The sequence below is a fragment of the Poeciliopsis prolifica genome, unplaced genomic scaffold (genome assembly GCF_027474105.1).
Source record: "Poeciliopsis prolifica strain line A6 unplaced genomic scaffold, Auburn_PproV2 SCAFFOLD116, whole genome shotgun sequence".
Taxonomy (NCBI): domain Eukaryota; kingdom Metazoa; phylum Chordata; class Actinopteri; order Cyprinodontiformes; family Poeciliidae; genus Poeciliopsis; species Poeciliopsis prolifica.
Genome location: NW_026562491.1, coordinates 166,213 through 307,502, shown reverse-complemented (window position 1 = coordinate 307,502; position 141,290 = coordinate 166,213). Strand labels below are relative to the sequence as shown.

Below are 141,290 nucleotides of genomic sequence, written 5' to 3'. Positions count from 1 at the left end.
CCCTCAGCATGCCACACCCTCTGCTTTACCTGCAGCAACAGGTGATACTGCAGGAAGTCGGTTCTGACCCTTTGACTCCACTGGTTTAACACCAGTAGGAACCAGTCCAGACTGGTCTATCCACTAAGTCCACCTGTGGGAAAATCTCTGTAAACTAAATTTCTTCTTCTAGCTGATCATTATTCTCTCTATAAAACGATAAGAAGTGTCTGTGGAACAACAGGAACCATCCACTGGTTTCACACCAGTTTGAACCAGTTTGAACTGGCTGTTTAGCTGGAAATGTCAGATGTTGACTTCGTTTGGGATCAGTCTACTTCCTGGAGCACACGGGTTGCAAACAAATGTATTTAAATCTGTCAGTGCTGTTGCCATGGCTACCCAGTGCCAGGCGCTCCACTGGTCTGTACTGGTCCCAGTGGATTGAAATGCTTGTTGGACTGGAAGCGGTCCAGTTGGACCTCCAGGTTCCTCTGGCTGACCCGTCTGCTCCGTTTCAGATCCAGACCGGAGCAGAACCTCTGCAGAACCTCTGGACAGCTGGACCCGTCTTCTGCAGGACATGGAGGACAATCCGGACCGGACCGGCAGGCTGACCGGATCAGAACCGAACCCAGAACTGAATCATCCTGATTCCAACCAGGTGTGTTAGCATGGCAACAGGTGTTGATGTGAACGTTTCCTGTTTTGATGCGGAAGAGAAACAAAGTTCAGTTTGATCTGATGAATCAGGAAACAAAATCCTGAATGTTTTCTCTGATCAGAGTCCAATCCCACCAGTCAGATTACAAAATGATGTCAATCATCCTGTTCATATTTCATATGTGATGGAGCTTTAAAAACTAAAACCCTTAAATGAGTTCAGGAGGTGACTGGAATCCAGATCTACAGATGTCAGGATGGGAATAAACCTAAAGGCCAAATTCACTGAAGCTCCTCACTGTAAACAGAGGATCCTTCAAAGATGCTGTTTGCTCTCATGTCACAATGATGCAACTCATTATTCAAATAATTCACCCATTATCCGGAATTCCTGTTACTTTAGCGATTCTTAATAAACATTCACCATTAACAGTGATTCAGTCTCTGCAGACTCCAAAGAGCCATGAAGTCACATATCAGGTTTGTTGCTTAAAGAAAGAGAAAAATGTCTAGAAAGTTGAGCAAAGAACAACAACGGAAACAGCAGGTTAGCTAACGAGCTAGCCTTCTGCTAGTTCCATCATTATTGTCCCAGGTACTGGGTTTACTGGTACTAGTAGCAGTTTACTGAACTGTTTAACTGCTTACAGTAGCAGTTGCTGCTCTTTGTCTCTCATATGTCACTGATGCCACATTCAAATGATTCACCCATTTCCTTGAATTTCTGTTGCATTAGCGAGTGCTAAAGTTCACCGTTGAGCAGTTTGACTCCAGAGAGACTTCAGCTTAGAAACATCAGGTTTGTTGTTCTGGTTGATTGGGAAAAGATTTATGGCTGATGAACCTGATGAGTCAACTTTGCAGGCCTCAACCTGAAGCCTGAATATATCTGGTTTTTAGCTTTGTTAGCTAGAGCTAGCTTTCGATTTGAACGTCATCATCTAATCCCAGCAACACCAAGAGTTTGTGATACCAGATGATAATCCAGCTGTGGTTTCTAAGGATCTGTGTCATTGTTCTGCTCTTTCTGTTGTTGAAACTGAACTCTTTGTTTCTCTCCAGGACTCAGCTTTGGATCTTTGTGATTATACCGTCAGGTTAGTCTGAACTCACTTCCTGTTCCTGTTGGGTTTCAGATCATAGAGTAACATAGAGTTGGTTTCTCTATGTTCTGCTGTTGCTGTGGTCTTCATTTCATCCTCTGCTCTCCCTCAGTGATCTCCGATGCTTTCATCCCAGGTTTAGTTGGTAAAAGGGCGCTGCTGCCCTGCTACTCTGGTTTTCCAGCTGATGACGTCTTATGGAGGGACAAAGATGACAACAATCTGCTGGACATCAACAAAGACACTCCCAACCCAAAGCGCCAGCACCAGAGGTATAAAGATCGAGTGACCTGGTCCCAAACAGAGTTCAAGAAGAGAAACTATTCCATCAACTTGCAGAACCTGGAGCAGGAGGACAGTGGAACCTACGAATGCACCGTCATCATTGATGGTGTGGGAACACAAACCAAAATAAAGTTGTTGGGTGAGTTGATTTCTCTCAGACGTTACCTGATGCAACAGTTTCTGAATGTTTCTGTGGTTCAAAAGGCTAATTTGTTGTTTTCTTCCCAGTTCAAGAAAATATGAAGAACTCAGCAAGTTGTGTGTACAGCAGACGGATTGTCCTGCAGACGTTGGTCCTCTCTGCTCTCAGTCTGATCATCTACTTCTAGAGACTGATGAGGAAACTCATCAAACCAGGACATGGAGTCACAGCTCCACACTTTTATATCTGGTCTCCATTTTATGTCTGGAGCAGAAGGTCAAGAGTTCATGTCAGTCCTCCATAAACCACTGGAGCTGTTACTGATACAGAATCAATGCTGAGATTATTTATTTGTAAATGTTTTAAAAGAAGGGGCAGAAATAAAAAAATGATTGAGATAAAGGGTTTTAGAGAGTTTTAATTGAACGAAACTTTAACAAAAGGCTCAGTGATTCTGCTGAGAAGGATCTCTCACCGTTAGCTTCCAGCCTCTTAACGTGCCCCCCCTCTGAAATGCCCCCATGGGCAACCACCCATATACCTATATCAACAAACGCCACTACCTGAAAAAGAGCCATAAAATACACAATAATAATGAGCTACGTACTAATGTATCTGCTCAGTGATCATTAAGGGATCACAAAGTGGCAAAGAGTGAGAATCTCATCCAGAAACAACAGCAGCACCAAAACAGAACCCTGAGGAACACCACAGTGGACCATGAAACCTTATTTCACCATCAACACGTTTCATGTTTAGAAGCTAGCTAAACAGCTAGAGCATTAGCTTTAAAGAAAGGGAACAAAAAGTATCTGAAGAAGCCTCAGATCACCAAATGTGGGCGGAGCCACAGGAGGAAGTAGTTTCTGCACTTCCTGTAGCAGCTGGATGGATTTATGCTAACAGAAACCAGGAGATCAACAGCTGAGAGAATCGGAGATCAACTGGGAACATGAGGAGCCACAAAACCAGCAAAATGGAGCTGACTGAGCAGCTGTCTCCGAGCGACCCAGATTGGTGAGTATTTGTTATGTTGTATTATGTATTTGTTATGTTGGTTGTGATGTCATGAGCATTTTGAGGTTATTTTACAGAGAAATCCTGATTACAGATTCCATCCATGTTTTAATTAAAATGTTTAATGGAGATCATTTCATTGATATTTGTTTTGGGCCGCTACATGGTTAGCATGAAGATGATAATTGAGGCTTGAATAGCTTTGCTCATAGGCTAATTGCTTTTACCACAAGTTGAACACAAGAGCAGACTTTTCCAGGATCCAATCAGATTGTTTAGAAGCAGAAAGTAACCCCAGTTGGAAGAGAGAAGTGGCTTCATCCTCCATCGATCTGGTTTGTACGTCAGATTTATGGACGTACCAGAAACACATGAGCACAAAAGTTCCTGCTGGGAACATTTGTTGGTGAAAAGAAAATTTGATTTATGTTACTGTATTTAAATAATTTAAATGTTTGTGAATTGAACTGAATTAATTTTAATCAATCATTTGCTGATGTAAACAAACTGCCTGGGATCTGTTCAAAGGGCGTCAGAACCAAGCTGATTGCGTTGCGCGTTCATTTCAGAGTCATCTGACCAGAGGACAGGAACAGGAAGTTCTTCACGGTAAGGTTGAGTTTTTCTACCTTCTGATTAGCCTAGCTTGTTAGCTAGCAGTGTGTAGGCGGATTACTTAAACCTGACCAACCTGATCGCACCAACACCACGGCTAGTTTTTAGCATTCAGCTTCACAAATCTGGAACAAACTTCCAGAAAACTGCCAAACAGCTGAAACACTGAGATCCTTTAAATCAAGGCTAGAAATGGATTAACGTTCTTTTGAACGAGAAAATGTAACGTCTGTCATTGGTTTTAATTGTTGATGGTGTAAAACCATGCTTCTGAAATGTGCTATGCTAATAAGCTTGCTTGATTTCTTGATTGATTGATTTGATTTCATTACACACCAGAATCTCCCCTGGTTAGTTTCCAGGTGTCCAGCTGTAACTAGATTAGCAGAAGATCAGATTAGTTTTAGCAGAACTTTCCGGTCCACCATGAGGTCCGGTTCATGGTGGACCAAAGAACCGGGTTCTGGTGGGTCAGACCTCAGGAAGGAGATGTTTGATTCAGAGTCAGAGGAGAAGAACAAACTGATGGTTTCGAGATGTTTGGACCGTCAGAACTCTGGTGAGTATGGCAGGTAGGTCACCAGGACCGGTTTCTGGTTCTGTTCCGCCCCTTCTGGACCGACCTGCTGTAATAAATCTGTCACTGCAGCAGAATCTCAGGTAGGTGAGTCACTAAAATGTTCCAGCAAACTGGGATCCTCTGGAGTAAAAGCAGCAGAGAGACGAGAAGCAGCAGCATGTGAGCAACTCCGGGCCTGCAGGCCCGATTACCTGGAACCAGAACTCCAGAGACTAAACAATGCTAACGGAGCAGCTGGCAACACGCTCCTCAGAGAGCAGCTGATCTGGCCAGTTTAAACAGTTCAGGCTGAAGCTCCACCAGTCAGTCTCTTTGTTTCCGTCTCTGGATGAGGAAGTTCTGGGCCTCATAAAAACAGTTTCCTGCTTGAACCCGACCTACCAGCTGATCCAGACGCTGAGCGGCGGCTCAGTCAGCTGACAGAGTCCACAGTGCAGCAGACTGGGTGTGACCAGGTTCACTTTCTACTGTAGTAATCATGGCAACCTGCTTTCAGCTCAGACTGGGAACAGGAACTGGAGTTCATTTGGAAACCATCAGAGTGTTTTCTAAATTATCATCATTTTAAGAATCAAACAGTAATATTTATTTCACATCCAGTAAAGTTTATTAGTAAAGATTATTTACATGAAGTGATTTTACATTGTTGTTGGTCTTTTTACATAGAGCAGTGGTTCCCAAAGCGTGGGGCGCGCCCCCTAGGGGGGGCAAACGAGATGTGACTGAGGAATCAGTCACCTGAGAAATGACTGATTAATAGGATTTAGTTTTAGGGTTGGGTTAGAGAACGCCGTTGACTGGAGGTAAAGGCTGCTTCTTATTGTTGTTTGGTTATTTACGTGTTTGTCTAACCTTAAATCTTTTGTGTGTAGGTTGGCAGGATAATGTACATTTATCTTTTGTTTTAGTTTGACTAAAATAGTTGATCTTTGGTAGTTTATTGATGAAAAGTGTTTTTGGAGGGGCTTTGTTTAGGGAAAGGGCTCCTATTTCTAGCCCTCTGGCGTCTATTAAAAAGGAAGCTATGCTGTCCTTGGGTCCCAAGCTTCTTTATTGAGCTTGAAGGGATTAGTGGAAGGGGATGTTTTTTCACATCCAGTAAAGTTTATTAGTAAATATTATTTACATGAAGTGATTTTACATTGTTGTTGGTCTTTTTACATAGAGCAGTGGTTCCCAAAGTGTGGGGGCGCCCCCCCGAGGGGGTTGCGCAAATATGACACGTGAAATGCAAATGATGAGCTAGCGTCTGTGGGGCCCAGCGCCCCTCAGTTTACGAGAAAAAAAAAACAAAAATAAAAAGATTAAGTTAATCTTTTAAAAGCATAACACATATGTCAACGTAATGCATCGATCATTCACTTTGCATGAACCTATTATTTGTCATGGATAATGACTGTGTAATGACCAGAGTAGTGGTCACTGATCTATGTGGTCACATAGATCGGAAATTTTAACACGATATGCCACAATGATGCACTACACACAGTAAAGTACACTGGATTTGGAGTTTGGTTCTCAAAAAAAAAAGGATAGATAAGAAATACAAAACGAACATCCCTGTTCTCACCAGGTTTTTGTGTGAAGAACACCCGGCGTATTTAGTTTGTGTTTTCCTTACTATTCCTCCTCAAAGCAGGCTATTTCATTTAATTGGATTTGAACCCAAGGTCACACTTGTTTCCAGTTCCTTTTAGACACCAGGTCAAAGGTCACAACAATAACGGTTTCTACTTTTCTTATTTTTCTGAAGAAGCTCTGAACCAATGGTTGGTTGGGTCTGGTTTAAAAACGCCCTGCTGGGGTCAAGTAGAGGTCAACATATCTGTTCTGGGAGTTCATTTCTCCTGAGATTCATCTGACCCACATGAAGAAGTTACCTGGAGCAAGAGAGAGGAGAGGAAATGGATTCAGATTCTGACCCACTGGGTCAAACAGAACATCATTCATTACAGGGAAACCTTATGAATGATGTTCAGGAAACGTTCACATCGTGTGGAACAGATGAAACCATAGAAAATGTTCTGTTGTGATGTGGAACAGAAAAGAAACTGATTCACAACCTGGGGAATCAGGAAGTTAACCTGCATTGTATGAAGGACCTCCTGACCAGATGGTGGCAGTAATTCACTGTATTGTTGTCTAGGAAGAAGAACAAACAGCCTGGGTCCTCCAAAGGTTGCTGGCTCTGGTGTGTCCTTCGCAGCCCAAACTATCCCAGGATGCATTGCGGGCCGACAGTGTTCAATTCTGGCAGTACCAAAGTTAAAAGCTTGTTGTTACGGGCTCTTGTCGTTTTAATAGACATGTTTGATTTTTATTATAGTTTTTGGAAAATGTTTTTTAATCAGCTGATTAGCTTTATTAATTGTATTATTATTTTCCCTCTCAGATCATTGATGATCACACTCTAGTCTGGTAGGTGGCGGTAAATGCACCTTAAGTTGGTTGCCACCCGCCAATTAAAAAACAGAAGAAGAAGGAGGAGGACGCTGCATCCCGGGTTGTCGCTGAAGAATACGTCATAATGATGCGACATACTTTTCAAATAACCCATTCACTTCCGGAAACTCCTGTTGTTTAGCTATTAAAATCTAAAGTTAACCGTTAGCGGTTTATTCAGTTTCTACAGACTCCAAAGAGCCATGAAGTCACATATCAAATGGTTTGTTGTTCCGGTTGCTTAAAAACACAGAAAAATGTCTGGAATGTCGAGCAAACGCTAATAGCAGAAGTAGCATGTTAGCTATCAGGTTAGCTAACTAGCTAGCTTCTGCCACTGCTGTTATTGTTGTCCGTTACTGCTGATTCATGCTGTTACTGCTGTTAGTCCATCGCCAGGCAGTTTTTGTCCGTTTCAGGGGGGCGAAGTTTATCAATACAAATCTCTGGTTAATATTTTGGTATGAAAGCTCTTCCTAATTGGTAGCTGAGTTGAGACTGGTGCATGTCTGCCATGGTGTGGACATTGATCAAAGATCTATCATGAAGTTTGGTGTCATCTTAAAGGGGACCCTCTTGGCTTTCATTTAAACCAGGTTCTGAGTCTCTGAGCTCATTAAAACAAAAATAATACACATTTTTTACTCTTTTAGAACAAACTAGATGCATTTCTTTTATCCCAGTAAAGATGTACGCCTTAAGCTTCAGGTGATCTACAAACAATTTGTTTCCATCCATTCACTATCTAACACAATTATTCTTGTGGTTCTGGAGGAGGGGCCGGTTCACCCTGAAGTCCAGACCAGTTAAGCTGACTCATGTCTCTGGCCTGTGGGAGGAAGCTGGAGTACCCAGAGAGAATCCAGGCTCAGTGAGAACATGCAGACTGCATTCAGTGCCATCATGGATGGAATAATCTGGTTACCTCATAATGTGCCTGACCTTTGACCCCACCAGCTGCAGTAACCCCAGATCATAGCCTTTACAGGCTGCTACAGTAGACACAAGGCATGATGGGAGTTCATCTCACTCTGAAGCACCCATCACTGTGGAAGAGAGGAAACCTGGACTCTTACTTGTCCTCCGTCATGTGGCATCACTGTCAGGCGTCCAGAACCTCGGCGCACATCCAGATTGTTGATCACGTCGTGTTCTGGCTCTTTCTGGTTAACACAGAACTCACTAGTGTTCTGGTAGAAGAGGAAAAACCTGCTGGTTGTTTTGTGTCACCAGTAAAGATTCAAACCTAAAATCCTGATGATGATTCAGATGAATAACTGAACTTTGTGTTTCTGCAGGATCCAGATTTGCATCTTCACCCTTCTACATTCTGGTAAGCAGTGACTCATTTCCTGTTGGTTTTGGTAGCAGCAGTCATGTTTAAAACGGTGAGAGAGCTCAAGGTTATGGAGAAGTTCTGTTATGTAGTCACTCTCAACGCCTTATGTCAACACAAAGTCTAGAGTACGATGACAATAGAGGGCAGGACTGTGGGTTCTTTGAATGAAGCCGTTTCTGTCTGTGGGATCAGACTACTACCTGCTGGTGTCAAATCTATTTAAAGCTAAGATTCAAATCTTGTTTCCCTGTTGCCATGTAACCTCTTTTTAGCTCCATTTTATACCCAGATCCTAAACCAGAGTGTTTATCTTCCTAAAGTAGAGACACATACTGTTTTCAGAAAAGCCTGATACCAATCAGCAGGCAGCATCCTCTTAACTGCTGATACATCAACTTGTTTATATGTGATTTGTTCATTGGATCTGTGATTGATACAAATGTGTTCAACACTTTTTATTCTGCTAGTCTTATTAGCAGCATCAAACATTCAATGAAAATTGTATTTTCATGATTGTGAAAATACAATTTCACAATCACGGTGTTCCTGTTAAGTAAGTAACACAATTAAAGTCACTCATGAATAAGTTTAAGTCATTAAGAACATGCTGTGCCAACACACCTACCACTTCATGTTGTCTTGTTTTCAGTCAGCAGTAACATCCGGCTGTTAATCATGTGATTCGAGTGACGTAAAAAACTGTTTATATTACAGTTTTACAAAATAAACTAATTCCTGTACGGCTGAAAAACTACCTCATCCTATCACCAAAACTTATCAGAAACGTGTTTTTTATAAGTTGCCATGTTTCTGTTCAGTACATTGATTGTTGTAATTCCAATTTATCTGCAATTATCTGGTCAATGGAAGTGTAGCTGCTGCTCTGGTGCTGCTGTGGTCTTCGTCTCATCCTCTGCTCTCCCTCAGTGATCTGCCAGAAACTCACAGGCTTTGTTGGAGAAAGTGTTCTGCTGCCCTGCTCTTCTGATAACCCTAAAATGGCGAACGTGTTCTGGAGGGACGAAGATGACGGGGTTCTGCTTGACATCAAGAACGGTGTTGAAGACTTGAAATATCAGCACAAAAAGTTTAAAGGTCGAGTGTTCAGCTTCCCAACAGAATACCGGAACAGGAACTACTCCATCACCTTGAAGAAACTGACGCTGCAGGACTCTGGAGTCTATGACTGCAACGTCGTCATTGACAACAAAGAAAATACATCCAGGATGAAGTTGGAGGGTGAGTTGATTTATCTGTGAAGCAGCAGAGCAGAAATCAGTCAGAAAGGTTTGCTGTGAGTCAGACACATGATGATGCACAAAATTCAGATGGGGTCACAAAATGGATTTCTCCAGGTCAAAACAAAGCGCAATAGATCACAGCGAGTAGCTAACGCCATCGATAGGCTGAAACAGATGAGGCATGGCAAAAAAATGTGCAGATATTGTCTCAGTAAAAAAGACTTCTCTTATAATCTTGAGGATTTACCCGCATCCAGGCAATGAACATAACTAACTACCTGGAGCTGCAGACCTCACATTACACCATGCACCAGAAGAACGTTTCAAAAGCCTGGAGAATGCAACATTTAGTTTCAAGTTGGGTAAAATTTTGGGTTAAAAAAATCATTAAATGACTTGTTTCTGCTGGGTAAGTAGTGAATTCTGCCATTTTAAGTAATTAGTCTATGATAACGATGCTATCGCTAACAACAAACTAACCCATGTGCTTGGATCCCCTGGTAAATCATTTATTTAGCTTCTGCAAACCCAAATTGCAGCTGGAGTTGAGTTAATGTTGAGTCGTTGTTGGATTCAGCTCCAGTGTAGCTCAGCCATTCTGTGATCTACAGAAAAGCCATTAAAACATGATATATATCATTTAAATAATTTACATATGTCCTTCTAAGTAACTGTCCAATAAAACATCTGAGAATATAATTTAAATGATGAGATTGTTTGCTGTAAACTCTGGCATTGTTAGTTTCTGCACCTCCAGTTTTCAGCTGTAGATTCTTGATTCACTTTTCTCCTCTTTTTTCGGTAAGTTTGTTCAAATTTCCTCCCCTGTGACCGACTGCCTTTGAAACACAAAAATAAGGTTTATCTTTCTCTCTATTCGGACGGTTGGAACAACAGTACAGGACTCAGACTTTAGGCATTTTGATGCTGGATCAGCAGAAATAATCGGGCTGCATTTACTTCCTGCCCTTCATCTGCTTTGGGTGACATCGGTGCTACGTCGTCTGAAACCCAGCAATATTTAGACATTACCTGATGAAACACAATGAAAACTCATCCCACATAATCTGTTTACTGCTCATTTCTGAATGTTTCTGTGGTCAAAAGGCTCATTTGATGTTTCTTTCCCAGTTAGAGAAGCTGTGAAGATCCCAGGAAATGGTGTCTCCAGCAGGCGGATCGTCCTGCCGACGCTGGTCCTCTCTGCTCTCAGTCTGATCATCTACTTCTAACAGGAAGTTCAAACATCTGCTACAGTAAACATTGTTTAAGTTCAACTTTCAGCAGTTTCTAGTAGTAAACCGCAGACTAAGTTACCATCTTGCACCTGTTGCCATTTTATGTCCGTAGAAGTTAAAACCTCCAGTCAATATTCTGAAGCCTGGCAAGAAAACTGATCAAACCAGGACAAGAGTCACAGCTCTCCAGTTTTATCTGGTTTCACCTCTAAAGCTGGAGAATGTAACTTTAAAAAGGTTTTTCACATACTTGTTAAAACTGTCAGCTTGTTATGACACAATCTTAGAAAGGATCGATCTCCTCTGTCTTCTCTGAGCTGCTACTGAACAAATGCACTAAAGCAACCAAGCAAGGGGGAGGGGCTTAGTGCCGTCAATCAACCTTGTGAATGTGCTGGCTCTGATTGGTTGCTTCTTCCTGAGTGGTGCAGCAGCACTGGGAGAAAACAGGAGATCGATCTTTGCATAGATTATCTGTCTCATAACAAACTGTCAGAACCTGGAGACAGACTTAATAAATATGGCAAAATATACTTTTTATTAAGTTACATACCACAGCTTTAAGGAGAAGGTCAAGAGTTCATGACACTGGAGCTGTTGTTTACAGAATCACTATTAAGATTATTTATTTATGAACATAAATATTTACATAATAAATACACATAAATAAAACATAAATAAATACATAAACATTTTTCAAAATCTGATGTTTTTGTTCATTGCTGTCAACAAATATTTGTCCTAATTTTCATAGCAGACAAATATTTAGTGCAGCTGAGTTACCAAAAAATGCATTAATTTATTGTTAACATCTTCTTGATGCAAGAATGTAACCTGTCTTCTTCTTCATTCCAATCTACTTTAATGTTTTTGAAGGAAGCAAGAACATTTATATTCAACTTATGTTACTGTTTATGTTATTATTTATATATTACTAAAAGGCTGTTAATGTTATTGTATGCATTCCTGTGGAAAAATGTGGACGTTTTGAAGATGATAAATTATTATTTGATGAAACTTGTTTAGGTTTGTGATGACTGAAAGACTCCAAAATGATTCTCCTGAAAAAGTGAAGTGTAGTTTTGAAGTGAACATAGTGATGAGAGTTGATTCATCTGCTGCTTTCTGCTTTATATCATATGACAAGAATAAAACTGGTCCGTTAAACTGATTGTTGAAGTTTACTTTAAAATAAAATGAGACTGAAACTGTTATTTGTCTGTTGTAAGTCATTTCTGCCACAAGAGGGAGCCAGCTCACTGACTGGTAACGTGATACTTGCTTGGTGACTAGAATATAGCAGTAGAAGTAATAAACTAATGTTTATTAGTGTTCCAGGTTGCTGATGGCTCCATGTGGATGTGACGCTGCTGTTGCTGAGCGGCAGTGTGAGGAACAGCTGCTCTGTGATCTTTCATGTTTAATGTTATCTGAACTTCTGTCTGGACTTGTTGAATTGTGGTTCTAACCTGAGTTTATCACATCTCTACACCATAAATGATGCGATCATTTATGTAGCTTTTCAGGTTTTGTTCCCTAATATTTGCTTAAATCTTTTTAAGCTGCTTGCTCACTAAGATTTTGTCTTTTATTAGTCATTCCATAAATAAACACAGTAGTTTGGCTGTTTTTATTCTTTAGTTTTAAACTGGTGGTTCCACATTCATTCGTTGTGTGTTGCAGATAAAAGGCGTTTCCAGCCGAGTTTTTACCCATCAGCAGACTGAGTAGATGCTTCACATGAAGCGCTGGCAGGTCGACCGCTGACAGGAAACAGGAATTGAACCCATGGCTTTGGAATCTGAGCCACAGTCATTGAATCTGAGAGGATTGAATTTAACTTGCTGTTGGGTTAAATTAGATCTGGAGGATTTGATGAACTTTGGTGACAGAACTGTTCCAGCTGGGTTTGAAGCCTTCTGGACCAAAAGCTGCAGGAAGCTGTTCATAACCCAGAGCTGCTTGATCAGGTCGTTGGTGTTCAGTCATGATAACATTGAGTTAATATTGACCAAAAGAGCCGTTCAGGTCAAACTACTTCTGTTTGTCTCCAATGTTGTTCCTATGCACCGGTTCTGGTTCTGTCCGTCCTGCAGCAGGTTCTCTAGTTCAGGTTTCTCCTTGGTCCAGTCGTCCTCCAGCTGCTGCTGTTTTTCTATCATCTGCAGAAAAAGTGACTGAAATGTTGTGGTCTAGTCCAAGCTCAGCCCGGTTCCTGGAGTCTGAATGAGTTTCACTTCCTTGTTGTGAGCCGGGTCTGATCTTAGTGACTGATGAGACGCTCAGAGGAAGTGGGGATCAGTCTGTGCTGCCTCACAGCGGAGCAGCAGCCCGTCTGATGGATCTGCTGAGGACGGTTCTGCTGCTGGTTCTGCTGCTGGTTCTGCTGCTGGTTCTGGTGGGGTCAGAGGCCCAGAACTTGAAGAATGTCACTGTAGAACCGGGTCATAATGTGACTTTAACCTGCTCCGTTAACAGTAGTGACGTCTACTGGTTCCTGAACATCCACAGCCAGTTCAGAGCAGGAATTGGACGAATTCGTTCTTCATCATCACCTATCTTCTGCCAGTCAGAACTTCAGTCAAAGTTCAGCATATCAGGAAACCAGCTGGAGATTACAAACGTCTCTGCTGAGGACAGCAGGCTGTACTACTGTGGGATAAGGCAGAAAGACCAGATTGTTGACCAAGACACCTTCAGTCTTCATCTGTCAGGTGAGAAGCAAAGACTTTTAACTCAGCAGAGTTTCATTAGTTTGGTTTTATGAGAATAGATGAAAACATGGTGGTGAGTTGGGACCTTTATGCAGCTGGGATTATTAGCATGAATAATAATGTTATATTATTGAATTAGCCTTAAAGAAGCTGCACAGCTGAGACAGTCAAGTCAAAGTAAATGTTTAGTGAATGTTGAACCTGATGTTGAATGTCATTAAAACATCTTTAAAATCTGAAAATTGTTTCCTGCACTTTGAAACTGTTTATCTGAAATTAAACGTTGATTCTGTCTCACAATAAGCAAAAAGTAAGCGAGCTTAGTGAACTGTTTGGAAGTATGATGTGTGAATGAAATGAATTTGGTGAACTGTTTGTTGTGAATTAGTCATTCATTATATTCGCATTTTGACTGAAACAGTTTGTTCAGCACTTCTATCAGTTTATCTGCCTCTTAAATCTACTGACTTCCTTCAGTCTGTTTTCTTTTGAAACCTTTCTCAATTACTTTATCATTATAATTTTCTTCCTCTTCAGTTGTTTATCCAACCACATCCGTCCTGCCCGGCCCCTGGTCATCGACCCCCTCCTGCCCCACAGCGGGGCAGTTCCTCCAGCCCCTCATGGCAGTTTCTCTGGGCCTGAACGCCGTCCTGCTGGCTGCTGTTACTGGTGAGAAACTTTACACCCTCCAGAGCTTCGGCTTGAACATTCAGCATGAGTTTCAGTTTGATTTCATTTGTTCACATCTTGGTAAAAATGTTAGTTTTTTCCTGTGTAAATTTTTATTAGTTTAAATATTTAACTCACTACCTCCACAGGTAAATATTTGCCAAACATTGCTACTTAGATTTACAAGCTAAATGTTAGTAAGCTAAATATTTAGTTTAGATCTAGACATCTAGTTGTGAGCTAACTAAACTTTTATTAACTTTGTAAATATTGCTGTTTAGATTGTTTATTTACTTTGGAGCGAAATATTTAATTTACAACTAATAAGCTAAATATTTAGCTCCAAAGTCAGTATTTAGTTAGCAAGCCCACTTTTTGGTTAAAATGCAAATATGTATTTTGAAAGCTACATATTTATCATTAAAGTAAATATTTAGTTTGCTAACAAGATATTTATTTAACGCTAAATATTTAGATTGTGAATTAAACATTTCACCACAAATAAAATCTGTAATTTGAAACTAAAACTATGACTCTGAAAAATGAATCTCCTGTGGAACTTATTAAACAAAAACCTCATAAGAAGCAAGAATTATTTGGTAAATAAAAATCAGCAGAGACAAATCTGTTCAGGTTTTTATCCGTCGAGCATGAACTGATGATCTGAAGACTTTCCTCTTCGTTTTCCTGAGAATCAAGAGTTTTAAAATGCTACATCATAATGACAACAACACGGGTTTTCACAACATTAAATAGAAAACATTAACAATTAATTTAAAATGAATTTATTTTGAAGAATAAAAGTCATGAAATACCAAACACCATAGCTGTGATGTCTGAAAAATGTTGAATGTTTTAATATTTGATCATGTAATTACATGACAAAAACAATCGGTGAGCTGGGATTCGACTTTGTGATGTTTTTGTTGGGTTTGTTTAAAAGTGACTGACTGACTGAACGTCCATCTGCAGGTTTTCTTTGTGTCTATATAAGGAGGAACGGCTGCTGCTGCTGCTGCTGCAGGGCGAAGGACTCTGCAACAAACAACATGGAGAACGACGACATGCAGAACCCACAGGTAACAACCAACCAGCCAGTCAGTCTGAGAGACGATTTCACAGTTCGAGATGCTAAAACCAGAGACTGTTGGTGGGACACCGCAACGTTTTTATGTTCCAGTGGTTCACCTGCTGCTCAGATGCTGCTGCAGCATCATAGGGCAGACGTGTGACAACTTCACCGTTTTCTGTCTGTAGAGGAATTGAGTGGGACAAAGACTGAAACCACCAGCAGTGCCAGTTCTGTCACTAATCAGAGTCAAGTAGACGGAAAACTACAGTTCATCTGGAGGATTTGATGAACTTTGGTGACAGAACCGTTCCAGCTGGGTTTGAAGCCTTCTGGACCAAAAGCTGCAGGAAGCTGTTCATAACCCAGAGCTGCTTGATCAGCTCAAGCAGCTCGGTTAGCTTTGGTTGGATTTACCCAGAATGCCCTGCACTGCAGTCCACTTTCTGCTTTTAGAGCCTCTTGGTCTGACTGGAGTTCACATTCAAACTGAACCAGACCGAGGCTTGGAGGACCAGAGGTCAGAGGTCGATTAGTGTTCACACTGTGCCAACCGACCGGACTTTACAGGCAAATGGACCGGAGTTGGATTAAACTGGACTGATCAGGGCAACGTTTGTCTGTGTGTTGAGTCATCATCTGGAGCAGCCATGATCTGTGTTGTGCAACAGGAAGTCTAGTTTCACTGTGCATAACTATAAATAATTCCTCAGGGCAGTTATTAAGATAATTTAGATAAGAAATGATCAGGTTTAGAAAACATTAAAGAAGTTCAGTCTGAGTTATTCATAAATAACTGCCTGATAGGGGTTCAGTTTCAAATAAGACAAAAGATTATTTACAAAAAGAATTCAAACTTACATTTAAATACTTTAATCAATAACTCTCTAAATAATAACTCAACTAATCTGCTGAGAAAACAATAAACCGTCTCTGGTGTCTCGTTTCAGTACGAGGAGATCCAGCTGCCTCCCACTCTGGTTCCGGTTCCGGTTCGGGTTCCGGTTCGGGTTACATCAGAATGCATCTACTACAAAGCCCAACATCCCAACCCCAAGATGCATCAACACTGACTCACACCTGGGCAGGTGAGCCGGTTCTGGAGCTGCTGCTCCGTCTGAGGAGAGTCCAGGAAGTCCAGGCCTGATTCAGCCAAGCTTCCTGCTTCTGAACGCTATGAACTCTGGGAAATGAGCGCCGGCTGAAGGTGTCTGAGACGGTGGTATTGTTTATGTGAGTGTATTTATTAGTTTCTGTTTTTAGTTTTAATTTTAGTTCCTGTTTCTTTAATTTGGGATGTCAGTGATAATAAAAACAGGATGTCTAAATATCAGATTTGGTTTTCTGTCCATCGCAGCAACGGCCAAAAGTCCCAAAGGCACCATGCTGCTCACTGATTGGCTGGAAGCTCCACCTGCAGGACACAGAACATGTCATCAGGTCTGTGGAAAACAGATCAAACTAGAACAGGAACATAACAGGAAGTCAACAATGAGAAAATAACAAAGATCAGAACACACCAGGAAAATACCTGAATAATTCATAAATAAACCAAAGAGGCTGACAGGAAATAATCATTAATGTTTAAGGAGATACTCAAAAAGACACAAGAATAATGAAAGAACCAAAGGAAACGAGGCTCAAAGTCAAACGTGACGAGTTGTTCTGTTTAGCTTTAGCCGCATTGTGGTTTTTTATTAGCTTAGCTTCAGGAAACACGACCCTGTACTTCCTGTTATGACTGAGGTTATTAATCATCTGAAAAGTTCTTTGTGAAGATCTGAGCACAGTTAACATGGGATGGTACAGAACCTTCTGCCTGGCTCCAGAACCGCTCACTGGACCAACAGAACCAGAAACCTTCATGCATGAAGCACAAGCCAAACTTAGTCACTCCTCACCTCCGACAGAAGTTTTCCATCATTTATTTTTATTTTCTGTTTAGCCTCATAGCTTACTGTATGAGGTCAAAGGTCGTTGAGTTTCATGTACATGTAGACAATGAAAGATTAAAATCATAAATATTGTAATATTGTATTATCGCTCAGCGATGGGTCTTTGTGGTTTGTTAATGCTGCACATCAACCTCCATGTTTTACATGCTGAGCTGCGTTTTGGTTTCTGTGTCTTGCAACATTCACTGTACACTGTTGGTGACTGGAAGGTTCGCCTGAACCCAAACCAGCCCACATCAGAACCAGAGCTGCAGAACTTCCTCCTAACATGAACAGAGCTGAGATCAGGTCTTCATCTCTCCTTCCAGGCTCAGTCAGTCTGACCGCAGCAGAAACAAAATAAAGTGGTAGTTTGCATGTTGACATGCATCATCTGCCCATGATGAGCACAGCGGTTCTGTTCCAGTCCCGTCTGAACCCTCGTGGATCTTTATCAGCTCCATCTGAATCTGCAGACGTCTCGCTGATGCACAGTGACGGTTGCTACATGCACAGAACCAGGCAACCTGCAGAGCAGAACCACAGTCAGACATCCGTGCACAACCGCCGAGCTGCGTCTGGTTCTGATGACACCAGCACTGACCTCAATGTTTGTCACAAGACTTTCAGAAGAGATTTGAAAACCGCGGTGTTTCCTTCACCTCCTGAATAATCAGAGGCTTTCTGTCTGCAGCGTGGAGAAGTGCCAGAGGTTAGACGTGTTGAAAGGGGGTTTCTGTACAACAGCCTCGGTCTCCCTGACCTCATGTCAGTCCGTGTCACCATTTCCTCCATTCAAACGGCTCCAACCTGTAACGCCTCAGGTCGCTGTTACAGGAACTGCTCTGTGTTTCTGCAGCAGCCAGGTTTTCCTCTGAACCTGATGGACGTTTCTCTGAACGCACACGATGGAATAATTCAGGCCAGATGGTTGGTTATGATTTTATAAGCACTGAGACAAGCAGATGGAGATTTATGTGCTTTTTGTCAATATTATGATAAATTTTGGACAAGAAATGAGGACAAATGTGTCCAATTTAGGGATTTTTTAAAAAGCTTTACCAAATAATCTAATTAAAATACGAGCAAAACTATAGCGTAAAATTAAAAGTATTTAATCAGATTGATATTTCAAAAGCTTCTTGTTTGAGGATAATATCAGAATCAGGAACCGAAAGGCTAGCAGGAAGAATCAGACTGTATTTTTAGTTCGCTACATTGAGCAAGTTGAAGGAGCTGCTAACCACAGAGAAGTTTTTATTAATCACAGTGAGTTGAATACTAGAGAACCTGATGAAACCATTTCCTCTTTTCAGCGCCGTCTGAAGGAAACCGAAGGTCAGAGATGATTTCAACGCCGTCAGCATCTGACCTGCTGAGGGTCAGCTGGCGCTGCGTCATCGCTCCTCTCTCAACCAAAGGTCAGAGGTCACACCCAGTTCCCTCGAACTTCCGCTGAAAATTTCTGCTCAGATCTTGTGTTGGTGACCTGCTGACACCGATGCAGAACCACAACCAGAACCACTGAGGTATGGACCCAGCAGTTGGTCCGGTCCCTTCAGAACCAGACGGAACCGGTAAGAGATCCAACAGCTGCAACCAGAACATCGGCTTAACATTGACTCTTAATGTTCTGATGGTCCGTTTGTCACAGCGCTCCAGGAGAACCGAGACCCAGATGCTCCTCTGGCTCCCCCTGGAGGACACTCAGGCTGAACCTTGAATGGTACCAGACATGGTACCGGCCTCATGTGTGCAGAGACCCTAACCCTAACCCACACTCAGAAAACACCCAGACAGTCAGCTGTCCTCTGAGTTAAGGTCAGAGGTCACAGGATGACAGGAAGGCTGATGATGTGGAGAACATTTTCTAGACCCGTTTGGGTCCAGAAAATAAACCCAAATGGGTCTGTTTATCACTCTGATCATCTCCACCTTTCTGACCCAACTGGACCCGTCCGGACCCGTTTCTTCTGTCGGTTGAACTCGCTGTGTTCTGCTGCAGTACGGAACTGATCCACATGGGGGCGCTGTTTATCTGCACATGAAAGCCCAGAGTTTCTGAATTATGTTTATTCATTCAACAAACTTCCAGGCCTTCTGGATCAGAACCGTCCCGGTCTGGAGCTCAGGTCCAGAAGGTTCTGCTTAAGCCCAGAACCTGAAAAATACATCAAATATTATCTGTTTATTCAACTTTATGCATAAAAAAAGGTTTTGTTTATAGTAATGAAAAAGTGGATTTTTATTTTGCAAAATCAGAATGAAATGTTGTCCTTTCAAAATAAAAGCTCTCAGCTCCTTATTTACCAGTACCCAGAACCTTGAGCAGAACCAGAAACCCGGTTTGATCCAACAGGATCAGAGCCGCTGCAGTTCCTCCTGGATCCATCAGGTGGCGCTGGAGTCTGATGGCCCCTTTAAGTGGACCAGCAAACAAGAACCTCATGTCCCTGGTCTGGCGTTCCTCCTGGATGTGTTTCAGGAATATTCCTGTTCCTCTGGAGGTTCTGCAGGTTTCTGATCCGGACCACCAGAACCAAAGGATGGTTCTTCAGGACCCTGGAGAACCTGGTGACTATATGAATATAAAATGTAATTTGGCTTTTCGTGCTGCTTTCAGAGTAATGGCTTCCTCCTCTCTGATTGGCCCTTCAGCTCACATCGGTTCTGTTTCCAACCTGCTTCTGGACCGAACCGGTTCTGGGAGATTATAACTGGACTCTCTTAGAACGGGTTCTGTTAGACAGGTGCTTTATTTTGAAAGTCTGGCGCTGGGAACGTCACTGATCGTTTCGAGTCATTTGATCCTTGAGCGCGTGAGCGGCGCAGAAAGAGGGAGGCTGAGTCCGCCCGCGTGGGGAGGAAGAGGAGGAGGAGGAGGAGGATAAACCCTGCACACTGAGGCACGCGACGGACCGAGAAGAAAGGCTGGGACGTGGGATCGTCCGCGCGCCACTCCGTGGATTGTTCCCGCGTGGAGGAAATCTGCCGCGCCGCGTTTTTCTGCTTCCGCAGCGGAAACTGTTTGATGTGATAAACTGCCTGCCCCTGGCGGGACTCTGCGCGCGCGTGGCGTGGCCCGTGGATGCGTGCCCAGGTGTGTGCGCGCGCGTCCACAGGTAACTCATTAACACCTCCCTTTGTGTTTACATGGAGGAGCGCGTGAACGGAACAGGAAGGAAGCACGAGCCTCTCGGTGTTTGCTGAGCGCGCGCACGCGCACTCCGCCGCACGCGCCGCTCGATGAGGATGGATTTGTGGGATTTCCGACTTTAACCGGATGGATGTTCGAGCTGGAAGAACAGGAAGTTCGGTTCGGAAGGAGGATCCGGGTCCGTGATGGAGAACTTGAGGTCAGTTTGATGAGTTCCAAACAAGATCAGATCATCAGTGATATCGATTGTTTATTGGCTTTATTGATTCAGGTTTAATTGTAGATTGAAATGTTGTAGAGTTTTCGTCTGCTGCTGGTTCAGCTTTAGAATCTCAAACTTTTATAAACTTAATCAGAACATAAAATAAAAATGTAACTGCTTCATTGGTCAAGTTTTTGTTTTCTTTGCCCAGTTTTTATTTTAATGATCACAAGCAAAATATTCAGCTTTTCTACAGTTTGTAAATCATATCTAAAGTCTACAACATGTTTGTTGCTTCATTTAGTGAAACAGCTGGAGGCCCCAGGAATGGGATGGGAGGTTTAGGGGCCACAAACATTTCAGACCAGCTCAAGAAACACCAAATAGAATTAAATATTAGAGATGAACGATAACATTTATTGAAACTGATAACAATCCTGAAAATAAAAATGACCAAAATCAATACTTTATATGAGACCAAAAACAGTCGACTCAGTTTAATGACGCCATAATTTATTATCATCAGACCGATAATTATTGTTTCTAATATGCTCTAATATTGGAAACCGTCTTAGCGCTGTTGGCTAACAGCAGCACTAAGACGGCCTGATTTCTGCTGTTTGGTGAAAAACACAAATAAATGGAGCTTCTATCCAGTTGGATCTCAAGGTTTGAGTTTGGACCGGGGGTTCTGGTCAAACAGCATTAATTACTGGATTAAAACGGACTCAGCAGCAGAGGTTCATTCAGTTGAATGTCCCTGCATAGTTCTGGTATCTGTGTCCACTGGTCCCTGGAAGCTGGACTCTGTCTCTAGTGGACTCTGTCTCTAGTGGACTCCGTCTCTAGTGGACTCTGTCTCTAGTGGACTCCGTCTCTAGTAGACTCTGTCTCTAGTGGACTCTGTCTCTAGTGGACTCTGTCTCTAGTGGACTGCGCCTCTAGTGGACTCCATCTCTAGTGGACTGCGTCTCTAGTGGACTGCGTCTCTAGTGGACTCTGTCTCTAGTAGACTCCGTCTCTATGGACTCCGTCTCTAGTAGACTCTGTCTCTAGTAGACTCTGTCTCTAGTGGACTCTGTCTCTAGTGGACTGCGTCTCTAGTGGACTCTGTCTCTAGTGGACTCCGTCTCTAGTGGACTCTGTCTCTAGTGGACTCTGTCTCTAGTGGACTGCGTCTCTAGTGGACTCTGTCTCTAGTAGACTCCGTCTCTAGTAGACTCTGTCTCTAGTAGACTCTGTCTCTAGTGGACTCTGTCTCTAGTGGACTCTGTCTCTAGTGGACTCTGTCTCTAGTGGACTGTGTCTCTAGTGGACTCTGTCTCTAGTAGACTCCGTCTCTAGTGGACTCTGTCTCTAGTGGACTCTGTCTCTAGTTGACTCTGTCTCTAGTGTGTCTCTAGTGGACTCTGTCTCTAGTGGACTGTGTCTCTAGTGGACTCTGTCTCTAGTGGACTGCGCCTCTAGTAGACTCCGTCTCTAGTGGACTCTGTCTCTAGTAGACTCCGTCTCTAGTAGACTCTGTCTCTAGTGGACTCTGTCTCTAGTGGACTGCGCCTCTAGTAGACTCCGTCTCTAGTGGACTCTGTCTCTAGTAGACTCTGTCTCTAGTAGACTCTGTCTCTAGTGGACTCTGTCTCTAGTAGACTCTGTCTCTAGTGGACTCTGTCTCTAGTAGACTCTGTCTCTAGTGGACTCCGTCTCTAGTGGACTCTGTCTCTAGTGGACTGTGTCTCTAGTGGACTCTGTCTCTAGTAGACTCCGTCTCTAGTGGACTCTGTCTCTAGTGGACTGCGCCTCTAGTAGACTCCGTCTCTAGTGGACTCTGTCTCTAGTGGACTCTGTCTCTAGTAGACTCTGTCTCTAGTGGACTCTGTCTCTAGTAGACTCTGTCTCTAGTGGACTGTGTCTCTAGTGGACTCCGTCTCTAGTGGACTCCGTCTCTAGTGGACTCTGTCTCTAGTGGACTGTGTCTCTAGTGGACTCTGTCTCTAGTGGACTGCGCCTCTAGTAGACTCCGTCTCTAGTGGACTCTGTCTCTAGTGGACTCTGTCTCTTGATTCTCCCTTCTGGGTAAAAACCACCAAAACAGAAACATCAAGTTTCTGATGTTACGTAAATCAAGGATCTTCTTCTGAAGATGGACAAAAGTCTTTGAGGAGATTAGAGAGTCTAGTCCAAACCTAGCCTGCCTCCCTATGTGGTCACAACGTTAACAGAACCTGAACTGGACTTTGTACTGATGCTTATTGGCTGTTGGATTGTTCCTGGTTGCAGAGACGTTGCCATTGGTTGCCATGATGGTTGCTATGAGAAGACTGATTGGTTTTCATGACAACAGATCAGCCACAAATGTTTCTATTTTGTTTTGGATTCAAAAGTAACTAATGTTAAAATAATATAAATAGTTATTATTTGAAAGCGTGCAGTGAGGTCACATCAGTTTAATCTGTTTAAAATCTAAGGTTTTTTTTAGCCGTTGTTAATTAGCAGCAAACATTCGTTAAGCTGACCGAACAGCTTGACGTAAAAAACACTAAAAACCACATCAGCAAAACTTTAGTCTTATTTATGAACTTCCTGAAGAGTGACCCCTGCTGTTTAGGAGAGGAACTGCACTGAGGTGCTGCTGTAGCTGTGCGCCGTATTTCTTTGTCCCTATATGAGCAGGAAACAACAGAACGATTCAGACACACACTCTTCTGGGTTTGTAACCTTTATGTGACCAGAAGCTTTTCCTCTAAATAACCAGATTAAATGCCAGAAATGGTTTCAGCTCTGTGCAGATTTTAAATTTTACGTTCACTAGCGAATAAATGCTGAACACAAAGAGCTCATCATGGAGGAAAAATCCTCCAGGAAACTGCAGATTATTTCCCCTCGGTTGTAAACCTGCTGGAGCAAAACGTGCAGGACTGTGTGTGTTTGCGAGGACATCCATCATCAGCCTGTGTTTCCAGGCGTCCTGAACCCTGACATGAACTCTGCAGCCGGGCTGGAATGTCCCGTCTTTGATGGCTCTGTAATGTGTTCACACAAGCGTGTGAGGACGTGAGCACACACACACGGCTGTCCTTCAGCAGCCGCCAGATAAGAGCTGTTATTGAAATCCCAGCCTGCTAACAGCCATCAATTACTGTGTGTGTGCGTGTGTGTGAGGGAGTGTGTGTGGCAGCCCTTCAGGCGGCTGTGTGTATCCGCCGAGCGCCGCTGATACGTTTTCTCTCCGTAGGATTATGAGTTCCTCGGGAAAAGCGGTGACGTGCCTTATCAGCCCTCCGGCTGGGCGATAAAACCAACACATACACACACACACACACGTCAGTTTCCAGGCTCTTTGTGTGTGTGTTTGCAGCTGGAATGTGCAGCACACACACCAGACTGAGCAAAGAAAATCTGACCTGAAGAGAAAAACAAAACCTCCCCTCAGACTGAAACTGGTCACCAGCGCCAGTTTCTGAAATTTATTCCATATAAAACTGAATTTATTATGGCACCAGGACAAAATGTTGATAAAAATAACGTTTACTGGTATGTTAACAAATACTTCTCATCTTTACAGATTCATTCTTTACAGATAAATGAAGGGAAATTCTGATTAAAACAGCCAGAAAGAGAAAGTTACTCAGAAATCTCATTTTCTCTGGGTATATATTGAGAAATCAATTTGTATGATTAAATAAGTATTTGTTATTGCAGAAAATATAATGACATGTTGACTAAAAATATATATAACCTATTATAGGTCAGTAATTCTTCCTTTGGAGAATCATGTCACAGTATCATCAGCATAACGTGTGATTCTCACGTTCTTTCAGGACACCTTGTCCGTTTTCTACCCAATTGGTCCTGGTGCTAAACTGCTGCTAGCACCTGCTTAGCGGCTTTGTTTTCCTGCTGACATTTAACTGTGGTCCAGGTGAACTGGTTCTGTCTTAGAGCCAGTTCTGAGCTGGGACAATGGACAGAACGATTTCCATCAGGATGGTTGACATGTGTTGAAAACTCTTTGAGTTTGACTCAGAGAACACAGACTTTTAGTTTGGACCAATAAAATGCAAATGTTGACAATGGGTAATAAAATGAAGTTGAGACCTGACCATTTGCCTTAAATCTGACTTTATGAACTCTCCATTAAATATATTTACGTCTTGGATCAAATTAAAACCAGTCTAACTTCATGTTGGTTCTGTTGGGTTCTGACCTGCTTGTTTGTGTGTTTTTCATCCGGCTGCAGACATGGTGGCCAGAGCGTTGTCCTCCAGGCAGACGGTCCCGTCTGAAGCTGAAACCAGAAGTAGTCGGGTCTAGAGCATGGAGAGGTGAAAGGTCAGCCTCACTGACGTTTCCGGGCCAGAAGCTCTTGTCACTGCAGATCAGGTTAAAGCTCCTTCTGACTGAGTTTGATAGAACTAGTTTGACCAGATGTTGACATGAATGTGGAGAACTGTTGGTTTATTTCCTCCAGAAGCACCCTTCCTTTATCAGTGCATGAAATATAAAAACACTTTTACTTAAGGAATGTATCAAAACATTAAAGTCTTTGAAATGTTGCATCATCCACTGCAGTTTTATAAAATGTGCAAATGTCACTGAAAAACTTGCAACTCCAAAACATGTTACTGACTACAAAATTTTAGATTTAAAAATCACTTGGATAAATGCTGAGACCTTCTTGTTGATCTACGGTCACTCAGACTGTAACTGGTGATCATCAGTAGTTCTTCTGACTCTCTGAATCTCTTTGGTTTTGAGTCAACCAAGCTTTAAAAAGTCCTCCAAACCAAAGGGACAAACCAGTGTTGGTTCATTACTTTTGTTTGAACCGCTTTGTTTTCACATTAACGTGTAAAAGGATTGTTTTGGCCCCTAACCCTATAGGCTTCTGTAGCACCTATAGACCATCAGCCTCATTCAGACCCAAACTTTGCACCTGTCCAGTGAAGATCTTAGTGTCTAATGTCCATTTTCATTGCTAGGAGTGTCAGATGTTTTGGTTATTGCCTCATAACTTTGTGTTACCACCATCATCTGTTCTGAACTTACTGGGTTCTAGTGGAAGGAACCATTTGTCCAGTGATTTCACTGAAATAATCTTTGTCGATAAATGCAGCATACTTTTCCTTTTCATGTTTCAGGTAGATGCCAGAACAGCTCACAAGATGAACCCCTTAGCAGCCCTCAGCATTGACCGAAATGCACTGGTGGGGGACAGTATCCGCCCCCATGGAGGACTCATCTACCCGGCCGTCCATCCTCTTTCTGCGCAGAAGCCCCAGGATCCTGGTGCCTCTCTGCGACTTGGCTATGACCTCCTGTATAAGCCAACTGTTCCCCTTCTGGAAGGCCAGAAGTCTGTCAATGGATATGCTGAACTATATAAAAGCTCATCTCAAGGGCTGCAGAAGCCTCTGCTTGTCTCTGCTGCAGAAGGGAACAGCCTGGGGTTGAATCCCCGGTCTCTGCCTGTTGAGAAGCAGTCAGAGCGACGTCTGAACGGTGCTGGTAACTTTCTTAGGTTGCCTTGGATTAGTCCATACATGGATGCTTCAATGTACCCCTTCCTGGACATGGCGTACAAGACGTCCCTCTTCTCTGCATCGCCCTTCACCCAGCAGCAGCTGGCGTATCAGTCGTTATGTGCCACTGGAAGTAACACGCCTGGAGATGAAAGACTTTTCTTCATTTCTCCATACTCTCCGGCTCATATTGCCTCCTCACTGGCTCATCCTATCAGGATGTCCTCAGTCAACCTCACCCGGGCCGTCCTCTCACCCCTGCCCCACAGCCAGGACAAGACCTTACAGGGCTTTGGACCACAGTTGGCTCAAGAGCTTTCTGCTTTCAGCACCGGTTCCCAGACTCGCCAGGAGCCCCAGATGCAGATGGAGCATTCTGAGTGTCAGCGTGAAGTAAAGGCGTGTCAGTCTGGCTCTACCAAGAGCGCTGTCAGCAGTGGCACTCACGTTAACTCATCTCCGGTGTCACAAACACCCACCTCAGTTACTCAGTCCAGTGCAGACCCTCAGAAGCATCTTTACAAGAAGGCCATGTCACCCTCACTTCCTGCTTCACATCCCTTCTACCGGGTCTCCCAGCGCAGCCGCTCCACCAACTCAGGCAGCAGTAATACCAAAGACTCCAACTATAACGCTGAAACTCACTCAACACGTGCAAAGACGTCACCAGGCACCCCTGTACCTCAGAAAGCTACCAAAAACCTGGAAGGAAAAGCAAATCCTGCTGAAGAGTTAGAAGAATTTCCAAATAAATTCCTATCCAAAGCGCAGGCTGTGGCCAGTTTGGGGTATTTACAACCATCTCACTACAGGACGGGAGCCAATCAGAAGCAAGACCTCAAAGAGGGACGACCTCTACCCATTAGCTCTTTGACAAAGACCTCAGATCATGAAATGACGTCTGGGCTATCACTGACCGTAACATTTGCTCCCAAACTACAAGTAGTGCAGTGGACACTACTCAGAATCCACAGAAATCTCCAGTTCCATCTGAATCTGTGGGGCAGGTAACCAGTATTCCCAGTACGGCATCTTCTGGACATTGTCCTGCCTCCAAATCAAAACCTGAATGGTCCAAAGTTTCTACTGCTGATTCCGTAAAAGGCAGCAAAGGGGAAACTTGCTCTAGAAAACAGAGTAGAGATCCTTCAAAGCCCGACTCTAAAGAGAGCCAACTGGATCCGTCACAGTACCAACAGTACAACCCAGAAAACAAAAACTCCTCCAACCAAATTCACAGAGACTCTTACCTACCTCATAGTTTAGGTTATGCTAACCGCTACGTCCCATACTCTGTGGCTGAGTCTCTGTCAATGCAGCGAATGACAACTAAGGGCCACGTGTTCCCCCATCCTCTTTTGCTTGGCAACAGCAACTTTTACCAGTCACATGGCCTCCCGTATGGAATATTACCTTACCAGAGCTCAGATAAGATGGCCTCCATGTCTAACTGTCCAGGTCTCGAAAACAAAGATCCAAATCATAATTTGTCCAAGATCCATAGTAAAACCAGAGATGAAGAACAATTCATGAATCACAAAAGGCAGGATGGCAGCTGTGGTCACAAGAACAATGACGAGATTGAGAACACCATGAAACCAGCTTCAAAAGCAGCTCCAGCCCCGTCTGCTACCAGGGACGATGCAGTTTGTATTGATTTGGTACGTGAGGAGGAAAATGACAACTGCACCCCTTTCATGGAAGTTCCCCACAAACAGAGAACCAGTGAAGAGAACCAGTTCAAAGGCAAGAAGTCATGGCTTCCAGAAGGAACTCATTGGATCCCGAATGCAGAGCAGAGTCAGAGATCGCTACCCCAGACTCCATCCAGCTATAATGTTTTACCGCTGCCTTGTAGTAGCCAAGAACTCTCAGAAGAGGAGAAACCAGAAAGTCCATTTCCAGACACCCCAGAAGAGCTGACAATGCAATGTGCCCGAACGTCCCCTTGGCAGTTCTCCAGAGACTCTAAAGCTTCTGGTGCCGATGCCACAGTGACACCAGGAGTTGTTTCAAAGAAAGCAAAGCCTGAATCTTCAAGTAAATGTGACGGCTGTCAACAAGGCCCTCCAGAAAATCCAATCCCATTGGTTCCCAACAGTGGTGAAGGTAACTCTGGTGAAGCAAAACATACAATCATCAGTCCAAAGACTCCAGCTTTTGTTGGTGGTGATCTGTCAGATAGTCCTGGTTCCACCAGTAAGGGACTGGTTTCTATTGATTCCAGTCCTCAGGTCCCATCGTGGAGCATGTTAAATCCCAGATTCCAAACTGAGAAAGTCCCAAACTCTCAGCCTTCCCTGTATGCGAGCATCAACCCCAAAGACCCAACATGTACCACAGACAGAAGTCCAAATGTTGGGGAATCAAGTGGCACTAATGTTGGTTTGAAGGCATCAGTGAATGAACCCAGGCTTTTCAGTTGTTCGCCTGGTGAAAATAGAAACTCTGTGGTTTCAAGCTGTGTAAATGGCACTGAACCGTTTTGTAACGATGAAAACCACAACGCGACATGGCCCAGTTTCAGCTTGAGGACTCCGGCTTTTGGAAAAACCAGCCTAACCAGTGGGAATGCCGCCTTAGATGGCGTCATGTTGTTCCCAAACAGTAACCACAGGCTCCCTTCATCTGGAAGTTTCACTGATGGCCCTGCTGGTCCAAACCTTTTCACTACCGATGGAGTTCACAGTAACCTGACCCCACATGTTGACAAAGACCTTCTCACCAAGGCCAGCTGTGGAAACGAAGGGAAAAATTTGCAGGACAATGCAACTCTCCTGGAAGACGATCCTGAAGACTCTGATTGCTGCAGAAACAGGCAGTCAAGCTTCAGCAAGAAGGTGACAAACTCCCCTGGCAGTGTGGGCGGCCATCTTAGAGACATGACCTATGACCTCCTCTCTGATATCAACGAACAAAATGCTCTACAGGTAAGAGAACTTCTGACTTCTTTGCTAAACTAATCATGAAAACCTTCAGCCTGTTGTTCTTTGGTAGATTATTGGTTTTCCAGGATCAATAATGTACTTCCTGCTTTTGGAGCGGTCTCCGGTCCGCTTGGTCTTCACATTCAACCAACTTCAACCCGAACCCAGACCGAGGTTCACTTCTTTAGTCCGCATCAGAGTTTTACCACACATTCACACCTCCAAAGGAACCAAATGTTTTAGACAAATGGGTTAAAGCAGACTGAACAATACTGGTATGAATGAACCCTAAAGTATCTTAGACTGACTGAACCATGGTGACCTTTGCAGGTTTTGATTAGGCCATGATCAGATGAGCACTGATGGTTTGACATCAATTGTTTCACATGTCCAACGATTTCCTGGGAATAATTTCAGTTTTATGTCAGACAGAAGGTCAAATCTGAGGAATTAATATTACCTGACTGTTTATTAGATATGTGATTGTTTACCAGACAACTTTGTGTCTTAGATGCTCAGTTTTCCTCTCTAGTGAGTTCATATCCGTAGATGTCTTTAGTCCTGTAACTATGGGCTACCAAGGTAACAGCGTTTGGTCTAAACTTGAACACATGCAGGATGTTCATGTTGGACCTTGGTTCATGTTTCCCGTTCCCGTCGGGCTGGGCCAGCTGTGGAGTTTTGGGTTTAGATCCCTGCTGGACCTGCCGGTTCTCCACAGATTGGACCCAGAACTCAGGATGGGATTTCTCTGTCTGTCTTTGGAGAATGTCTCTGAGCAGCAGGATGACGTTGTTCTGCTTCTCCATCTTTAGTGTCGGTTCTGGATGCAGTTATACGGGATATAAATGACATGACGGTTTTATTTCTGGTTATATGGCAGCAGAGCGGCTCTGGGTCTCTGATAAAATCTGCAGAAACCTGATCTCAGCGTTGAGCCGTGGAGAAACCAGCGCTGCGTGTTCTGCTGTCAGCCGGCTGGCCGGCGGCTCCTGAAGGACGGCGGCGCTCTCATTAACTCGCTCGTCCTTCTCCTCCGGGTGCCGGCGGATCCGGGCCGCAGCGCCGGATGGATTTGTAGGTCGTTTCACGGGCCATTAATTTTAAAATGGGTTTGTGGTCAGGGCAGATGGAGGTGCGACAGAGAGGAGGGGAGGCTGAACATGAGAAGCTGCTTCCATGCAGGTTAGAGGAGAAAAACTAAAACTGCAGTTTGTCTCTGTTTACTGAGCTTAATGCTCATTTTTTATTTATCATCTGTGTTGAAATGTTTCGGGATAGTTTTTGCTTCAATGGACTCCAAACTGGAAGGAAATAACTTTCTTTGTCTCAGATTTTAATTTACAAATCAAACAGCATCTAAACAGCAGCAGTGATGAGTCCGGATGACCTGACTGAAAATATCCTGTTTCACATATCTGAGGTTTAGTATCGGCTCAGACATACAGAAAAACAGACACAAATGTTCAGAATCATACATTTATTTAATAACTGCTCCTCTATAGCAGCACATTTAAATCCACCAACAGTTTCACAAAACAGCTTTAATGTGTTCAGTCTGAGCAGCACAGCAAATAAATGAATCAGAAACTGAAAGTGACTAAAATAAGAGGTGGACTATGTTGGTCAAACGTGGTGAACTGACCGCGTTTCTTTGAAGTGATCGATGCTAACTGTGTTTTGAGAATACAACAGAAATATCAGTGATTTTCACCCCAAACAGATCTTTATCTTCACTGAGTTCTGTTGATGTGATCAAGATTTATGGTTGTGTGGATTTGTTGGATCAGAACCCAGCAGTGGATCGGGTCACTGACGGGTCGGCTGACCGGTGGAAACCAGAAGGTGCTCTGCTGTTTCACACTCAACAAACACAAACCCAGATTTTGTTCCCACTTCGTTGTCTCTCAGCGCGCCATGCTGCAGTTCTCTGAGCTGGAGCTGAGGGAGGAGGAAAAGGAGAGGAGGAGGAGGAGCTGGCAGATGGCCAGCAGGGAGCTGGAAGAAGGGATGAAGAAGAGGAGGAGGAGGACAGGAAGAACGGAAAGGAGGGAGGAGGGGAGCAGAAAGAAACTCCCTCTGCAGCCGCCGAGACTCAGAGAGGTAAGAGGATTTCTGCTGGATGACGTGCACGCCCGTCCGCCCTCGTGCACGCCCGTCCGCCCTCGTGCACGCTCCTACAGAAACACAGAAAGGGAAAAAATACATAAAAACTCACTTTGTTATATTTAACTCACTTTAAGTCACTTCCTTTGTCTTTTTGAGCCCCCCCCATCTGAGTCAGTGTGTGTGTTTAGAGATGTGACACACACACACACACACACACACACACACACAGATCTGAACTCTGAGTGCACCCGTCTGTTTTTAAAGCCGGCGCAGCGCTGCCCTCGTTTCCTGCAGGAAGCTGAACGTCGCAGAGACACTTTCACACTTCGGCACCATTAGAGCTCCGTAATCCCGACGGAAACTCGGCTCGGTTCCACAGGAACCGTTGATGCTGTGTCTCATCGTGTTGCTGCGCCGCGGGTGGCTGTGAAAACATAACACTGCTGGTTTATTGTTCTTGAACGCAGCAGGGCTGATCCAGAGTTTCCTGCCTGACGATCAGAAACAAACTGAACCTCGATTTGCATTAAAGTCCAAACTTTAAAATCTGTCAAAAGGTTCTGATTATGAAGAAATGTTTTTAGTTTTCACCTGGCTGTTTCTACATGAGCCAGATGAATTGGTTTGGACCAGAACCGGATCTGCTGCACCATCTGAGTCTGGACCAGCAGTCGCTGCTCCAGACTCCACTGCTGAAGGAAAAGCTTGGAAACTGTTGAAACCACAACAGAATCCCCAAATATTCCAGATCTGCTGTTTTTCCTTAAAACTGATGTTTAAATCAAAATAAACTTTTAGTTTGCTAATATTTCCGTTGAGCTGCAGTTGTTTTCTTCTTCCCAGGTTTAAATCCGTCCTCCTCTCTCAAACATCGCCTTTACCGTCACACGGAGCCACTTCCTGCCCTCCAGGAGAGGGACGACGATCAGATCCAGCCGTTTGGGTCCAGAGCTCTGTTCCAGGGGAACCAGCTCGCTCTGCGGTCTAGTCCAAACATCCCCATGAGCCACCGGCGAATCTTCAGCCTGGAGCCGTTTCATCAGAGCAGCATCAGCAGCAGCCGCCAGAAGAGAGGGAGGGGCGAGGCGGGAGGGGACGAGGGCGGGACAGGAAGTCCAACCAAGAGAGTCAGAGTCACCAACGGTAGGAACCGATCCGGATCCGGTCACTTCCTGAACATAACCTCCACAAAACGCTGCACTCAGTCATTTACACAGCCGCCAGTTTTCAGCCAATAAGAGAAGCAGATTTTCACCTTCATTTAACCTGTAAAGTCAAATTTATTAGTTAAAAACAGAAATTAGAATCTGATGTTATTGTTAGAATTGAACTGATTAACTGCAGAGTTCCTGTGGGGCTTGGAGTCCAACCACTGGTTTTATTTATTTAGCTCAGAGCTAAATAGTTATGTAGCAAACTAAATATTTAGCTTGTTAGCTAAACATAAATATTAGCAAATATTAGCTTGCTTGCTAAATATTTACATTGAAGCTAAGTAGCAAGCTAAGTAGTGATATTGTAAATTAATGAATACCGTAGTGAAATATGATTAAACATTTAACTTCATCCTAAAATTTTAATTTGCTAGCCAAATATTTAGTATCAATCTAAATCTTTAGCTATGAAGCTAAACTGTAAGGTGGAGAAACTTTAAGAAATGAACTCGTTTTCTTTCGTTCGACAGGCTAAATAATCCGGATTATTCCTGTCAGGTTTTCTGCTGCTAGTGGCTTCCAGGTTTCCCGTTATGCAGATGATTCTGAGTTTATATCCTGAACTCACAGAGTTTAGTATGGTCTATATATTTTGTTTTTGTATTATCAGTGGTGAAATGACCTCTGACCCTCTGCTCATCTTCACAGACTTGATTCTGGACGATGTGAAGAAGCTCAAGGTTCGCATCGAGTTAAATGGCCTGCGACTAAACAAGCCCCGCCCACCCGGAGAGCTCAGCCAATGGCTGCCCTCTGGGGAGAAATCCACATACCTGGACAGGAAACTGTCGCCTGAGAGGTCAGAGGTCAACGGCAGCTGGAGTGAGCCCAGGTTCCTGAGGCGGGACGCTGCAACAGGTGAAGCATGTTTGAACGTAGAAACCATGGTCGCTATGGTAACGGAGGCTGGATCACCTGTTTAGACGGAGGAACGTCTGTTGGGCTTTTATTGTTCCAGCTGATGAAATCTGCCCCCTCCTTTTCTTCCTCCTCCTCTTCCTCCCCTGACTGCCAGAGCGCCGGGCTGGAACAGCAGCCGGCGCCGTGTGTGTTCCTGCGTGTGTTTACGGAGCCGCCGGGCCTCGTGGCGCTAATAGCCGTCTAACATCTCCCAGATGGAGCTGTCACCCCGCAGAACCGCGTTAGCAGCCGCTCTTCCTCCTCCTCCTCCTCCTGCTCCTCTGTTTGCTCTCCGGTTCCCTCTGCAGTCAGACTGGGTTTAAATCCAGACGCAGAAATCTAATTAGAGCCAGACGTGGAGCCGATCGTTCCTCATCCCGGAGGATCGGCTCAGGCCATGGTAACCTTTAGCTTACGTCTGAATCTATGGAAACGACGCGTTCACGACTTTTACCCAACCTGGAGGAGATCGGCTCTGATTTGAGAGCAATAGAACGTCAATCTGGATTCTAAGTTTTTATTATTTAAAAGATTTTAATGAACTTGATCCAATAAAACATGAGGAGGACGAGAACAGAACCGAGTGGGACTCCACTGAGAAACACTGCGGCTCATCCAACCATCCATCCAGATTTAAACATTTTCAGTCATCACTTCACTTTATTTAAAGGTCAGGGGTCACCAGCTGATTGCGGGGGCGGGGCCAGTGAGTCAGATGGTGATGTCATAGCTGAGAGGCCAATCAGAGAGATTAGCTTGTTGCTGTGCAGGAAACAACAACTTCCTGTTGGGCAGCTTCACACACCTTCGTCATGGTCTTCCTCCTGCTGCGTGTGTTTGGCTCATGAATAATTCATCAGCCGATGGCGGCGGGACGCCCCGCCGGCTCGCCGTGGCAACAGCCGCCTCCCCCTCCGTCTCTTTGTTGGTCCCGTTTCCTCAGATGGAGCGTCGTCATGCCGATCTGCTCCAGGGATTAATTACAGACATAAACACACATTACCTCTGATGTGGCTTTTTATTTCCTGCTAACTGAGAGCTGCAGAGGAAGAAATGAAGAAAATAAACCAGGAGCTTCAGCTCCAGAAAGCCGCCTCTGGGTCTGATAACAGAGACTTTCATAAATAACTAATAAATTAATCACTTTTAATCAAAAACCATTCACAATCAACCAAACACACATTTTCAGTTCAGAAACCTTTTTGCTGCTAAATAATTCATTAAGTTTTTAATCTGATCTTCAGGATCTTCAACCTCCAGGTTGAAAGTTTTATGCAGATCCTCCAGAAATGAAAAATTAGAATCTTCACAACTTTTCATTTGTCCATAAAGTACCACATCACGTGACTGACTATCCACTTCCTGTTCTGTTTCCTGTAGTTTTCCACATGGCTCCGCCCCCTTCTGGTGGCCAACTGGCTCCTCCCTCCATGACCTCCGTGACCTCCACGACCTCGTCCCGACTGCAGGAAAACCCTCATACGGGCGGGGAGAGCCTGACGGTCTGCCGTCCTCCATCTTCCTTTTCAGGCACCCATCACCAATTCCGTTGCCACGGAGACGACCTCGACTCGCCTAGAGGCAAACGACCTTTCAAGACGAAGCATTCCTTGGGGGCGGAGCAAGACGAGGCAGGAAGTGATGATGAGGAGCGGAGCGGGAAGGTGAGCTGGGTTCAACATCGTATGCAAATCAGAACCCGGTCCAAGCAGACAGAACCCGGTCCAACCAGACAGAACCCGGTCCAACCAGACAGAACCCGGTCCAACCAGACAGAACCCGGTCCAACGAGACAGAACCTGGTCCAAGCAGACAGAACCCGGTCCAACCAGACAGAACCCGGTCCAACGAGACAGAACCCGGTCCAACGAGACAGAACCCGGTCCAACGAGACAGAACCCGGTCCAACGAGACAGAACCCGGTCCAACGAGACAGAACCCGGTCCAAGCAGACAGAACCCGGTCCAACCAGACAGAACCCGGTCCAATGAGACAGAACCCGGTCTAAAACTGGACCAACATCCTGGAAACCAGGAACTGACTGAGGAGGAATAACAGTGTTGATGTGCGTGTGACTCTGTGTGTGTGTGTCTCTGTGTGTGTGTGTGACTGTGTGTGTCTGTGTGTGTGTGTGTGTGTCTGTGTGTGTGTGTGTGTGACTGTGTGTGTCTGCGTGTGTGTGTGTGACTGTGTGTGTGTGTGTGACTGTGTGTGTGTCTCTCTGTGTGTGTGTGTGTGACTGTGTGTGTGTGTCTCTGTGTGTGACTGTGTGTGTGTGTCTCTGTGTGTGTGTGTGTGACTGTGTGTGTGTGTGTCTCTGTGTGTGTGACTGTGTGTGTGTGTGTCTCTGTGTGTGTGACTGTGTGTGTGTGTGTGTGTGTCTCTGTGTGTGTGTCTGTGTGTGTGTGTCTGACAGCTGCTGCGCAGCAGATATCCTCAGGGCACACACACTCCATCCTCCTCTGCCAGTAAACACACACTCCCCTCCGGGGCAGAGCGCACTTCCTGTTTGCTGATGCGTGGCGGCGAGCGTCTTGGTTTGACAGACGTCGGCGCACGCAGACACATTAACGTCCTCCTGCTGTTGCCATGACGTCTGTAGCTGGGAGCGGAGCATCATCTGTCTTTACCTGCTTCAGGAGAGCCGCGCTGCCAGGAATGTTGATGAGTTCGGCTTCAGCCCGACTCGCACGATCAAAACATGGCTCATTTAAAGGGACAGTCCAGAAAGACCAAAGGACTCTGACTCTACACGACGATGTCGGCTGGAGACGGATGAGACCAGACGTTGGACCAAATGGATCTCAGAACTGAACAAGTTCTGGTTTCATGAGATTCTGATCTGAACAGAACGCCACAAAAACAGAAAAGTTTTAGTTCCCAAAAAAAACCTGATTTATTTACAGACCGAAACCTGATCCAGATGAAACCAGTTGAGCTAAGTGACTGCTGACGACATGCTAATGCTAACACGTGGTTTCCCTCACTGATGTCCTCAGGTGTCCCAGTTGGAATCCTCCAAGTACCCCGACCAGAATCCCGCCTCTCCAGAGCCCCGGCAGTCGGCTCGGCCCGTCCCTCCGGAGGTCCGGCGCCTCATCGTTAACAAAACCATCGGAGAGACGCTGCTGCAGCGCGCTGCGCGGCTGGGCTACCAGGTAACCGTCCTGCCATGTTTCAGCTGCAGCAGGCCGTTTATCTGGATCTGCAGAGTCTGGCAGTACCAGGCAGGTCCTGACAGTGAAACATGTCCTTGTATAGGACAGTATCATCTGCATACAGAGGCACTTTAAATCTCAGTGCTTCACATTTCTAAGCTTTTATCCTGTAAATCTTTGGCTCTGTCGTCAGATAGAAACTGTTGTTTTGTTTCTGAGTTGGAAACTCCAGACTTGAGTCTCAAAACCAACAGATTCCTTCTTCTTTCTGTGCTGATGCAAAACTGTGAGCAGGAGACAAACGGAAGCTGCGGCGTTTAAAGCTGCGGCGCCGCGCGGTGTTTCATGAGCTGCAGCGTTTAACTGCGAGGCTTCAGCCGTCTGAAGAAAATGCAAATGGAGGCTGATTCTCCTCATCAGGACGGTTTGAGTTCAGATCTGCAGATTAAAGTGTAGGAGGCTGAACCTGCTGCAGACCTCAGAGTTAGGATTCAACAGCTGTCTGGAAATCATGCAGAGGCAGGACACACACACACACACACGCGCGCGGCGGAGCGCTGTGTGAATATTTCATGCGTGGTGCGACAGCTCCTGTCAGCCCTCACGAGTGTCGGCCTCTCTCTCTTTCTCGTTGAGGTGCAGCGGTGAAGCTAACGAGCTCAGTTTGCAAATGAAGCCGTCATCCATCACTGCACACACACACACACGCACACACACGCACGCACACACGCACGCACGCACACACACACACACAGACAGACACGCACACACACGCACGCACACACACACACACACAGACACACATTTTTCTGCTGCAATCAGAACAGAGGGGAGTTTCATTATGTTTCTTCTCTCGGTCTGAGGATGGAGCGTCTCCGTCACGTTTAACCCCTTCGGCTCCAGACCAGGTCCACTTCCTGGAACTTCATGACCTTCACAATAAGAGCAGAACATGACAGCTGTGGCTACTTGGTCTTCTGCAGTAAAATAATTTGGTATTTTTGAAAACCGTCTTTGTTTCCATCACCTCCTTGTGGTATGGCATGTCAAACTCGAGGGCCGTGGGCCAGATCTTGCCCACCAAAGCTATTTGTGTGGCCTTTCAAGATAAAAGCTGTGCAAAAATATTATTTGATTCGTCAAATCAAATTAGTTTTCATCTGTATATTGCCAAATTACATCAGTTTGAGAAGATTTGAGATGTGGCCCCAAATGAAACCGAGATGCCTCCCCATCGCTCTGGTTCATGAGCCAACAGGTTGCTGACAGACTTGGTTGCATGTCCCCTGCTCTCCAGGAGGTGGTGCTGTATTGCCTGGAGCGCCGGCTGTGTGACGTCAACCACAGAGACAACGCCGGGTACTGCGCCCTGCATGAGGCCTGCGCCCGCGGCTGGCTGGGCATCGTACGGCTTCTGATCAAACACGGCGCCAACGTCAACTGCAGCTCTCAGGACGGAACTCGGTAGGAAACACCAACTCAGCTGCATTCGCAGCAATATCACTAAAACTCTTCAGTTGATTTCAGTGGAAAAATAGCCAACTGGAACATTTTAGTTTAAAGTTTTGTGCATAGAAAAGTGTCATCTGCATATTGACAAATCTTCATGAACAAAGTGCTAAAATGAAGCTTATTATAACATGTGAATGTTTTGACAGTATTTCAGAATATTAGTAGCTACATATCTAGTAAATCTTCACTCTAATAGAAAAACTAAACGTATCATAGATGGAGTGTGTGAGGTTTTGTTGTTTTCAGTTCCATATATAGAAAAATGTCATCTGCATATTGTCGGATCCTGGAGAACATGGAGTCTGTTTGAGCTCAAATAAAATGTAAATGTTATATATTTACAATAGTTCAGTATGTTATTAGTCAATTGTTTCTAATTGGTCTCTATAACAGAAGTGGTTTCAGTATCACCTGAACGTCTCTGTTTTTCTGCTCAGGCCGCTTCACGACGCCGTGGAAAACGATCACTTGGAGGTGGTCCGCTTCCTGCTGGCCTGCGGCGCCGACCCGACCCTCACCACTTACTCTGGGCGAGGACCACTCAGCATGACCCACAGCGCTGCCATGGAAACCTTCCTGGAGGGTGAGGCAGCCAGGTCGCACAGAGACGCATGTTTTATAATCCGTTCAGTCCAACCAGGAACCCTTTCACACACTGATGAGTATCCGCTTTGCTCAAAGGCTCATCAACATGTGTAATCAAACCAGCAACTGTCTGACTGACCTGCTGTTTCCATCTGCAGCTTCAATCCTATTTATCCCATCAGGTTCTGAGAAAAATCATTTAGGGGATTTAATAAATATAGAGCGGACGAAAACTGTTGGAGTGAAGCATGGAGCTGGCTGTGTGTGTGTGTGTGTGTGTGTGTGTATGTGTGTGTGTGTGTGTGTGTGCAAGCGTTCGCTCGGCAGCCTTTCTGATTACCATCCCCGCCTGTATTTGTTCTCCCATCTCTTTCTTCCTGCGCTCTCTCCAGAGGAGCTTAATGAGGCTCGGCTGCTGAATCCCGGAGCAGCTCACTGACACACACACACACGCAGACACACTCTCTTACACACACACACACGCAGACACACTCTCTCTCACGCTTACACACACTCCTGCCAGCTTCCGTCTACTCAGCGCCAAGTCGGCACCGTCTGAACGCTCACACTCTCCTCCACGTCTCTCGCTGTGTGTGGCTCCATTGTTTTCGGCTCGCCGCCTTCGTCCGCTCTGATTGGTCGCCTCTTTGATCGCCCCTAACACTGCGCCTCTCTCTCTGCCTGCAGACTATCTGTCTGACATCCAGGGAAGGTCGGAGGGCGATCCGGGAATCTGCTGGGAGTTTCATGGCAGCTCTGTGTGTGGTGAGTTCACACACACACACACACACACACACACACACACACACACACACACACACACACACACACACACACACACACACACACACACACACACACACACACACACACACACACACACCAGCTCTACCACAGACGAAGTTCAGGAACTTTCATCTGCAACAACTAAAGAAAGGAAGAATCAGGACAAAACAAGAGCTTCAGATAAAAGGCTGAGGAGCAGAGAGCGCTGATCCACCAGAACCTCGGATCAGAACCAGAGCTGATCAGTTCAGGCCCAACAGAACAGACCAACTAACCAATCGAATAATGTGTTGTTGCTCCTCCAGAGCCGACTTATAAAGGAGGCGCGTACAACATCCTGGCCGACCCACCCGGACCGGATGAGGATGAGGAGGATGAAGAGGAGGACATGGACGAGGAGAACCGGACCAGGAGGGAGGTGTTCGAGTTCGAGCTTTCGGACCGGCCTCTGCTGCCGTGTTACAACATCCAGGTGGCGCCGTCACAGGGGTGAGTGAGAAACCCAGGCGGAGGCGACAGAAACCGGAGAGAAACTCCAAACTACAGCAGTTAGAAATAAACTACAGCCACAGAAACAACAAACTACAGCAGTTAGAAATAAACTACAGCCACAGAAACAACAAACTACAGCAGTTAGAAATAAACTACAGCCACAGAAACTCCAAACTACAGCAGTTAGAAATAAACTACAGCCACAGAAACTCCAAACTACAGCAGTTAGAAATAAACTACAGCCACAGAAACAACAAACTACAGCAGTTAGAAATAAACTACAGCCACAGAAACTCCAAACTACAGCAGTTAGAAATAAACTACAGCCACAGAAACTCCAAACTACAGCAGTTAGAAATAAACTACAGCCACAGAAACAACAAACTACAGCAGTTAGAAATAAACAGCCACAGAAACAACAAACTACAGCAGTTAGAAATAAACTACAGCAGTTAGAAATAAACTACAGCCACAGAAATAAGAACTAAAGGTCATGGTCCAACGACCTTCAGATGTTGTCAGTTCAACGCCGACTTCCTACAAAATGTCTGCAGACAGATGACTTTTCATAGTCAAGGCTCCCAACTGCCTACAATTGCTGTGACAAATTCCTTCATTTCCCACAATGCTAATGGATGCTAGGCTAGCATGTCTACTGAGCTAACTGAGCTAACCAACTGCTGCACCTGTCTGCATTTCCATTGACCTTAAAATCAAACAGGCAATTTAGAAAAACTGAAAGTTTTTCAATAAATTTTTACACTAAGTGAAACAGATGTTGTGGTTTTATCATTCCACTAATGTAGTTTCTCCTACATTAGTGGAATATTGGCAGTTTTGCATTCATTTGTAATAAACACACAGCTGCTATCAGCTCAGTGTTTCATACAAAACCATTTGATTTTAACACTGACATGAACTCCTTCCATTGGAAAGGAACAAACTTTAAAATGACCTCTGTGGTTTTTCCTTATCCAGACGAACAGCTGAATCTTGTAAGTCAGTCAGCAGCACCAAGCGTGAGGCAGAAACAGTTTGGTCTATTGCAGCAGAACTCCAGTCCAAACCTGAAGCTCCAACATCCTGCAGCTGCCAGGCGTCTACCTGATGCATCACACCTGGAGCAAATGGCTGCTTCTACACAGGATGCAGTCAAGTTATGGTTTGCTGTTGAAGCAGAAATCAAATAAACAGAAGCTGCAGGACATTGAACCCCAAGACCTCTGAACTAGAACTGCAGAATGTGATATTTGGACTGAGTGGTAAAAACTGTCAACCAGATGAAGACGATCCAAACCTCACGTTGAAGAACTTTGGTTCATCGATCCACTCAGATTCACCAATGGATGATCAATTAGGTTCATCGAGAACCGATCATCTAAGGTTGTGGATGATCGGGTTATGTTAGACCTGAATAATCGCTCAGTATTTTACCTCTTCAGACTTAAACTACCAGCATCTTCCTCCTAATAGACCCGATGATGAAGCTTGAAGTTCTGAGCATCATCCAGATGATGAACATCCAGAACCGTCAAAGTCTCAATCGTCACAAAGCAGCAGGTTCTTCATCCAGCACCAACAGAACCATGAAGATAAAACCCAAAACCAGCCAAATGAATGTGGAAAAGAAAATCACAGGGTCTGTTTGGGGTCTGGTCCTGGTCTGGTTCGGGTCTGGTCCGGGTCTGGTCCGGGTTTGGTCGGGGTCTGATCCGGGTCTGGTTGGGGTCTGGTCCGGGTCTGGTCCGGGTCTGGTTGGGGTCTGCTGGTGCTGAAGCGGTGTCTCCAGACCGTTCCTACAAACACTCTGTGTTTCCTTCGCTGTCCTGCTTGTTGTTCTAACGCGTCTTTTCACACCCAGACACCAATTAGGCTGCAGAAAGAGGCTGAGGAAGGAGAGGAAGAGGAGAGGAAGAAGGACAGGCTGAGGGAGGAGAGGAAGAGGAGGAGCGGGGTGAGAGGGAGAGGAAAAACCATCCTCTGAGGAGCAGAGGGAGGACAGACGGAGAGGTCGTTAACAAGGATCGCATCGCCGTGGCGACGCAGCTAATTGGCTTCCACTCCGTCTTCCTCCCCTGTCGCTCCTCTTTGCCTCTCTTTTTCTCCTCTTCTTCCTCAGCGCCGTCTGATGTCGTATTAATGGGTCTTCTAGGAAACAAGGCCGCCGGGTGGCGCCGCGTTTCACCGAGCTGCTTAGCATTCAGGCAGCGGCCGGCTGCAAAGCAACATGTGGCCTTGTCTACCGCTGGGGGTGTATGCACTAATCTGCCCTTCACACACACACACAGGAACACACACACACACACACACACACACACACACACACACACACAGGAACACATTGATAGACATTGTGAATCAATAACACCTGGATTGATGTTTTCAGCTTTAGCAGCAGAATATGTAAAAGTGGAACAGCCTCTTTTTCTTCTTCCTGCTGCTTTGACATTTAGGACACTTTCTGGTTCTGGTTCTGGTTCTGCCTTTTCAGAATTGGGTTCTTGGTCCAACAGCAGATAAACAGTTTTACATCGTCTTGACGTCTAAACTGGGGCAGCATCGTTTGTCTTACTGAAACGCTCTACGCTCTGTCGGTAACTTCATTGGACCCGCTTCACTGCACCTTTGCAGACCCGTTACCTTTGCAGAACCGTTACCTTTGCAGACCCGTTACCTTTGCAGATCCGTTACCTTTGCAGACCCGTTACCTTTGCAGACCCGTTACCTTTGCAGACCCGTTACCTTTGCAGAACCGTTACCTTTGCAGACCCGTTACCTTTGCAGATCCGTTACCTTTGCAGACCCGTTACCTTTGCAGACCCGTTACCTTTGCAGAACCGTTACCTTTGCAGAACCGTTACCTTTGCAGAACCGTTACCTTTGCAGAACCGTTACCTTTGCAGACCCGTTACCTTTGCAGAACCGTTACCTTTGCAGAACCGTTACCTTTGCAGACCCGTTACCTTTGCAGACCCGTTACCTTTGCAGAACCGTTACCTTTGCAGAACCGTTACCTTTGCAGACCCGTTACCTTTGCAGAACCCATAGTGTCTTCTGAGAAAGTCTTTGGCTCGTTTGGTTCCTCTCACTGATGTTCTTGTCCTTCCTCCTTCCAGACCCAGAAACTGGCTCCTCCTGGCTGACGTTCTTGGTCGACTTCGCATGGCGTCTCGCTCTTTCCGGCGCCTCTTCCCACAGCTCAACATTCAGTCCGTCCCTGAAGACGAGTTCTACCGCCAGGCGTCCCTGTCCCAGCTGCTGACGGGTCCAGATGAGCAGGAACTGGCCTCCTTCAGGCCGGATGTGAAGGACCCTCTGGAGCTGGTGGAGGCCACCCCGGAGCTGGCCGGCATGCTGGGCTCCTCCCTGGAGTTTGTGGACAATCGCCGGGAATCTCTGGATGTTTCCCCCCCACCCACACCGCCACCGTCACCAGGGCAACCTCCATGTCTCACACGGGCTTCACCGGCACAACAAGAGGACCGGAGCCCTAAGAACGGGACTGCACAGTCCATTTCAGGTCCTTCAGGACAGTCCAGCTTGTGGGATCAACAAAAAACTGAGGCTGCAACTTCAGCAAAGCCAGGAATGACAGCTGCCGCTAGCTGGTGGGATCCACAGAGACAACCGAGTCTGGATCCTGGCATCCATGGGTCTGCTAATGCAGATTCTAAGAAATGGGTCCAGGAGTCCCAAGAAAGAAAACCTTCTGGTCTTCCATCCATTAAACTGAACTCTGTGGATGGAGGAACGCTGCGGGAACAACAGCGACTGAGGAGCCGGGACGTTGAAACCAAAGCGGTCACAGAGGAACAGAAACCAGTTCCAGTTCAAAACAAGAAGACAGGAAGTTCAAATCCTGCACATTTAAAAGAAGAAATGAAGTCAAACATCTGGAACAGCAGCGGTCAGGCAGGGAGCGACGTGGAGTCTGAAGTACCACAGCAAAGTAAGAAGTCTGAGGTCTCCAGCTGCTCTCAGGACTCATGGGATCCTCAGGCCACAAAGGGAACTGGTGGAACCACCACAACGCCCAACAGAGACGCCAACGCCTGCCAGGGCCTCAGCCTGGCAGGTAACTCCTTAAAGCTGGACGCTGCCTGGCAGAGGAACCTGACCAACGTCAGAGTCCACATCAGAGACCTGGGGATGAAAATTGCCAGCATTCAGAGAGACATCAAGAAGGACTCTGGGAAAGTGGTGGGGAAGGGTTGTCGGGTCAAAACCAGGTCATGAGATGATGGACGACCAAGCAGGAATAACTGGTAGCCAATGATGTGGATCTGACTGTAAAACAGGCTGTAAACTCTGGACTGTGTTCACTGTAAACTGTAAAGGTTTTCTATTTATGGGCAGAGACCTGATGTAAATATGACTGGGTCTGTGTTAGCTTGGTAAAAGTGCCGGCTCTGTTCAGGCATCCTGTTGGTTTTTGCCACTGTTCAATAAACAAAGAAACATTGAATACATGAGTTATTTGTCAGTCGCTGGGGTCCAATGGGACCAACATGACGATCTGTAGAGGACTCGACATGCTTCAGAGGAACCACCACCATGTTCACGAGGTATTTCAGTCATTTCTATCTACTGTCACCATAATGTCTCTAGCTAGCCGTATCTTCATGTACTTGGTGTTGCAGATTAACGGTGTGTGTACAGACCAAACATCCTCTGTCTTCTTGGGAAGAGAGATGGCTGATGGCGTTTTCTTGACCATTGAGTCAGTCGAAGCTACGACGCGGTAATAACAATCTTCTTCTGCCATATTTAGACCAGTAAGTAGAAGTGAAACGCTCACTAACGAATCAGTTGAAAGATTTTGGGAGCATTTTTTGCATTGGCATCAGCAGTTAACATCAGACGATCTGCGAAACAGCTGCAAAGCTTTACAGGTTAGTTTCTTCACTAAGCAGTTCACTGAGAATGAAACCAAACTGAAAGTGTTTTGTTAGCCAGTCGTCCATCCCTCAGGTTTCCAACACTCTTGTGTCCAACAGAGGTCAAACCAAAATGTGAAGGAAAACCGAAGGATGAAGCATCTTTTAGGTCTTCATCACTTTGACTTTTAGATGTCATCATGAGTACTTAACTGAGACAAGGGGTGTCCAACTCTGGTCCTCTTGTCCCTACTCTACGCAGGCAGGAGCCTGGACACGACTGGTGCAGAGGTTTTAAGGTAGGAAAGTGGGAATCAACTGATTTGTCTTTTTAAGATTTTCTCCTTCATGTTGTGTTAAAATAAAGAACTGAGATCATTCTGCCTTCATGACAGACTATTGACCGAAAGCAGACCATCCTGAAGATCGCTAACCAGTAACAGCTACGGGAGGAAGCCTGATTTACTGCAGCTGGAGCCCATTTCCTGGAGACGGACCGTTGGACACACTGGTTTGGACACACTGGGCTCAGCTGTGGTCCCTGCATGTGGAGGATCTTCCTGCATAAACCAGGTGAGTCTGCTGCTTCCTTCAGAGAACTAGATATTAGGTCAACAGGAAGAACATCTCAAATGTTTAAACCTGCAGTCGGATGGTTCTGATCAGTGGGTTCAGCTGATCTGGGTCAGCTGTTGGGTGTTTCATGTCTGTTGGTTTTCTATCTACTGTATGCTTGTATGACTTCCTGGATGGAACGATTGGAGATTTTCTCCTGGTTCCTGTTGCTGATCAGAACCTCCTGGTGTCGGACGCTTGGATGGATAATGAATGTTCTGAACGCTTCCTGACGTCCAGCCGGAGGAAAACAGTCAATGAGCGCTTCCTGTCTGAGTGAGTGACTCACTCATTCCCATAGAAAGTGGGCCAAACAGTTTTCTGTAAACCGACCCAGATCAGAACCATTCATGCGTACTGGATCCTCTCTCTCTCTCCTCGCTCATCTCATTCGGTCGCCCACACCCTTTCATCCAGCAGAAAACGAGGGATGAGTCATCCGTTGTTCACTTTAGAGTTTTATCCTCCGGTTCTGCTGTAGAGGGAAAAGTCCGGCTCACATCAGGGTCAGCAGGGCCTTGGCATCGACTGTTTGGTCCAAATGTTCCTTCATCCATCTAAATTATTCACATGAATGTGATTATAAATATGTTTGAACTAGTTTTGTTGGTTTGCACTTGTAAAGTTACGCCGTCAAAAATCAACACCAATAATTTGGGTTATTTGGCTAATCAATAGTAAAATATGGGGGTTCATATTTTTACTATGTTATTCATTCATCTCAGCTCCAAACTAAATTTATTGAAATATTTAGCTACAAATTAAATATTTATTCTCCAAGTTGTAGTTACGTTGTAGTTGATCAACTAAATATTTAGATCTAACCCTTATATTCAACTAGCAAACTAAATGTTTAGTTTGGTGATAAATATTTTGAACATATTAGCTAAATCTTTAGCTCTGAACTAGCTAATCATTTAGCTAGCTCAGAGCTAAGTATTTAGCTGAGTAGTGCTCACAAAGTCGCTTTAAAATTGCGATTATTGCTAAACAAATAAATAGCACAACTTTGTAAAGGGAGCTGTATCAGGTACGACCAAGCACCAAACTGGATAATTTATCTTTCTGAATCTTCAAGTTGGAGCCTCTGGATGTTTGGTTGACCTGGTGACCCATGAACTTTGGAGACAGGAACCAGGAGCTCTGATCAGAGTTTGTCATTAGATCTTTGTGGGTTTCTTATAAAACGCTCTGGTTCTGGTAGCGGGTCAGATAGTGACCACAAACACATCGGCTGCATGTTTCTACCAACCTCACTGCCATCTGCTTCCTCTACAACTTGTGACTGATTTCTATCGACGCTGATGACAAACCGCCAACACCTCTCCTTCCTGCTGCGGCGGCGTGTCACAGGAAATCCACCACACGCCCTGAAACTGAAACCAGCTCAGAGCTTCGGGTTTCAGCTGGTTCTGATTCACCACACTGAGGAAACTTTGACGAGACGGACTGGGCTCCTAGAAGTGGCGATAAACGCTGTAATAAACACTCATCCATGCAGAGCTGTGATGGTGTGGCTGCCTGAAGCTATGCTGAAGACGCCGGATTGAATTGCTAATGCGCCGCAGGGAGTGTGTGTGTGTGTGTGTGTGTGTGCGTGCTGCTGGCTGGCAGCGCTGCGAGGCTGTTTAGCGAGCGAGACGAGCAGCGCTGCCGATGAATATTTAACCAGAGAGAGGCAGAGCAGCCATCATTTATTGATGCTGCTGAAGGGGAAGATGAATGGGCTGTCTGTGTACACAGCCCTGGAAACCGCCGGCATCCAGGCGAGACTCGACCCCAGTCTGGATGTGCGGCAGGAAGCAGAGATTCTCTCTGTCATGGCGCATTTGTGGGGGAATAAAAGAGTTTGTCATTAGATCTTTGAAAACTTCAGATTCCTCGCCTCCTTCAGAGGTCATGGCGGCGATTCCTGCTCCATGTTTAGATCCGTTCAGGGTCATGGTGGCTCTAGAGGTTGGTTCACTTCCTGCTAACGCAAAATCCTGCAGCTGTGAACAAATTAGGAGAAAGTCTGCTGTTGGTTCTGACCAAAAATCCCCTCAAACAGACGCTTTGAGGAGAAAAGGCTTTCTGGTGGAGTCTGAAGCTCTGGTCCTGTTCAGTTCGCTTCAATCCAACTCCAGTCCGTTTGGCTAGAAAGTCCGGTTCGTTTGTGGAGCCATGATTGCTAATCAAACTCTTTTGAAAGCACATGTGAACACCAAGTGAACTGCACATTGTTCCAAAAGCAGTAAGCGACCAACAGCGCAGGGAATTCTGGGTAAATCCAAAGTCAACAGACATGCTAGCCCATCGCTACCAGCAGAAATGGCTCCTGGTCTTTAGCTACATGAGAGAAATCCTCCATCTGTTAAAATACGATGCTTCCAGTTTGGTTTCCAGTTCTTTAAGAAAGAAGTTGGGCTCAGCATCTTCAGAAGTTTTTGTCTTTTCCTCCAGTGGTTCTTGGAGCAGCGCCCCCACAGGCCAGGAGGGGAACAGTGCAGTGTGAATACAAACTCCAGCAACTGGAAATGTTAAAATTTTGGTCCCAGTCGAACAGAATCTACCAAACTATCAGATAGGAAGGTTTGTCTGAGTCTCCAAACTCATCAAGCACTTTTGGGGAGGGAGACATCAGGAGGCCTGATCAGATTAATGTCAGAGCAAAATAACGCGACGATAAATGGACCGGAAAGAAAAAAAAAACAGACTTTTAATCTGTCAAAATAAGCCAAAAAAAAAGACATTTTTTTCCCAGACCAATAACCTTAACAATCTCTGTTTGGCATTGAATTAAACTGCTTGACCAGAACAACCTGCTTAGCTAACATGCTTCTCATCCTGCCTGTAGGAATTACTGCAGAAACCTGGATAAATGTGATTTATATGTGGAATGAAACTGATACAACCAGGAGGGTTCAGGTGTGTCTGCTATATTTATTTTATTTAAAGAACTTAAAATACAAATCTGGATTTAATTGGCTAATCTGGAGATTATTTTAGATCCGGTCGGATTGTACCCAAAATCAATTTGAAGGTATTTCTAAATGCTGCAGTAAATCGGTCATGTTTTAGAAGAAACGTCTCCGTTTAGTTCTGAAAGACGAGTCCAAGTTCGGCGGTCGACCTCAGAAAAACGCGCTAACAAAAGAGAGGAGAAGAAAAAGGCTGATGCTGTGTGTGTGTGTCAGTGTGTGTCGGTGTGTGTGTTTGAGAGAGACGGTTTCAAGGCTCCCCTTCCCTTTCGCTCGTTCGCCCTCGCTGCCTCTCTCTGACACACACACACAGGAACACACACACCCGTTTTCACGCTTCACCACCAGCACTTTCTCTCTGTGCGGATGCACGCTCGCTCGCCCAGCGCTGCACTCAGAAGGAGGAAGACGAGGAAATCAATTAGTGTTCCTCGTCTTCTCACCTCCTCCTCTTCCTCACCGTCTCCCCTGACGCTCCGTTAAGCCTACGCTAAATCATCTTAAAACACGCAGAAAATGATCAATATTCAATACTTTTCTGACGTAACTTTAACCTAATGAATGATAAAGTGCTGTTTTAATTAATCACTCCTAAATCTACCTTTCAGGAATTAATTATTGCTTGAAATTAAGAGATTTTTGTGTCAAATGTATGTTAAATGGTGCAGCAGTGCCTTCTAGTGGAGCACAGAGGGAATGTAAATATTCAGTTATTGGCTGGTGTGTGTGTGTGTGTGTGTGTGTGTGTGTGTGTGTGTGTGTGTGTGTGTGTGTGTTTGAACAACCCAGAGAGCAAATTGTTCACAAACTTCTCTCCAAATATCGATTTGAGCTCCACCTGCTGGACAAGACTCGGTATTACATTAATAAAAACAGGCTTTAAGATTCAACGTCCAAGTTTAACGCTTCTTCTTTTAACAAAGCTGTGGCTGAATGATGGCAGAGCGCCCCTAGCTGAGCAGCATCCAGTGGACTTTGTTTCTGGAAGAGACGTGCCTGTGCAGGAACAACACACACACACACACACACACACACAGAGGAAATCAGGACGGCGCTCTGCCTGTGTGAGAGGAAATTAGACCACCTCATTATTCAAATTAGCTCAGAGGAAAAGCGAGTCGTTCGCCTCGTTTACGCCTCAACAGATGGAGAGATCTGTCACTCTTCCTCTTCGTCTCCTCGTTCTGTCATCTACTCTGCTCCTCCGTTTATCTGGCTGTTTCCGTCAGGATTTCCCATCATGCATCATGTCCCTCACAATCAGCACTGTTGTGAACCTTGACCTCCATCTGATGGCGGCGTGTCCATCTGACTTCAGTGAAGCTGATGGTGATGTGGTTCTGGAGGCACCTTTGACCCCTGACCTTTCGTTCTATAAAACTCAGCGTACTGATTGGTCGTTTCTCCTGGTTAATTGCTCCATTTCCCGCTATCAGAATGGATGCTAGCATGTTTCCTGAGCTGAGCGGCTAGAGAAGAAGAGGAGACAAATGACTGTCTCCTGTTGGTTCGGGACAGAGAGCGCCCTCACATGGAAGATCAGTGTAGTTGTACACAGTGGTAAAATCCAGCGGCTCCTCTGGGCTGTAGCGCCTCTAGTGGCCTCTGAAGGAACTGCTGCAGCTTTTTACATGAACTGATTGATCAAAAGCCAAACCTTCAGCACAGCGAACCACCCAGCTGTCACTCAAAGCACAGGAACCACGGCAACCATGCATGGAAACGAGGCCTGACCTTTAACCTGACTTATTCCTTCACACACATTTACACACCAATCAGAGCAGGAGTGTGTGTGTGTTCCTGCTCTAACCTTGTCTCACACACACACCCTGTAGCTGTGATCTGTGTCACCACAGCGCCCCTGCTGATTGCTGCTGTAATTGCTGCAGTTTCAATTTAATCAATTAAATTAAAACATTTTAAATATTATTTAAGTTAAAATTTAAATTAGAATAAATAATGGTTTAATAATAAGTATATTTTAAAAAGACTAGAAATCTGATTAATGTGATTTTTGTTGTCAAACATCCAGAACCAGAACATCAGCTGAACTGAGAGTCCAGTAGAAATGAACCGACTCTCAGTAGAACCAGGTTTGGATCACAGAGTTAGAACCAAACTGCTGCTGCTCGATGTTAAATACCTCCTGGTTCATTGTGGTCACTTATTAAAATTAGATTTGAGTAAATTTATTAATTTGACTCTTGAAATTCTGGATCAAACTTCTCAAACTTATTCTTATTGTTGATGGATCCTAATCTGACTCTTGAATTACTGTTCTGACTGACAAATAAACATCAGTCTGTTGATTATTACTGACTTTTTAATCAGGTTTACTGAAAGGTTTTTGTGAGCTGCATAGGCTCCACCCACTTTCTGCAGACAGTTCAGATTTCATAGTCAAGCGCACCGATCGGCTTCGGTTTGAAAATAAAGCCACTGAGATGTTCTTCAGAACATTTTATTACCAAGAGGAACATTAAATAAAAACCATCCAGAGCTGAGAAGCAAATCAGACTCAAGTTGAAAAAAAAAATGCTTCATTAAATAATTTCTGTTTGGTTCTACAGGTTCTGATCGGCTGATCCAAACATTAGAAGGTGAATCAGTCTGAAAACGTCTTGAGTTCCTGTTCAAAGCAAACAGCTTCATCCATCAGAACGGTCCAGATGGAGGTTCTGGTGGTTCTGGAGGATTATTTAGAGACGTTTGTGTGTTTCAGTCGCTTCGTTGCATAGTTTGAGTCCCCAGCATGAAATGACAGACAGACACTGGAAAAGTGCAGCAAACAGAGAGAACAGCAGCTTCCTCTGATGACCTTTAACCCCAACTATCACACAGGTAGGGTTAGCTTTAGCTCATTAGCTACAAACAGCAGACTAACCAGTTTGATCCGGTTGGTGCAGCTGGAAGCTGATGGTGTGTTTAAGGACACTTGTTCAGACATGAAGGCAAATTTAGCAGGAAGTCAAGCACAGCCTAATTTTTCCACATTTAACCTCGAACAGAAACACCAGAGGTCAAAGGTCGTCAATAATCTGGGTTTTTAATTAATGTGTTGGTGTTGGTTTTTGTAGGTAATGAGCTAAGCAGAACCACGTCACAACCGGACCGGGTCAGTTCCTGCAGCCTATCTCCTCCTTGTAGCGGTTCGTTAGCGTGTTAGCCTTCAGCGTGAGTTTGGACAGAACCGCCTGCAGTCCGTTCAGGTGGAAGTGGAACTGTTTCTCCAGGTCGTCGTCGTCCCGGCCTCGCCCCGCTTCCCCCGGCCTCGGGCCGCTCGTCGCCCAGGACGCCCCACTCCATGTTGTTCCGGATGGACTTGAGCAGGACGTAGGAGCTGTACATGTCTCCGTCCGGCTGGAAGTAGCCGTTGGTGGACGGGGCGGACTCCGGGACCTTCAGGTCCTCGCCGTCCTCCAGGGGGACGTCCCGCAGCAGACTGGGCACCATCACTGTCTGGTCCATGTTGTTGACGGCGCCGATGAAGCGGCTCATGGCGGTAAAGAGCGAGTTCTTCTGGTTGTAGGAGTCTGATATCTGCATCATGGTGGACAGCTGATGTCCGCTGTGACCGCCCGGCGCCGTCCAGGACCAAACTTAGCCCGCTAATGCTCTTTGGGGGATTAGGATGGAGCTGGAGCCTGATCCCGGGTCAGGAGGGAGGAACTCGACGCGTGAGCCAGACTCTGTGCCAGGTCGGTCCTGCAGGACTTCAGACGCCCATCAGCCACCTGGAAACAAGCAGGAAGACATAATCCAGCCATTAATATTCTGGAATAATAATCCAGAACCAACATTCATCTGGAGGTTCAGATTAAACAACATGGCAGGAAAAAGCTGCTGCTTTTAATAAAACAAACTCTCTTCAAACTACAAAACATTCAGCCTCTATTTAACTCTAAACATGAGAAGAATCATTAGAATCGGTTCGGCAGCCATCGGCTCTGAGGATCCGAACTGCTGATGAAATACAGGAACTGTCCGATGATGGAACCAGGATCACCCTGTGGGTTTTCAAAGCAAACATCCCCGAAAATCAGCAGAAAAAATTCACCAGAACCCCAGGATGTTCGGTTTATCCTGGTCCAATTGAGCCTCCCTACGGAGGCTAACGGAACATCTCTGCGGGGTTCGGGTCAGAACAGCCGGTTCTGCTCCAGACCAGCGCTAATTCCGGGTCCCGCTATCTGACTCGCTAGCGCTGCATTAACCGGAAAACCCCCCGCAGGTGGTCGGTCCGGAGAGCTTACCGTGTGCCGGCCGTGGTTCCTTTCCGCCGTCCGGTTGTGGAGCACCGGGTTCCGGTTTTCCGTTGGTCGAATAAGCGATGAGCTCCGGGAGGGTCGGCGGGTTTGTCCGAAACAAGGATGTAGCGGGGCGGGGCGGGGCTTAGGGCGTCAGGAAGCATCACCCACAGCCAATCACAGCGAGGTTTGCCAAAGACGGCCAATCATACACGGCATGACGTCAGATGGAACGTTGGAAAATGTTAAATTGTTAAAACTGATTAATTATGAAGTGAACAATTAGTGTTTGAATGGAAGAAACAGGTTAATTAATTTACTTTATGTATAAAGTATTTTATTAAAATTAATTACTATAAATTCTTATGGTCAGCAATTAATTGTATTAGACACAATAATTGATTTAAACTAAAAAATGCATAATTTACTATCACTATTACTGTATTATCACTGTAAATAAATACATGACTCGCTTTTTAAATTATTTAACTATATAAAATAAGTCATAATTTCTTATTTAGTGATTATATTAGTACTTATTGGTTGTTACAGCCCCTGACCAACAGGGGGACCTCCACAATTTATTTATTTATTGTTCATAAAAATAAAAAAAAAATCGGGACCTGTCAATTACAAAATTAATCATATTGTATTTTCAAAGATTATTTTTAGCAGTAAAGATGTAATAAAGAGCAGACATCCATATTCGCCCTGCAGGAAATGGTTCCTTCCTGCTTGGAGCTGCAGATGTTCAGCAACAAACAGGAAACCGGGACCGGCTGTGGAGGTCACTATGCTGCTGAGAAAAAATAAAAGTTAGCTTTTCGATTTAAAAAAAAGAGAAAGAAAGGGAAGAGTGTCAGTTTTTAACTCAGTTTTTCTCAGAGAGGTGAGTAGACTGTGAAATCATCAACCCTTTAGCATAGTTAGCTTAGCTACAGACTGTTTGCGTCCTTTTCATTAGCATTTAATGAATTAAGGAAAGAAATTAGCAACATATTTATATATTTAACGTGTCCCTTGTGCCTTTTAGCACTGAACAGGTGAGTCAGTCAGCAGTGGCTCTCGTCCCTCCTGACCCGTCCTCTCCTGCTGTTAAAACTTTTATTTTAAAAAAGATTTTTTTTTCACATACTTGTTAAAACTCATTATGTTGTGACAGTATGGTAGGAGAGATAATCTGTGAAATATCTACTTCCTAAGTGCTAGAAACAACCAGTCAGTGGCAGAAGAGTGTTACTGCTGTCAATCACAATGCATGTGGCTGCTCATCCCTATGCTGCAGCTAGCATAGCCTTTTGTTAAAGCTTACTCTAGTTAGCATAGCTGCCAATGACAGCAGATAAACATTTTTCTGCAATGATAAGTTGTTTCTCCCCCATTAGCATATTTAGCAGTGAGTGAATGAGGTTGATTGACAGCACTAAGATCCTCCTCTTGGTTCTAATTGGATATTTTGGTTGTTTTAGTGCTATTACTCTAGCCAGTAATAGTAGCTCAGGGAGCAGGTGGAGGAGATTGATTGTTTTCACAGATTATCTGTCTCATAACAAAGTGTCACAACATGGTGGCAGCTTTAACAAATAAGGAGAAAACATAAGTTTATTAAAGTGATATACTGCAGCTTGAATAAAATGTAACTACATAGCATTTTTGAGAAGACTGGATAGCTTTGTGTATTTTGCATGTTGCCTATGACTTGCTGGTGGGGAGAGACATTTCAGTAATCTAAAACTAATAGAAAATATTTAAGCAACCTCCTTGCATTCTGGATATGGACTGTTGGATGTGAAATTCTTGAGCAGGAAATATTGTGTTAGTATCAGCACTAAACCAAAGAAAGCACAGCAGTTGCAAACCTTTAAAATTGTGACACTTTTGATGGTTCAGATATAATCAAAACATTATATCAGCAGCTTCATCGGGGGTCCAATTCAATTTTTTGTCAGGGGGCCCAAGATTCCTGGCAGCGACCCTGGCTTCAGTAATTAACAGCAGTTGAAAGAGGCTTTTATTTTGAAGGGTTAGGTGTGTAGAAGTGTAGCTCAGGCTCAGATGAGAGTCTGAAGGTCATAAATAGGAGGATTTATTGACTGTCATTTAATGTTGCAGTGGTGAGAATCTGTTGATGTAAATCTCAGTTTTACGTCTGAATATTTGCTTTAGATGAAACATTTAGTGATTATCAGATCAACAGTCACACAGAGAGATTTTATTTTGTAAACATCTGGAGTAAAATATGAGTTTCATCTCAAACTTGCTCTTTGTTCAAACTTCCAGCGCATCATCATGTAATAATACCGCCGCGCCCTCTGCTGGACTCATGGAAACACTGCAACGAGTTGAAAGAGCAAAAATGTTCATAAAACAAAATAAATACAAGGAAAATGAGACTGAGTTTGTGTCTGCAGGTTTCCATGGTGCCGAGGAGACGGCAGATGGTCAGAAAGGATTCCATGTGAAGGACTCACCTCAGTTCACCTGTCAGACCATCTCATACTGGTTGGTGCTGATGAGGTGGGCCAAGCAGCAGGCCAGAGACGTCCCGACCACCTGGGACAGAATCGGGTCACACTGGGTCCAAACATCAGTTACGTGTCAAGGTCAGGGGTCAGTACCTGAGAGAAGGCGATGCCAAACGTCACGCCAGCTATGATGGCCATGTTGTTCTCTATGAAGGACACCACCAGCTCATAGCAGCCCTGCAGAGACACAGAGACGGGTCATTGAACAGTCCATCCATCCGTCCATCCATCCATCCATCCATCCATCCATCCATCCATCCATCCATCCATCCATCCATCCATCCATCCATCCATCCATCCATCCATCCATCCATCCATCTATACATCCATCCATCTATACATCCATCCATCCATCCATCCATACATCTATCCATTCATCCATCCATCCATCCATCCATCCATCTATACATCCATCCATACGTCCGTTCATCCATCCATCCATCCATCCTTACATCTATCCATCCATCCATCTATACATCCATCCATACGTTCGTACATCCATCCATCCATCCATCTATACATCCATCCATCCATCCATTCTTACATCTATCCATCCATCCATCCATCCATCCATCCATCCATCTATACATCCATCCATCCGTCCGTACATCCATCCATCCATCCATCCATCCATCCTTACATCTATCCATTCATCCATCCATCCATCCATCCATCTATACATCCATCCATCCATCCTTACATCCATCCATCCATCCTTACATCTATCCATCCATCCATCTATTCATCCATCCATACGTTCGTACATCCATCCATCCATCCAGCTATACATCCATCCATCCATCCATCCATTCTTACATCTATCCATCCATCCATCCATCCATCCATCTATACATCCATCCATACGTCCGTCCATCCATCCATCCATCCATCCATCCTTACATCTATCCATCCATCCATCCTTACATCCATCCATCCATCCATCCTTACATCTATCCATCCATCCATCCATCCATCCATCTATCCATACATGCATAAACCTCTTAATAGGTAAATGAGAACCAATAGTTTTATCTTTTTACTTCTAAAGTTTTCTTGCTACATGAAGTTTTCTGTAATTGTTTCTGCACACATTTCATTGAGGCATGAAAAAGATGAGTTTCATTAATGTGTAAAGAATGCAGTAAAATGTAACTGAGATCAGCATTTCCAACCAACTGAATGACTGAACTGTTGCAGATGTTATCTTCCTGGAGGTTTCAGCCATCGTCAGTCAGAACTCTCCTGGTGTGTATCTGTGACCTCCTGACCTGTCTGTAGACTTTGTGTGCAGCCAGAGTCGCATTCTTCAGTTCAGCTTTGCTGCACTCCACATAGGTAACACAGCAGCTGGCAGGGAAACCGCTGGCAGGAAAATACACACTGCTGAACCAGCTGGTGTAGTTCTGGACTCCACAGCAGTGTAACTGAAGAAACATCCAAAAAGACGCAACGTTTAAAGGCTGATTCTGTTTTTGGTTTCCTGATGAGTAAACTAGTGCATCGTCTGCGTATGGTCTGTTCTGCAGGTTGCCATGGTGAATGTAGAGAGACCATTAATTGATAAATATGAATGCTGCTCTTTCAAAGACAGAGAAGGAAAATAAAAAGATTAAAAACTAGAAACCTGGAAGGTCTGAGTAGAAGCCCTGAGGAACGCTACGACCAGCTAAGGGTTAAACTCTGCTGGACTCACTGTGCGCTGGACGCTGTCCACCGCCATGCTCCTCTCATCGTATCCATTGTACCACATGACGGCCTCAGAGTACGACGTCAGGAAGGTTCCTTTAATCTGGCGACACACAGCCGATCAGATGATTTACCGAGTCAAACGTCTGAAATGAACCAGAATGTTTCAGACCTCATGACGAAAGATGAATCCAGAGATTCCAGCGACGAGTTCGATCATGAACACCAGAGACAGAGAAACAGCATACTGGAAGAGGTCAGGGGTCAAGATGAGACATTCTGCTCCCTGTAATCATGTTCATTTGTTAATCTGTGTCCCCTCAGGGTGTAATCTGAAGAGACCTCCCACCAGTTTGAGCATCCAGGGCCGACCCCTGCAGGTGGCGACGCAGCCGAACAGTCCGAACAGGACGATGGCGGCGCCGGTACCGACCAGCGCGTACGGAGCGTTGGTGGGGCTGCTGGAGATCAGCAGCGTGTACGGCCCCAACATGAACTTCCACCACAACCCCACCGACAGCAGGACCACACCTGTCACCTGAGGGGGCGGAGCCAGCGGTCATACTGACGGCCAATCAGCTGCTTGTTTTAAATAAATCATGATTCCTGATCTCAGATCCTGGTTCTGATCCAGACGACAGAACCTGCCTGATTCGGATCAGAACCGGACCAGATGGGCCGAGACACAGGAAGGAGGCGGGTCGTGATTCAGCAGCACATGACTGAGCGAACAGCGGCAGCCAGGTGACAAAGTGACAACCAGACGAGAAGCAGAGCAGCAGCGATGCTAACGGCGCAGATTCACTGACGCAAGGTGAATTTAATAACATTAATGATTCATTTCTGTTCCTCTGCTGGAACAGGAAAAATGTTATAAAGCTCCAAAAACCAGAAAAATTACAATAATTCATATCCAGTCAATGTGGGGAAATGATGAATCGATCCGTCTGTGGCTCAGCAGAGCAGGAGGAAGGAAACAGGAGGAAAAGGTTCTGTTGAGCAGCACAAACCGTCCAGACCGGGTCCAAAGAACCAAATCATTACATTCCTAAAATAATGCACCTGGTTATTTATCCCAAAAGTTATTGGTTTTCTTGCATATGTTAATGTATTAATTTTATCTCTAGTCATAAAGTCAGATTATTTTGTCTTTTCACTTTAACAAAATATAATTATGTGAAACCAGTTTGAAAAGAAAGATATTAAATAAATAATTAGTTTATTTGATAGAGGTTCTGCTCCTGGCTGCCTCTAGAAACCAGGATCTACCTGCAGAAGGAAAAACGTAAACTCTGCTCCTCTTCCTCAGCCTGCCAGGGAGGAAGAGGAGGAAGAGGAAGGTCCTCACCCAGAAGATGAAGGAGTAAAGCAGCAGCAGCATCTTCAGGATGAAGATCACTGGTTTGGTCTCCATCCTGCTGGGAGCCATCATCAGTCGGACTTCAACTGGACCCGCTGCTCCTCTTCCTCTGTCTTTGTATGGGCTGAGGAAGGCTCTCTGAGGCGTCAAACGGCGTCCTCTGCTGGAGGAAAATGTAACTGCAACATCCTCAAACGTTACAGGGATTTTTCAGAGTCAGTTCAGTTGTAGTTTGTTTTTAGAGTTTTTACGGAGCGGTTCTGGATCGGTTTGGGTTCTGGGTCAACGCAGATGAACGTGTGAACATCCAAAATGTGTCGGGGTCGGGGTAGTTAGGGGTAGTTGGAGCTGAGACGCCTCACCTCTGTGTGAATTGTGTGGTCATGGTGTGAAGTATGATGGTCACATGGTGCTTCCTCTACAACCAGCCCTCAGTGGACAGAAACCAGAGAGAAACCGGGTCATCACTACGGCCCGCGTGATGTTCTGCTGGAGCCGCCACATTAAAGGCTCAGCTGCACTGAGGTCCGGTTCTGACTCTGCTTGATGTTTGCCGCAGGTGGTGTTTGGATGACGGAGCTGTTAGAGCATCCGTCACACAGTCAGACCAACACAGAGGTTCTTGTTCTTTTACGGCCAGATTCGGTCCAGGACGGTCCGATAACCACGGTTTTAACCAACCGTTGCTGCTCCAGCTTCAGGTCATAACCGGGTTCTACAGAACTGGGCCTCAGAACAACAACCCCAAAGGAACTGGACCTGGTCCTGGACACCAACCAGGTCTGAAAAACACAGCGTCCCAACATCATTTTCTGATGCTAGTCGTTTGAATTTTACAAAGATCCGATCAAAGTTAGAAACACTGCTGAGCAGAACCATGGAGGTTCTGTTGGGTCAGAGGAGGTTCTGTTCTTTAGGTCAGTTAGTATTACATCAATTATTTCTATTTGCTAAAAGCAGAAATTGTAGCTAAAACATCTTTTCATTCTTTCTTCAAACTCAAAAGTTCACATTCAATCAGCAACCAGGTTTTAAATGTTCCTTAAATATTTTTACATAATGATCTTTCCTCAAGTTATGAAGCTCCTGTGGTGAAACAGCCCTCAGCATGATGCTGCCACCACCATACTTCACAGTGTGAAGTATGGTGGTTTCTGTCCCACTGAGGGCTGGTCTGTAGAGGAAGCACCATGTGACCATCATACTTCACACCATGACCACACAATTCACACAGATCATTGTTACATTTCCTCCAAATGTAACAATGATCATTATAAACAAACAGTTTAGTTTCATCAGACCTCCAAAAATGAAACTTTGTCTGTTGACATCTAAACCAACTGATCTGAACTTCACGACTGAACATCAACTAGATCGCCTGGTGACGACACCACATGATGCAGCTGTCAGGAACACCTTATATGGTCACTGAAGATTCTAGTCCTCATGTTTAAAATGTAATTTTAAGGTGTTGTGAGTCTAAAACAGGAAGTGACATCAGTGAGGGGCTGGAAGGAGGATCTTCCTACACCTAAAACTACAGATCTATCATGAATTCATCAAGAAGCCTTTTGTGGTCCAACTGATGTTTTCTCAAACTGCAGCTCCCCCTGCTGGTCAGAATTCAGAATGCAGCTTTTTTCTGACCCGTCTATTGAATGACAACACAGAAACTCAAGCAGGTTTCAAGTTTTATTTTCTCCAGACACAGTCATCGTCATGTAGATCACAGTTGTCCTTACAGTTGGTGAAATTAAAGCAGATTTATTTATTGAAGATTAATATACTTTTATGTATAGGACAGAGATGAGGACATGTTGATATATGTAAGATGATATATGTATATGTAAGATGATATATGTAAGATGATACAGAGAACCTTGAAGGTTCTCTGTATCATCTGAAGTATCCAGATCAGAACCACCAGCAGTTCATCACAACCAGGATGATGAGACGATCACAGTTTCGTCCTCTAAACCCGTACCGACCAGGGCGTGAAGGATCCTGGCTCAGCTGGAGGGCACTGGGAGGAAACCAGCAGAACCAAACAATCAGGAAGGGTTTTATTTCTGTAGCACTGAAGCATGTTCCTGGAGGTTTTCATACCAGTTTGGTGAATCTGTCACAGCAGGCATTGCGGATCCTCTCTGCAGAGGCCGGGCTGTCCAGCCTAAAGGGTCCCGTCATTTTTGACTCCGCCCGGGCGGCTCTGACCGCGTCTTTGATGGCGTAGAAAACAGACGCTGCCAGGAAGAGCGGAGGTTCGCCCACCGCCTGGTAGAGAGAGAGTCGGTTTAAAATGTCCTGCTCTGCATGAGAGCAGGGATGTTTCTGTCTGCAGGGTCAACAGGAAGTGACATCATTTACCTTGGAGGCAAAGATGGCCTTTTCATTGGGAGCATCTCGGAGCAGAGAGACGGTCAGCTGAGTGGGAATGTCGCCAAAGGCTGGAATCTTGTAGGAACCAGGACCCCGAGTGAGGAGGACCCCCTGTGGGGAGTAATGGAGCTCCTCCAGCGTGAAGAGGCCCAGACCCTGCATGAAGGCCCCCTCTACCTGGAGAACAGGAGAAGATGTAGACCAGACAAGGGATCCAGGTAAACAACGGCAGAGTGTTTGATGTCCTACCTGTCCGATGTCGATGGCTGGATTCAAACTGTGGCCTACGTCCATCACTATAGTGGTGCTCAAGTTCTGCCACACAAAATGATGAGAAATGTCCAAAAGACTTCCCTTTAGCAGGTTGAAAGAAATCTGAGGGTTAAAGAATGAAGACAGTACAGACCTTGTGAGCTCCAGTCAGACAGTCTACCTCCACCTCTGAACAAGCCACTCCGTAGCTGTAGTAGTTGAAGGCTCTGCCTGAGTTGGTGTCAAAGTCATAGCCCAGATCTGGAGTCCTAACAAAGCAGAAACCGTGCTAGTTTAGTTGAACTTAAGTCAAAGCAGTGACTGAACTTGAAAGCTCACTTGTAGAAGCCGTTGGCACTGAGGTTGACTCTGTCGAAGTAAGCAGCATTCACCTAGAAAACACAAACCAACATTGGGATATTTAAGATGATGTTGGGTTGATGTAGACTAAAGAAAAAGAAACAACAAGGCTGTGTGACTTATTGGTTCTTCTCACCCAGTCCTCCCAGCATCCTTTGGGATTCTTAGTCTTAAACCGCTCCAGGCGCTCCAGCAGAGTCTCACAGGCGTTCTGAACGGCCGCCCCGTTGAGGTCGGAGGACGAGGACGCAGCGGTGGCGCTGGTGTTGGGCACCGTGTTGGTGCTGGTCTCTGAGATGAAAATCTTTGAACAGGGAATACCCAGAACCCTGCTGGCAACCTGGAGGCAGTTCAGATGCACATGATGCTGAACTTATTTTCTTGCTTATTTTAATACAGCACCTTTATACAGTAATTTATGCTTCCAGAAAGCTGCTGCTTTTTGATGACCATGAGGCGGGGCAGTTCCTTCTTCAATAAGGTAAAAGCAGCAGCTGAAGATGTGATGATGATTTAAAGAGGGTTGTGTGTTAACAAGCTGTTTTTACAGTTCTCCACCTGGACCATCTTGGTGTGAAGACCCTGTCCCATCTCTGTCCCTCCATGAGTCAACAACACAGACCCGTCTCTGTAGATGTGGACGAGAGCACCAGCCTAAAGACAAAGAACACAGTAGGTCAAACTTATTCACAAAAAAACTCCTTAGACTCCTCAAAAGCTGCTTGACCCAGAGATCACAGCCCAGTAGAGCGAACCTGGTTGAGGAAGGTGGCTGTAAAGCTGATGCCAAACTTAGTGGGAACGATCGCAAGTCCTCGTTTAGTCCATCGGTTCTGTCTGAAACACAAAAACCTTTTTCTGCACTTTATTTTCTTCTGAGGTAAAGGAAGTCAAAGCCAGTCAGAATTATCCATCAGTCTAGTTGTTGTCAGTTTGAAGCTAAACGTTTCCTTCAGATTCATTAGGTTTACCTGTTAAAGAGATCCGCTGCAGCTCGTCGCTGCTTGTATTCAGACCGTGAAAGACACTCGTCCCAGCAGCGGTCCAGTGTGAGCCCCTGCAGGATCTGGTTGTAGGGCGTTGACTCTCCCTCCAAGTACAGGTTCAACCGGCGTACCTGTAGGGGAACAGACTCGTTAACTGGACACTTCTACACCAGAGTCCAGCTGCTCAGACATTATTCATGGACAGACCTCCTCAGGTGAGCGGCCCAGACTGTGAGCCACATCTGTAATCCAGTTCTCAGCGACCATCATGCCTTGAGGCCCTCCAAAGCCTCTGAAGGCCGTGTTGGATGGAAGGTTGGTGTGACACAGGAAACCTTGGCCACGCACGTTTGATATACGGTATGAATTTTCCATGTGGAACAGAGCACGCTCCATAATCTAAATGAGTACAAAGAAGCAAAGTATCGTCAGCATAGCGTGTGATCAAAAGAAGAGAAATCCTGGTTGTGGATGAAACTCACTGCCTGCGAGAGATCCAAGGAGTTTCCAGAATTGCTGTAGAAAGCCACATCCAGAGCGACTACCTTCCCACTGTGGAGGAAACCAACCTACGACAGAAACAAGAGCGAAGCTCAGATCCTCCCAGTAATGTTACCTTTTCAGAAGCTTAGGTGAACTACGTATACTTTGTATTTCCCGTAGAACGGATGACGTCCTCCAGTGATCAACATGTCCTCATCTCTGTCCAGCATACACCTGACAGGTCTCTTCAACCTGAAACACACAAAACTCTTTTAATCTTTGGAGTTTCAGAGTTTTAACATGAGACGTGGGTAACCTACTTGTTTGCTGCCACGGCAACAACAGTGGACAACACAGTGGTCCGACTTTCTTTTCCTCCAAACCCTCCACCCATCCGCTTAACTCGTACCAGCACCCTGTTTGCTGGGACACCCAAGGCCTTTGCTACAAAAGACTGAAGAACAAGAGACAAACAAAAATGTGTCGGATAGGAGGGTGATACTTTCTACTCTGAATGAAAGTGAGCATTTAAACTTGTCAGAAGAATTAGGGTTAGGGTTATTTGTGGTTTTGAACATGGCTGACAGCTTCCTGTGGCGTACCTGTGTTATGGACTTTGCAGAGATTTCTGATTGTTACCTGAGAATCAGAAGGCGATTGGCTGGAAATGAAGAGCTCCATTTCTCCATCTTCTTCTCGGGGAACAGCTAAAGTGACGTTTGTCTCCAGGTAAAAATGCTCCTGACCTCCCATATGGATCTCACCTTAAAGACAGTCATTGGCTGATTACTATCTAATTAACCAAGGTCAGATGGAGGTCAATGGGCAGATTGTTTTACCCTCCAGTATGTGATCGGCTTGTTTAAAGCCTGCTTCAAGGTCTCCATTCTGGATGGTTCTGATTGGTTCATAGAAGGACTGGGCAGCAATGGCTTCCTGTTAAAGGAAACAAAAATGTGGTTCAGTGAGTTTTACTGTGATTACTGAGCGTTCAGGTGTTTCTGGTCTCACCTGGATGGTGACGATGGGCGTCAGCTCTTCATACTGGATCTTCACAGCTTTGGCAGCTCTCTGAGCATGAAGCTGAGAGTCGGCCACCACGGCACCGATAATGTGACCCACACAGGTCACCTGTGAAAACAACAGACTCATCATTAACCTGATCATGGCAGATCCCCCTGATTGATCGGTCTGCCAAACTCACCTGGCCGTCGGCGAAGACTGTCTCGTCTTGTCTTACTCCAGTTATGTTACTGCCGGGAACATCTCTGGCAAAAGACAGCAGACGACTCCGGGACACTGCTCTGCCGCTGATATGTCCACAGAGCTGCAGCAAACACACAGCAGGTGAGACCGGACAGGTGTGTGTTACTGTCCAGGTGTGACTGCAGCGTGTCTTACAGTATCCTAGCGTGAGCCTTGGTGCTGGTGATCAGGGCCAGGTAAAGCTCGTTTTCGTAGAGAGGCACATCGTCACAGTAAACTGCCTCACCTGTGGCCTGCTTCAAGGCTGAAAGGTGCATTATGGGACGGCCCACCATGTCATCCTGGTTCTGCCCTTCTGGCACCGCCTGGAGGTTGAGCAGAGAATTACACTCCTGGACATTAGATGCGTTTGTCTGCGCGGTGGATGTGTGTTTGCTGTACCTGGTAGACCTGAATGCTGGACGGTGTCTCTGGATGGTAAATCTCTGTGGCACTCAGACACTCTGAGCTAACCTCCTGAACACTCAGACCCTGACAGAACAACAAATCTGAAAACACTGTCTGGTTTTACTTTCATTAGATGGAAGAAGTTGAACTCAATGAGACAAACCTGCAATCTGAGCTTCTGCAGAACCGTCAGGTAGAACTTGTAGAAAAGGCTTAGGGTCAGGGTCTGCCTGTACGTCACCATGCCACCAGGTGCAGAGGGGTCGAGGCTCATCTCCTCTGCCAATGAGGAGCAAGCCTCCTGAAGAAGCTCCTCCCCCCACTGCCTGCATAACGCAGCACATTGTTGAGTCCAGTCTTCCTCTAACGGTTTCATCTTCACCCTTCAGTTCTTACCTTCCCAGCAGCCGGTTTGCCGTCTTTTTGGCCAGTACTGTCACCGGCGCCATGCCACCATAACTGAGCCTCAGGTCTTTAACTATATCAGTCCCAGGAGAGAACATGGCGCTCATCGCTGCAGTGACGATGCTGATGTCATCCTCACGGCGTGGGGACTGCTTGAAGGCTGAGACGAACTGACACTGTGGGGAGAGGAAAGGTCAGCTGCCTCAAATGAGAGTCAGGATGAAAGTAGGCAGAGAAGATTATCAGCAGAGGACAACCAGACTGTCTTGAAGGTTTAGGCTTCAAGACATTCATGATGTGACACAAACCTTCTTGCTGTATGGGATGAGTATAGAGAGCAGGATCTCCTGAGGTCGTACAGTTGTCTTCCTGTAACCTGTGAAGAAACTGTCGTCCATCTGAACCTCTCGACTGCCATCTAGTGGATGAAGAAGTGAAGGGTGGCAATTAAAATAGAAAATGGAAAAGTTTGCTTGATTTCCTATAACATTTGGCTCCAGAGAGCTTCATGGTCTACTGAATGACCACTAGGTCTTCAGGTCCTGCAGCTGTAGAATAAACCCACATTCTGCAGCTTCCACCACCGTGCTTGACTGTTGGTTCTGTTCATAATGGTCCAACATCTCTGTTGTTCTCGTCTGTCCAGAGGACAGATTGTCTGCAAATTGATGGACTTGAAGATGACCCAGGTAGATGGGCAACACTAGATGCCTCTCTGGGGTCTTTGCTGATGTCTTTCCATCAAACTGAGGAACTTCCTGTTCTACAGTTTCTGCACCACCACAAAGACTTTACTGAAGCAGCAAGAAGAACAAAGGTTTATGATCTTTACAGAGATTAATGTGCGATTTGCTGTTAATCATCTGCAAAGACCTGAATGAGAAGATCCAACTGAATTACTCATGAACCTTTTGTCCTTTCAGGCTTCACTAGCGTCAGAAAACATTAAACACTTTGTTGCACAAGTTCTGGTGAAAACTTATGTAACAGGCTGTTTACATGCAGAAAGACGTCCAGTTTGGACTCTTGATTAAAGGTCGCTTAAGCTCCGCCCACTCTGACAAACAGAGACAGTATGACATCAGGACGTTTTGTCTCTCAGTGGCTGCATCTTTTGGAGGAGTCTGGATTCATTTTCGTACAGAAACAGAACCAGATAAACTTGGAGGAAAAGTTCTACCTTTGTCCCTCAGTGTGAGTTTACAGCCCACCACCATAAACACAGGGTTGAGGTCTGATATGGGACTGGCTGTCATGATGTTTCCTCCAATGGCCTGAAAACACAATCAGTCACACAGACTGTACTCTTGTGAGATGATTTCAGATGATCTGAGCGTTCTTTAGAAACGCACAGCTACATTACGGATCTGCTGTCCTGCGAACCATCGCAGCTGCTCCAAGATGGCCTGGAAGACTTGAGTCTGATGAGGAGGAAGTCTGTGAACGGCCTCTTTCAGCACCGTCCCCATGTGACTGAGGGTGCATGCTGCACCAAACACGATGCCTATAGACCAGAGAGGATGCTTAGTCACGTCTTGTGTTGTATATTTTGAACTTTTAGTGTTAAAATGACTGAAGTTTATGATATTTGTGGTACTTTAGGAAGAATCATTCTCACCATCCTCAGTGTGAGTCACTGCGTTCAGCTCAGCGATGAAACCCGGAGCCAAGATCACAGGGTACACCATGTTTTTAAATTTGACTTCAATACCTACAACAGGAACGATGGATGGATGGACGGACATTGGACGAACGTTGGACGGCGGTAGAGAAGCAGAAAACTCACCCACTTCGGTGTTTCCTACCACCAGTCGGGCATCTGGATGTCTCCACTTCAGGAGCAGAAGCTCTTCCAGGCTCTCGGGCTGCAGCCATGTTGTCCGGTCTCCATGGAAACACAGACTACGTGATGATCTTTGACTCTTTGACAGATTCTATGGGAGAAGAAAGGCAAGAAGAAAGGTTTAAGTCATTCATCAAATAATCAGTGACGGGTTGAAATAACTTGTCGTGGACTATTTGCTCACACTAAGTGTGAAATTAGACTAAAAGTAATGATTCCACAGCAGGTAGAACTGTATAGTTGTGTAGTACACCTGGACTGCTCTGGTTCCTTCATGAAGTTTAGAGTTTTGGCTGAAACAAAAGCCTGTGTTCAACCGTATGCAGATGATAGTCAGGTTTATTTGTAACATATTCATGGTATTTTGCCTGGTTTAACTTATGAAACCTCTTTGAATGAATCTCCGGAGGTGTTGCGTTCCTCACCAGGAGTTCAGGGGGGAAGATGACTTCCTGTGTGGGATCGTACGGCTCAAAGTCTGCTGTGTTGAACAGAGATGTGGCCTCCTGTGAAACGATGTACATTTAATGCTGGTCAGACTAGAGGTATTCGTACTGATGTCGGCTTTTAGTGAGGCTTGCCTCTGGTTTGTCCTTTGACCCTTGGAAAGCTCCGCTCCCATTGGTCATACAGCAGCCATTTTGTCCTTTGCCTCCACAACATCCTCCTTCCTAGAAGAACACAAAGTAAAATTCTTCCTGTCTTCATGTGGACAGCTGGAATCTGCTGCTGTTTTATGGTAAACACCTATCATTGTTTTGCTTTTTTTTACCCCTGCTAGTTGTTACTGTCTCTATGATGACAGCTTATGGTCCTTACGTTGATACCGACATGTTAAAGTTACTGAAACCAGAAACATGAAGCCATCTGTTCGTACCACCGTGAAGGTTTTGAATCCCTCCAGAATCGGTCTGTATCCCGTACAGCGGCACAGATTTCCTGAAAGAGAAGATTATTTTTATTACTCCAATGAGAACGACTCAGATTAAGATGAGAGTCAGAGTATGATGCCCCCAATAACAACAACCTTGGAAGGCCTCCTCCATGTCGGCCATGTTTGGAGTGGGGTTGTTCCTCAGCAGTGCGTACATGGACATGACGATTCCCGGAGTGCAGAAACCACACTGAGAGCCGTGAGACTTGGCGATCCGTTCCTGAACACAGAGAACATTAATGCCACTGATGAAGCTTCAGACGGTGACACCTGGTCTCACCTGGTCTCGCCTGGTCTCACCTGGTCTCGCCTGGTCTCACCTGGTCTCACCTGGTCTCGCCTGGTCTCACATGGTCTCGCCTGGTCTCACCTGGTCTCGCCTGGTCTCACCTGGTCTCGCCTGGTCTCACATGGTCTCGCCTGGTCTCACCTGGTCTCGCCTGGTCTCACCTGGTCTCACCTGGTCTCGCCTGGTCTCACCTGGTCTCACCTGTACAGGGTGCAGCTTCCTCGCCACGCTGCCAATTCCCTCCACCGTTGTGACGGCAACCAGGTGTAGAGAGCACAGGGGTGCGAGGCAGGCGTTCACGGCGTAGTGTCTGATATCAGTTGAAGACAACAGCTCTTTGAGCAGCTGTGAAATCAGTTTGTTGGTGTGAAAAGTCTCAGAAGTCAGGTGGAAGCACATGACCGCAGTCCAGGCACGGTTCATTCACCCAGCGGAGGATACAGCAGCTGCTGCGGCTCCGCCTGGTATCGAGACAGCATGACGGTGCAGGCGCCGCATCCCCTTCAGCACAGCCCAGCTTGGTTCCTGTCAGCCCCACTGAGACACACACCATGAGTTAATGTGGAAATCAGGAAACCAGTGGTCAAATCTTCACTCCGACCTCCTGACTGCTCATGTACTGAAGGTTTAAGATACAAAACCACAGCCTGGTCTAAATCAGCAATAACCAGAGGAAGTCCAAACGTCTTCACTCAACCAGAGACCTGAAGGGAAATCATCTTTCAAAGTCTTAAACCTCATAACGTCCAACATCATGTCACTGGTTCTTCTAGAGATGCTTCATATCACATTTCTCCTCAAACTCCGTCTTGATGCATCATCCTGCTGTCTCCTATAAACAGTTTTTCTATTAAACCCAGAAGCTTCTCTTTGATTCTGTTGACTCATCCTTCTTCTCCATCAGCCTCTCTCTGACCTCTGACCTTTTTCTAGTTTACTTTCACTTCATTCTGGGGTTCCTCAGGGTTCATCTTGGGTCCCACATCTTGCCTGGTTTAAATCTTCATCACTGATTCCCTGTTTTTCCTTAAAGATGAAGAACTGCTGATGCAGAACGTCTTCAACCCGATCGACTCTAAACTCAAACTGACAGGAAGTCGATATAAAATTGTTGGACTCGTTGCAGATGAAATGTGGGTGGGATCTTACGTTTTCTCCTCAGGTACGTCAGCAGAGTTATCTCAGGATCCGGGTTCTTTTCAACAATCTGCAAAAGTTAACAGAATAAAAATTATGAACAAATTTTTTTTTTTCTGGAGCCTCAGTGAAGGACGGATTGGGTCTGAAACCAGAACCAGCCGATCAGATAAATCCTTTCTGAATATCTTCTGTTTTCTCCAAACTGCAGATGATTAATGAAGATTTCTCCATTCGGGTCGGGTCGGTAGAACCGAGCCTGGTATCAGTGGGTCAACATGCAGCATGGGATCAGACTGAACTCCTGAGTTCCACCAGAACCAGAACCGACCCTGTCTTACCTTCCTTCCATTCACGAAGAAGACGAGCTCATCGGAGCCGGTCCGGTTCTGAGAGTCGGCCATGGTTCTGTTCCTGCTGGTCTCCATCCTGCTGCTGCTAATGAAGCTCCTTCAGAGGAAGGCTCCTCCTCTTCCTCCTCCCAGAACCTGCAGTCCAACGGGAGTCGGATCCGTTCCAGACATGTGAGTTGAAGCGACGCTGCCGTCGGGCCGACGACCCGCTACAGTCAGAACTTTGATCATAAACTTATTACACGCCTCTACAGGCTAATTATTCACAGCGGGGGGTCAAAGGTCAGGACAATATGGCTTAGGTAACGGGTTTAGAGACATGAGGTCACGTTCAGCAGACATGGAGAGTAAAAACTATGATTATTAATCATAAAAATACGATAAAACACTGAATACGCAGAAAAACCAAATCAGAACATTTGATTTAAATCCATCATCAACTAAATACACACATCAAAATACACACTAAATACACACATCAAAATACACACTAAATACACACATTGAGTCACACCAGAAACTTTTACATTGAATAAGAAAACTAAAGAAATGTGAAAGGGTTGAAATATTTTTTTATTTCTCTTATTGATAAGTCAAATTAATTTCAATATGAGACGAAGATAATCTGAGTAAAAATGTAAATATTTTAGTTTCATGAAACATGACGATACTTTTACTTTTTCTCTCTGCCGACTCGTCTTGTACATTCTGCGACTCCTTCTCTCATTCCCTGTGTCGTAGCAACTGCCACGCCAGCGTCTGTGCTGCTCGCTTCTCCTCTTAGGTCCACGCTTGCACATTTGATTTTTCACAAATGTGTGAAAAAGTAACCACTCCCCTGACCTAAAATCATGTTTCTAATTCTGCTGATGGAGCTCTAACCTTGACCTTTGACCCGCTCTGCTGAACTGATTTTCTTTCACTGATTCAGTTTAAGTCTTATATTTTCTTTCTTTGCTCCATATTAAAGGTTGATGATTCACATCAGTCCTTCACTCTGAGCTTCATGTGACTCACGACTTCGAATCGATTCGATTTGCCCTCAAGAAACATCCACAAAGACTCTGCTGTTAGTCACCATGAAGACGATGCAGCGTGTAAATGAGACGCAGCGCGGCGTTTTAATGTGAAACCTTTAACTGGTCAGAGCTACGAGCAGGGAGCCGAACACACAGCCCTGAGGAACTCCACTCCCAATAAATTCACTTACATGTTTATATGTTTTTATTTTACATTTTAGGAATTAAAATGATACAAAAGTACAACAATAACCTCCAAGCATTTACATTCCAGCGCTATCGCTTCTTCAAACAGTGAAAACTATCCAACACTGAGCAATGTGTCTTTATGTCTTCATCTGGAGGTCGGGTCCAGTCGGGTCGGGTCAGGATGGATCAGCTTGTTGGCCCCGGTTTCACAAAACAGAAGAATAACTTTGAGGTAAAAGACAAAAGGTCACTCTGAACAGTTCTTTGGGTTTTATGTGTGAATCTGCCTCCAATGCTCCGTCGCAGGAAGGCTTTTATTTTGAAAATCAGGAAGCTTGGACCAAGTGGAAGCCTCCGTTCTCCTCCCTCAGCCTTTCCCTCTTCCTGGCCTGCACCAGGCTGTAGACCACCGCTCCCAGCGTGTTCCTGTTCATGCTGAAGCCCCGCCCACCGCCGCGCTCCACGAAGCTGGACCGCTCGTCCCGATTGCTCACGAAGTAGGTCCGAACCTGGAGGAGGAGACGGGTCAGAGTTCACCTTAATACCGTGACCTGGAGCTGAAGCACAGACCTTTCCATGTCGCTCACTGATGCCTTTCACATGAATGTCCCCTCTGAGCTGCCGTAGGAAGCCCTGCTCCACCAAAATGCAGCTGGTGGCTTCTGGGACCTGAAGGAGATGATGATGATGATATGATGATGATGATGGCTGCATAAGCTCCTCCCACAAACAGGTGTGCTCACCTGGATCCTCCCGCTGACCCCGGTGCTCTCCATCCGGCTCGCCATGTTCACCGTCGCCCCCCAGATATCGTACTGCGGCTTGGTGGCGCCGATCACACCTGCGATCACCGGGCCGTGAGCGACACCTACAGGCCAGAGAGAGAACTGCATAAAACAGCTGGAGGTTTTAAATCACTTTGAGAGTCACACTATTACTTATGGAAAAAAATACATAGGAAATACTGGAGATGAAAAAACTAAGATATACATAAAAAAAATTATAAGAAACAAAAACAAATGTGATCCTAAATTAAATATAAATCATTGAAAATCATTTTTTAAATATGGTGAGAATTTGAAAGGAACTTCTTTCTGTCTTTGTGTGTGTCTATGTGTGTGTGTGTATCTGTGTATGTCTGTGTGTGTGTGTGTGTGTCTCTCTCTGTATCTGTGTGTGTGTGTGTGTGTCTCTGTGTGTGTGTGTGTGTATCTGTGTGTTTCTCTGTGTGTGTCTGGGTGTATCTGTGTGTGTATGTGTGTGTGTGGGGGGGTGTGTCTTTCTGTGTGTATCTGTGTCTCTGTGTATCTGTGTGTGTGTGTCTCTGTGTGTGTATCTGTGTGTGTGTGTCTCTGTGTGTATCTGTGTGTGTGTGTGTCTCTGTGTGTATCTGTGTGTGTGTGTGTCTCTGTGTGTGTATCTGTGTGTGTGTGTATCTGTGTGTGTGTGTGTGTGTCTCTGTGTGTGTATCTGTGTGTGTGTGTGTGTGTCTCTGTGTGTATCTGTGTGTGTGTGTGTCTCTGTGTGTGTATCTGTGTGTGTGTGTATCTGTGTGTGTGTGTGTGTCTCTGTGTGTGTATCTGTGTGTGTGTGTATCTGTGTATCTGTGTGTGTGTGTGTCTCTGTGTGTGTATCTGTGTGTTTATCTGTGTGTGTGTGTATCTGTGTGTGTGTGTGTGTGTCTCTGTGTGTGTATCTGTGTGTGTGTGTATCTGTGTCTCTGTGTGTGTGTGTGTTTCTGTGTGTGTGTATCTGTGTGTGTGTCTCTGTGTTTGTGTGTATCTGTGTGTCTGTGTGTGTGTGTGTGTGTGTGTGTGTTTCTGCCCCCACCGACTCTCAGCTGGAACTGGTTCCCAGTCTGCGTGTTGATCTGCCGCAGCGTTTCCTGCATGGCCAGAGCGAACAGCACCAGCTCACTGAGGTGACGCCAGCTGCCGTCGCTCTCCTGATGGACACATCGCCGTTAGCAAGCGGCCGCAGCACCGAGCCGAGGCAGGAGGACACTCACCTGTCGGTCAGGTGAGAGGCCCGAGGCGGCCATGTAGGAGCTGCCGATGGTTTTGATCTTCTCCACCTCCTGGAAGTAACACTCGTCCAGCAGCTGCAGCGACAGGCAGGCTGGTTAATCAGGGTGGACCAACATCTGGCCCGGGGGCTGTTTGAGGCCCGGAAAGGATTTACTGATCACGAGTAGAAAATGGGGGGAAAAAAACTGTCCAACTACAATAGAGAACAAGTAATATCTCAGTACATTTGAAATATGAGGAAAAACTGACTCACGTAATTTTTGGGCAAGATATGAAAGTTTTTCTTAAGTCAATAATTTTTTAAAAGGTGGAACACTGAGTTCCTTTAGCTGTTTTTTTTTCTTAGTTTAGTGAATTTATGCTTTAAATTTGCCAGTTTTGGTATACAGTTTGGACTTCCCAGTGAACCAGGTCTGAGCCGTTCTGACCTCGTCAAAGTCGCTGATGATGTGGTTGAGGAGCCGCAGACACTCGACGTGCTGATGGACCAGTTCCTTCTGCTCATAGAAGTCGGAGAATCCGGGCAGCGAGGCGAACAGAACCCCGACCCGCTGGTACGACTGGGCGTACAGCTCCTAGTGTCCAAACACAGCAGCAGGTTGGTTCATCAGCGACAGAGGCATCGTGGGATTGGTCCGCCCAGGCGGTCACCTCGTTGTTGGTGTCTCTCTCCAGGAAGTGCTGAGCCACGTGAGACGGCAGGATGTTGAGCAGCAGACACTCGTTGTGTTCACGCTGCTCCTTCATGTCCTCCACCTCCTTCCCGGCCTGCAGGCGCCACAGGAAGTCCAGCCGCGCCATGGCCTCCAGCTACCAACGAAGAAGAGCGAGAATAAGATGCTGAAGACAGAGGTGAGCAGTCTGTCCTGCTGGCCTCACCTGTCTGCTGTTGTAGAGCACTGCCACCACGAACATCATCATGAGAACCAGACAAACGCCCCCCTGGCAGAGCTGCTGGGAGCTGACCTCAGATCAGATCAACAGGGAGGACAACGTGAGACGGGAGACGGCATGAGGCGGCCGTCCTCTCAGAGACGTCCCACAGCACCTGAATGTACCTCTGAGTCTCGATGATGTAAGTGTAGAAACCGGCGGACAGCAGCAGGAAGGCCAGCTGCAGCATGCAGCTCAGCCTGAGGAACACCGCACAGGTAACCATAGCGACCACCGCGCTCAGCACCATGAACTGTTGACAAAAGGTTGGACAGGTAACCATGGTGACTACTGAACTGTCAGGGAAAAGCTGCACAGGTTGAAGGCTACTGTCATGTTCCTGCTACAGGCTAATGCTACAGGCTAATGTACAGGCTAGTGCTACAGGCTAATGCTACAGGCTAGTGCTACAGGCTGATGCTACAGGCTAGTGCTACAGGCTGATGGTACCGACTAGCGCTACAGACTAGTGCTATAGGCTAATGCTACAGGCTAATGCTACAGTCTGATGCTACAGGCTAATGCTACAAGTTAGTGCTACAGGCTGATGCTACCGACTAGCGCTACAGGCTAATGCTACAGGCTAATGCTACAGTCTGATGCTACAGGCTAATGCTACAATCTGATGCTACAGGCTAATGCTACAATCTGATGCTACAGGCTAGTTCTACAGGCTAATAATACAGACTACCGCTGCAGGTTACTTTTGTAGGTAGGACATTAGCTTCATGTTCAAGGAGTCCAGAATGAAGGAGCTCTCACCTCTGGATGAGTACAGATGTTCATGTCTGACCATCTGGAGGGAGGTGGAGTCACAAATGCTTCAGTAACGCCGGATTCTGACCAATCACACCAGAGCTGAAAGAAGAAACTTCATTTGCTTCAGTGCTTAAACTTTGACCTTCACAGTATCAGATCCAGTTTCCCAGCAGCCCTGAACACAGCATGAAGCCAATAACCTTGTGTGGGTTGTGACTGTCAAAATGACTAAAATCAAAACATTCAGACTTACGATGTTCATCGAGGCGATCACAGAGTTGACGGTGATGGCAGTTAGCATGAGGAGAGTTCGTGCGCACTTGGTTTCATGAACCCAGCAGCAGAGTGACTGTAGAGGGGAGGGGCAACGTTTAAATTCCTCCCCCAGAGTCAACAACAGGAGCAGGAAGTAGACAAAGCCACTGATGATGAACTGGGCCACCATCGGACTCCACCTCAACAAAGACAGAAACAGCACCGGTCTGGTAAACGAGGATAAATACTCGGCATTCCCTGTTTCGCTGATGATGTTTCGTTTATACCAGAAGTTGGTGAGGAGCAGTGTACATTAAGTATACATAAAACTGAAACAATTCAATTTAAAAACCTGTTTTATGTTATCAGAAACATTTTGGTAGGAATTAATCTATCGGTTAGTGGAGAAGCATACCTCTGTGCAGGAATTAGCACCTGGACGGCCATCAGCAGTAGGAGTAGGATGAAGGAACACACCATGTTAGACTTGAAGAGTTCATCTCTCATCTGAGAATACTGAAAAGAAGCAGACTATGATCATCCACCTGCCCATCACACCTGAAACAAACCAATCTCCAAACAGGAAGTTACCTTTCCCTCCACTTGGGAGTCCTTGAACACCTGAGAGAAAGTGGTGATGTGCTCTTTCCTCATTCGCTCGCTGCTTCGCACTTCCATTGCCTGGCGGATCCTCTTGTTCACTTCCCGTGAACCGGAACGCTGAGCTGTGATGTGATTGGGCAGCTGGGTGAGAGAGCCATTGGTGAAAGTGGCCAGGATCTTTGGGACGGACAAGGGAAGAAATAATGAAATGACTCCTGAAAAATCCAGATTTTTGTCAACTATATTTCATGCTCTTACGAAATTCATCCCCAGGATGTCTCCAAAAGGCAACTCAGCACTCCAAGTTGTGAGTTCATCATAACTTGGACGCCTTGCTTTAGGTGGCTGGGCCTCCTCCCGTGTTGCCGGGCGGATAAGGTAAGTGTCAACGTTGTGTTTCCGTAGAAATTCGCTCCGGTCCTGGCCATGGCCCTGTTCTGTCTCATAGATCCCACCCAGACAGTCCAGAGTGGCCTGTGAAATGTGCACCTGCCTGAGAGAGGAATACGTCTCTTAACCAATCGCTGGAAACATGAACTGGCTTTAGCTGTTCTGAGAGACCCAGGTGTTGGTTTAAACTGCTGACCCAGGTATTCCTGCAGCTTCAAGACAGTTGGCAATGTCAACATCCCAGCTCCAGATATCAAACTGCCACTTCTGAAGACCCAACACCCCACAGAGGACAGAACCTGAGTGGACGCCAATTCGCATGTCCAATTCCTGCTGCAGCTCCCGACGGACATACCTGCAGCATCGTGTTCATGTGTCACAGAGACGTCTGCACAGATGGTGTTTGGGGTGTCTGTTGTCTTACCGTATGGTGCTGATCATGCTGAGGCCCATCTCCACACAGCAGCGGGCGTGGCCGCGCTGGGGTTCTGGGACTCCAGACACACAGTAGTAACAGTCACCAAGGATCTTTATCCGCAAACACTGGTGCTCCTGCTCACACGAGAGAAACTTTAACCTCGTCCTCAAAGGAGGCTGACAGTTTTTATTTTAGAAACTGTTGAAAAAGTCACCAGACCTCAGCCAGCCTGTCGAAGCGTCCAAAAAGCTCGTTAAGAGTTTTAACGAGTTCCTGAGCCGAAAGAATCAAAGAGAGAGACGTGAAGCCGATGATGTCTGCAAACAGGATGCTGGACAAACAGAGAAGATGTTTACTGGTGCGTCAGAAGCTGTAGATCACATAACATCGCTTTGCTTCAGATCAGAAAAGGGTTTGGCAACCTGACGTCCTTGTAGTGGTGGATGTAGATTTTATGGAACTGTTGAGGCAGCAGATATTCATCCACTGCAGACATGTCGGCAATCATCTCCAGAACCAGGAAGCGTGGTAGGATGGACATTACCAGACGCTCCTGAGAGAAAGATGACAGAATTGGACATGTTCATCTTACGTAAGAGTAAATATGCCTAAGAGGGGAAGACTTTACCTGTCTTTGGTTCTCCCTCTCCAGTCGGACTCGTCCTTCTATACATCTCCGTGTCTCCAGAAAACTCTGCCGCTGAGTCCGGTCAGATAGGTAGTTCATGAAGATACCGGCGGTATTCATCGCCAGGTACAACAAGCCTTTTGAGAACACCTGGACAAAGGAAAGAACATAAAGAAGGTGGAGAGGCATTTAGACTGAAAAGGGAAGACATATGGCAGTAAAAAATGGAAAGTCTAAAAGTTTTTCTAACCCTTCTGATCAGAATTTGGTCACTGTAGTGCCAACAGACATCCACTAGGAGGTGCAGGGTGGAGGTGATTGTCCCTGCGGCAATTGCCCAAGGCAGGGGGAGCGGCAACAGGGTGTAGGTGGAGAACAGAGTGAAGAAGACATACCAGGAGTGATCGGGTTCAGCCCAGCTGAAAACCCCGACCAACACCTGGACGGTCTGAGACCCCCAGGTGAGCACCGACAGGAACCTGCAAATCCAGACCTGTTTATAGTCATCAAATATTGTTGGGACGTTTAACAGCCTTTTGTTTCAGCCATACCTGAGCCACTGTGGTGAAGTCATCACCTCCTTGTTTGCCACTGCCAGCCCACAGATCCCGGCCCACAGAACGAGCGACAGGCCGGTCAGCCAGTCACAAGCCACCGCCCCCCAACCTGTTGGCCACGTCACCAGAGAGATGAACAGCCGGATGAAGATGTCGATGAGGTTGGTGACAACCAGAGAGGTTCTTCGCTGAGCTGAGGAGAACTGCTGGTAGGTCAACTCCAGGTCAGCAGACCTGGAGGTCCAGATGAAACACAAGTTTTAAAAACTGTTGAACATCAGACTGTTTTTCCTTTTTGTTTGAGCTTCTCTACTTGAATGTCAGCTGCATGGTGGGAATGAAGATGCCTCGGATCGTCGATCCGTACGACACAAAGAAGTCGGCATCGGTAAGCAAACGTTGTGCGACTTGAGTTTGTACAGAAATCCTTGGAGTTGCTGGATGAACTCGAGCCACAGACGATCGACGCTTCTGCCAAAAATTGCCACGTGACGTCTTGTTGCGAATCTGCCTGCAGAACCACAGAAAGAAACCAATTAAAGACCAAAACATCCCAATGCTTGTTCTTGGGACCTGCTGCTTCTGGCAGCAGGTGTCGTACCTGTTGATGTCTGCAATGTAGGCGTCTGTGACGGTGATGCGGTGTCTGCCTCTCTCCAGGCCGCCAGCGAGCCTCAGAGAGTACAGGTTGTGCTGGTCGATGATGTTCCTGACGGCAGTCTGCCACAGCAGACGTTTCCTTCGTAGACCGTGGGCGGGGCTGATGTTCGCACTGAAGGTGATGTCACTGGGCTGTCTGGCTGATTCACAGTCGCCATTTATCAGTGTGGTGTTGTTGTCAGTCATGGTTATGTGGGTGGTAGGACTGAGCTACGGAGCTGTGTGGAGCAGAAAACATGAAACACTCGTCTGATTTCAGTCAGGATCTCTGCCAGACCATTGTCCATTATGCCAAATCAGTGCAGTCACTCAATAGTAATCTGATAGATCCCTTAATTTCCCACTTTATGGCTCTTAAATCAAGGGTCAAACTTTTCCCTGAGGTGAACCTCAGGGCTCTACTCTTTGCCTCTTTGGTTTTCTCAAACGGGACATCTTTGATTCCAAGAGGATTTAACATCAACAGATATAACAAGTTATTATTATTATTATGCTTAAAAGTGCATCTTATTCTCTATTTCCAGTTATTTAGTGGTTTCTACCTGGTGTCTAATACTCTGGTTTTCTTGTCTGTAATCAGCAGAGGCCTCCACTGATGCTGTCAGAGTGCTGATGAAGCAGATGGTGTTAATCTCATGCCAGTTGAGGCCAGCGCCATGCTGCCATGCTGTACTTCAACTTCCTGTTGACTCAACCATGTTAAAGTATCCAGAACCGTTAAAGAGGATTCCTGCTTCCCACCAAACTGAAACCTTTAGATTTAAGGTAAATTGGCTCAATGGGAACAAATCAGTCGGTAAGAAATGGTAAAGGGTTTTATTGAATCATCTGAATATTAGTTCATAGGATGAAAACCTGAACAGAACCGAGTCGTAGTTGTACTCACTGGTTGCAGAATTCAGTTTCTGTTCTCCAGTAAGGCCTCTGGTTCTGGAGGTTTGTCTTGTTTTTGTTTCTTTGCTGCTTCCTTGTTCATCTCAGGTTCATCAACTCCAACTTCTTCAGCTCAAAGTGATTTATCCATGAAACAAACACACTTTCCAAGCTCCTCATTTCTTCATCAGCCTCCTGAGGGTTTTATCAGCGGAAGCGTCCGGTCTTCATGGTGTCGGTGAGTAAAGACAGACGGTACTCTCGGGTCACAGCCAGAACCTGCAGCTCCTGAATGAACTGCAGGTCTGAGTGAGGCGCAGCAGCTTGGTGTAATGAGCTGAAGTTGACCAGCAGATGTCCCAGTGCCGCGCTAATCCCATCAGGAACTCCTAAATGGACAAAAGGCTGATCATTAATCGGTCAGATTAAGCATGTGGCTGTGTCTGACCGTTCAGGTGCCTGATGGGATTGGCAGGCCTCCAACCAGGCCAGGTTGTGTTTGTGTGCTCAGGTTGTGTCACCATGTTGGTGGCAACTTCACAGATGGACAGAAATCTGAGAAGATGGACTGTAAGCATCTGATCAGGGAGCTAAAAGTGGTCCACTGATGTAGGTTCAGTGTGCTGCCACCTGGTGGCGAAACCTCTTCACTTTATTTTATGTTCAGACTGGATATAAAGTAGTGAAGGTATTTCCTGGTAACCGTCCATATCAGGACTTATTCATAAGAAAATAGAAACAATTCATCAGTTTGATTGAACATGTGGAAGCTCAGGCTGATTTTATTCATTCCTGTCGACACAAACATGTAAAATATAAAACTGTAACAATAACGTATCCATGCCAGCTGCTATCAAACAGTCGACCTGATAAAAGTCCGTAAACAGTCGCAGGTGGTTCTGTTGGATCCTTCATGTAAACCTTCAGGGGAAACATGCTGATCCTTTCTATGGTAACGTAAAGGGAAGAAAGTCCAGTTAAAACTGAACCATTTAATGTTTGGCAGTGGAAATAAGGAGATTTTGGAGGCTGATTCTCATCATTTCACTGAAAAATGAAATATTAACTTAAATATTCTGGTAAACTTCAACAAAAAGCATTTGAACAGATTCAGAGAAATGTTTTCTAATCACTAAACTCACAAATTAAACCAACTAAACCAAGATTTCAGATGAAACGATGACCAGGATTAAATTAGTTAATATGAAGGTGACAAATCTATTTAATAAGATAACAGGCTAACTGTTTAGCTTCAAATTATATTTAATTTGTAGCTAACTAGTTAGCTTGCTGACTAAATATTTATTTTAAAATCTAAAGATATAGTTGGTGAGCTAAATAGCTAACAAACATAATATGGAGTTAGCAAGCAAACTATTTAGCTCCAAATTAAATATCTTGTATGAAATTAAATATTCAGTTGGCAAGCTAAATGCTGAGCTTCAAACTAAATATTTAGCTTCTTAAATATACAAATTTTGTTGGAAACTGACATTTATAAATGAATGAATATCAGGTGAACAAATGAATCTAAAATGAGTAACTTTAAAAATGGTTTGAATCACAAGTTAAAACAAATTAAATGAATTATTGAGTAAATAAACTTCAGATGAAATCTGGGTCATTGGAGCGATCGCCTGATTGGTTCCTGCTCTGAGCGCCATGCTGGCCGGGTTCTGGTTCTGGTTCTGGCTGTTTGTTTGGAACATTAAGGATCACAACTCAACATTCAGCATGCACTTTGACCTTTATAAACACAGTGACGATTCTGAGCTCAGTGAGGTTCTGATCAACAGAACCAACAGAACCGAACCGGTCCATCAGCTGCAGAACACAAACATTATGAGACCAGCAGGAAGTGACATTCACTCTAGAAATGACAACTTCCTGCAGTATTTCTGAGCCCAATTTGAAGCTGATGTCATTTTGTTGAGTTAAATCAGTTTTACTTTGAATTTCATTTGATCATTTTTATCTGTTTTTTGGAGAAAATCGATTTGTTTCTGATTTTAGAGATAATTTTAATAAACATGTTGAATTTGGAACATTTAATCTAAAACATTTTATTATTATTAATATAACACTAAATCCCAAATCAGTCCATATTAAACATTTAAATTAATTCTCAAATTAAAAAAAGGGATTATCTGCCAATATCACCATAGAAACTCCTTATAGTTTTCTCAGTTTTTACATTTTTTACAATTGTAACTTTTTTTGAAGGGTGGGGGTAAAAAACTTCACTTTTTGTTATTTTCAAGCTAAGTGTGATGTTTATATAGTGTTAATATTCTTAAAAATGCTGCAACGTATATTTAGCCAAATTAAACATTTGATACAACTAAACAAAAATTGTAAAAAGAATTTATTCCCTAAAAATTTGTGAACCAAATTTACATATTTGGACGCTCACAGAAAGTAACATTAAAAGAAGTTTTATTTTTTAAATTTAGATTATTAACAAAAAAATTAAATAGTATTATTAATAGTGACAATAATAATTATTTCAAAATAATTAATTGATCAGTTAAGATGTTAAAATAATAAATATTTAATTTAGATTTTAAAATACAAATTTTTACAATGTTATGGAAGAAAATTATAACTTTAAAGAAAATTTTAATTTCTACAAAAATTAACAGGAAACTTTCCTAAATATTTGAAAAGAATAAAAATATTTTAAAATATTTAAATTAAATCTAAATAACATTTCAGTGGCAGACTCAGATCTCTAAATGGACCTGGTTGGTTCTGGTGGACTCTGCCGTCCTCATCGTCAGACCCGGCTGTCCTCAGGTTAAAGGTCAAAGGTTAAGGGTTGGCAAACAGCACTGTGGCACAGAGATAGAGTAAATATCCAGATAAATAAGGAGCAGTGTTGGAGCAGCGGCGGTTCTCCGTTATTTGATGTTCTTCAGCAGCGAGGTGCGAGCGTTCACCACCGCCTTGAAGGCGTCTTCGCTGCCGGGGGCCACGCATTTATCCGGGTGCAGCAGGACGGCCAGCTTCCTGTACGCCTTGTTCACTTCCTCCCTGCAGACACACCACAGCGTCAGCGTCAGGAGACGCCGCAGCTCGGACCTCGGCGAGGATCCGGACTCACCGCGTGGCGCCCGGCTTCACCCCCAGCATGTCCCAGGAGTCCTTGCTGTTGCGGATGCGTCGAATGGTGTCGGCCTGCTCCTTGGTGAAGCCCACACTGACCTCTGACACCGGCCGCTTCCCGCCGTTCTCACACATGTCAGTGATGGAGGAGAAGAACGCCTGCGGAGGAAACCGGAAGAACCTCAGAGCATCAGTACGAACTCTGCGGCTCACAGGACATCAGGTCTACCTGGAACATCTCGTTGATGCCCTCGCCGCTCTGTGCCGACGTCTCAAAGTAGTGGAACCCTCTGGACTCCGCCCACAGACGACCCTCACCTTCATCCACCACCCGCCGTTTCGTCAGGTCCACCTGAGGGCGCCAGAGACCAGAAGGACTGACCCAGATCTGTTCAGCATGTTATTGATGACTTGGCGGTCGATCGGATCGGACCTTGTTGGCGCAGACGACGAAGACGATGCTGTCCATGTTGGCCTGAGAGCCCATTTCCTGCTTCATCTCCCCCAGCCAGCTGTCCAGGGCGTCGAAGCTCTCCCTCAGCCCCACGTCGTACACCAGCAGCACTCCCTGGCTGTCTTTGTAGAACTCGTTACGGACCTGAAACGAGCAGCAGGACCAGCGAGTCGCTGAGCCTCCACCTGCTGAAACAATCCAGACCTTGGCCTGTAACGTCTCACCTCGTAGAAGAAGGGATGACCGGCCATGTCGAAGATGTTCACCTTGATTTCTCTGTCTCTGACCTGAACTCTGACACACAAACACACGTCACTACGACGTACAGCCGTCTGGTTCAGGACAGCGGTCGGTGTGAGAACCTACTTTGTGACTCCGTAATCGATGCCGATTGTTGCCAGGTACTTTGGGACAAACCTCTTCTCACAGTAGCGCTTGATGATGCAGCTCTGAAGGTACAAACAGGTCAAGAACCAGGATGTTCCTGACACTAAAGGTTCAATCACTCCTCCTACTCCTATCTCCACTTTGTGAGCAGGCATTTGTTTTTGATTTTGTGCCCATTAATAATAATTAATAACCCACTGGTACCTCTGAACTGTCAATAATGATGATCAGTTTACCGAGAAACTGACTGGTAAGGTTTGTGTTAAACATCTGATGTAGCAACTGTTGAATGGACAAAACATGAGTAGAAACTGTCTAAAAAAATCATCAAATTTACTCAGAGATTTAAAATTGGGAGACTGTAAATAAAACACCTTTTAACTTATTTTAGCATCAGATAATATTCCTGATATACATTATAATATCTATATGAATCATTTATAAGCCGAATAGTAGAGTGGTCATCAGTATTATAGGACATTTATTTAAGTGTTTTGAAGTTTACAGAAATCATAAGGAATAATGAAATAACGTATTATTTAAATAAAGTCTGGCCTAAACAACGTCTTGGCCTCAGACCTAAAGGCATCATCAGTATGTTATTAATATTAAAAAAGGGTTTGCAATCCAGGCTGTCAGCAGTTTCTCCATCTAATTAATTAATATCTGAATTGTTTACGTGTAATAAACAATTATGACATAAAACATTGCGGTTAGTCCGTGTTGCGGCGTCCAGCTCTACCGGACCAGACTCCATGCAGATTTGATGTGAAATAGTCAAACTGTCCTACCTTCCCCACCTCGGCGTTCCCCAGGCTGATGACTTTAACCCGCAGGGATTTCTTGTTGTCTCGTCTTTTCGTCGCTGTTGTTTCCATGGCAGCTGCGGCTAAAAGCGACTTTTAATGTGAAAATGACTCAGTCGCTGCAGGCTAACGGTGCTAACGGTGTTAGCCACCAGGACAACAGCAGCTCAGACTGGATCAATCAATACATGATGGATTTATTCAGTCTGATCTGTTTCACTCCTGCACCATCAGAACCTGATCAGAACCTGATCTGCTCTGATGTTGGACCGGAACCAACTGGTGGGTCACTGCCACCCACCGGAGGTTCGGAACAGACCCATCAATATCTGGATCATTAAAAAGATTTAGTTCAATTACATTATAGAGGCTCAAGTCTACAATTAGTTTCTCTAATAATAATAATAATGAAAAAACGTTAGAAGGTTTAGTGGAAGGTGAAACTGAACAAAAAAAGAGTATTTTTCTTCTGCCCAGATCATTGATTAATATCTGGATCAATACAGTGGAGATGCAGAGAAGATAATAATGTTCCTGTAAAGTTGATCACAGTCAAAAGACGTTTTTACACCAAGATTGAATCTTTGGAGGGAAAGAAAACACAAAACAAACTGACAGCTTTAAAACTTTTACACAGTAATATTTAAGTTTTAGATGTTGTTCATTATTATTTTTTACCTTTAATCTTTTTACTAATCTACAGTCATGAAAACGTTTCCTCTGTTTTCTTCTCAGGTTATAAATAAATGTTCAAACTGGTTGATGAAGAACTGGAGGCTGCAGAGCCGACAGGCTGGAAAACCATCAATCTGTCCAGATCTTCTGATCAGAACCAGAACCAGAACCAGGCACCAATAGAGAGCAAATCATTTAGTTTACAAAAAACTAAATGAGCAAACTGAGGAAGGAGGAAACATTCCTGCACAGCAGAGACAGAAACTCATAAACATCTTCCAGTGAACAGCTGCAGCAAGTTAAAACCTGTTTGTAACTCTGCAAGTTTTTAACTGTCGTTGGAAACGTTTGAGACAAACTATTTGAACATCTTAAAGCCTCCAGGCTATAAGAGACAAAGATTAAAGAAGTTTATGTTCAGCAGTGAAGGAGGATCAGGTGAGTTAGTAACACCATAAAAACACCAGGATAAAGTTGGTTCTGATCCGTTTGGATCACATTATGGCTTGTAACACCTGATCATTTTCAGCATTAAAACCTGTTTTTATAAAACCAAATGTCATTATTTCTCAGGGTTCTGGTCGGTCCTGAAACCGGTAAACGGACCTGGAGGATCACAGAGACAGAAATGAAACTCCAACAAAACTATGAGGAAACTGAAGCTCCTGACCTTTAACCTCCTCACAGCTCCATGGCTGAATGAGGAAACTGAAGGTCCCGCCTTTCCTCGGAACTGGATCAGAACCGGTTCAGCAGCGTCTGAATCAGCCAATCAGCAGTGGAGTTTCTTCCTGCGTGTCTCTGCTGGTTCCAGTAGAAACGGTGATCTGGTGTCAGAGGTGATCCGCTGCTGGGATCCGATGGACGACTCTCTGTTCTGAGAGGAAGATGATGATGATGATGATGATGATCCTCCTGCTCGGTAAGATCACCTTCCTCTCTGCTCCTCATCCTCTCCAGTCTCTGCAAGCTGCTGATCAGACTCAGAGCTTCTGGGTTCTGGTCCGTTCTTCTCTCTAACTGACCCCTGGTGACCTCAGCTGGTTGTTGGTTCTGGATCAGAACCTCAGGTTCTGGTTCCAGCGACTTGTCTCTCACCAGTCCTCCCAGTAGATCTCACTGGTTTATTGTTGCTGGTTGGATTCTGGTCTCTTCCATCCAACCAGTGGCTCCACTTTGCCGTTTCCTGTCTGAATTCAATTTCTCTGGTTTGGGTTCAGCAGCTGATCTGGTTCTGATGTTTTCTATCAGGTTGTAGTTCTGTGAGCTTCAGAACCACTGAGACCCATTCAGACCAGTAATCTGGACATTAGCTCCCAGAAACATTGACCTCAGAAACCAGTGATGAATGTTTGCAGATGTTGAAGGTTCTGCGTTTCCTTCCTGCCTTCAGTTTTTCACATTCATGTTCATTTGAATCCAAGATGGCCGCCTGCTGGTTGTAGTTTATTTCTCCTGAATTCACCTCAGTCTCAGGTTGGTGGTCATAATGTTCTGCTGCTGATGCATGATGCTGGTCTGACCATTAAAGGAGAACCAGGTTCTGGTGGGTCCGGTTCTTCTCTGGTTTACTGGTTGATCTGTGGATGATATTCAGAATGAAATTATGAGTTTTTGGATCAAACAGCGATTCTTTAGAAATGTCCAGATTGTTGTTTGATCAACTAAATGCTTCAGTTTCACAGCAGAAAGTGACTGAAAGTTACTGGAAGGTTTAAACTCTGTAACTAGAAAGAATCAGAACCAGAAACCCAGAAAAATAAAGTTAGAAGAATTTTAGTTTTTTATAAAGTCACAGAAACAAAATCTGCCCAACAATCACAAGATACTAAAACAAAAATCTTTCTCATCAAATAGATAAAACAAGCTGAAAACTGACAGCAGGATTTCTGCTAATAAACAGCAACTCTGAAAACATTCATGCTTTTTCAGTTTCATCTGTTTCCATCTTTCAGTTTTAAATGTATTTATTTTAATGCACTTTTATCAGTTTTCTGACTTTTTGCTCAATGTGAGTTAATGTTACATAACAGATCAGAGTTCAGGATCACTGAGCCGTTTAGCAGACAGACTGAAATCTTTCATCTCTAGTGAAGAACTGATCATTATTTCTACACTAAACCCTCATCTTGTGTCCTCAGTTTCCCAGCATGCACTGGGAGGAGTGGTGGAGGTCAATGAGGGGGCGGAGTCTGTCCTGCTGCCCTGCATCTACTCTGGTCAAATACCTGAAGACAATCCGTTACTCATCTGGACTCGCAGTGACCTCAGTCCGAACTCCGTCCACCTGCAGAGAGAAAACGGCGACGATCTTCAGAACCAGAACCAGCGTTTCAGGAACCGGACCTCCATGAATCCTGACGCTCTGGACACTGGAAACTTCAGCCTGACTCTGAGGAAACCTGAGCAGATTGATGGAGGAAACTACAGCTGCAGCATCTCTAATGGAAGAGAAGAACGGAACCTGAAACAGATTCACCTGAAGGTCAAAGGTCAGATAAACAAGCAGCACAACCTATGTTAAAGTTCTATGAATGAATGAATTTGTTCAAATGAGAAAATGAATGATTGATCATAGTGTCTGTAACCATGGAGACAGTGATGAGACTAAATCTGTCATGAAAGCAGAAAATGATCCAAACTGTTTCTGATCATTTTGTTCTTTATTTCCTCTCAGCTGATCAGCAGGAGGTCGAGGTCACTGAGGGGTCAGATTCTGTCGTCCTGCCCTGCACAACATCGTCCCGCCTTCCTGAGGACACAGTAGTGGAGTGGACCCGCTCAGAACCAGAATTTATGATGGTTCACTCAAGCAGCAACCAGAGAAACCAGGACGGATTTTACCGCGACCGAACAGAGATGGACCAAGATTTCCTGAGGACCGGAGACGTCGGCCTGACCCTGAGGAATCCCACACACAGAGACGCTGGACGCTACGTCTGCACCGTCTACAGAGACCAGGACGTCCTGAGACACACGCTGGTTCTGAAATATGTACAGAAAGGTCAGAGCATCAGGTCAGAGCTGCTGGTAAAGGTCAAAGGTCAGAGTGAGGTCAATCTTTCTCTGTTTTCCACAGAACCCTTTCCATCCTGGGCCACAGCTCTGCTGGTTCTGGTTCTCATCGTCTCTGCAGGATTTTTATATCATTTTAAAGGTTATTTCCTGCCAGGTGAGTCTGAATGTTTCTGACCCAGAATGTGAGAGAGATCATGTGACCTGTCCTAGGGGTCAGAGGTCAACGATTGTCATCAGTTCAGATCCTTGTGTTCATTCATGTTCAGATCAAATGCAGCATCAGAAACATGAACAGAACCAGAACCAGCAGCTGCTCAGTGTTTCAGCTATATTTCAGTTTTCTAGACCTTTGTTACAGATTTATGGTGCATAGAAGCTGTATGCTGCTTCTCCATGATTGGTTCTGGTTCTGGATGTAGAGCAGAACCAGAACCAGCAGGTTGATCCAGCAGCTGCAGATCTTTAACCTGTTCAGTGATTTATAAACTACCAGCAGGATTTAATGTCTCTTCCTGTCAGTGAAGGACTGTGGAAGTGGGCGGAGTTTGGATGTTTCATTAGTTATTGATAAAGTTAAATAAAGTAAAAGAGAGAAACTAAACACAACAGAATTCACCACTTTAAAGTAAAACTCAGCTTCTTCTGGGCAAAATGAGCAAACAGAAAATGTCTAAAGCAGTGGGGCCCAAAGTGGCCCCTGAGGGCCCAAACCTGCATGTTTCAGTCTCAGGTTTAACGCAACTGGATCCAATGAGGCTCATTAGGAGAACATTGACCTGCTGAACAGGTTGTTGGTACCAGGAGAGAATAAAACCTGCAGGATGCAACCGGCCCTCCAGGACCCACTTGGGGCCCGACTGGTCTAAAGTTATAAAATACAAACATTATTCTCTGAAACACAAATAGACTGATGGTCATAATTACACTTAAACTACCAACAAACTCAACTTCAACTGATCTGCACTGATTCCTGAACTAAACATCACTCACTAAATGGCTGCAGCCCCTAGTGGCCAAGATAGAAACTACAAGGAATGAAGGTAGGGTCTCTCTTTCACTCTCTCTCTCTCTGTCTGTCTGTCTCTCTCTCATCTTGTCCTCTGTGTCTCTCAGCTCCACAGGTGAAGGTGGATCTAGGGGTTAAATCTGTCGTGCTGCCCTGCAGAACCAACATTTACCTGCCAGGAGGCGCCAGAGTGGAGTGGAGAGACGGAGAGAACAAGACGGTCCATGTGTATCCGAGCGGTTCTGATGATCCTGAAGAACAGAACCTGACCAGCAGAACCAGGATGGGTGACGACCCACTGAAGACTAAAGACCTCAGTCTGACTCTGTACCGCCCCTCAATGGCAGACAGCGGGATCTACACCTGCAGAGTCTCCATCAGGAAACAAGTCACCCTGATGATGAAACGGGTTCATCTCCAGGTCAAAGGTCAGTGGCATAAATGTTGGATTTTTCCAATCAGATGATTGATTGGTGATGATCAATAGCAATTATTGGTTGATTGGAAGGTCAAAAGTCAATGTGATGTAATGAGTGAGGAAGAGTAGGAAAGGGATCAGGAGGTTCAGGATAATCAGGGACCAGAGTCCTGAAGAAGCAGCTGGAGACTTTGACTAGGACAATGTCTCCTGCGGGAGACAGAAGTTACTGTTCAGAACCACCAAACGGGTCAGAACCATCAGAACTGAAGTTCCTGCAGCGTGGAAGCAACAAACATGTGAATGAGGATGCAGGAAAAGTCAGACAAGGCTCAACTATACTGGCAGTAAAACATGTCAAGAGTTATTAGACTGATGACAATATTCATATGTATGATGTATTTCATTGTTATATAACTGAGATATTAATGTTGGTTTTGAAAAGCATGGAATATATTGGATGGGCTTTGATTAGGACAAGCTGTCTTTCAGTAGTAGTACTTTCTGTCATAGTTCTTCCTGTTTCTCATTTCAACTGAAGAAACTACAAAGCTGTAACGTGAGTAACGTGGAGGTGCATAATATAAATATATTTTTAAATCTTTATTGTAAATGTGTGGCAGTGAACATGTGGATGAAACTGTTTAAAGCTGGTAGGACAAAAACATCTTTGGGTGAAATGAAGCAGTTTGGCTCTAATTCTGAACCAGAAAAAGTGGATTTGGCTCCATCATGTGGCCAGATATGATCACTGCACTATGGAGGCATGGTAATTTGGTCTATGGAGTTTCATATGTGCAAAAATTAAAGTTTTATTTGGTGTTATTCAAACAAAGAAGCTCAGATTCTTAGAACACTGAAGAATTACTCAGACTGTTTTCCACTAGTGAGAGCAATTTAGATTGTCAAAGTGTTGAAAATGCAAACTTGTGAAAAAAACAGAGTGAGGAATATGAAATATGTCAATAGAGTATGGAATATTCAGAACAAGTCATAGAAAGCATCCTGGAAAATTTGATCATTTGGATGAACACATGGTATATCTATATACACTACCGTTCAAAAGTTTGGGGTCACATTGAAATGTCACTAAAAGCACCAAACTTTTCAATGAAAATAACTAAACCAGTCCTAACTTTAAAGAAATACACTCTATACATTGCTAATGTGGTAAATGACTATTCTAACTAAAAATGTCTGGTTTTTGGTGCAATATCTACATAGGTGTATAGAGGCCCATTTCCAGCAACTATCACTCCAGTGTTCTAATGGTACAATGTGATTGCTCATTGGCTCAGAAGGCTAATTGATGATTGGAAAACCCTTGTGCAACCATGTGCACACATCTGAAAACAGTTTAGCTCCTCACAAAAGCTACAGTACTGAATGGGGTGACCCCAAACTTTTGAACAGTAGTGTATATATTATAAAGTTTAGAGGTCAGATGAAGCATTTTTCACGTTTGTAAACAAGTCCCCCCACTACTTTAACCAACCAGGATCATATTAGATATGTAACATATCTGTGGTTTGGAGGTTTGTGCAAAATTTGGTGAAAATCTGATCAGCAGTTTCTGTGTAACAAATTTTGCAGCGCCATCTGGTGGTGTACTTTTTTTTTTGAAGCATTTATTTATAGATTTTAACAGAAGAACAAGAAACATACCTATGTAGACTCAAGTCACACTGAGGCAAGGAGTGCTCTATTACTTCTGGGAGAGAATTGGAGATCAGCGTCCAAACTTGCTGTTATTAGTTCCCTCGTCCATGCAGAAGGAAGTCTTGGAATCATGCCATAACCCTCCATACTCTGGCCATCTAGGAGAAGCCAAAACCCTGGAGCGTGTGCGTCAGAGCTACCATTGGTTTGGCGTGGGTGGAGATGTTCACCTGTTTGTCAAGAGATGCCCACATTGTAGTGCATGCAAGGTCACAGGTCCAGCAAAGAGAGCAAAACTGCAAAGCTACCAAGTTGGAGCACCACTGGACCGCCTACATCTTGATATCCTTGGGCCATTCCCCATGTCCAGCACTGGGAACAAATACATTCTTGTTATTATTGACCAGTTCACAAGATGGGTTGAAGCTTTTCCTGTTCCTGATCAAAGTGCTGAAACAACTGCAAGGAAGCTAGTCTACGACTTCATTGCCAGGTTTGGAGCTCCACTCGAGCTACACAGATCAAGGTCGTAATTTTGATAGCTGTCTGTTTCAGAATGTCTGCAAGCTCCTGCAAATCACTAAGACCAGAACTACCCTTACCACCCCTCCTCCAATGGACAAGTAGAACGTTTCAACATGACCTTATTACAGATGCTTCGATGTTATGTGAATCAGGACCAAAAGAACTGGGACGAACAACTGCCACTACTCACAGCAGCTTATCGCAGCTCACGACACACAGTGACAGGGTTCAAACCCAATAGGCTTATGCTTGGCAGGGAAGTCCACCAACCACAAGACATCCAGTCTGGCACTGCAAAACTCAAGGTTGATGCACTACAAGCTGGAGATTTCCTCTACAACCTGGAAGAAAGCTTAAAAGAAGCACAATACCTGGCAAGAGTCCGTCTTCGTGCTGCACAAGAGCGGCAGAAAAGGGTGCATGACCTCCGGGCCAAAGAACACTTCTACAGTGTAGGAGACCTGGTGTTTGTCAAAGATGATGCAAAGAAGAAAGGGTTAAGCCCTAAACTTCAGAAACAATGGAAAGGCCCATTAATTATTGCAGCTTGCCGTGGTCCTGTGCTGTATGAAAATACAGGGCCCCAAGCGCAGCACAGTGATGCACCATGATCGGCTCAAGCCATATGACAGTGATGTGATACCAGTCTGGGTTTTACGCCAAAGAAACAGGCTGCTGCAAAATTGCCAAGACCAAGAATTCCAACCAAAAGAAGAGGATGTCCCCCTGGTTCCTCTGCTACCGCTGTCAGATGATCAGGGTGAAGACCTCCATCCCAAGGACCCAGGATGCCATCCAGATGGACGACTGGGGATTCACACGCGTCTGAAAAGACTGTTAAAACAGCTAGTGGTCGTTTAGTCAAAAGACCACAGAGATTTAGGCACTAGTTAATTTAGAGAGTTAATTGAATGTTACAATTAGATAATTTAAATAACTTAGTTCTGTTTTCTTGCCCTTATGGCAAAGATTAAGTTCTTATAACTACTACTTTTTTCTAAATTTGGGCTGTATAAGCTGTACTGAAGGGACTCAGTATTCCTAAAGGGGGGACAGTGTAAGGAAGGTCGCATCGCGAGATTTGTTGTTTTAAGTCTGTTTATTCTGTTCTTGACAGCTGGGGTGGCCTTAGCAACCAGTTCTAACAGCTGATCCGTTATGTTTTGACTGTAGTTGGATATGGCGCTCACCGCTCGCTGCCCGGACATCGCTGAACGCTGTCCGTGCCAGAGCTAGAAGCCAGAAGCCGCACAGTTCATTGTGGCAACAGCTCAGTTTTTGTTGTAATTCCTCCGTGTGCTGAAGGATAAGTTTCTGCAAGAGACCCTTCGTTTTTTGTCGTGTATCTTCAAGTACCGACCACGCCTCCTTAACAACGGAAACCAAAAAGCACAACAATTCTAATCAATTTAATTATTTATCTATGAACGAAATCATATTTAATTATCTATTATGAGGTAATTTACATCAAAAAATCAAACATTCAGCACTTTTTCATTTTTTGTTTCTGGTTTTATTGGGCTCAGAGTTGATCCCAGAGGATGAGATTGGTTTTGGACACTGCAATGTTCATGGATCTCTGGTGAAAAAATATTAGACCAATAACTTTTGCACAGTGACTCATCTTTTGGAGAAACTTTCTGAGAAACTTTGCCCGCTTTGTTAATGTTCCAATTTTTGAGTTTTATGCTGAAACATACATTTTCTACCTCAGCGCCACCTGAAGGTGCAGGTGTCTAAATCTTTGTTTCTGAGTAGTGATGTGGGTCCTGAACCCGAATGGAAAATCAAGACATGTCTTTGACCTGTTCTTTTTTGTTTTGTGGCTATAGACAAATTTAATTTTGTTGTGGATATGGCAAACTTGACTCTAAATTGTAAAGGTTGCTGACCCCTCTCCTAGATAATCTGTCCAAATGAGAAGTTCAAGTTAATATGTTGTGCTCCCTTTTAAGGAATAGACTGTCCTTTTTTCCCCACAGACTCAGAATCTTTAGCGTTAACTAGAAGTAATGTTGTTGCAGGTTTGAAATGCCAGGATGGTCTGGTAATCTCTCTGTGAAACTAAAATCTAAACTTAGTGTAACACAGGTGTAAATTTTAACTTCCATCCCCTTCATCTCAAATCTCCGTCCAGCCATTCATCTAACATAGATAGAAAAAGCAACTAATGAGAGATTTCCATCTAAAATCCCATAAATATGTAACAGCTGGAGGATCTGCTATCTTCTTTCTGTTGTCAGCTGAAAATGTCCAAAGAAAAAGAAACTACAAATAAATATGATACAAATCTTGAAAGAAATGAAGATGTTGTGTAGGAGCCATGTTATCACCACCAGAGGGCTTATTGTGTTGTTTTTTCTGAGTGTCTGATGGGGAGGGGTTATTTAAGGTCAATCGTAATTCTGTTCAGGTGTGGCAAATGGAAGAGGCAGTGGCGGAGCTAGACTTTTTTTCAAGCGGTGGCCACAGGGTGAGCAAGGCTTTATCAGAGGGTCCATATACAAATGATGAACGAAAGGAAACAAATATTTTCTCTCACTCAAATTAAAATGGTTTATTTAACTAAGATTGCCATGACCAAACAAGACGTTAAACGGCTCTATGGACCAGTGAACATGTAAATGTAAACTCAGAGCCCAGAATATGACCAAAAACTAATTCTCAAAAATAAATAAATAAACTGGTGCTTCTGGTGTGCAATAGGTTGTGCTGGGTGGGGGCAGTTCAGTGCCATTTCCTTCTGCTTCACTGTCCTCCCCAGAGTCTGAATCTGAATCTGTATCACCCTCATCTCTCTCTGGAACTTCATTGGAAATGCATAAACAGACACAATAAAAAATGCAAAAAAGCATCATGCTAACCTTTAGAATTAGGCTTATTGGATTTTAATACTTAATAACTCTCTGTCACAGCCTCTAACCTGCTGGTGATCCACTTGGGCCTGGAGTCTCCTGCCTGGATTCTCCAGGTTGGTCACTGCTGCAGGGTTCTGTCTGGTCCTGGTCACTGCTGCAGGGTTCTGTCTGGTCCTGGTTTTTTGCCTCTTAAGAAGAACTGGGAGATCTTCCCTTTTCTCTTCATTTTGGCTCTACACAAAGTAACAGCCTGGTATTTAGACTCCATGACTGTTTGGCAGAGACACTATTTCAACTATTATTTAAACTATAGTTTTAGTTTTCTGTAGCTAGCTAAAATACTAAATTAAAAATACATTAATTAAAATTAATTAATATAACTAGTTAGGTTATAATTCAAAGCTTTCATATGACATAGCCTACTTACATTTCAGTCATTATAAAACTTAATGGTTTTTCTCATATTCTTACCACACATTTCAAGCAAGAGCTGGGAGATATAAAACATTAGAGGGCAGCATGTCACTAAAACATATGTTAAAGAATCTGTCTAAAACACGATCTATCAGCACTAGCATGGCTAATATAATAAACGAGGCACTATGCAGCGGTGCACAACCATTTTGTTTCTTTTTAGAAATGTAGGACAAGAGCCGCCTCTCATTAGGAAGGTAACAGCGGTTACTGCTGAGCGGTAAAATGTTGGAAATACCTGCAAAACTCCTGGACGGTGTAACTCTAAAGCCGTTGATGTGTTTAGGATCAAGCAGGAACTACATGTCAGTTTGACCAATGAACAGCGTCGGGCATCGGGCTGCCTTCAGGGACAGTCGGAAATTACAGTTTTCCTGGCAAATCTTTGCCGATCTCATAAGTATTTATATTTTAAAATGACCATTTCCAGTGGGGTGGCAGTAGGGGGGCCAGGGGTCTGTTGGGGTGGCAAGTACCACCCCGGCCACCCCTCTGGCTCCGCCACTGGGAAGAGGACACAGTTTTCTACTGTTTGGTTTGGGTTGGATGGCAAATTTATGTGTATTTCAATGGCAATGGTAATAAAAGACTTTGTTATAAATCCAAGAAGATCGGCATCCTGAATCTTAAACTGAACACACGTAAAATAAACTACCCCCAGAAGCAACCACCAGTAGCCTAAAATATAAGATTTTAGATGCCACACGTTGTGATGATGGTAAAGAAAGAGAAACTAGAAGAAAATATGTTGATCACTCTTTTTCATTACTTGATTTTTACTAAAATTGTTCAGCTTCAGATTCAAAATGGACTTTTTGCGGTTCTCCCAAACCATGGCGGAAAGAAACTTTAAAGTTGTCATCACTCAGACATGATGCAGGTCACAGGTTCAGACATAAGGAGCTGTGACCAACAGACTGTGCTGGGAATCTGCAACATGTCTAGTTGCTCTTGCTCACATTTTCCTCTCACATTTCATTTTGAATTAATTCCTTTTCTGTCTGCAGAGAAAACGCTGTCTGAGGTTCGCAGTGAGTTTGTGGAAAGTGTTTCTGAAGAACTTCTGATTGAGCTCCTTGATGGCCTTCAGACCGATGGTGTCTTTGGTGATTCGGAGAAACAGGCGATACTTGAAAACAACCAAACCAGAGCAGACAAGGCCCGTGACACCATAGATGCTGTTCTGAAGAAAGGGAACAGAGCCTGCAGATTGATGATTAAACATCTTCACCACATGGATCCTACCCTGTTCAATCAGCTGGGTTTGTCCTCTGATGATCAAGGTGAGGTCACACAGTTCATTAAAGCTGCTTTTACAGCCTCTACTGTCTTTGATTCAACTCTAAAAAACCAAATATTTATTTGTTTTCTGTTCTAATTTCACTCAGAGCGACCAACACCTTAAATTATGGTTTCTGGAGACTTCTTTATTTGCTGTTTCTGTTCCTCTTTGGATTTTCCCTGACAAAACAAAGAAACCATCAGGATTTCCTGTGGGGTTGTTATTGTTGCAGTTTTGCAAAGGTTAAACAATTTCACCACACAGGAACCAGGACCTACACAGGGTTACTCCTGTAAGGCACAAAGAATATATTTGCTGGAATATATTCTTCATTCCAACAAATGGAATGAAGAAAAATAAACTTTAGTACAAGTTAGCATCAGTAGATGTGTTAATACATAATGCAAAAATAGAAATCAGAAATATAACACAAAACTCAAAATTTCTGCTCTATTTATCTAACTGTTAGGAAAATTACTACTGCTGGGTTTCAGACGACGCAGCACCGATGTCACCCAAAGCAGATGGAGGGCAGGAAGTAAATGCAGCCCGATTACTTCTGCTGATCCAGCATCAAAATGCCTAAAGTCTGAGTCCTGTACTGTTGTTCCAACCGTCCTCATAGAGAGAAAGATAAACCTTATTTTTGTGTTTCAAAGGCAGTCGGTCACAGGGGAGGAAATTTGAACAAACTTACCGAAAAAAGAGGAGAAAAGTGGATCAAGAATCTACAGCTGAAAACTGGAGGTGCAGAAACTAACAATGCCAGAGTTTACAGCAAACAATCTCATCATTTAAATTATATTCTCAGATGTTTATTGGACAGTTACTTAGAAGGACATATGTAAATTATTTAAATGCTATATAAATCATGTTTTAATGGCTTTTCTGTAGATCACAGAATGGCTGAGCTACACTGGAGCTGAATCCAACAACGACTCAACATTAACTCAACTCCAGCAGCAATTTGGGTTTGCAGAAGCTAAATAAATGATTTACCAGGGGATCCAAGCACATGGGTTAGTTTGTTGTTAGCGATAGCATCGTTATCATAGACTAATTACTTAAAATGGCAGAATTCACTACTTATCCAGCAGAAACAAGTCATTTAATGATTGTTTTAACCCAAAATTTTACCCAACTTGAAACTAAATGTTGCATTCTCCAGGCTTTTGAAACGTTCTTCTGGCTCATCATGTCATAAGACAGTGTTTCTCAAACTTTTTCAGGCTGAGCACCCCTTCACAAATTTAACAAACAGTCTCAGACCATCTAACCTGAAATAACACATCTCAATATAAATGAAAATATTAATCTCTTTACTCACATATTGTTCTGGTGATGTTTGGTAAATGTGACTCGCCATGACAAAGGCATAAACTTGTCTACTTGGACATCTTGAGTTATTCAGATTCCAGTTTTTGTCTGAAAAGTTGCTCTATATATCAAGAAAGTTGCTGAATTGGCAACGATGGGGAGATTATTGTTCACTGTAAATGTGCAGACATGACCTGGTTGTCCGGTTTGTCAGTCAAACTTCTCACAGGAGAAAAGAAAAAGTTGATAATATTGGTGGCTAAGATCCAGTTCACATGTAAAAATCAGCAGATTACTGATCTCTCAAACTTAATGAAACCGGCAGCGATAAATGGGCGGCCGATAAATCGGTGCATCCCTGATAGCTACATGTGTTTGAAGCTTCTTTGGTCTTATTGGGTCTTATCACTTTATTCAGTGTTTTTCAGCTCTGGTCTCCAACCCTTGCTGCCCTGGATACTTTAGATTTGTTTTATTAAATACAACAAACATTTTCTTAATGTGATCAGCAGTAAACCAGTTTAATTTATTAGCTGGGCAAACACACATTATCTTAGATAATGTAAGATAAAAAATGAAGGTAATGAATTGATGTTATAGTTCACAATGAATCATTTTTCAGGCTTTGTGTCTCATCATTCTAATATATTTGAGAAAATGTTTTGATCAGATGCTGACAGTCAACAGCTTGAGATAGAAACTGAGGCTCTTTGAAGCATAAACTCCTTTCAGTTTGGCATTTCCAAGCTAAAGAACAAAGTTTCTCTCCTCTTCATCTCTTTGGTCCTCCTCATCTTCACTTACACTTGTCATTTCTGGATTTCATTGAAAATCCAACACTATCTGCAAAAATCACTGATGTGGCTGGAAAGAGTTTATTCCTAGCACCTAGCCTGTGTCACCTACCCAGAATGCATTGCAGCACCAACAACATGCTGACTTCCAAGTGACTAAAATAAATATTTCTGAGATAAAAGCTGTTCCAGTTGATCTTGGATCCTTCATGGTTCCATGTTTTTGGCTGGAACAAGATTTCATCTCAGCTTCTGCTGCCTTTATATCACCTCCAACCATTAACTAGTAACTGGACAGCTGTACCTAATAAAGTGGAAAGTTTCTCTCTTTGTTTCAAGATTGCAGACTCGACTAAAAAGAATGACATTTCAAATGAAACGCTCTGATTAATCTCCAAGGCTCAAAGGTCAGAGGTCACTCTTTGGGAAACATGTCTGATTAACTGAAACCTTCAATCAGAGAAAAACAATGAAAAATGAACAAAACTGATTCTGATCATTTTTATGCAGCAAGAACCTGGTTTTTGTTGCCTTACAGAGTTTAATCAGGTTTCAGCTTTTTATTTATTTATTTACTTTTCTCTGATATTTATTCATTTAAAATGTTATTTCAACTGTGAGGAGGGAGAAAATCTGACTTTCTTGTTTGGAATAGTTTCTGTGAAAATTGAATTTTGTTTCCTTCATTGAATTTCACACACAAATCCTTCTGAGAATTGCAAATAGTTTTTATTTTGTTTGTTTTTCTTTCTTTTTCCAGATATTGTTGATCAGTGCCAGAATGGCCTTAAAGAGTCTCTGAAGATGAAGATCCAAAGTCTCTCTGAAGGCGTCGCTGAACATGGAAATAAAACCGGTCTGAACCAGATCTACACTGAGCTCTACATCACAGAGGGGTCAACTAGAGAGGTCAACCAGGAACATGAGGTCAGACAGATTGAAACAGCATCCAGGAAACAAGAAACAGTCAGAAGAGAAGACATCTTTAAAGTCCCACCTGAGGAGATCAACCAATCAGGACAGTGATGACCATGGGCGTGGCTGGCATTGGGAAAAACACTGTTAACACAGAAGTTCACTCTGGACTGGGCTGAAGGCAAACCAACCAGAACATTGAGTTCATATTTCCATTCACCTTCAGAGAACTGAATTTACTGAGAGAGAAAAAAGTTCAGCTTATTAGAACTGATTCATGAACGATTCACTAAAACCAAAGGAATCAGAAACTTTGAATCGTTCCAGGTTCTGTTCATCTTGATGGTCTGGAGAAAGTCGATTTAATCTGGATTTCTACAACACTACAATGTTGACTGACCCTGAAAAGTCAACATCACTGGATGTTCTGCTGACAAACCTCATCAGGAAGGAACTGCTTCCCTCTGCTCTCCTCTGGATAACCACACGACCTGCAGCAGCCAATCAGATCCCTGCTCAGTGTGTTGACATGGTGACAGAGGTCAGAGGGTTCACTGACCCCAGAAGGAGGAATACTTCAGGAAGAGATTCAGAGATGATGAAGAGAAGGCCAGCAGGATCATCTCCCACATCCAGAAATCCAAAAGTCTCCACATCATGTGTCACATCCCCGTCTTCTGCTGGATCACTGCTAAAGTTCTGGAGGATGTGATGAAGACCAGAGAGAGAGAGAAACTACCCAACACTCTGACTGAGATGTACATAGAGTTCCTGCTGGTTCTACTCAACATCAAGGAGGAAAAATATGATGGAGGAAAAAGAGCAAATCTATCTGGAGTCCAGAACAGGAAGCTGATTGAGTCTCTAGGAAAACTGGCTTTTGATCAGCTGCTGGAGGGAAACCTGATCTTCTATGACAAAGATCTCACACAGTGCGGCATCAACATCCAAGATGCTGCGTTGTTCTCAGGAGTTTTCACTGAGATGTTTAAAAGAGAGAGAGGGACACGCGACGTCTCCGTCTACTCCTTTGTTCATCTGAGCATCCAGGAGTTTCTGGCTGCAGTCTACATGCTCCACTGCTTCACCAGCAGAAAGTCAGAGGAGATCAAGACGTTCCTGGGACGAATACAGAGAAACATCTCTAGATGAGTTCATGAAGGAAGTCATGGAGAAATCCCTCAGCAGTGAAAATGGCCACCTGGACCTGTTTGTCCGCTTCCTTCATGGTCTCACTGTGGAGTCCAACCAGAGACTTAGAAGATCTGCTGGGTCAGACAGAGACCAGTCCAGAACCATCCAGAGAATCATCACCAACCTGAAGGAGATGAACACTGATAGAATCTCTCCTGACAGAAGCATCAACATCTTCTACTGTCTGGTGGAGATGAACGACGTCTCATTTTATCAGGAGATCCAACGGCTGCTGGATTCAGGGAAGAAGCTCTCAGTGACTGACTGTTCAGCTCTGGCCTTCATGCTGCAGATGTCAGAGATTCTGGATGAGTTGGACCTGGAAGTACAACACATCATCAGATGGACGACGGAGACTGGTTCCAGCTGTGAGGAACTGCAGAAAGGCTCGGTGAGTCCAGATGTTTTCATTGTGATGCTGATTCAGCTCTATTGTCCTCCTGTTTCTTCTTCTGTCTTCAAGTTGATTCTGGATGTTTTTGCTCTTTATCTACTTCCTTCATCCTCTGGATTATTTTTCATAAACTTTATATTTTGTTATTTTTACAGTTTCAGAAATATAAATACTTTGAACATTCAAACCTCCACTAACAAAAGCTGCAAAGTATCTTGTTGAACAAAGACAATTAAATAATAAAACAATAAAACCCAAAGTGAGAACTTTCACAATAAAACTAGATGATTACATTGATCCTCCAGTTGGTTCCAGGTTCAGGTTTCTTCTCTTCCAATATTTTTATTGATCAGCAGAAAGTCTTCATGACAGTCAGTCTCTCCACTGGATGAATTTCCTGAATTATTTCCTTCCAGTCTAATGTGAATGTTCTGATGATCATCATCATCATCATCATCATCAGTGTTGCATGTTATTCGCCCAGGAAAACATTAAAACATTCTGGGAGGAAATTTCACATGTTCTCTGATGAGATTAAAATAAGTTTGTGTCAAACTGACTGTCTGTTCGTGTCTGCTGCTCCTTTGTGGTGTTAATTTAAAAACTCAGCATGCAGAAGCTGCTGGTTGCTTATCTTGACTCTGAGAGCATTCTGCTAAAGAAACCAGGTTCTGCAGAGCAAGAGAGACGTTTTGTAACAAGCAGAAATATTAAGTAGGGAACTGGTTACAGGTCTGAGAACAAACACAAAGCGTTCGGTTCCCCATGTACACTCAATCAATCAATCAATCAGTCAATCTGATTGATTGATGTACACTCACTGCTAAGTTAATGAGGAATATTCATAAATATTTATCTTATGCCAGTCGACACATACAGTTACATTTAGCTATCAAGCTGCAGCATTTATGATGCTGCACTATGCTGCAGTATCATAAATGCTGCAGCATAGTGCAGCATCATAAATGCTGCACTATGCTGCAGCATTTATGATGCTGCAGCTCGTGGTAAAAATGAGTCAATTTTTTAAAATAAAGTGTTTATCAGAAAACCTAAAGATCAAATCAGGATTGATTTAACACCAGAGACAGAAAAATAGAGCAAAAGGTGATTTGAACTGCAGTTGGAACAATTATTGACAATATATACAGGGGTTAAAGTTCATCAATAACTGGTTCAATCCTCCATTAATCACAAACACTGAAAAATAAGTTGATTAAATTCATTAAAAATGTCCAAATGCTGATAAAGATCCAGTTCAGTTTCACCAAACCAAGAACCAAAGTACTGAAGAGGGAGTTGGGAAAGCATTTATTGATTTAATATAGATCAGATATTGACTCGATCAATATCTGCCGATAACAGATATTGATCAGTTATCGGCGTTTGATTCATCAATTTCAACCTCAAATGATTCGTTGACACATTTTCAACTTTGGTTCTGACTAGAATTGGATGATTGTTTGCTGATTGATCATTGATTATGGACCAGAAATCAACCATTCTGACTATAATCCATCGTTGACGTAGCATCCTGTGCTATCAGGTCGGCTAACTCTGGGTCAGTTAGCGTTAGCAGTTAGCGTTAGCAGCTCATCGTCTGGTCTTGTTCCTTAATAGTTCCTCCCATAATGTTGTTGTTCTCTGATGGATCAATAAAAGCAGCAACGTGGCGATGAGGGTTCAGCCTCGGCCACAGACCCTTTCCTGAATCTGATAATCCACATTAATCTAATCCTGGCAGAATGTGATTCATACAGACTGAAACAACCTATAATCTGATTATTAAAGCCAAATCTGTCCAGAGCTCAATAAAGATATTTCCAACACATTGAATCAAAGCCTTTTCAGCATCTAAATGACTTTATTGATTCTGTTTAACCTTTGACCTGTGAGGTCAGGAGCCCACGTTGTCATGGGTTTGAATGTTGATGATAAAACCAGATTAAATCTGATCTGTGTCTGTAATTCCTGGGATTATAATATTTATCCAGTGTTGCTGCAGTGATCCTGTAATCAATGTTTCAAACTGATGTTGGTTTATGAACCACATCCAGTTTCATCTTTACCAGGTTTAGGAATCACTGACATCTCTGCTCTGATCCAAGATGGCGGCGTTTCCCCTCCACAAAGTTCTGATCTAATCAATCCTTCAGCAGCCGCTCTGCCGGGTCGCCTCCTCACCTGCCGTCTGATTCCCTTTCAGTCTTTAATGACTTTATTGATCAGTGATTAGTTGTTAGTGGATGATTTTGATCTGTTCCTATCGATGGTGAATCCAGAGCAGCAGCAAAAACTGCATGAGGCTGAGAGCAGAACTGAGTGGAGGATCATTCAACAGATTCTCATGTGTTTTAGAGATCGGTGTCTTTATCTGTTGGATTTTAATTTATTGATAAATCTATTAGTTTGCTATCAGTTTCTTTGCTTTGATCTATTTCCATAATAGTTGAGTTGAATAAATTTATCCTTTTCCTCCATCTGGTTTCATAGAAACAGTTTCTCTCCTTGTTTCTCTGATTTGTTTATTAATATTTTCCATACGTTGTATTTGTAGAGATTTTAGTTTTCTAATCTTTTAAACATTTCTCTCTTTCTCGTTAGAGAACCAGATAATTAAAGTTTTTGCTTCGTCCCATAAAATCCAGGGAGAAAAATCCTCTGTGTTGTTCTGGTTCAAATCATCTTTGAGTCGTTTTTCCTGAAATCTGTTAAATTTATTGTCATTAATAAACTATAATTATTGTTGATTCTCCACAGGGTTTCTTGGTTCATGACCCAAATGGAGTCAGAAACACTCTGCTTGATCAGACGTCTCTCATCTGTCACATTTTATGATTCATCCACCAAACATGATTCATAAACAGGATTTTAATATAAACTGTTTCTGTCTGCAGTGGCGGAGCTCGACTTTTTTTCAAGGGGTGGCCAAAGGGTGAGCAAGGCTTTATCACAGGGGTCCATATACAAATGATGGTCTTGCGCTGGTCCGGCCCGGGTCCGGACCTGGTCTGGTCCTCGTCTGGCCCGGGTCCGGTCCTGGTCTGGCCCGGGTCCGGCCCTTTCCTGGCCTGGGTCTGTCCCTGGTCTTGCGCTGGTCCGGCCCGGATCCGGCCCTGGGCTGGCCCTGGACCGGCCCTGGTCCGGCCCGGGTCCGGTCCTGGTCCGGCGCTGGTCCGGCCCGGATCCGGCCCTTTCCTGGCCCGGTTCTGTCCCTGGTCTTGCGCTGGTCTGACTCGGGTCCGGCCCGGATCCGGCCCTTTCCTGGCCCTGGTTTTGCCGTGGCCCGGCCATGGTCCGGCCCTGATCCGGCCCAGGTTCGGCCCGAGTCCGGCCCTTTCCTGGCCCGGGTCTATCCCTGGTCTTGCACTGGTCCGGCCCGGATCTGGCCCTGGTCTGGCCCGTGTCCGGTCCTGGTCTGGCCCGGGTCCGGTTCTGGTCTGGCGCTGGTCCGGCCCGGATCCGGCCCTTTCCAGGCCCTGGTCTGGCCCGGATCCGGCCCTTTCCTGGCCCGGTTCTGTCCCTGGTCTTGCGCTGGTCTGGCCCGGGTCCGGCCCTTTCCTGGCCCGGGTCCGTCCCTGGTTTTGCCGTGGCCTGGCCCTGGTCCGGCCCGGATCCAGCCCTTTCCTGGCCCGGGTCTGTCCCTGGTCTTGCGCTGGTCTGGCTCGGGTCTGGCCCGGGTCCGGTCCTGGTCTGGCGCTGGTCCGGCGCTGGTCCGGCCCTGGTCCGGCCCGGATCCGGCCCGGGTCTTTGCCGATCTCATAAGTATATTTTAAAATGACCATTTCCAGTGTGGGTGGCAGTAGGGTGGCAAGGCCTCTGTTGGGGGTGGCAAATGCAATCCCTGCCACCCCTCTGTCTCCGCCTCTGCTGTCTGAGACGTTTTAATTTTGCTGGAGACCAGAAAATGATTTTAGTGAAAGTTCCAGTTTCATATCAATATCTGATACTTTGAGTCCAAAATGTTCCTAATAATCATTACTTACTGTCAACACATTGAATCAGGAGATTCTCTATGAACCATGCAGCAGAAAATGGATCCCAACATCTTCTAGTTACTGGAGAAATTTCACTGCTTCATCATGAAAAATGGACCCAAACACTCTGGTTCTGGTTCTGTCCACCATGATCCATATCATCACTATAGTAGATCAGACTGATGGACTGAGAGTTTATCAGTCTGTCTCATCTCAATGTGTGCAGACATATTAATGAGGATCATCTGCAGATCCTGGGTCACCTGGACCCGGTTTCTGACCCAGTCCAGACGGTTCAGACCGGAAGGAGCAGCAGGACCGGTTCTGCTGCTGCTCTGCAGGACGACCAGAACAACGTGAAGCTTTTAGCTGCAGCAGGTTGACGACTATCCACTTTCTACTTTGTTAAAGCATCAAATCCAGCAGATGGACGGAGACAGAACTGGAGCATCATGTGTTGTTCTGCTCCCAGTTTCCTCTGTGGCAGCATTTAATAACCTGCTGGGAAACATGTTTCTACAATATATTACTATTATTCATGATGATGCAGCAGATAGTGGCTCAACAAACCCAGAGATGCCAGAGGTCCACAGCAGCTGGACTTCCTGTTCTGCTCACTTCATTTATAACTCACTTCCTGCTTGGTCTAAACGGTCTAGTCCAAGTCAGAGCTGTGAGCAGTTCCTCCTCCTCTCCATCATCTCCAGTCGTTTCCTTCATTCAGCTCAGTCAGCCTCTCATCAGCTGCTGCAGAGAAACTGAACTTTCCTTCACTGATGATAGAAGATCTTCAACATCTGACTGCAGCTGAAGGTCTGAGGACATGAAGCCTGGACCAGAACCAGAACCTGGACCAGAACCTGGACCAGAACCAGAACCAGAACCAGAACCTGGACTTTAACCAGAACCAGAACCTGGACCTGGACCAGAACCAGAACCAGAACCAGAACCTGGACCAGAACCAGAACCTGGACCAGAACCAGAACCAGAACCTGGACTTTAACCAGGAACTGCACAGATTCTCTGTGGGGTCAAACTCAGTAGATATTGATCAGATATTGATCAGATGATGATCAGATGATGACATCACTGTTATCATATTTTAGTCTGTTTATGATCCAGATTGATTTCATCAGCACTGAATTTATTTCTTCTCTAATCACAGACTTGGTGACTGTTGGATCCAAAAGGCTGAATGTGAAGTTTTGGCCTCGACTCTGAAGTCCAACCCAGATCTGACTGAACTGGAGATAATCTGATCTACATAGATGAAGGTGGAGAATCTGATATGAATCATCTGGTTGAGATCCTGGAGAATTCAGTCAGTAAAGTGAAGAATCTGAGGTTTGTTTTCTCTATTATTCAATAAAATCATTTATTGATTCTTTAATCAATAGTTAATCAATTTAATGTTAAATATATTATTTTAAAACAACCTGTTTAATTATCAGAATAAAATCTCTAAAACTTTTGACCTTATTAATTATTTTCTTATTTCAGACTTTGAGATTATTGAACTTTGTTTTCAGTTTTTCTCTTTAAAATGTTTTTGATGAACAAAATGAGTAAAATAATTGAAATGCTGTGAATGAATGATGGAGATGTTTCAGTTTGGTAAAGATTCAGATGCTTTTATTTCTGATTCTTTACATCAGAATGAAATGTTGATCCTCCAGAGCCACAAACACTGACGAGTTCAAATCCTCATTAATGAACGTCTAAGAAACCACTGATTGTAGAAAAGCAAATCTAGATGCAATGAATGAAAGTGAGGTTTGCAGCAGCAGCAGGTTCCTCAGCTTTGTCCTGAGGCTGTGGTTCTGTTGGGCCGGGTCAGAGAGGAACCGTCTCCTGAGGAAATAATGGCCTCCATTGGCTTTCAGCAGCTTTAATAGGAACCCAAAGGCCATTAATGAAGAACCTGACTGGTTCTGATCCAGTTACCAAGTCGGGTCTGATGATCAGGAACCAGCAGAAATAGCTCAACTCATCCAGGCTGATAGAAAACTTTGAGTTTCTTTGTTGATCAAATGTTCTGGTTCTGCTGGATTGGACTCTTTAAACCAGTTTGATTGGATCAGATGTTAGAATCAGTTCATCATGTTTCTTTTACATTCAGGGAAATTAATTTATACATTTTATTATTTATTTGTTCATATTTCAGTTTTAACTGCATCCTGTTGGTTCACATCTTTTATTCTCTATTCAGATTGTATCACTGCAGTTCATCAGAGACCAGCTGGACGTCTCTGTTCTCAGCTCTGAAGTCCAACCCGACCCATCTGACAGAACTGGACCTGAGCAGAACCAACCTGGAAGGTTCTGGACTGAAGGATCTCTGTGGTTTTCTACAGACTGAAGGCTGCAGACTGGAGACATTGAGGTATGTAATGATATAATTATTGATATTTCTGTGAATAATTCTATATAATTGATCATCAATCAAAGTTCATTTCTTCTGATCTAATCAATATTTTCTGAGTTTGTTCCTGGATCCAGAGTTTAATTTAGTTTCTCTGTGTAACTGAGTTGGACCTGCTGATCTGAGGTCAGAACAGGACAGCATTCGGACCCCAGTGTGTAGAAATCCCCCTCAGGTCAAGCAGGTCAAAGGTCAACATGAAATGTCCCTTTATTGAAGATCCATAAATCCCACATTAGCTTTAAATCTTCTGCTATTAGTTGATGATGATCCAGTCCAGGTTTACAGAGTCCAGGTGTTGCAGTGCTTTAACTAGACCAGATTAAAGATGCTGATATCCTGATCAATATTCCCATTTCTGCAGCGTCTCTGATGAACGATTCAGAACCAGAACCAAATGACCCACAATGACCTCACAGAGAAAAGATCAATATTTTCTAGTTGATGGTTCAGAAACTGAATCAGCACAAAATGATCAACTTTCAGAATGTGATGATATGATAAAAGGATTGAAATCAACCCGTTTCCATCTGTCATATTGAGCAATGAGCTGCAGTTCAAATACAAGCAGCAAGAAAAACATCATTAATAGATTAATGAAGAAAACTGGAGCCATAAAATATCAGCAGATCAATGATGGACAGAGCAGTCGGAGAATCCAGAGCCTGGAAGGAAACATGGAGAGAAAAACATCCACTGAGTTTAAGATCCTCAGAAACTTTGAGACAAACTTTGACTTTCTTTGTTGATCAAATGTTCTGGTTCTGCTGGTTTGGACTCTTTAAACCAGTTTGACTGGATCAGATGTTAGAATCACTTCATCATGTTTCTTTACATTCAGGGAAATTAATTTATACATTTATTATTGATTTGTTCATATTTCAGTTTTAACTGCATCCTGTTGGTTCACATCTTTTATTCTTTATTCAGATTGATTTGCTGCAGTTTATCAGAGACCAGCTGGACGTCTCTGTTCTCAGCTCTGAAGTCCAACCCGACCCATCTGACAGAACTGGGCCTGATCGGAACCAACCTGGAAGATTCTGGACTGAAGGATCTCTGTGGTTTTCTACAGACTGAAGGCTGCAGACTGGAGATATTGGTGTATGTAATGATATAATTATTGATATTTCTGTGAATAATTCTATATAATTGATCATCAATCAAAGTTCATTTCTTCTGATCTAATCAATTTTCTGAGTTTGTTCCTGGATCCAGAGTTTAATTTAGTTTCTCTGTGTAACTGAGTTGGACCTGCTGATCTGAGGTCAGAACAGGACAGCATTCGGACCCCAGTGTGTAGAAATCCCCCTCAGGTCAAGCAGGTCAAAGGTCATCCAGTCTAGAAAAGTGAATTCCTGGAATCTGACAGGAACAAATCAATAATCAATGATTGATGCTTCAAGACTTTGATCAGAACCTGGAATGATTTTACTGACTAAAATCCTCCAACACATCATGACCCAGTACCAGGTTCTGGTTCTGGTTCTGGTTCTGAAGTCAGCAGGTCTTTATTGGAGCAGCAGCTTGTTGGCATTAATATTCATGAGAATCTTTAACTGGTTCTATTGGACTGGTTAACCTGCATCCTGTTGGTTCACATCTTTTATTCTTCATTCAGGTTGCAGTTCTGCAGTTTGTCAAAGATCAGCTGTGATGATTTGGCCTCAGCTCTGAAGTCCAACCCGACCCGTCTGACAGAACTGGACCTGTATGGAAACAACCTGAAGGAATCAGATGTTCAGCAGCTAAAGGATCTTGTAGAGACTTTAGAGTAAGTAAATGTTTGCAGTGAGTCCAGCTGCTGTCAGCATATTGAACTAAACCCAGTCAGCATCAAAGCAAAGATCCAGTGTTCCCAGTAAAGCTGCAGCTTCTCAGTGGGAGGAGAATGGTTCAGGCTTCCTGATTGGACACAGCAATCAGCCAATCAGAGGAGCAGCAGCTTGCTGTGTTGTTGCTGTGTCCATGTCTCCAGGACGTCCAGCTGGACTCCAGCGTCCAACATGTCTAGAGACAGTGGTCCTCATTCATCAAACAGCAGCAGATCTGATCTCAGACCTGCTTGTTCTCTCAGTTCAACAGGAAACAACTGATCAGGTTCATCTTGGTCACAGCTCTGAGATCAGTCTGACTGGAAACCATCTACTGGATGTGCTGCGTCACTGACTGCTACTGGAAACACTCACTGATCTGCTCTCCTTCCTTCTTCTCTCTGCAGGTTCTGATCTCTGTAAAGTAGAGAACGTCTCTGTGTCCTGCTGATCCTCACAGGTTGAAGCTGCAGCAGTTTGAGTCTAAAGAGACTCTGGATCAAGACGATGACCTTTGACCTCAGAACATTTTCTATTTCTATTTCAAATATTTTCTAGACGTCGATTGTTGAAGATTTTCAGTTTTATTTTTCATCTGATCTGTTTGATGATCTGCAGGAACAAAAGAGAGAAAAATACTCTGAGTTTGTTAGAAAAGTTGAATTGAGCAAAAACATGAAGCATAAATTTCATTAAAAAGCTTTAAAGAGTTTGTTAATGGGACAAAATGTCATTTTATTCTGTTGAGGTGAAAAAAGTTGATCTAAAATCAGACATGATAGCAGCTCTATAGATTCAGAGCCAAACAGTAAAACTTCCTCTGGATCTGTGGCATTAAATCCACTTGAGATCCAGACGTCCTGACCAGATCCTGCAGAGAAAAGAAACAATATTTGAACGTGGATCATTTGGACTCGGCTGCTTGGATGTGTGTTTGGATTTGAAAGGTTTTGTTGTGAAGCAGAAAGTTGATTAAGTTCACAGTGAAGACGACTTCAGTCCACCTGAAACCTGGTTTCACTCAAACGTCTTTATTCACTTTAAGTTTCTGATGCAACAAGAAGGAAGAAAAGGTCAAAGGTGAAACAGAGATCGACTCCATGTTGCTCACAGATGTGATGGGATCAGTTTGCACAGCTGTAGTTCAAGGAGAACAGTTTTATTTTCCTGCTTTTGTTGATGGATGCAAATTTGCATCAGAAGATGAGAAAATAACTTTCTGTGGTTTATTTGTGTGGATTTAAAGTGGAACAAGTTTAAAGAAAAACTAGAGGAGAAACCTGAGCCAGCGTTCTGACAGACCAAACACTGAGGAACCAGAGTTTGCATCGTCAAAGTGACGAAATCATCTGAATGTTGTGACTCGTTTCCCATCAAATCCCTGACAGGAGAAGCAAAACCTCACGTCTCCAACATGAAGCTGCAACAGGATGCAGAACTTCCACCGAGCGTCACGTCACTCACAGCAGATCAGGAGCCTCGCTCTTCACCTCAACACCGCCTAAAACCTGGGACCAGGGGTTAAAGGTCATCTCCTGCACCTAGTGCAACATTTCACTCCTTATGAGAGCGCGTCTCAGTTTAGAGGCCAAAACCAGCAAGAAGCTTCAGAGTTTTCCTGCAACGTAGCTCTGGTCTGTTGGCTTCAGTGAGGCTGGTTTTACTGAAGATGTGTTCAGGTACGCAGGAAAATTCAGCGCTGATACAGACGGGACGAGCGACTCCACCTCTGATGATGCTTGGACAAAAGTTTATATGTTCATGAGATGAAACAGTTAATTTTCCTCACATATCAGGACATTCTCCATCGGTCATCCTGCCGTCGTTCTGGATTTATTCATTATTTACATCATCAATAGAAATTGTTCAACCAGATGTTTCTCTTTGTTTTAATTTTCACTGTTATAAAGTCAGATCAAGTCAGCTTACATTACTGTCGTTAAATAAGAGTCACTGCAGGATTTTATTCAGTTTGATCAGAAAAATCACGAATCTGCAAGAAAGCTCAACAACAACAAGCAATAAGCGTATTGTTCTGAAGTGAACTGGATGTGCCACATTGTTTTGTGGGATTTCTTTGTGGCTCAGAGAACTTTATCTGTCCAATTTTCCCGTGATGAAAACCTTTCGTTAATTTGGGTTTTGATTGATCTGCATACTCAATCGCTATCATGGTCATGTGGCCGTTTTCTGACATGATCAAATTCTTTGTCCTAAACTCTGTAAAGAGTTTAACACAGCAGCTTTAGTTTCTTTTTAAATCTGTCTTCATTACATATAACTCCAAACAATGAATTATAATATATCAGAATAATATTTGAGTTAGTAAACTGTCAATATGACTGAGGAAAACTTCGTTTTTATCTAAACTCCACATTAAATGTAAATAATGCAGCATTATCAAGACTTTAGTTCCCACGATGGCCACCAGAGGTCGGAAATACCCCGCTCTGAATATAGAGGTGAGTTTGTAGAGCTGCAGCTGGTTTCTGACTTCTGTTAAGTTGATCACGTTTATATCTTTCTCATTATAAATATTGATATTGTGGTCTGTCTAATGGACTTTAATATATAGATGTGTTATTTACATACAAATAACTCTATATCTACCAAATAAGGTACATATTAATACAATAACAGGTTTGTTTGCCAAGATGCTGAATTTCCGGTTTAGTCAGGAGAATTTTTAAGAAATAATTATTTCTGGAAAACAGAATAATTACTATAATTTGGCCCAATTATATAATAATAATAATATCGTAAGAAAATTGCACAATTAAGCTTTCTTACAATATAATAAACTTCCAAGCTAAAATGTACTTTCAGGAGAATTTAGTTCCTTGTGTTTTACTTTGAAAGAACCCAGAGGAAGTGCTTTTCACATATCTGCTCTCTAGCTTTACTCTTGCTGTCGTTACACACTGTGTCCACTAGGGGGCAAAAGGCTAAGTTAGTAGTTAGCTACTTTCCCGCTCCTGATCAGCTAATGAATCTCTTGTTGCTCTCTTGGTGTTTCTACTGTTATTTCTTAAATCTGTTTCATATTTTAACATAAAATCAATGTTTTGTTTGTGAAGAAGAAGCAGCTTCACAGAGATGAACCAGATCGCAGACTTTGAGAGGAGCTAACGATGCTACCAGACCAGCAGGAGCTTCAGAGGAGCTGTGGCTCCTAAACTATTAATATCATTTTAGGGCGGTATTTGCCCTCTAGTGGATCTAGATAGTAACTACAGCCACGTCATAAAGTTAGAGAGTTAACGTTGCACATTCACTTCCGGCGTGTTCTTTCACATTAAGATCGATAGAAACGGGTCATTTTACTGTTTGCTTTTATTTGAAATAATATATTTAACTTTTATTAAACAACAAAACCATACACAAAAGCAGCAAATTAAACTCCGCTGAGTTTTTTTCCACATATAATTTTCTTATTTCTTCAGACAGATAAAAGTATTGAAATAACATTAATGTGTGACACATTAATTCACAGATTAACTCAGTCATGTTTCTTTGATTAATTGCGAAAAATTAATGGCAGACTCAGCAACAAATTTTAATTGAATCCAACCACTCGTAATATTTTAAACTATATTAATTTTTCATATTTAATTATTCACCATAAGGTTTTTTCATGTTTAACGTTTGGATTTTCAGTGTGAACTAGAAGCTCCACAGAGATGAAAACATCCCGCAGAGATTCCAAACACCGAATTTAAATATGTCAGAATAATATTTGAGTTAGTAAACTGTGGATAGGACTCAGGAAGACTGTTAGTTTTTCTCAAAACTCCACATTAAGTGGATATTAAACGTAACTACTGCAGCATTATCAGGACTGTAGTTCCCACTATGGCCAAGAGAGGGCGGAAATACCCCGCTCTGAATATAGAGGCGAGTTGTCATTATAAATATTAATATTATGGTCTGTCTAACGAACTGATAGTTGATTTGACATATAGATGTGTTATTTACATATTGATAACTCATCTATATATCAAGTAAATTACATATTAATGGTTCCCGATTAAATAATTCACAGGTTTGTTCGCCAAGATGCTTTGTTTTCTGTTTTGTCAGGAGAATATTTTTGAAATATTTATTTTTTCTGGAAAACAGAATAATTACGATAATTTGGCTTCAGAGCCCAATAATGTAATTTATACCATACCGGAAGAAAATGACATACTTATGCTTTCTGATATTTTCATAAACTAAGCTAAAATGTACTTACGGGGGAATTCTTGTGTTTTACTTTGAAAGAATCCAAAGGAAGTGCTAATCACATATCAGTTCTCTAACTTTACTCTGTTTGTCGTTACATACTGTGTCCACTAGGGGGCAGAAGGCTAAGTTAGCAGTTAGCTGGTTTCCCGCTGCCGATCGGCTAATGAAGCCCTTGTTGCTCTCTTGGTGTTTCTGTTGTTATTTCTCAAATCTTCTTCCTATTTTAACATGAAATCGGTGTTTTATCTGTCAGTGTGAACTAGAAGCAGCTCCACAGAGATGAAAACATCCCGCAGAGACTCTGAGCGGAGCTAACGATGCTAACTGACTAGCAGCATCTTGTTTTACACAAAAACTGATTATCAGCAGCTGCAGATTTAAACTCTGATGCTGAACAGCAGCGAGTGTCCTTCAGTTCACTGATCATCACTCACTAATGTATTATTAAACTTATATAAAGGATTAAGGAAATTAATAATCGCTCATAGATTTATTATTAAAGTAGCGTAAATGATTTAGTGTGTAGTTACAATGTGTGACCACAAGAGGGCGGTAGAAAGCGAGTCTCTTCCAGAAAATAAAATTAAAAGTTAATCTGTTTGCTACAGTGCGCGGATATTTTTTTATTTATTTATCAAAACATTTATTGACTTTTCCATTTTATTAATTGTCCTTTCGATGATTTTATCCAGCTTGATGCTCTGATCTCAGCTGGTTGAAGCTTATCACTAATAAATATGTTTTTGTTGATATTTGTAGCTTTTTGACACTTTGATTCTCAAAATTAGCCACAGTTAATATATATATTTTTTTTTACAGAATGAAATGTAATGTTTTTTCAGCTACATTTTTATCAAGAGTAATAAAAATGATTACTTTCTGAGTAGTTGTTGTTCACTTTGTGTCTAAATGATTTTAACAATTTATCTCCATCTCTAATAACATACAAGTATAAAATATATAGCTTATTATTCATAGGATTGAGTTAATAAAGCTGTTGTCATTAGAAACAATTTAGTGAAAAGTTTAAAGTTTATCAGTTTTATGATGGTTGATTGAGTTCTTACTGCCCTCTGGTGGTGAACTGTCATAACTACAGACATTCTTCATGTAAATTGTTCAACTGGATGTTAATCTTTAGTTTAATTTTACATTTTATAAAGTCAGATCAAGTCAGCTTACATTACTGTTTTTAAATTAAAGTCACTTCAGTATTTTACACAATCTGATCAGAAAAACGTCCTGAAAAGAGTTTAATACAGCAGCTTTATTTTCGTTTTAAATCTGTCTTCATTTCATATATAATTCCAAACACCGAATTTAAATATGTCAGAATAATATTTGAGTTAGTAAACTGTGGATAGGACTCAGGAAGACTGTTAGTTTTTCTCAAAACTCCACATTAAGTGGATATTAAACATAACTACTACAGCATTATCAGCACTGTAGTTCCCACTATGGCCACCAGAGGGCGGAAATACCCCGCTGTGAATATAGAGGCGAGCTGTCATTATAAATATTAATATTATGGTCTGTCTAACGAACTGATAGTTGATTTGACATATAGATGTGTTATTTACATATTGATAACTCATCTATATATCAAGTAAATTACATATTAATGTTTCCTGATTAAATAATTCACGGGTTTTTTCGCCAAGATGCTTTGTTTTCTGTTTTGTCAGGAGAATATTTTTGAAATATTTATTTTTTCTGGAAAACAGAATAATTACGATAATTTGGCTTCAGAGCCCAATAATGTAATTTATACCATACCGGAAGAAAATGACATACTTGTGCTTTCTGATACATTCATAAACTAATAAGCTAAAATGTACTTACGGGGGAATTTAGTTCCTTGTGTTTTACTTTGAAAGAATCCAAAGGAAGTGCTAATCACATATTAGTTCTCTAACTTTACTCTGTTTGTCGTTACATACTGTGTCCACTAGGGGGCAGAAGGCTAAGTTAGCAGTTAGCTGGTTTCCCGCTGCCGATCGGCTAATGAAGCCCTTGTTGGTCTCTTGGTGTTTCTGTTGTTATTTCTCAAATCTTCTTCCTATTTTAACATGAAATCAGTGTTTTATCTGTCAGTGTGAACTAGAAGCAGCTCCACAGAGATGAAAACATCCCGCAGAGACTCTGAGCGGAGCTAACGATGCTAACTGACTAGCAGCATCTTGTTTTACACAAAAACTGATTATCAGCAGCTGCAGATTTAAACTCTGATGCTGAACAGCAGCGACTGTCCTTCAGTTCACTGATCATCACTCACTAATGTATTATTAAACTTGTATAAAGGATTAAGGAAATTAATAATCGCTCATAGATTTATTATTAAAGTAGCGTAAATGATTTTAGTGTGTAGTTACAATGTGTGACCACAAGAGGGCGGTAGAAAGCGAGTCTCTTCCAGAAAATAAAATTAAAAGTTAATCTGTTTGCTACAGTGCGCGGATATTTTTTATTTATTTATCAAAACATTTATTGGCTTTTCCATTTTATTAATTGTCCTTTCGATGATTTTATCCAGCTTGATGCTCTGATCTCAGCTGGTTGAAGCTTATCACTAATAAATATGTTTTTGTTGATATTTGTAGCTTTTTGACACTTTGATTCTCAAAATTAGCCACAGTTAATATATATATATTTTTTTACAGAATGAAATGTAATGTTTTTTCAGCTACATTTTTATCAAGAGTAATAAAAATGATTACTTTCTGAGTAGTTGTTGTTCACTTTGTGTCTAAATGATTTTAACAATTTATCTCCATCTCTAATAACATACAAGTATAAAATATAGCTTATTATTCATAGGATTGAGTTAATAAAGCTGTTGTCATTAGAAACAATTTAGTGAAAAGTTTAAAGTTTATCAGTTTTATGAGGGTTGATTGAGTTCTTACTGCCCTCTGGTGGTGAACTATCATAACTACAGATATTCTTCATGTAAATTGTTCAACTGGATGTTAATCTTTAGTTTATTTTTACATTTTATAAAGTCAGATCAAGTCAGCTTACATTACTGTTTTTAAATTAAAGTCACTTCAGTATTTTACACAATCTGATCAGAAAAACGTCCTGAAAAGAGTTTAATACAGCAGCTTTATTTTCGTTTTAAATCTGTCTTCATTTCATATATAATTCCAAACACCGAATTTAAATATGTCAGATAATATTTGAGTTAGTAAACTGTGGATAGGACTCAGGAAGACTGTTAGTTTTTCTCAAAACTCCACATTAAGTGGATATTAAACATAACTACTACAGCATTATCAGCACTGTAGTTCCCACTATGGCCACCAGAGGGCGGAAATACCCCGCTGTGAATATAGAGGCGAGCTGTCATTATAAATATTAATATTATGGTCTGTCTAACGAACTGATAGTTGATTTGACATATAGATGTGTTATTTACATATTGATAACTCATCTATATATCAAGTAAATTACATATTAATGTTTCCTGATTAAATAATTCGGTTTTTTCGCCAAGATGCTTTGTTTTCTGTTTTGTCAGGAGAATATTTTTGAAATATTTATTTTTTCTGGAAAACAGAATAATTACGATAATTTGGCTTCAGAGCCCAATAATGTAATTTATACCATACCGGAAGAAAATGACATACTTGTGCTTTCTGATACATTCATAAACTAATAAGCTAAAATGTACTTACGGGGAATTTAGTTCCTTGTGTTTTACTTTGAAAGAATCCAAAGGAAGTGCTAATCACATATTAGTTCTCTAACTTTACTCTGTTTGTCGTTACATACTGTGTCCACTAGGGGGCAGAAGGCTAAGTTAGCAGTTAGCTGGTTTCCCGCTGCCGATCGGCTAATGAAGCCCTTGTTGCTCTCTTGGTGTTTCTGTTGTTATTTCTCAAATCTTCTTCCTATTTTAACATGAAATCGGTGTTTTATCTGTCAGTGTGAACTAGAAGCAGCTCCACAGAGATGAAAACATCCCGCAGAGACTCTGAGCGGAGCTAACGATGCTAACTGACTAGCAGCATCTTGTTTTACACAAAAACTGATTATCAGCAGCTGCAGATTTAAACTCTGATGCTGAACAGCAGCGACTGTCCTTCAGTTCACTGATCATCACTCACTAATGTATTATTAAACTTGTATAAAGGATTAAGGAAATTAATAATCGCTCATAGATTTATTATTAAAGTAGCATAAATGATTTTAGTGTGTAGTTACAATGTGTGACCACAAGAGGGCGGTAGAAAGCGAGTCTCTTCCAAAAAATTAAGTTATATAATCCGTTTGCTTAAAAGGTTTGTCCACTTTTCCATTTTATTAATTGTCCTTTAGGTGGTTTTATCCAGTTTGATGCTCTGATCTCTCCTTGTTGAAGCTTATCACTAATAAATATGTTTTTCTTAAAATTTGTAGCTTTTTTTAGACTTTATCAAATTTACCATAGTTAATCTTTTTGGGACGTTTACAGCATAAAATGTAAATTTTTTTCAGCTAAATTTCCATGAAGAGTAATAGAAGTTATTACTTTCTAAGAAGCTGTTGTTGAGTTTGTGTCTAAATGATTTTAACAATTAATCTCGTTCTCTATCATCATGCGAGTATGAAACAAATAGATTATTATTCACAGGATTAAGTTAATACAGTTGTCATTCGAAACTATTTTGTGAAAAGTTTAAAGTTTATCAGTTTTATGATGGTTGATTGAGTTCTTACTGCCCTCTGGTGGTGAACTATCATGACTACAGTCATTTTTGATGTTTGTATTTGTTTTAAATTTTATTTTATGAAGTCAGATACATTACTGTTCTTAAATAAAAGTCTCTGCAGGATCTTATTAGAAAAAAAATTAGAAAAAACGTTTAAAACAGCAACTATTTTTATTACATATATAACTCCAAACAGTGAAGTAAAATCTGTCAGAATAATATTTGAGTTAGTAAACTGTTAATATGATTCAGAATGACTTTTAGTTTTTCTCAGAATTCCACATTAAGTGGATATTAATGTAAATAATGCAGCATTATCAGGACTGTAGTTCCCACTATGGCCACCGGAGGGAGGAAATACCCCGTTCTGAATATAGAAGTGAGTGTTGAGCTGCAGCTGGTTTCAGACGTTTAAGTTGATCACATTTATATCATTTTCATGATAAATATCAATATCAATAAAACAGTTGATATGATATATAGATGTGTTAATAACATATTGATAACTCATCTATATCTCCTAAGTAAATTACACACTTATGCTTTCTGATAGAATAATAAACTAACAAGCTAAAATGTACTTCCTGGAGAATTTAGGTCATTGTTTTATTTCGAAAGAATCCAAAGGAAGCGCTATTCACAAATATGCCCTCTGGCTTTACCCTTGTTGTAGTTGCATACTGTGTCCACTAGGGGGCAGAAGGCTAAGTCAGCAGTTAGCTGGTTTCCCGCTGCCGATCGGCTAATGAAGCCCTTGTTGCTCTCTTGGTGTTTCTGTTGTTATTTCTCAAATCTTCTTCCTATTGTAACATGAAATCAGTGTTTTATCTGTCAGTGTGAACTAGAAGCAGCTCCACAGAGATGAAAACATCCCGCAGAGACTCTGAGCGGAGCTAACGATGCTAACTGACTAGCAGCATCTTGTTTTACACAAAAACTGATTATCAGCAGCTGCAGATTTAAACTCTGATGCTGAACAGCAGCGAGTGTACTTCAGTTCACTGATCATCACTCACTAATGTATTATTAAACTTGTATAAAGGATTAAGGAAATTAATAATCGCTCATAGATTTATTATTAAAGTAGCGTAAATGATTTTAGTGTGTAGTTACAATGTGTGACCACAAGAGGGCGGTAGAAAGCGAGTCTCTTCCAGAAAACAAAATTAAAAGTTAATCTGTTTGCTACAGTGCGCGGATATTTTTTATTTATTTATCAAAACCTTTATTGACTTTTCCATTTTATTAATTGTCCTTTCGATGATTTTATCCAGCTTGATGCTCTGATCTCAGCTGGTTGAAGCTTATCACTAATAAATATGTTTTTGATATTTGTAGCTTTTTGACACTTTGATTCTCAAAATTAGCCACAGTTAATATATATATATTTTTTACAGAATGAAATGTAATGTTTTTTCAGCTACATTTTTATCAAGAGTTATAGAAATGATTACTTTCTGAGTAGTTGTTGTTCACTTTGTGTCTAAATGATTTTAACAATTTATCTCCGTCTCTAATAACATACAAGTATAAAATATATAGATTATTATTCATAGGATTAGTTAATAAAGCTGTTGTCATTAGAAACTATTTAGTGAAAAGTTTAAAGTTTATCAGTTTTATGATGGTTGATTGAGTTCTTACTCCCCTCTAGTGGTGATCTATCATAACTACAGTCATTTTGATGTTTATTTTTGTTTTAAGTTTTAGTTTATGAAGTCAGATCAAGTCAGATTTACATTACTGTTGGGAAATAAAAGTCACTGCAGGATTTTAGAAAAAAAATCTTATTAGAAAAAACGTTTAAAACAGCAGCTTTATTTTATGATTTACATCTATTTTTATTTCATATATAAGTGCAACCAGTAAAGTAAAATGTGTCAGTATAATATCTCTACCTGAGTCAGAAAACTGCGGATATGTCTCAGGAAGACTGTTAGTTTCTCTCTAAATTCCACATTAATTGATATTAAAAGTAAATGCAGCATTATCAGTACTGTAGTTCCCACTATGGACACGAGAGGGCGGAAATTCCCCGCTCTCAATATAGAGGTGAGTTTGTAGAGCTGCAGCTGGTTTCAGACGTTTTTTAAGTTGATCACATTTATGTCATTTTCATTATAAATATTAATATTATTATTAATATTATTATAGTCGGTCTAATTGACTGATATATAGATGTGTTATTAACATATTGATAACTCATCTATATCTCCTAAGTAAATTACCCACTTATGCTTTCTGATAGAATAATAAACAAACAAGCTAAAATGTACTTACGGGAGAATTTAGGTCATTGTTTTATTTTTGAAAGAATCCAAAGGAAGTGCTATTCAAATAAATGCTCTCTGGCTTTACTCTTGTTGTAGTTGCAGACGTTGGACAGTCTGGGCCCCTAGTGTCCACTAAGGGGCCAGAAGGCTAAGTTAGCAGTTAGCTAGATTCCCGCTAATGAAGCCCTTGTTGCTCTCTTGGTGTTTCTGTTATTTCTTAAATCTTCTTCATATTTTAACATGAAATCAGAGTTTTATCTGTCAGTGTGAACTAGAAGCATCTCCACAGAGTTGAAAACATCCCGCAGAAACTCTGAGCGGAGCTAAAGATGCTAACAGACTAGCAGCGGCTTCAGAGGAGCTGTGGTTCTTAAAACTGGAGCTTCAGCTCCAACAGAGCTGAAACAAAGTCTGGTTGAGGCGATAAGATGCTGAGCTTCCGGTCTGAAGGTAGAAAAATATTTATGAAAAGTTAAATTATCCTGCAAACAGTCAGAATGATGTTGATGTTTTAGCTGCAGAGCCGCGAACTGAACTATTAATATCAGAGCAGGGCGGTTTCTGCCCTCTAGCGGACCCAGATGATAACTACACCTACTTGATAAAGTTAGAGCGTTTACAAACTACATTCTTTTCCGGTGAGTACTTTCACATTAAGAGCCATAGAAACGAGTTCCTTTGTTAGCTTTCATTTGAAATAAGACATTTTACTTCTGTTGTTTTTCTCTTTGAAACAATAAACGTTTATTCAAAAGCAGCAAATTAAATTTTACTCATCTCAAACTGAAATGATTATCAATTCATAAAAGTATTTAAATAACATTAACAACCAATCTCTGACCCGGTTCTATCTCTGACCCGGTTCTCTCTGACCCGGTTCTCTTTGACTCTCTTGTGTTTATGAAATCAGTTCCTACATTCAGAGACTCAATCTGAAATGTTCTTTAGAAGAAACTTCATCTGGTTCTGATGTTGAAGCTGCAGCTTGAATCCGTCTCAGGATTCGGATCAGAATCCAGTTCGTATCACCGATCAGCATCACTGTGGCTCCAGAACCTGGCCTATCTCTACCTACAGGCCGGAGGAGGCCAAGAGGTCAGAGGGCAGAACCAGAACTGGACCTGGTGCCGTCATGTCGATGTTTTTTAGATTTAATCTAAAAATTAAATAATTTTTTAGATTAAATCTCTCTAATGTAGAATTAGATTTTGGATTTAATTTATTTCTTTTTCTTGCTGCGAATCTCCGGTGAGTTCTGTGCTACAATTAGCTCGTTAGCTATCGATTAGCCACAAGCTAATGTTTTGCTGTTTTGTATTAAAGGTTGGATTGTCATGAAATTTTATAGTTTAAAGTTGAATGGAAAAAAAAACAATCGGCGATACTTGTTTATGGGTCAGAATGCATGTTTCTACATGATGTTTGTAAGTGAATTAGAAATGTTTCTCGCTAATATTCTGCTAATATTGCACCTTTTCTTTTGAAATGGTGATACTGATGAGGTATTTAATTTATTTCGCTGTAAGGAATTTAAGAGTGCTAAAAATAAGATATTGATGTAAATTCAGTGAATAGTATTTTTGTGATGTTTGTTGAGTTAAAAGACAAAAGTTATTTATCACAAGTACAAATAATTTTATCTACACGGAGAGGAGATAAAATTTCACTGAGGTGACTTAGAGTTGCATAATAACACTAAAGTGAAAGATATTTATGCTACATGCAGGTTGTTGGTTTTTTTGTGTTGAAGAACAACACATGAAGAACAGCGAGCCAGGATCCACAAGATCAGATTCACATTGTGTCCACTACGATGCCAAAGAAGAACCTTCTGTTCCACTAGATGGGTGGGATTGGGTTAGGGTTAGCTACAACATGACATTCAGATCTGAAAACTGAACTGAAACCGAATCAAAGGAAAAGAAACCCCTGAACTTGACTGACTTGACTTAGGACTCCTAGAGGAAAACATTGACTATTTTGTTCTGTTCGTGTTATTGCCAAAATGTGTAATAAATATGTGTTTTGTTCAACTCTTTGTTTCACTTTTTCCTCCTGAGATGAACCTAGTTTCTGATACGCTAATTGATCATAAAGATTTATAGTCACTGATTCCCTTGTCGTACGTGACTACCAGGTTAGTAGACCTTACATTTATGATTAGAGTAATAATAAATACAAAATGTTTAAATTCTCAGTAAGCAGTGACCAGACTCTAAATTTGTGTGTTCTCTCTGCAGGTTTCTTATTTTGAAATCTACCTGGGTAAAATCAGAGACCTGCTGGACGGTGAGTCTGTTCTCCCACTTCCACGTTCTGACCTTCAGGAATCCACATTTTACTGAGGATCTTTCTCAATTCTAGCACCAGCTGAGTTTTGAGATCTTTGTCTTGCTTTCAGTGTCGAAGACGAACCTCGCTGCATGAAGACAAGAACAGAGTGCCCTATGTGAAGGTCAGTAAGACGAGTTTCAACTTCTTCAATGAGGGTTAGATCTGGTTTGACACAAACATATTTTCGATGTTTTTATCTGTAAATGATGTTGTTCCAGCTGTAACGGCCTGCTCTTGAGGCTCTCTGTTTCAGGGCTGCACTGAGCGCTTCGTGTCCAGTCCTGAGGAAGTGATGGACGTCATCGACGAGGGAAAGGCCAATCGGCACGTGGCAGTGACAAGTACGTAAACATATTTATTTATCACATTTATTCAATTATAACTTTTTACAAAAACAGAAAATATGTAGAACAAGTCTAAGACATGTTTTGTGCCTGCTGCAGATTTACCATTTTTTGTTTTATACTGAAGTCTAATTCTGCAATCATGAACTTTTTGATCTGTGTTTTGTTGCTGCATGCCTTTATTGATATCATTTAGACAAATAACACATTTTCTCTCAGTTTCAGCTGCTATACTGTGGATTTTCTGTGGCAAAATGAAATTTCACATCAAAAAGTACAAAAATAACCCTGAACTACCTACTGTTGGCCAGTAGGGTGCAGTAAGCCCGAGAGCATTTAAAATGCATTTGCAAAAAAATATTTGGTTAAAAATTATATTTCCATAAAGATATCAAAAATCTTGTTCAAAAACATATTTTTGCTGGTAAAATATTTCCTGTTAGGGTTTATTTTTCCTACTAAATATCTTTATTATGTTGTTGGATGGAGTAAAATCAGACGATCTTTTGGGAAATTGAGTTTTTCTCACCAAAAAACACAATCTGGTAAAATGATTATATGTGCAACTGCTGCAGAAAATGGATTAAAACAACATTTGATTGACTTTTTTATCTTCTGTCATCATTGCCTATGTGGCGTTGGCTTATTTAAAAGGGACTTTCTTTACATACAATGAGCAGAAGATGATTTATGAATGATATATTTTTTTTTAATGAATGATTTTTCTGTTTTCTGCTGCAGACATGAATGAGCACAGCTCTCGCAGCCACAGCATCTTTCTGATCAACATCAAGCAGGAAAACGTGGAAACGGAGAAGAAACGTCGAAGGAAGCTGTACCTGGTGGATCTGGCCGGCAGCGAGAAGGTCAGTCTGAGATTAATGAGGTCGCATTCCTCTGCTGAGCTGTGAGATTCATAAAGTCCGATTGTTTGACAGGTCAGCAAGACCGGAGCAGAGGGGGCGGTGCATCAACAAATCTCTGTCGGCGTTGGGGAACGTCATCTCGGCTCTGGCTGAGGGAACGGTGAGTTGGTTCTCCCTGAGGTTCTGATGGAGCGAGTTGGAGATGGTTGATCTGATCCGGTTCCCCCAGAAAACCCACGTGCCGTACAGAGACAGCAAGATGACCCGGATCCTGCAGGACTCCCTGGGAGGAAACTGCCACACCACCATCATCATCTGCTGCTCGCCGTCCGTCTACAACGAGGCCGAGACCAAGTCCACGCTCATGTTTGGACAGAGGTACTCCTGGCTTCTTCTCTGGAGCGACAGCTAAAGGAAACACATTCAGGTTTTGGATCTCGGCTGCTTCTAGGAACAGTCCAAACGCTGCGAAAAACTAAATGTTAATGTTATTTTGTTGTTGTTTCTTTGGTTTACTAAAACCTCCAGAATGTAATGTCACAAATTAGCAAACAGTTACCTAGCAACCCAAGCTGAGCTTCAGTATGTTTGATACAATGGCTGCTGGAAAAGACAAGTTTTGTGGTTGTCTTACCATCCAGAAAACCATTCGCTGCATTCTTGTTGCTTGTGCTGGAGGCTCTTCTTGACTTGTTGTCTGGAGGCCGACAAATCATTTCAGGGGCCTCAAATGGCCCTCAGGCCGCAGTTTGGACACCCCATCTGTAGATGTTGATTTGAAGTAAAGTTGGGGAATTTAAAAGTGATGCTCCCTTTTTTTATTGTGTCCTCTCTCTGCAATGAATTGAGAGTGTAATCAGCTCCACATCATGATACTGCCACCACCATGCGTGTCAGATGTCATGTATGTTCGCCTGCAGTGTTTCAGATCTTTGGGTCGTGTGCAGGTGAAAGTTGATGTCAGTTCTGCAAACTAACTCAGGTGTTCAAAGTGAGGGACGCGGCCATTTACGGCCCGAGGACTGATTAGTGCGGGACTCAAAGCACAAAAAGAAAAGAAATCAGGACAAAAACTACAACTTTTAAATGAAAATCATGTTAGATGCATCACACAGTGATCATCTGTTTCTAGCTTTTGGTTCCCTATTGTCATGGTATCTAGAACATGCACTTATTGTCTTTACTCAAAACTTCACATCTATGAACTAAAATCTGCTTTTAGTTGCTGGATTCAAGCTTCCAGGACATTTTATTTTTATTAGCAAGAGTAGATAAATACTTTTTCAGTTTTTTTCAATTTACAAAAAATTCTACAAAAAACCCTCTGAGTAATTTTACTTTTTAAATTTAAATATTTATGCTTTGTTTATTGTTGAGTATATTAAAAGAATCACAACAATTTTTGTGATTTATTTGTTAAAAATGTCATTTTTTTGGCTTGCAGTTATTTTGTCCCAAATACATTTGAACCCTCCTGATGTGCAGATGTTGTGATGGACTGATGGTGGCCATCTTGTCTGGTTCAGGGCGAAGACCATCAAGAACACGGTGTGTGTGAACCTGGAGCTGACCGCAGAGGAGTGGAAGAAGAAATACGAGAAGGAGAAGAACAAGAGCCTGAAGAGCGCCATCCAGAGGCTGGAGGCTGAACTGAACCGCTGGAGGAACGGTACGTGGAAAACGTTACAATCTGCTGAGTCTGCATTGTGTCCCCATCCTCACTCTTCCTCATCCGCTGTTGGTTAGTAACCACAGAGACTCCTCCTCCTCCTCTGTAGCCATTGTTCTTTAAATCTTGCTGAGTTTGTTGCTGATGGAAAATGTTCCTAAGCATTAAATCAACATCCCCTCTACACACACACACACACACACACACACACACACACACACACACACACCACACACACACACACACACACACACACACACACACACACACACACACACACACACACACACACACACACATATTCTAGCAGCTGCAGCCAGACCTGGACGGGTTTCTGGGTCTCTACGGTCTCATCATGACCGGCATGTTCATCAAGGAGAAGGTGGGTCCAAACCCAACAGAACCAGGCAGAACCAGGCAGAACATGTTTCCATGACGGGTCAAACCAGGAACACATTATTATTTAAGACCAAGATTATCATAATCAAGAAGACAGATCAGTAACTTTACATTTTAATGACCATTTAGCTCTAGAACTGGAAAACATTTTAAATATCTAAAATCAATAAAAACAAGTGAAATAAAATATCAAAACTATCCTTCAATAAAATTCTGGTTGAGATTAAAACCTGTTTATTTGGTAGAAAAAGGAAAACAATAAACAGTTTTCCTGAAACATTAAGTCATTTTTCTGCCTTTAACACATTCAGCAGTGAATACATGAGAATGATTGTCAGCACCAAGCCCTCCTCCTGGCTCTGATTGGTTGTTTTTGCTGCAGGTCGATATTTTCACAGTCGATCAGCTTCATAACAAACTGTCATCACAAACATATTTTTATAAATTCGTTCTTTCAGACGGTTTGTGAGTTTTCAGAACTTATTCTGGACCTTCTGTGTTCCAGTTCTTCAGAACCAAAGCGAAGGGCTCAGACGATGGAACCTACGCTGTGAGTCCCGTCGTCTCGTCGTGTCGCAGCTCAGATTTTCTCTTGAATTCGTCTTCATGTGTTTTTGTGTTCAGTCTCTCAGCAGAGCGACGGGCGACACCTACGAGCCGCTGATGACCGACCCGGAGCGAGGACGGGTGAGTCCAGATGTCCGGTTCTGAAGGTTCTGGTTCTGTTCAGATGCTTCATCTTGTTTCTTCTCGTTGTGTCTCTCAGAACCGCCGAGCGCCGGATGACTCCACCTACACGGTACCAGACGAACCGTCCAGACCAGAACCGCAGTGACCTCTGGATGTTTATCTAACTGGTTCTGTTTGGGTTTCAGGGCCTGCAGAAACGATCAGAACCGACGTATAAAGAGCTTCCTGTGAGGAGAGAGGTGAGCGTCTGAACACGATGAGGTTCTGTCAGGTTCTGGAACCGGTTGCATTAAAAACTCTTGTTTTTGCAGCGTCAGCGGAAGAACGAGCAGGTTTACCAGGTGAGTACCGACCGGACCGGACCGGACCGCTCTGGACCGGACCGCTCCGACCCGTCCAACATCTGCTCTGATCAGCTGATTGATTAATTGATGGGCTGCTTTCAGGGTCTGAGCTCGGTCACCAGAGACACCTACGACTCCCTGCAGATGCAGCCGCTTCCGGCCCGCTAACCGGGTCGGTTCTGAAGAATCCTGCAGATCAGCACCAAGTTTTACTCTGATTGGACCCGACGGCTCCTCAACATCTGGGAATTTAAGGCAAGGCAACTTTATTTATATAGCACCTTTCAGACAAAGACAATTCAAAGTGCTTGTACAAGAAAAATAAGGACTACAAACTGTTAGAAGATTAAAAAAAATACAATAATAATAATAATAATAATAAAAGGACAAGCAGATTAAAAAAATAGACAAAGTAAACATTCAAATTTTAATTATAGTAAATGAGTGGGATTAAAAATGTAAGAATAGACAACTTCAAATAAGAAGGTTTTGAACCTTGTTTTAAATAAACTCAAGTTAGGCGCAGACTTACAATAAGCAGGAAGTTTATTCCATAATGTTGGAGCATAAAAACTAAAAGCTGCTTCTCCGTGTTTAGTTAAAAGGTTTGATTCTGATGATCTTAACGGTCTGAGTGGGACGTAGGGTTGCAGAAGACCAGAAATGTAGTTTGGATTTCTATTATGAAGTGCTTTATGAACTATTAAAGAAATTTTAAAGTCAATTCTTTGAGCAACAGGCAGCCAGTGCAGAGATCTGAGAACTGGACTGATGTGCTGATCTCTTTTTGTGTTAGTTAGGACTCTTGCAGCAGCATTCTGGAGGAGCTGGAGCTGTCTTAATGCTTTTTTAGGTAATCCAGTTTAAGGCTTTTTCCACCAGATTTGGACCTTTAAAATTCTGAAATATGACAGTTTTTTATTTAGAGCTCATCAATGTGATCAATAGTTTTGATTAGTTTAAAGGGAAATCAATAATTCCACTCATTAATTAGCATTCGATGCCGAGAAGTTTCACTGTTGTGTAAATATTTGTATGAGGATGAGAAACAGGAGGAAACCTGCTCAATAGTTTCTGCTTCTAATGTCTGACTGTGTGAAGTCTGAAGAACCTGAAGTCAGTTTGAACTGGATGGAAACACAAGAAGGACAATTTAAACACATTTAGTCAAATCAGAGATAAAATCAAATGAAAATAGATATTTAGGTTAACATTAATATGATGGACATTATGATCATTTAATTGTTATTCTGCTGTTTTTAATCATATTTCTTGTCTCCTATGACTCATTTTTATTAACTTTTGTTGTTTTTTATGTTTTCCTGAGAATTTCTGCTGTTTTTAGAATGTTATTAAATGTAAAGCTTTTATCTGATGATTAAATGAGTCTTAAATAAACATCTGTTACTCATTTCTGCCTCCTGGTGGACAGGATGAAGGTTTGCAATAATAAAGATTTACCTATAATTTATTCAATTTTGCCAGGAGAATTAGTTACTTATTTAATTGGAAGATTGTTTCACTCATAATTTGGGTAAATGTTATAAATGTTATCAGTGAAATAATCTGCATGATTCATCAATATTAAGAAATAATTGACTGAAAAGAAGCTCATGTGTTTTGCTGAAGTTATTAGTCACTGGCTCCCAGTGAGGGACCAGACCAAGAGCAGCAAGAGACCAACTAGAACTAGAAGTCAGGGTTTCCTCTGCTTCATCAGCCTGCCGGGCTGATACTGTTGTACTGTAGTGAGAAGGGGCGGAGCCTGAGGTGAGTCAGGAACAATAAGATCAGGAGAAACAGATTATTCACTTTTTATCAGTAAAACAATCAGAGGAGGGCTTCACAACCCTCCTCTGAATTATGACACTCAAAACTTTGTAATATTTTTAACCCAAAAACGCAGTGGGCCGCTGATGGACGACCTTATGACCCCACCCTGAAGTGTTCCCAGGTAATTCCTGCATCAGGAATTTTGTGTTAAATGATATTTACTAGTTTGATTAACATTGATCTGAAACCTTCACCTTCCATTTATGACACATCAGAAAAGGTTCCTGCTGGACGGATCTTAATGTTTGGAGGTTAAACCTTTTTTTTATTTTTTTCAGGCATGTTGGCAACGAGGAAACATTCCTGCACAGCAGAGACAGAAACTGATAAACATCTTCCAGTGAACGTCTGCAGGAAGTTAAAACCTGTTTGTAACTCTGCAGGTCTGCTGGTTTCAGACAAACTAGTTGAACAACTTAAAGGCTCCATCTAAGAGAGGCCAAAGATTAAAGAAGTTTATGTTCAGTAGTGAAGGAGGATCAGGTGAGAATCATCATGGAAAGACCAAAGATAAAATGAAAAATAAAAAAGATTAGAAACTGAAAAAGTTGTGAAATCTTTGCCATTTAGGAAAATGTTAAACTTTAAAAAATGTTGTGAACTATGTTTCAGATTCTTTATTTATTATTATTATTATTGTAATTATTTATTTTTAAATGAACTTTCTGGCCAAAATTTAGCATCAGAGCTAAAAGGATAATTAAATGTGTAGCAGTTGAATGATGTTAGCTAATGCTAATTAATGTCTATGGTGACCTTTGACCTTCCTGCCAGGGTTCTTGAATTATTCTGAAATGTTTGTAATTTATTAATCATTTGTTTTTTATTTAGAAAAGTAAACAAAAACTATTTTAAACAGGATCAGGAACTGAAGTCGGTCATGTAGTGAAAGACGACTGGATGGATCCGACTGACTGAAACTTTAACAACAAACATCCACAAGTTACTGGATGATAAAAACTATTTCCTCCTTTCTGGGTCTTTTTCTTCTGCCCATATCATTGATTAATATCTGGATCAATACAGTGGAGATGCAGAGGAGATAATAATGTTCCTGTAAAGCTGATCACAGTCAAAAGACGTTTTTACACCAAGATTGAATCAAACTGACGGCTTTAAAACTTTTACACAGTAATGTTTCATTTTTAGATGTTGTTCATGAAGAACTGGAGGCTGCAGAGCCGACAGGCTGGAAAACCATCAATCTGTCCTGATCAGAACCAGAACCAGAACCAGGCACCAATAGAAAGAAAATTATTTTAAAACTAAATGAGCAAACTGATGAAGGAGGAAACATTCCTGCACAGCAGAGACAGAAACTGGTAAACATCTTCCAGTGAACGGCTGCAGCAAGTTAAAACCTTTGTAACTCTGCAGGTTTTAATTTTCGTTGGAAACGTTTGAGACAAACTATTTGAACAACTTAAAGCCTCCAGGCTAAAAGAGACAAAGATTAAAGAACTTTATGTTCAGTAGTGAAGGAGGATCAGGTGAGAATCATCATGGAAAGTTTTCTTCATATCAACATTAAACAAGATTAAATAAATGAATAAAATCTGTATTTAATATGAACATGTCAGATGGAGAAACATCAACATTTCAAGGTTCTTGGTTCTGTTGGCTCAGATCATAACAAGCAGCAACTATTATTACTTTTATTTGTTAAATTTCTTTATAGATGAAACTGAAAATCTCCATTAATTTAATCAAATATTGATTAAAATCCTGAATATGTTTCAAACTTAAAGAAGCTTTAAACCTAAACGTGAACTTGTTGTTTAACATTTATTTCCTGGTTTCTTGTTATTCAACAGGTGAACACACCTCTGCTGTCAGGGGGCGGAGCCTCAGGTGGGTCCCATTAAAGTTCTGGAGAATCGGGTGCGGTTCTCCAGTTCGCTCCCACTGGGTTTGTGTGAACAGAAGGAGAAGCAAAGATCTGATCAGGTGAGTTTTAACTCCACATTCTTCTGGTTTCCAGTCCTGAGTGGGTTTCTGTCTCTGAGCTGCTGGTTCTGGTTCTGGTTCTGGTTCAGCTGAGATATCTGGTTCCTGGTTGGTGGATGAAAATATTTCGATATGAAGTCAATAATTTATTGATCAGAGAGGAGCCAGAGGACAGCTGATCACATTTCAATCAATTATTGATCAGTAAGAAGTGATTATGGTGAAATATCAACACAGCGCCCCCTAGTATTTAAAAACATCCACTGCTGTTATTTAGACCTGAACTGAGTTAAAACATCAAACCATCAGAACCAATAAAAATTACTATTGGACCCGTTTACACCCAGCAGGAAGTCGGCCATTTTGGATCAAATGTCTTGTTTGTTGTTTTTTAATGTAAAACAAATAAAAAATGTCAGATTTGTCCTGGAGAGCTCAGAGGTTTAAGCAGAAGAAAACTGTCCTCCACTCTGATCGTCATTCATTTTCTCTCATTTGATTTTTAAATGATTGATTAATATTAAATCACAAATCTGCTAAACTATTGGTTGAATCACAGCGATTTCTAATAATCTATATCACTGTTAACACTTAAAAGGAAACCTGTTTATGTATTTTATATTTCAGTCACTTCATACATTCAATGACAGTGATATTAAATAATTTTGTTGTTTTTAACAAAGTTTTAAATAGTTTTAAATTTTGGTGAATAAGAGAAATTTACAGAAGTTTGGCTATCTGTGAATCTTTAGAGTTTTTATTTTTACTCTGTTTTTGATTCATTGTTAAATGTTTGGATTTTTCTATTTCATATCAATGAACTGAGTCTGGTGGCAGGATTTTGACCTTTGACCCTTGTGGTTCACTTGTTTCCCTTCTCTGTAAAAATGTAGCAAACTTGATTGTGAAAAGAGACAAAACGGCGCCACCTAGAGTGACTCCAACACGATCAACATCTTTCCACAGTTTTTTATTGTCCAGTAGTGAGAAGGGGCGGAGCCTGAGGTGAGTCAGGAATCATAAGATCAGGAGATCATTCACTGTTTATCAGTGAAACAATCACAATAAAAGTTTTATAGTTGCTTTAATAAGATTGGATAATTTATCTAAACTTTTAAAGCAGAAACTGGGATTAAAGTCTGACTTTAAATCCAAAACCATCTGAAAGTTTTTACACCCTTTAAACATCATCATATTTTCATTCCCAGTTTCCTGATATTCATGTGAAACCAAAACCAAAGTTTAATATTAATGATATTATTTAAGTTGTTGCTTAATTAGATAAAATCTGATGAACAGTTTTCAGATTTTCCACCAAATTATTGATCAATCATTTCAGTCCAGGCTGCAGGTGGTTCAGTTGAAAGCTGATCAAGCTGTAAAGAATCAACAGCGCCCTCCAGAGGAACAACAGTCTAATGACATCTGAACCTGGTGACATCACAAATCCACTTCCTGTGGTTGTTGATTAGTGCAGTTTGTTGATCTTTAGGTAAAAAGTTTTAGAACCAGGATCTCAGTTTCAGGCTAAGTTAACTCAGAGTTTACAGAAGCAGAGTTTGTTGAAACTTATTTAAGTGATTATAATCAGAACCTAAACATGAGAATCATGGACTTTGAATGTTTGTGTTCTGAGATGAATCATCCTGAGAGATGAACTAATTATCAGGAATCTCAATCTGTCCCAACCAAACCAAATAATCTCAGATTACATGATGGTGTTTGTTGAATGAATATTGATCTTATTACAATCATCTATCATCTCTGTACAGCAGATGTTCACATATTAATCCTCTCATTATTGTCAGACTCCAGAGACGGTTTGTTTTCTGTTTTTATGAAGCTCTTCTTGTTCCACTGAGGAGTGGAGGAATATTTCAAGCCTCAGCAGGTTTCAGCATCTCACTTTAATCCATCTGTGATTCTCCAACGTGAGAAACTGAAGACGTTGATTACCTGCATGTCTGATCTTGTCTCAGGATTCAGATATGCAGAGCTTCAGTTCTTGCTCTTTCTTCTACCAATCATTCAGATCCGTGTGAAGTTGGTTCCTCTGAAGAAATGAGTTCTGGTCTACGTCTCTGTTTATGGGGAAAAACAACCTGAAGTCTTAATTCCTCCTGCACAATCAAGTTAAAGTCAGACTGTTTGACTCTGACATAATTTTATTGGTGAAACATCAAAGTTTGAGGCCTGGATCAAAACATTTAACATTTTGATAACTTTTAATTCTCCAAGTTTACAAGAATACTGTCAAGAAAATCTGAGATCATCCCACTTCCCCATGCTGGAGAGTTTAATTTAACAGTAACAATAAATAAAGTTACCTTTAAAATCAGTCACACAAGTGACATCTAGACCCAACAGTAGACCCAGACTGCAATAAAATAAATCTGGTTGTGTGTGTTGTTTTAATTATAATTATCTTTTTTATCTAATCATAAGAAATCATAGAGAGAGATGAGACAGGAAGAGCAGGTTTCCTGGAAACTGAGGAAGTTTCCAGCCTGCAGATTTATAAAAATATCTGAGATTATTCCTTATTAAAAAGCATAAAAGTTTGAAAGGATGAAATGTAAACATTTTGAGTAATTAGATAAGATTTAAAGTAAAGTACTTATATTAATATTGGTTTACTTATAACAATACTTACTGACACTTGTGGAAAAACGTACAAGTAAGACAAGTAACTGTAACTTCTGTAATAACTCACATTATAATAACAAGAGTAATAAGTTGAGCAACCCTGATCCAACCAAAGGTTCCTCTTTTGCTCTCACCCTTTATTGGGTTTATCCACCATTTTGGTGCATTAGCATTGGCTAACACTGTTGCTGTGCTTGTTTCATTGGCTGATGGACAGATGACCTCATATCCATCACTGTCTTGGAGACATTTTGTCCTGATGTCTTGGCTAATGTCTCAGGGTTGCTCAACGATGCTCCCATGTCTCTGAGACGTTTAAGTTGTTCAATCATCTATCTTCAAATGAGGCGTTGGTGGTCATCTCTGCTCTCCTGTTAGTCCTCTTTGACCCTTGACCTTTCACCTTCTATCTACCTCCAACACATCATCAGTGATCTTTAATAGCAGTTACACATTTTACACCATTTCAATGTTAAAATCACTTTCAGTTCCTTTAATTTAGCATTAATTTATAATTTTATGATAATCACAGCTTATTACTCTTATTATAATTATAATGTGAGTTATTACACATGTTCTGAAAAGAAACCAAGAATAATCTATTATTGTAATTATTTAATACCAAAGTTACAGTTACTTGTTTTATTTGTACGTTTTTCCACAAGTGTCAGTAAGTATTGTTATAAGTAAACCAATATTAATATAAGTACTTTACTTTAAATCTTATCTAATTACTCAAAATGTTTAGATTTCATTCTTTAAAACTTTTATGCTTTTTAATAAGGAATAATCTCAGATATTTTTATAAATCTGCAGGCTGGAAACTTCCTTCCTCAGTTTCCAGGAAACCTGCTCTTCCTGTCTCATCTCTCTCTATGATTTCTTAAGATTAGATAAAAAAGATAATTATAATTAAAGCAAAGTTTGCAGGAGACAAAAACAACACACACAACCAGATTATTTTATTGCAGTCTGGCTCTACTGTTGGGTCCAGATGTCACTTGTGTGACTGATTTTAAAGGTAACTTTATTTGTTGTTACTTGTTACGTCCGCCAGGACGCCATATTTAAAAGGACACGTAGACAAAAGGATTCCAAGAAAAATATTCCTTTATTCATTTTTTTTCTTTTCTTTTAGACTTCCTTGTCCTTTTCTACTTGTTTTTTTTCTGTAAAGGAAGGAAAGAACCCCTCTTCCCGTGTCCCAAAACGTAACAAAAAGTAAGAGAAAAAAGTTCAACAGAAAGGTGGACCTGGTGAGCCGGTCCAAAGAAACAAAAAGGTACAGCAGGGGGCCAACCCTATACAGGCCGTCGAAGCCCCTGCTAGTACCACTAAAGAAAATAGGGAAAAATAATATAAGCTATTACACAAAATGACCGAAAAACAGGACAACCGGACTCACCAGGCCAAAACAGACCAAAAAACAACCCAAAAAATCCCCATGGCAGGCAGGAGGCATCACAAGGGTCCAAAGGCCGACAAAGTTGGAGGAGCCTCCTCCGGGCGCATCCCTCTTGGAGGTGGAGATGGAGGTGGATGAGCGAGCGAGAGAGAGAGCGGCTGGGCGGCAACCATTACAACCCAGCCTATATATATAGGCCGTCCTCGCCCACCAATTAAAGCCAAACTAATTACAAAAAGAATCACTACCCTAAAAATATATTAAACAAAACCACTCAACTTAAATCAATACAAAATTATTTAAGAAAATAAAATAATTAGAGAGTGCCCAAAGAACATAACATTACTATTAACTGAAATCTCCAGCATGGGGAAGTGGGATGATCTCAGATTTTCCTGACATAATAAACACAAAAAACACAAAGTGATGCAACATAGAATCAATAATCAAAAACTACATTAAGTCAATGCCATAACAATGCAAATAAAACATTTATAATATTTAACTCAGCCAATGGACTTTGATCTATTGGGCCCTTCAAAATCTCTGTTAATAAACATGAACCTACTTTATGCAGACAATGCAGTCAGTATTGGATACACTTGCAGCACTTTCAGCCAATAATCAGTGAGTATTGATTACATTTCAATTCAATTCTAAACAGGTGAGTTTTTAGTTGATATTTAAAGGATGTCAGGGTTTCAGCTGTTTTACAGTTTTCTGGAAGTTTGTTCCAGATTTGTGGTGCATAGATGCTGAAAGCTGCTTCTAATCTGTTGGTTCTGGTTCTGGGGAACCAGAACCTGAGAGGTCACTTTGTGATCGTCCATCTCTCTCAGAGGTTCTATTAGCGACTGTCAAACCAGGTCGCTGAGCGGCTGAATAGGGGAATCTTTGTTGACGCGCCAGCTGATCAAAAACGCAATCCAAGTTGCATTTAAGTTGATTTATTTTGCCAATATCCAAAGCGTCAGTGTCCACACAGCATAAAACGGATCCGTAGCTTCTGGTCTTGTCCTAAACTAAGTGATTTCTGGAAGGACACTTTTGAAGCTCTCAGTGTTATTTTCAGGAGAAATGTTCCAAAAACTCCCTTGGTGGCAGTTCTGGGAGTAATACCCGATGGAATGGACAGGAAGGGTGATAGATATCTTCTAAGTATCTTGCTCACAGCAGCCTTGAAATGTATAACTATCAGGTGGCTGAAACCAGGGCCTCCTACATATAACACATGGATACAAAACATCTGGGACATTTATCTGATGGAAGGAATCACATATTCCTTAAGGCTTCAAAAAACAGTTTTTGATATAAGGTGGAGCCCTGTCTTACCGTTACTAATTCAATGACGCCCTTACAGGATTGCCCGTTGGCACCTGTATGTACCCATGGGTCAGTTAGAATACCATGGTGTTTAAGAATGTGAGGACCATCTTATGTCAGAGGGGATTTAATTGTGTCTTGTATTATTTTTTATTTTTATTTTGTTGTTCTTGTGTGATGTTTGTACTGGTATGTATTCCTTATTGCCTATGTTAGATCATTTGATGTCTCATCTTTTGTCAAGTTATAATGCAGAAGATAAATGTCAGTAAGAGACAGACGAATGCAACTGTGGACATGTGTTGTTAAAAATAAATAAAAATAAAGTTAAAAAAAAATAAAAAAAACGGATCCGTAGAAAAAACAGTGAATAAAGACAAAATGTGCTAAATTGAAGCGGTCAGCAAAAAGTAAACCTTCCTCCATCACCCACTCACTACTTCACCCAGGTGAGCAACAGCTGATCTATAATCACTAATGACATCACGTGATCCCCTCTACGCCTGTCCACAACAGATTCCCTTTTTAGTTCTTAGTATCAGCGTTAGGGAAAGACAAACTAGGTGATTGATTTTACTTATTTGATTATTTCTGCTACTTCATTAAGCTGTACTGACTCTTGCAAAAGTGCTTTACTAATAAAATATTTAGCATAAAGAAAATGTAAAAGATGTGGACATTCAATTAATGAGTCACCTCAAAGTTCTTTGATGGTAGTAAATAGCTGTGATGTTTGATTCTGGGGAAGAAAACTAGGTAATATTTTATAGGTTGCTTTAGAACAAATTTAAAACTACATCCTTGGGACTCGCCAGAGTCACTAAAACCAACCTGATTCAGTAACAAGTGCAAGTTGTAACAAAGAGAAGGAGCGACCGTTAACAGATGTGCTCTGTGGAACCAGTTGGCTGCTCAGCTGGCTGATTCACAGGGGGAAGAAGGACGAGACATCTGGATGGAGGCCGTCAGTAACCAGGCGAATCCTTTCTGGATGCAGCTAAAACAGAGTTTACTTCAGTTCTGGACAGATTTAGGAAACTCAATTCACCTGTTAGACAGAGAGCTGGTAGCACATCTCCCCTCTCTGAAGAGGAAGTAGTGACTGAGAGAGGACAGAGTGAAGGAGGGGGGCCGAGGTTGCGCAACAACAATACCTGCTGTAAGAAGCCAATACATCTAAATTCCTTGGACTAAATTCATCATGTGACATGTCAAAAATGACCTTTGACCCTCCTCCAATAGTTTATTTCCTGTGTTGAAGGCTTTGTGTAGCAAGTTTCAAATAGTACAGTGAGTCGTTTTGATTGGGTCGCCTTTAGGGTTGTAGAGGTTTTAATTCCACTAAGTTCTCCAGTTTGGTCCCAGTCAGCAGCTTCAGCAGAACCAGTCAGAACTTGGTTTGTTTCAACAGGATGAAACTCTGTCAGTCCAGATTCGTCCCTCTCATCCCTCTGTGTCTTTATTTCTGCTGCTTCTCATCATCACTCAGAGGAAGACGGCAGAGACGGTGAGGACAACTGGTCACCTGAAAACTAAACGCCTGAGCAGGAGGCCAGACGCATTTCTGGAGGACATTTAATCAGCTGGTGATGGCAGCAACACATTACTGTTCAATGGCAACAAACGGGATTTAAAGATGTTTTCATTTCAGTCTGAAGGAAATCTGATCCTAGAATGACTCACAGTCGCTTTCCATCCTTAAATACAAACATTTGGTTCAATAGTGTTGATTTCAGATGTTCTGGAAGAATCAAGTCAGTTTTCAAAAAGACAAATTTTAGTTTTAAGGATTAAAGAAATTGTGTTTTTCAGTGGTGTGTTATTGTGTGATTTAAATGAATATTTTTATCTCTAATCTGGTATTTTTCCATCTAGTTTATCATTTAAATCACAGTAGATTATTTATGAGATAAAGTCTGAAACATAATGAATCCTTCATGTTTTCCAGATAAAAGATGGCGCAGCAGCAGGAAGTCCAGCAGGAAGTCCAGCAGGAAGTGGATTTTGGTAAGTGATCAGAAGCAGAAATGAACCTTCATGAAGGAACAAACGGACCAATCACAGCCCGTGTTGCTGCCATGTGATGAACCTCAGCCTCAGAGTATTTATTGTTTTCATGCTTCCTGTTCAGTGAAGCTCTGCTGGAAACTGAGTTTCTGTGAAACCTGAAGATAAAATCTGGACTCAGATGGAAACAGAACTAAAAGGAACCAAAGTGAAAAAGATCTTCAGGAATATTTACTATATTCACTAATTAATTGATCCAATAATCACATCATTTATTACTAATTTATTATTAAAGACTTGCTGTTTCTATTATCCCAACATTTGGTGACAGAGATGCTGAAGCTTAGAGATGGAGATTAAAATTTGTTGAAAGTAAAAGACAGAAAAGTGATAAAAATGTTTGTTAATCAGTCGATATTTTCATCAATAACATCAGAGTTTCCTGTTTTCCTGAAATAGTTCAGCTCTGTATTTAGAAGGTGTTTGTTTTATTGTTCTTCCTGCAGTGAGGAAACAAATGATGAACAGAAGCTTCATTTGTTCTCATGTAGACAGAATCAGTGGTCGTCACTCAGATATGAGGCAGAAACACAACAGCAGGTTCAGACCTGAGGAGCTGATCAACAGACTCTGAGGAGAATCTCTGGATGGAGCAACAGGAAGAGTTGATCTTCATCAGGTTTGTCTCTCAGATGTAAATTAATCCTGTTTCTGTTTCTGCCTGCAGAGAAAAAACTTTTCAAGGTTCGCCCTGAATTTGTGAAGAGAGTTTCTGAGGAAATCCTGAAACGGCTCCTCGATGACCTTCTATCAGATGAGGTGTTTGGTGATTTGGAGGATGAAGATATACTGCAGAAGAACCAAACCAGAGCAGACAAGGCCCGCGACACCATAGATGCTGTGATGAAGAAAGGACAGAGAGCCTGCAGGTTGATGATCAAACATCTTCATCACATGGATCCAACTCTGTCCAACCAGCTGGGTTTGTCCTCTGCCTCCTTTGGTCCAGGTGAGACACAAACTTCATTAAAGCTGCTATTACAACCTCTACTGGTTTTGATTAAACTATAATGATAAATAAATCTGATCTCTTCTAATAGTTCCTGATTTCAAAATTTTTCACCACAGAGAAAAAGTTAAATATTAATGTCCTTTGAGAATATCAAAATAACTATTTTCATTATGTTTAGCTGAAGTGTCTGCTCTTGTTTATTTTTTAGATTTTGATGTTCGGTGTCAACAGGAACTTAAAAACCATCTGAAGATGAAGATCCAGAGTCTCTCTGAAGGCGTCGCTGAACATGAAAAAAAACCGGTCTGAACCAGATCTACACTGAGCTCTACATCACAGAGGGGTCAACTAGAGAGGTCAACCAGGAACATGAGGTCAGACAGATTGAAACAGCATCCAGGAAACAAGAAACAGTCAGAAGAGAAGACATCTTTAAAGTCCCACCTGGAGGAGATCAACCAATCAGAACAGTGATGACCATGGGCGTGGCTGGCATTGGGAAAACACTGTTAACACAGAAGTTCACTCTGGACTGGGCTGAAGGCAAAACCAACCAGAACATTGAGTTCATATTTCCATTCACCTTCAGAGAACTGAATTTACTGAGAGAGAAAAAGTTCAGCTTATTAGAACTGATTCATGAACGATTCACTAAAACCAAAGGAATCAGAAACTTTGAATCGTTCCAGGTTCTGTTCATCTTTGATGGTCTGGATGAAAGTCGATTTAATCTGGATTTCTACAACAATCTGATCCTGACTGATGTTACAGAGTCCAGCTCAGTGGATGTTCTGCTGACAAACCTCATCAGGAAGGAACTGCTTCCCTCTGCTCTCCTCTGGATAACCACACGACCTGCAGCAGCCAATCAGATCCCTGGAAAGTTTGTTGACATGGTGACAGAGGTCAGAGGGTTCACTGACCCCCAGAAGGAGGAATACTTCAGGAAGAGATTCAGAGATGATGAAGAGAAGGCCAGCAGGATCATCTCCCACATCCAGAAATCCAAAAGTCTCCACATCATGTGTCACATCCCCGTCTTCTGCTGGATCACTGCTAACGTTCTGGGAGGATGTGATGAAGACCAGAGAGAGAGAGAAACTACCCAACACTCTGACTGAGATGTACATAGAGTTCCTGCTGGTTCTACTCAACATCAAGGAGGAAAAGTTTGATGGAGGAAAAAGAGCAAATCTCTGGAGTCCAGAGAACAGGAAGCTGATTGAGTCTCTAGGAAAACTGGCTTTTGATCAGCTGCTGAAGGGAAACCTGATCTTCTATGACAAAGAGCTCAACGGTGCGGCATCAACATCCAAGATGCTGCGTTGTTCTCAGGAGTTTTCACTGAGATGTTTAAAAGAGAGAGAGGGACACGCGACGTCTCCGTCTACTCCTTTGTTCATCTGAGCATCCAGGAGTTTCTGGCTGCAGTCTACATGCTCCACTGCTTCACCAGCAGGAAGTCAGAGGAGATCAAGACGTTCCTGGGATACGAATACAGAGAAACATCTCTAGATGAGTTCATGAAGGAAGTCATGTATAAATCCCTCTGCAGTGAAAATGGCCACCTGGACCTGTTTGTCCGCTTCCTTCATGGTCTCACTGTGGAGTCCAACCAGAGAGACTTAGAAGATCTACTGGGTCAGACAGAGACCAGTCCAGAAACCATCCAGAGAATCATCACCAACCTGAAGGAGATGAACGCTGATACAATCTCTCCTGCCAGAAGCATCAACATCTTCTACTGTCTGCTGGAGATGAACGACGTCTCATTTTATCAGGAGATCCAACGGCTGCTGGATTCAGGGCAGCAGCTCTCAGAGACTGACTGTTCAGCTCTGGCCTTCATGCTGCAGATGTCAGAAGTTCTGGATGAGTTGGACCTGGAGAAGTACAACACATCAAAATCAGGACGACAGAGACTGGTTCCAGCTGTGAGGAACTGCAGAAAGGCTCGGTGAGTCCAGATGTTTTCATTGTGTGATGCTGATTCAGCTCTATTGTCCTCCTGTTTCTTCTTCTGTCTTCAAGTTGATTTCTGGATGTTTTTGCTCTTTATCTACTTCCTTCATCCTCTGGATTATTTTTCATAAACTTTATATTTTGTTGTTTTTACAGTTTCAGAAATATAAATACTTTGAACATTCAAACCTCCACTAACAAAAGCTGCAAAGTGTCTTGTTGAACAAAGACAATTAAATAATAAAACAATAAAACCCAAAGTGAGAACTTTCACAATAAAACTAGATGATTACATTGATCCTCCAGTTGGTTCCAGGTTCAGGTTTCTTCTCTTCCAATATTTTTATTGATCAGCAGAAAGTCTTCATGACAGTCAGTCTCTCCACTGGATGAATTTCCTTAATTATTTCCTTCCAGTCTAATGTGAATGTTCTGATGATCATCATCATCATCATCATCATCAGTGTTGCATGTTATTCGCCCAGGAAAACATTAAAACATTCTGGGGAGGAAATTTCACATGTTCTCTGATGAGATTAAAATAAGTTTGTGTCAAACTGACTGTCTGTTCGTGTCTGCTGCTCCTTTGTGGTGTTAATTTAAAAACTCAGCATGCAGAAGCTGCTGGTTGCTTATCTTGACTCTGAGAGCATTCTGCTAAAGAAACCAGGTTCTGCAGAGCAAGAGAGACGTTTTGTAACGAGCAGAAATATTAAGTAGGGAACTGGTTACAGGTCTGAGAACAAACACAAAGCGTTCGGTTCCCCATGTACACTCAATCAATCAATCAATCAGTCAATCAGTCAATCTGATTGATTGATGTACACTCACTGCTAAGTTAATGATGAATATTCATGAATATTTATCTAATGCTAGTCGACACATACAGTTACATTTAGCTATCAAGCTGCAGCATTTATGATGCTGCACTATGCTGCAGCATCATAAATGCTGCAGCATAGTGCAGCATCATAAATGCTGCACTATGCTGCAGCATTTATGATGCTGCAGCTCGTGGTAAAAATGAGTCAATTTTTTAAAATAAAGTGTTTATCAGAAAACCTAAAGATCAAATCAGGATTGATTTAACCCAGAGACAGAAAAATAGAGCAAAAGGTGATTTGAACTGCAGTTGGAACAATTATTGACAATATATACAGGGGTTAAAGTTCATCAATAACTGGTTCAATCCTCCATTAATCACAAACACTGAAAAATAAGTTGATTAATTCATTAAAAATGTCCAAATGCTGATAAAGATCCAGTTCAGTTTCACCAAACCAAGAACCAAAGTACTGAAGGGAGTTGGGAAAGCATTTTGATTAATATAGATCAGATATTGACTCGATCAATATCTGCCGATAACAGATATTGATCAGTTATCGGCGTTTGATTCATCAATTTCAACCTCAAATGATTCGTTGACACATTTTCAACTTTGGTTCTGACTAGAATTGGATGATTGTTTGCTGATTGATCATTGATTATGGACCAGAAATCAATCATTCTGACTAATCCATCGTTGACGTAGCATCCTGTGCTATCAGGTCGGCTAACTCTGGGTCAGTTAGC

General features: G+C 42.7%; 10 protein-coding genes, 1 long non-coding RNA gene and 1 pseudogene across 14 annotated transcripts; 7 read left to right on the top strand and 5 right to left on the bottom strand.

Annotated features, from left to right (window-relative positions):
• The first annotated feature begins 6,817 nt into the window (after window positions 1-6,817).
• On the top strand, window positions 6,818-16,374 carry LOC129354746 (uncharacterized). Its single transcript, XM_055024223.1, has 7 exons — window positions 6,818-7,049; window positions 8,125-8,159; window positions 9,093-9,404; window positions 10,538-13,358; window positions 13,896-14,030; window positions 15,003-15,109; window positions 16,050-16,374. The coding sequence occupies exons 4-7, from the start codon at window positions 12,983-12,985 to the stop codon at window positions 16,170-16,172; spliced, it is 741 nt and encodes a 246-aa protein (XP_054880198.1). The 5' UTR covers window positions 6,818-7,049; window positions 8,125-8,159; window positions 9,093-9,404; window positions 10,538-12,982; the 3' UTR covers window positions 16,173-16,374.
• A 3,476-nt stretch (window positions 16,375-19,850) lies between these two features.
• LOC129354683 (BCL-6 corepressor-like) lies at window positions 19,851-44,059 on the top strand. Its single transcript, XM_055024169.1, is given in 15 exon segments — window positions 19,851-20,389; window positions 24,630-24,772; window positions 25,531-26,815; window positions 26,818-28,841; window positions 30,750-30,777; window positions 30,780-30,941; window positions 31,791-32,090; window positions 32,810-33,019; window positions 34,442-34,725; window positions 36,061-36,219; window positions 37,517-37,683; window positions 38,169-38,314; window positions 39,004-39,081; window positions 39,408-39,591; window positions 42,711-44,059. Coding segments are annotated over 13 exon segments (6,123 nt in total). The 5' UTR covers window positions 19,851-20,389; window positions 24,630-24,772; window positions 25,531-25,554; the 3' UTR covers window positions 43,831-44,059.
• Window positions 44,060-50,491: 6,432 nt separating this feature from the next.
• Window positions 50,492-52,406, bottom strand: LOC129354685 (mid1-interacting protein 1-B-like). Its single transcript, XM_055024171.1, is given in 3 exon segments — window positions 50,492-51,301; window positions 51,303-51,780; window positions 52,300-52,406. Coding segments are annotated over 2 exon segments (432 nt in total). The 5' UTR covers window positions 51,596-51,780; window positions 52,300-52,406; the 3' UTR covers window positions 50,492-51,162.
• Window positions 52,407-54,490: 2,084 nt separating this feature from the next.
• Window positions 54,491-58,211, bottom strand: LOC129354684 (tetraspanin-7-like). The gene is made up of 8 exons (XM_055024170.1): window positions 57,853-58,211; window positions 56,854-57,042; window positions 56,677-56,751; window positions 56,512-56,607; window positions 56,087-56,242; window positions 54,912-54,995; window positions 54,765-54,846; window positions 54,491-54,625 (listed from the first exon to the last, which is right to left on the bottom strand). The coding sequence occupies exons 1-7, from the start codon at window positions 57,934-57,936 to the stop codon at window positions 54,778-54,780; spliced, it is 753 nt and encodes a 250-aa protein (XP_054880145.1). The 5' UTR covers window positions 57,937-58,211; the 3' UTR covers window positions 54,491-54,625; window positions 54,765-54,777.
• Window positions 58,212-59,543: 1,332 nt separating this feature from the next.
• Window positions 59,544-69,089, bottom strand: LOC129354677 (xanthine dehydrogenase/oxidase-like). Its single transcript, XM_055024161.1, is given in 37 exon segments — window positions 59,544-59,887; window positions 59,971-60,138; window positions 60,232-60,420; window positions 60,493-60,558; window positions 60,650-60,764; window positions 60,835-60,887; window positions 60,992-61,195; window positions 61,414-61,509; window positions 61,611-61,692; window positions 61,827-61,972; window positions 62,049-62,240; window positions 62,324-62,410; window positions 62,489-62,576; window positions 62,645-62,778; window positions 62,964-63,088; window positions 63,164-63,260; window positions 63,336-63,455; window positions 63,529-63,599; window positions 63,602-63,651; window positions 63,726-63,895; window positions 63,972-64,061; window positions 64,141-64,303; window positions 64,374-64,558; window positions 64,691-64,800; window positions 65,563-65,656; window positions 65,735-65,886; window positions 66,001-66,093; window positions 66,169-66,316; window positions 66,651-66,731; window positions 66,807-66,896; window positions 67,103-67,164; window positions 67,253-67,379; window positions 67,650-67,758; window positions 67,890-67,950; window positions 67,953-67,985; window positions 68,598-68,655; window positions 68,927-69,089. Coding segments are annotated over 37 exon segments (4,047 nt in total). The 5' UTR covers window positions 69,014-69,089; the 3' UTR covers window positions 59,544-59,836.
• LOC129354682 (uncharacterized) lies at window positions 61,410-70,130 on the top strand. Its single transcript, XR_008605180.1, has 3 exons — window positions 61,410-61,527; window positions 68,797-69,109; window positions 69,909-70,130. It is a non-coding gene; the product is annotated as an uncharacterized LOC129354682 (long non-coding RNA).
• Window positions 70,131-70,332: 202 nt separating this feature from the next.
• Window positions 70,333-78,373, bottom strand: LOC129354678 (adenylate cyclase type 8-like). Of its 4 annotated transcripts, none has more exons than XM_055024162.1 (24): window positions 78,263-78,373; window positions 77,318-77,594; window positions 77,030-77,227; window positions 76,711-76,950; window positions 76,410-76,638; window positions 76,160-76,309; window positions 75,954-76,084; window positions 75,751-75,862; window positions 75,538-75,665; window positions 75,310-75,468; window positions 74,982-75,216; window positions 74,712-74,900; window positions 74,536-74,636; window positions 74,119-74,320; window positions 73,869-73,964; window positions 73,232-73,359; window positions 73,053-73,134; window positions 72,825-72,983; window positions 72,602-72,748; window positions 72,155-72,247; window positions 71,977-72,091; window positions 70,890-71,014; window positions 70,734-70,815; window positions 70,333-70,655 (listed from the first exon to the last, which is right to left on the bottom strand). In XM_055024162.1, exons 2-24 carry the CDS (start codon window positions 77,560-77,562, stop codon window positions 70,333-70,335), a joined length of 3,669 nt encoding a protein of 1,222 aa, XP_054880137.1. In that variant the 5' UTR covers window positions 77,563-77,594; window positions 78,263-78,373. The 4 variants fall into 4 exon arrangements, with proteins under 4 accessions (XP_054880137.1, XP_054880138.1, XP_054880140.1 ...); XM_055024163.1 differs by having other exon boundaries at window positions 70,350-70,655; window positions 70,717-70,815; XM_055024165.1 differs by lacking the exons at window positions 70,333-70,655; window positions 70,734-70,815; window positions 70,890-71,014; window positions 71,977-72,091 and having other exon boundaries at window positions 72,218-72,301.
• Window positions 78,374-80,214: 1,841 nt separating this feature from the next.
• On the bottom strand, window positions 80,215-83,347 carry LOC129354679 (dnaJ homolog subfamily C member 27). Its single transcript, XM_055024166.1, has 7 exons — window positions 82,987-83,347; window positions 82,175-82,257; window positions 82,033-82,102; window positions 81,788-81,952; window positions 81,584-81,706; window positions 81,353-81,513; window positions 80,215-81,282 (listed from the first exon to the last, which is right to left on the bottom strand). Exons 1-7 carry the CDS (start codon window positions 83,071-83,073, stop codon window positions 81,150-81,152), a joined length of 822 nt encoding a protein of 273 aa, XP_054880141.1. The 5' UTR covers window positions 83,074-83,347; the 3' UTR covers window positions 80,215-81,149.
• A 990-nt stretch (window positions 83,348-84,337) lies between these two features.
• LOC129354691 (uncharacterized) lies at window positions 84,338-91,538 on the top strand. Its single transcript, XM_055024177.1, has 10 exons — window positions 84,338-84,598; window positions 85,818-86,168; window positions 86,354-86,680; window positions 86,756-86,848; window positions 87,808-88,128; window positions 89,940-90,088; window positions 90,333-90,400; window positions 90,559-90,754; window positions 90,949-91,125; window positions 91,476-91,538. Exons 1-10 carry the CDS (start codon window positions 84,565-84,567, stop codon window positions 91,536-91,538), a joined length of 1,779 nt encoding a protein of 592 aa, XP_054880152.1. The 5' UTR covers window positions 84,338-84,564.
• A 2,967-nt stretch (window positions 91,539-94,505) lies between these two features.
• Window positions 94,506-98,059, top strand: LOC129354690 (caspase-1-like). Its single transcript, XM_055024176.1, has 3 exons — window positions 94,506-94,521; window positions 94,642-94,917; window positions 97,788-98,059. Exons 1-3 carry the CDS (start codon window positions 94,506-94,508, stop codon window positions 98,051-98,053), a joined length of 558 nt encoding a protein of 185 aa, XP_054880151.1. The 3' UTR covers window positions 98,054-98,059.
• Window positions 98,060-99,245: 1,186 nt separating this feature from the next.
• Window positions 99,246-108,461, top strand: LOC129354680 (NACHT, LRR and PYD domains-containing protein 12-like). The gene is made up of 6 exons (XM_055024167.1): window positions 99,246-99,527; window positions 104,673-104,851; window positions 105,717-105,890; window positions 106,860-107,033; window positions 107,551-107,703; window positions 108,151-108,461. Exons 2-6 carry the CDS (start codon window positions 104,796-104,798, stop codon window positions 108,155-108,157), a joined length of 564 nt encoding a protein of 187 aa, XP_054880142.1. The 5' UTR covers window positions 99,246-99,527; window positions 104,673-104,795; the 3' UTR covers window positions 108,158-108,461.
• A 1,702-nt stretch (window positions 108,462-110,163) lies between these two features.
• Window positions 110,164-125,581, top strand: LOC129354689 (kinesin heavy chain-like; annotated as a pseudogene).
• Window positions 125,582-141,290: the final 15,709 nt, after the last annotated feature.

Coding starts and splice junctions, on each gene's coding strand:
- LOC129354684 (XM_055024170.1), bottom strand. CDS start 57,936: ATGATGGCTCCCAGCAGGATGGAGACCAAACCAGTGATCTTCATCCTG. Junction 57,043..57,852: donor TTTACTCCTTCATCTTCTGG/GTGAGGACCTTC, acceptor CCGCCCCCTCAG/GTGACAGGTGTGGTCCTGCT. Junction 56,608..56,676: donor GATTCATCTTTCGTCATGAG/GTCTGAAACATT, acceptor GTGTGTCGCCAG/ATTAAAGGAACCTTCCTGAC.
- LOC129354690 (XM_055024176.1), top strand. Junction 94,918..97,787: donor TTTGTCCTCTGATGATCAAG/GTGAGGTCACAC, acceptor TTCTTTTTCCAG/ATATTGTTGATCAGTGCCAG.
- LOC129354746 (XM_055024223.1), top strand. CDS start 12,983: ATGGATCTGCTGAGGACGGTTCTGCTGCTGGTTCTGCTGCTGGTTCTG. Junction 13,359..13,895: donor CTTCAGTCTTCATCTGTCAG/GTGAGAAGCAAA, acceptor CTTCCTCTTCAG/TTGTTTATCCAACCACATCC. Junction 15,110..16,049: donor ACGACATGCAGAACCCACAG/GTAACAACCAAC, acceptor GTCTCGTTTCAG/TACGAGGAGATCCAGCTGCC.
- LOC129354679 (XM_055024166.1), bottom strand. CDS start 83,073: ATGGAAACAACAGCGACGAAAAGACGAGACAACAAGAAATCCCTGCGG. Junction 82,258..82,986: donor GGAACGCCGAGGTGGGGAAG/GTAGGACAGTTT, acceptor TTGTACCTTCAG/AGCTGCATCATCAAGCGCTA. Junction 81,283..81,352: donor GTGAAGCCGGGCGCCACGCG/GTGAGTCCGGAT, acceptor GTGTGTCTGCAG/GGAGGAAGTGAACAAGGCGT.
- LOC129354680 (XM_055024167.1), top strand. CDS start 104,796: ATGAATCATCTGGTTGAGATCCTGGAGAATTCAGTCAGTAAAGTGAAG. Junction 104,852..105,716: donor AGTAAAGTGAAGAATCTGAG/GTTTGTTTTCTC, acceptor TTCTCTATTCAG/ATTGTATCACTGCAGTTCAT. Junction 107,034..107,550: donor TGCAGACTGGAGATATTGGT/GTATGTAATGAT, acceptor TTCTTCATTCAG/GTTGCAGTTCTGCAGTTTGT.
- LOC129354678 (XM_055024162.1), bottom strand. CDS start 77,562: ATGACTGACAACAACACCACACTGATAAATGGCGACTGTGAATCAGCC. Junction 75,863..75,953: donor CACCACTACAAGGACGTCAG/GTTGCCAAACCC, acceptor CTGTTTGTCCAG/CATCCTGTTTGCAGACATCA. Junction 75,217..75,309: donor GAAGCTGCAGGAATACCTGG/GTCAGCAGTTTA, acceptor TTCCTCTCTCAG/GCAGGTGCACATTTCACAGG.
- LOC129354691 (XM_055024177.1), top strand. CDS start 84,565: ATGATGATGATGATGATGATGATCCTCCTGCTCG. Junction 86,169..86,353: donor GATTCACCTGAAGGTCAAAG/GTCAGATAAACA, acceptor ATTTCCTCTCAG/CTGATCAGCAGGAGGTCGAG. Junction 86,849..87,807: donor TAAAGGTTATTTCCTGCCAG/GTGAGTCTGAAT, acceptor TGTGTCTCTCAG/CTCCACAGGTGAAGGTGGAT.